The sequence below is a fragment of the Rhinolophus sinicus genome, chromosome 4, assembly GCF_057876585.1.
Source record: "Rhinolophus sinicus isolate RSI-liver-muscle chromosome 4, RSI-T2T, whole genome shotgun sequence".
NCBI classification, from domain to species: domain Eukaryota; kingdom Metazoa; phylum Chordata; class Mammalia; order Chiroptera; family Rhinolophidae; genus Rhinolophus; species Rhinolophus sinicus.
The window spans coordinates 30049568-30193746 of NC_142504.1; the positions used below are offsets into that span (position 1 = coordinate 30049568).

The 144179-nt window shown below is 42.1% G+C and overlaps 2 protein-coding genes and 1 long non-coding RNA gene across 4 annotated transcripts; 2 read left to right on the plus strand and 1 right to left on the minus strand.

Moving 5' to 3' along the window:
- Positions 1-40388: 40388 nt before the first annotated feature.
- On the plus strand, positions 40389-44855 carry DLX5 (distal-less homeobox 5). Its single transcript, XM_019729839.3, has 3 exons — positions 40389-40961; positions 42893-43077; positions 44172-44855. The coding sequence occupies exons 1-3, from the start codon at positions 40604-40606 to the stop codon at positions 44499-44501; spliced, it is 873 nt and encodes a 290-aa protein (XP_019585398.1). The 5' UTR covers positions 40389-40603; the 3' UTR covers positions 44502-44855.
- Positions 44856-54168: 9313 nt separating this feature from the next.
- On the minus strand, positions 54169-59948 carry DLX6 (distal-less homeobox 6). Of its 2 annotated transcripts, XM_088797741.1 has the most exons (4): positions 58913-59948; positions 57449-57642; positions 55314-55561; positions 54169-54747 (listed from the first exon to the last, which is right to left on the minus strand). In XM_088797741.1, exons 1-4 carry the CDS (start codon positions 59358-59360, stop codon positions 54690-54692), a joined length of 948 nt encoding a protein of 315 aa, XP_088653867.1. In that variant the 5' UTR covers positions 59361-59948; the 3' UTR covers positions 54169-54689. The 2 variants fall into 2 exon arrangements, with proteins under 2 accessions (XP_088653867.1, XP_019585319.3); XM_019729760.3 differs by having other exon boundaries at positions 54169-55561; positions 58913-59944.
- An 847-nt stretch (positions 59949-60795) lies between these two features.
- Positions 60796-98471, plus strand: LOC141573200 (uncharacterized). The gene is made up of 2 exons (XR_012498876.2): positions 60796-61172; positions 95177-98471. It is a non-coding gene; the product is annotated as an uncharacterized LOC141573200 (long non-coding RNA).
- The last annotated feature ends 45708 nt before the right edge of the window (positions 98472-144179 follow it).

Sequence of the window (144179 nt, forward strand, 5' to 3'; positions counted from 1 at the left end):
ATTGGTACAGTAAGCTCCAAACGTGTGTGATTAAGCAAATGGTGACTCACATAAGATACAGGTATATAGTTGACTATCTTTTTTATGTCTTAGATTACAGCAGAGAAAAAAACTTAATAAGTCCATGTAGCATTCTTTAATTTATGCTTTGGTTCTCCAGGTTACATACCTGGTTTAAATAAATCAAAATGTATGTATGAACACAGGTATACATAGAAAAACCCTGGAAGATATACACCTAAATGGTAAAAGTTATTATCTCTGAAAAGTGAAATTACAGGTGATTTTTAATTTTTTTCTTTATGTTTTTGTTCTCTCCTTACCGCAAAATTTCTGAGCCTTTTAAAACAAAATCAAACAAAAAAGACTCTACTACAAGCAGAAGCATAATTAATGATTTTTTGTTGATATTTGTTCTACATATTTTATATAAATTACTTAATTGAATCATTCAATATGATTTATTAGGAATCTCCTGTGTACCAGGCACTATACTTGGAATTGGGAATGCACTAGTATACATACATGTTTTTATCAAACAAATATGTAGTCAAATGCTCTTCATTGACCTATAAAAGGGCATTAGAAGTACAGGGTCCATGTTACCTCTGCTTCTCTACTAAATTTCTCTTTATTCTTCACCTTTCCTTAATGTCACTGAGAGTAGAATTACTCTAAGCAAGTTTTTTTATCATTTTGTTTTGATTGTGTGAAAGTAATGTCACTTGATGTTACAGCCATAACTGCCTTCAGTCGTGAAAACACAAATGCATAGGCCTCCTGTCCATCTTTTCACTGTGGCTTTGTAATGAAAACCAGTAATGGTACAGCAGCCCCCACCGACACTCCTCTGAGGCAGGGCCAGGTCTGGGGAACCCCTGCTCCACTCCATTTTGTCAGTGAACCCCTGCTCTTCTCTATCTTGAAGACACTTATATTTAAGAAGCCCCAAAGAAAACTGTATGAGACCAGGCTCATCAAACAGAATAAACAAAAACTGATCAAACACTCAAAGACCAAAGTCTGTAAAAGATGCTTAGCTAGTTAAATATAGATCTTCAAAATGGACCTTTTGTGTATGCCCCAGGTTCCAGAAGAAACCACTGTGATTAGCAATTTCCAGCTAACATTTAAATTCTAATGTAGCTAAGTGGTGTTCCTTCACTGTCTAGGTGTAGTGTGTTATTTAAAAACAGCTGCTGCCAAGCCCACCCTGTTGCTTTCCACAACAGACAGCACATTAAAAACTGTGGACTGTGCATTCAGGGTCCTTCAGACACTGATCCCAGCCCTTATTCCTCCCACTCTGTTTCTGCACAACCTTTTACTCTAGTCAACTGGCGTAACTAGCTGGTCCTAGAACATGCCTCTCACTTGCCCATTGTTGTCTCTTTACCCCAAAAGCTCTCCTTTCTTTTCTCCATCCTCCAATGATAGGCGACATATACTTCTTCAGGAAACTCCCTAAGAGGACTACAACCCCCCAGAATGCCTTTCACCCTTGGACTCCATTATGCATCTTTCTAGAGAACTCATTAGACCATGAAGGGGTGTAAGGGAGTAGATGGTTGGGATTGGGTGGTGCTACCAGTCCCCATCCACACACTCTTAGGGCATCTTGTTTCTCCAGCTTCTTACCATTCAGTACTGTTTTGAGTTTGCTTGTCTTTTGCCTGCATAAGGAAGCCCATCTACTAAAGAGCTTAGATGGATCGTCAATGAGCCATAGGGTGCCCTTTTTTATGGCGCACACAATGAGTAATTCAAGAAATGTTCAATTGTTATTTTACAATCTCATTGCTCCTAAACTTTTCAAGTTTGAGTCTACCCAAGTAGACTTAGTTCTCGTAGGAGGCAAGGATCATCTCATACTCCTTTTATCTCTCAGTGTTCCCAATGCTTTGCATATGTTAAGAGCTCAACAGAGATGTGCTTCTTGATTTCTTATTCAACACTGAAGTTGTGCCACAGAAATATCATGAAATAAAAAATTTGTCTTGTAAATCTGCAGCTGATCAGCTATCTGACTCCATTCCTTTTGGAACCTTAGGCGGACGCTTTTTATAGTCTAGGTATTCTCCAGTGATACTCAAGCTAAATACAGTTGCAGTGGTTCCAGTGAGGGAAGTGAGAGTAACAAGAGCATAATGTTGTCAACGTAATTATTCCTTTGACCAGCATGTCTATGTAGACTCTAATTCCTGATAATTAACTGGCAGAGACTGTTTGTCATCCCCTGATACTATCTGCACTTTACCCTTTTAGAAATAGAAGTCTTACATTTTAACTGAACACATGGCAGCCAAACTGACATCATATTGTCCAGCCTTCCTTGTATCCAGGCAGAAGCATTTGACTAAATTCCAGCCAGTGGAGTGTGAACAAAAGTGATGTGCGAAAGTTCTGAGACAAATCCTTTAATAAAGAAACTTACTTGAATTCCTTTCTATTTAGTCTCTCTTCCCTTGCCCAGCCTCAGTGCACAGCATAAAGCTGATGGGCCTATTTTGAGGATGACCACACCCTAAAGGATGGCATAAGAAGATAGAAGGAATCCTGAGTCCCTGAATTACTTCATGAAGCATAACAACCTATACACCCAAAATTGCCGATTAATTCTGGACTGATACATAAGAGAAATATAAAATGCTATCTCATTTGAACCTCTGTATTTTCAAATCTCTTTTTGAGAGTAACTTAGCCTGTGCCCCAGTTAATATGGATATTTTCCAGATAAATAGGACTTGTTAAGACCAACCTCTGTTCCCTGATTATAACACATACTTTATTTGTCAGAAGCTTTGGCACAGGATCTGGCTTCTGTCTGGATTTATTTCAATATATGAAGCTGCTTCAAGGTATAATAACAATATAGACATAATGCGTCACCTTCACCAACTGTTGCCTTATTTGAGTTACAGGGTGTGGTTTCTCTAGGATAAGTACCGCCAAATTTAGGCCTTTTTTCATTTTGTCTTTCTTTTGCCAACACAGATGTAAATGTCACCTTTTACTACATAAATGCATACATTTGATGCTTTTCATCAATGTCCCAATAGCCCAAGGCACCAATTTTGTATGAGGGGTCTACCATATGACATATTCTCCAGGAACACAGTATACCTAAAAACTGGCATCCAAGAAAGAGCATTCCAATCAGAGAAGCCGGAAGCTGTGTATCTCTTAACTCACTATCTCAGATACAGCTTCCACCTCATTTGCAGAAACACTGTGCTAGAGCCCTGAGACGCCAGGTTAAGAAGTCTTACCCTGAGGCTGCCGTGCTGTGAGGAGGCCCAAACTAAACTTACACACAGAGTCCACAGGCAGAGGCCTCTGAGACTATGTGATGACTGGCCAGCTTCCAGATGTTCTAACCATCTACTGTTCTAGTTCCAACCACTGTCTGACTACAGTCAGATGAGAACTTCTAAGCTAGAGCTCCCCAGCTGAGCTCTTCTTGAATTGCTGTCCCACAAAACCATGAAATCGTATAAAATATGTTGTGTTGGAGCCACTAAGTTTTGAGGTACTTTGTTACACAGCATAAATAACTAGCACAGCCACTAAAAAGTACAGAGCACACTCCCCAGTTTTGCTGAGGCCCTGAGAGAAAAGGGGTATTTCTGACCAGAGGCCTTGCTGCTTGAGAATTCTAGCTTACAGACCCCAGTTTTTGGAGGCAAGTATCTTAGTCTTTACCCCTTGCTCCAACGTGCTGATTAAGGAGACTCGAAGGAATTCACTTGAGATTTTCAGATTCCACGTCTACAAAGAGCCTATGTGGCTCTGAGGAAGGCTGTGAGGGTCAACAAGACGTAGTACGAACAGTTCTCCCAGGAAAGTGTTCAGTGAATGTCACCTGTGGCTTGATTTCCTCATGCCTGCTCATCTCCTGAAAGCTCTTCTAAAAAGTCAAAGCTGCTTGAAATGGATAATCATTTGATGAGTACACTTTGCTCTCGCGAAACTCCAACAACTCAATAGAGTCGATTCATTCCAATTAAATGTCAGCTACCTTCTGACTTGTTTGATGACAGATGAAAGGCACTAGCCCTTCCATGACGTGTAGAGGGGACTGCTGCTTCCCATCCTAAAGCTATTTTGTAACTCCACAGTGACAGGCTTCGTGGCTTTTCAATAGGAGAAACAGTAGAAAAAGTCTTCTCTGCAAAGGGCCTCTTTTATGAACTTAGCTCCCTGTGAGATCTCAGGGAACACATGTGGGCAGGATCATTCCTTCCAGCACCACACCTCTTTTCAAAATTCCTCCTTTGGCAGCCAGCAAGTCTCTTATAATCCCTCTGGAAATAGCTTTTGCCTGAGAATAATGGCCCTGGCAACGAGACAGGGAAGAACACATAACTGTGTCCCAGGAAAGCCTTGTCTGAGGCCATCACTTAATGCCAATCCTAGCAGGGTATGGTGATGACTGAAAGGAAATACTGCTTCGATATAGATATCAGGCTCTGTGGCTGCCCAGCATGGGTGGCCTGACAACCAGGTAGCAGCAACTGCAGGGGCAGTTCTTAACCCAGGTTCCTTCTACTGGTTAAAGGAAAATATTGAAAACTAATTATTTTACTGTACATTCAGACACGTATCCTGCCTCTAACCAGACAGAAGCAGAACCTGAAATAGCTGCTACCTTAAAAGCTAAAATTGAGACTGCTTTCTGAACAGATATGTGTCTATACTTTTACATATATTCAATATGAATTGTTCGAGCATTGTAATTTTCAACTGAAAATCTTGAGCAAACTATTTATTAATAGTAAGGCCAGCCAAGCTCAATATTTTTGAAAAAAGAAAGATGGGCACAGATCATTGATATTGCACTACTTAGGAGTCTGGAAACTGAACAGATATGTTGAATTCAGTGAAATTTATTTTGATTGCATCAAGATAACTGATACCATCCCACAGAGAAATATAAATTTAAAAGAATAGGTTACATTTCATAGGCTATGTTTTGGGTGATATTTTTCCTCATCTTCCAATCTATTTCCACAACCCCATTTTTGCCAGAGTAGAAACACAAAGAAATTTTGTTTCTGGCTTCAATTTTTAAAAATCTAATGTGAAGCAAAACTCAATTCTAAAGGCTACCTTGCCTCTTAATTTTAAGAGTATTAAAAACACTAATTGTTGAACGTATAAAAAGACACATTTTTGAAAAGATTAGGAAATTCAAACTTAGCAATTTTTAAATCGACTTTTTTTCTACTATTATAATCTTGAAGTGTTTCAGGCCTTTTAATGGAAGCTTTCAGAGCTGCGTCCTAAGTCGTTTAATTTTAACAGATCTGTCCTAGCTTCTTATTGGCATTTATTCCTGTGCCACCCACGTAGAACTCCAAATGTGGATCCAAGGACTGCTGAGCTGTGAACACTCTATTTATGTAATTCTGCCAGTGACCACCCTTAAACCTCAGAAGAATCAAAGGAAAGCAAAGATATGCTGAAATGTTAAAAAGAAAAAAGGAAAAAAAGAAAAAACCTGGAGGACACTTAGAAGAATGTGAGTTCTATATTGCACCCTGTCAAATCGGGTGCGAAGGGTCAGGGCCACCAATGCACAGGTTTTAGCTGTTCAGGCTTCTGGGCATCATCTGTGGCAAAGTTGTACACGTACATGTACCAGTCTGCCCAGCGCGCCACACAGAGATCAAGACGAACCATAGCTGAAAGAGGAAAACCTCGTTTGGTGCAAAGAATAGGTGAATTGTGAGCCCTGGGTTAAAATAGCTTCTTTTACCTTCTCTGTCTTTAAATAGAATTTGTGTGTGTGTGTGTGTGTGTGTGTGTGTGTGGTGTGCACGCACACATGTCGTGTACCTTAAATCAGAATAAAAAGACATGAGGCAGTAGGGCTTTTCCACTCAACAACTATGGACTAGGCAAAAGCTAAACAAACAAAAAAAAAATACATAGTAGTCATTTCAACTTTAACTGCTGACTTTCTTGCCAACATCACCAACACTAACAGCTTTGTTTCATTTTGATTTCAATTTGTAATTTCAATTTTATTCTGTGCTCTGAATTGAAGTAAGGGTAACATCAGTTAATTATGTTAATTTTGGCATAATCTGGAATGAATTAGATGATTGCTTAGTTCACATAAATATATTGTAATCATAAATTGGGATTTTAGACTTTGAAGGGAGCTTTGAAATTATTTCCCATCTAAACCTCTCATTTTAGAGAGAAAAAAAAAAATGAAGATCTAGTGTGATTAAGTGACCTGCCCAAGGTCATACTGCTAATTAAAAGCTGAGTAAAAACTAGATTCCATGTCTCCAGCTTTCCCATCTGGTGTCTGTTTTTTCTGTTACCCCTCAACTGGTGATTAGTCATAATAAGAGGTAGCAGTGACCTGGATTAAACAAAAGAGCAAATAAACCTGCTGTCTCCTTTCCTTGTTCCTGGGCTCCTTGAAAATGAGGTATTGTTTTGTTGTTGCTTTTTTAAATTATCTTTATATCCTCCGCAGTATTTAACACAGCCTCAGTTTTCAGTAAAAAGGTATTGAGTTAAATGAACTGAATAATTGGGGGAAATCAACTGATCTATCTTTTGCGGAGCGGCAGATTAAGGTTAATATCAGCATTATGGATGCAGAAGGAAGACAGCCAGTCAGGTGGAGAATGACGGGGATTTACATTTTCCATTTCTACACAACAAAGAATAAACTACATGGAGGCGATAGAGACTTAACAGGAAAATACAAACAGCAGTATTGTTTACATTATGTGAATAAGCCATTTCTTTCTCTCGTTATCCTTCCCAACTTGCTAATGACTTATATTCTAACATGTATGACTCTCCCACAATTTGTTCTTCTTTCTGAGATATAACTTAAATGGCCTTCCCATTGTGTGTAGTACAGCTAGCACTGCACTTCTGAGCATTCAAACTAAATAGCTAATTAAACTTTTAGCAGTTGGAGTGTCATGTATCATAGCACTGGGACTGAGAATTTGGAGATGTGGTGTCTAGTCCTGGACTTGTCAGCAATAAGCCAGGTAATTTTAGACCAGCGGTGCAAACCCACTCACTGGTGATCTCCCATCTTCCTTCCAGCTTGAAAATCATATGATTCAATAGCCTTTCTTAATGAATTCACAAATATTTATTGATCGTTACCTCAGACTAGGCATGTGTATTGTTCTAAAGAAGACGCCTACCTCATTTGGAAGGAGCAAACTTATACTATGTTATCGCCATCACAAATAGAAGACTCAAGTCATATTTGAGGCAGTGAGGAGGTGATGATGGGGTACAAGGGGATTAAAGCAGTATAAAACAGGGTCTCCGCCCTGAAAGGCTTTACCAAGCCAGGCAGGGAGACAGCACCCTGATATAAGTCACATCCACATTGATCTTGTCCACACTAGTCTAACTGTGTCCAGCCAGTTTTATTTGGGTGATTTTTTTTAATAAATACTAAACTGGGTTATGGAATCTTACTCCGTATGCACGCAGAGAGAGATAAATGTGACCTAGACTGGAAACACGTATCCTGAAACTAGAAGACTGCTGCAATTTAACTCGCCCAGGTGCCTCCTTCAAGCAGACAGGGCCGTGAAACCCATGCAGTCAGAGAGGGCCAGGTGCTCAGAGGGGCCCACGATTGGGGTTTAATGCCGGTGGTTGCTGTCTCGAAATTCTTCTTACCTTTGCATTTAAATGCTTAGTGAAATGTAATGGAGCCATGGAGCATGCAGCAGGATCTTGGCGCCTCGACTCCCACGTAATCCCGCCTCCCTCGGTCTCTCTCCATCTCCCCAGGTTGGGTTCCCAGCTGCCTGCTCCCCCACTCCTGGGCACCCCACACACCAGTCTCCCCCTCCCCTGCTCCATGACGACTGCCACCTCCACTGCTGGCAGGAGCCTGAGCACAACTTGGGTGGAGGGGTGGCCACAGCCCAGCCCTGGGCTGACAGCACCACAGTGCATGCACTGAGGAGTGGGGGAGCCGAGCTTCTCCCCTACCCCATGAAGATCCATAAGCACATTCCAGCCCTGATATTTAAAGATCCTTGGGGGTCACCCATCTGCTGTGGATTGGGGCGGTGTCCCCAGCTGAGGCACCTTGTCTGGGTTCAGTGAATGGCAGGAGCAGAAAGAGTAACTGTCAGGCCATCCGCAGGCACACCCTTGGGCAACTGGGAGGGTCTGCCCTGCACCTGTTCCTAGGGGTGCGGGGGTGTCCTCCCTTCCTTCTGTCCTGGCTGAGTACATACTTGTCTCTTCTGGCCCTCTGGAGGCAGGAAGCTTCCCCCTCGTTTTTATAATGTGCTCTGATATTTGCATTTAAAATTAGCATGGCACAATACAAAAATAAATGGGAAAATTCATGCTAACCATTTAATACGTAAATTTTTCTTTACTTAAAATGACATTAAATAGCAAATAAAAAAACACCACGACAAGGTCGAAAGAAAGACCATGGCAAAAAGGAAGAAGCTTCCTGTATATCTTTGATGGCACTTTTCCCCCTGCTTTTTAAATAAGAGCTCCACGTTTTTATTTTGCACTGGGTCTTACAGATTATGAAGTTAGAAAGTGTTTTTATTATGTAGAGCATTAGGTATGACGTATGTATTATGTAGAGTTTTTATTATGTATTCCAAATTATGTGGCACAAAGAGTTGTTTTCCTGCAAACAGAAAAAGGAATTCCATCCTAAAAAACTGACTTGCAGTCATGTTTATGTGCTTGCAAACAGTTAAAGGATTTCCCCCAATCCCTAATCTCCTGGTCCTCTTTTATTTATTTTACTTTATTCTTATTTATTACTGCCTCAGCCATTTCCTCAAACTTCCAGAAAACTTGAGTTTTCGTGTCTGATGCTTGGAATCTGTTGCTCCACTGCAATTGGCACACGTTTGTCAGTCATTTTAAGGCAGAACTATTCACCAAGTACAAACTAAATGGCAGAAAGAGAGACTCTAGAATGACAAACGGCACCTCTGCACAGTACATTCTATGTGGGAGAGCTGAGCCTACCATCTTCCACTAGGTCTCACTGGCTGAGCAAGTACGAAAGCACTTGGAGCGTGCGGGAAAAGACATTAAAAGGGCACAGTAGTCATTGTTTAATATACATAGTTTAAAGGACAATGTATGGAGACAAATCATACAATAAATCAATTATAACTATATTACAGATGGCATTAAGGGACAATGAGCTGACAATTTTGTGTTCTGCTTTCCTCCATTGATCTTAAAATGTCAAATGTATCTGCTATAATTTACTTCATATTTTCTTATCTTTGGGAATTAGTTGTTTCTGGTTTTGTGCCCAAAACCCTTCTATATTTAGGGTTATTTCTTTAAAATAGATTCCCAATTATTGGGATAAAAAACATATTGGTAAGAAGTATTGATAAATATTTTTCCATCCCTACAAACTTGAGCATTTTACACCATTCTTTCCAACACTTAGATTTATCATTACTTAATAAATTAGTCATTTTACAATTCAAAAGTAAATCACACCTCGTTGTTTTAATTTTCATTGCTCTGATTACTAATAACATTGAATATATATTAGTCATTCTAATACCTCTTTAACAGACTGTCTTTTTACATCCTTTCATAGGATTGAAAAGGCTACGATGGGCAATATTAGCTCAGGGCTTACATCCCACCAGCATAGCAATGCCAGCAAAAAGAACTTCTCTTTCCCAAACTGGCTATCACTGACCTGGGTAGAATAACACACAGCCTCCTGAACCAATCACCACAGGTAAAGGATAGAGTGGTACCTTCATTTGTGAGGTTTGGGTCATGCCAACCATGACACCAGCTGATAGAGTCAGCCCATCTGAGCTAGGAGCAACAGACCCCATTGTTCAGAACAAGTCCCTGAGCTGGAACCAAGGCAAACTTCACAGTCCCTAACTTTAGACATCATGGCATATGGTGTAAGGGTATCTCCACACCTTCGATTCAGTGCAAATGCTCCTGGGCTAAAGGAAATTGAGGAACAAATAAGCACAAAATGATCATTTGTAAAAAGCAGAATGTACTTACTTGCAAGTGATCAATTATCAAGTACTTAACTTTCCACAGACAAAAACTAATGCTCCCTTTTAGAACTCAGCGTCTGCTAAAAGCAAGTATTGGACTAGATCTATTGTACACCGTATTTTATGAAAACATCAAGTGGTATCCTTAATGCATGTCCAAACAAACCTTCCTTTGACATATCAGTCATTATGATCTTTTCCTCTGAGTGAAATTATCTAGAGTGAAATAGAACAATAAAAACCTTTGTAAAAAATAATAATGGAAAAGTACCTCGTTTAAGAGATACACTTTTCGCTTACAGAGTTCACATGGTTATAAACCATAAGAAGCTGATTGAAATAAATTCTGAAACCTAAAGTCCAACGATGCAGAGAAGTATACGACAGAAAACTTCTCTAAAAGTGTAAACAAAAGGACCACATTACATAAGATGACCTGTTGTTATTTGGTCTTCTGAATCACACTCTTTTCCACTTACATTTTGATCACAAAGAGACCAAGTATCAGGAAGCATCGATTCAGATTATGTCAGCCCTGAAATGTATATTAGTATTATATTTTTCACTGCTCCCTTTCATTGCTGAAAAAAAGAAAAAAAATAAGGTTAGGGGCGGGGGATGCACAAAGAAGCTGTCTGAAGTCACATAGACAATTACTAACAGATCCAGAAACCCAAATCCTGTTTCCTCTCGTCTAATCCACTAAATCCATCCAAGAAGCATCATACCCTCAGCAATTGGATTTTCTGGGTGTGCATTCCAATGGCTGGAAATCAAGCAAACTGTAAATGCCACCAGCAAGTGCTAAATATGAACTACTGAGCACCCAGAGCTGAACCCAAATCCCTACTCTGAACACTCTGTAGTCAATCCATTTTCAACATAGTTTCCTGAGTTATCCTGGATATTATTACAGCTCTGGAAAGAGAGCTGGTTGGAAAACTTGGCATCAACTGTGCAAATAAAATGAAACGAATAAGTTTTTCTTTTAAGAGAGCTTATTTTTTCAAAACATCGGTTCAGAAGCTGTGGAAGCAGCCGTATTTAATTAAACAAATGCTAAGAAACCTCATGTTTTCAGTGGAGCACACATGGTTTTTGCCATCTGTTTTTTGTGCAACTGCAGTCTTCACATAGGAGATATGGCAAAAAGGAATCATGATTGGTTTCTTCCCTAACAAACATTTTTTGTGAAAATTGTCATCTTAACTACTGTTAGAATGAACAAAATAGATTAAAAAGTAGAATTTCCAAGTAGATTTTTGAAAAGGTTTTGATTTCCGTGATATGCTGTCCATTTCCTCATTTAAAAAGCATATATAGTTGTCACCCATTCCAAAATGAACAACATGAAAAAATGGGACTTTTAGACAAATGGATGAACACATGTCTCTTGATTTTGAAGACAACAAGGTACCTGGACGTGCCTTGAAAAACTATAGTTCAGAAAAATGCAGAAAAATTAGAAGCCACGTGCGCCATAATACGATATAAAAAAAGTTGAGAATCAAGAAGGTGACAGAATTTGTTTTTCATCTTGGATAAATCATTAAATATGTGCAGAGTTTTGTATTTGCAGATTTGGAACAATAATGTTATTCATATTCTGAGGGGCATTTTATGGTTACTGAGTAAGAAGATTTTAAAAGCGAAAATTTAGTAACATTACCATCATTTCAGATTCTCAGTTCTAAAATTATTTGCAATGTAGAATCATATAAATCCCACTTCTAAAATATCTCTTGAATCCGCGTATTTGTCTTAATTTCTGACATCATTACCCTAATCTAAAATGACATGACTTCATATCAAGACTGCTTCAGCAGTCTTCCAACTCATATCTGTCTCCTTTCTTGCTAAGGCTGATCCCAAGTCCTGATTGTGGTTCCCTCGCCCAACCCCATAGGTAATTTGAATAAAACTGTGCTTTATCTTTTAAGAAGAATTTAGCATATGAATCTAGAAAACTGTTTGCTTTTTTTTTTCTGGTCTTCAAGGTAGGAATGTGACTTGCATTTATAGAGGACTATTGTTTAATACAGAAGTGCCTCTGTGTTTGGGTGGCTATATTATGGACCATATTAATTAGAATCTAGAACTAAGTTCTGATGGATTTAAAAAAAAAGCCATAAAAATCATAGCTTCACATTCTTGAATCTTAATCAAAATTTCAAGCTCAAGAATCACTGTGCACAATACAACGGAAATACTACTTATGTGGCACTTTATATGTTTGTAAGAGAAAATGCTTTTGAGATGCACACATCTGTTGTTTTGGCCCACTCAGCATCCACTAACTGTTTCTGGGGGAGAAGGGAGGAGGCGGGGACCAAGCCTCACCCCTTGGATATGCCCTTGAAAGGATTTTAATCAAGGAAATGAGCATGTGACCCAGGCAAGGCCAATCAGAAGCCCTCTTCCTGGAATCTGAATTTGGAGCAAGTAACAAAGACTAAAATACACTCAAGTTTATTCATCCTATGGCAGTGATCTCGAGAACTGTCCACTGATTCTTGCTGCCAATATTCCTGGGGCTATCCTAATTCCCATCCTTTGGAGACCAGGCTCTTTGAGTTCTGGCTACAATATCCTTCTACTAACTTCCCTTTTTGTTTAAGTTAGCCAGAGCTGATTTTTGTTTGCTACTTACAGTCAGAGAACTCTACTTAGTATAGCTGTCATAGCTTTTTAGTTTAAATACAAAGCTAATTTACCTAAATAATACCATAACCTTAATTTCACAAAAAAGAAAGTTATAAGATAACATAATTTAAAAAGAGTCTGTAACAAGTGTAATTCTGGTCACTCCTTTCTTGATGCCTTTTTCAATAGATAATGGTGCTAACAGTATTCCAAGTTTTTTTTTCAAACACACACACACACACACACACACACACACACACACCACCCTTGAGTAGCCATTGAACTTACTATTAGTCCAAAGTGAGGCAGCTCAAACACACATTTCTCACTGATGTTAAGAGTATCTACAACTGAAGATTCTTGGCTCCTCTCCAGTAGTTTCAAGATGCTAAGATTTCTTCTTCAACTCTTCCCATAGCTAAAGGTCTGAATGCCTCCTACCACGTCATCATAGGGTCTTCAGATGGAGAGGGGCAGGGGAGACTTGGAGTTAATAAAACAGTGCCCACGTCCAGCTAGGTTACTATTCAATCAACTCTCCTTTCATGATCTTCTGAGAGACAAAATTCCTCTAGCTTCACTGGAGACTTTCAAGTAAATATTTCATTTTCCAGTTTATTTGTATTATCAAAGTTTGACCCTAAAATAATGATACTTTGAAAAGTAAGCAATAGCAAATGCATAGATGCAGAAGAATATTATATAGACATCTTACAATGCTATACATTTTGTAGATAGTGCAAAAAAACAAGTAAAACCTGTGTTAGACTTAGCTAGTGTCATTATGTTTTTGACCATCAAAATATTTAGTGCCAAATGACTATTTTTTATATTTGAAAATCAAGTTTATCCCCAAAGATTGAAAATATGGTCATGTACCGAAGAATAGTCAAAGTGCCCGAACAATGTGTATAGTAAGATCTCATTTTGTAAAAACAAATGCATATATGTTCAAGACACATTTCTGTTCTCATTTTAATGTAAAAGTATTTTTCAGCCTCAAAAAACCTTTATCAAAATAATAGTTTATCATAATTATTGGCATCAGAGAAGTGAAAATTGTTATAGATAATCCAAATGTCCTCAAGTCTTCCATCCTACTTTAATATCCATTGCTATTAATAGCCAAACCAAGTGGCTCAAATTTCTACCCAATTTCTACAGTATCTAGTACCCATCCCAAAGTGTTCTAGGATTCCTTAGAGCCCCTATCATCATCCCTTTGGTCCAAATGGCTGCTCCAGCTGTATTTTTTAATTTAATTTTTCAATTCCAGTTGGCATACAATATTATATTAGTTTCAGGTGTACAACATAATGATTAGATATTTATATAATTTATGAAGGGATCACCCAATAAGTCTAGTACCCACCTGACACTACATATAGTTATTACAATGTTATTTGCCTAAATTCCCTATGCTGTACTTTACATCCCCATGATTATTTTAATAACGGGTGATTTTTACTTTTTAATCCCTTTCACCTTTTTAACTCATCCCTCAAATGCCCCATTTGGCGACCAGCAATTTGTTCTCTGTATCTCTGAGTTTATTCCTGTTTTGTTTGTTCATTTATTTTGTTTTTTTTTAGATTCCACATATAAGTGAAATCATATGGTATTTGTCTTTCTCAGTCTGACTTATTTCACTTAGCATAATAAACATCCATGTTGCCGCAAATGGTAATATTTCATTCTTTTTTATGCCTGAGTAATATTCCGTTGCATATGCGTATATATACCACATCTTTATCCAATCATCTATGAATGGACAATTAGCTCTAGCTATTTTTGATCTACACTCATCACTTCATCCTCCTTTTCCACACTTTTTCAAGTGCTTCTGCACTGTTAACTGTCTTCATTTCCCAATCATAAATACAATGTTTATGGATATTCATACTTTTACTAGAATTTGAGGAAAACGAGACATATTACAGGTCAGCCCAAATAGTAAATAACATTAAATAGAATTTTGTAAATCAAATATTCTTAGGCATCCCAGCCCTCAGAAATTTCTCAGTGACAGTTTTCTCCCTGGGCTCCTCTTTCCACCATATTTGGGGTATCTATTTCTCCTTGATGCATACATCGTTTTCGAATTCTCCCCTCTTTCAGGTCTAGGAGGGCACCTTAGACCGTCTCTCCCTAGCTGCTAGCAGAAATTCAGTATTTCTTCTAAGATACATTCTGTAGAATAACCTGCTTTTAAATCCAATCCAGAGCAAGCTCACAAGATATTATTTCACACCAAAAGGAAGCTATTTATTTACTTCAAAACAATTATGACATGGGTGGGGGGTTTTTGGGGAGTGGGGTGCAGAGACATGTGTTGATAATCATTGATTCTAGGTGATAAATTCATAGTACTAATCTCTCTACATTTACAGATATAATACAATAATAAAAAGTTTTTAAAAGACAAATAGATAACCCTGTGGGATGAATGTAAATATGAAGCTTTTACGGAGAGGTAAATATCACTGTTTTGGAAGTTGATAAATATTAGGGGCAACTCTTACAACTGGTAAGAAATTGTGTAGAAGCAATTACTGCCCAAACCCACTTTTTAAAAAAAGGCCTGTTAAGGTAGTTTCATAAAAGACATAAATTCATAAACACCACTACTCTCTCTCTCTCTCTCCTTTCTGCAATTTTGAATATGCTATTCCCTCCAGCTAGAATATTTGCCTTGTCTCCTTCCCCCTACATTTACCTGCTAACTTTTGTTTGTATTTCTCACTTCTTTAGAAGGCAGTTTTTCCTAGACTAACAGGTTCTCCTTCTATGTGCTCTCATAGCAATTTTCACTTCCCCTTCTCAACACTCACTACCCATTACATGTCTGTCTTTATGTCTAGATTGTGCACTCCATGAGGGCAGGGACAAAATACGTCTTGTCCTCAGCTATACCAGAGTATTTAGCATAGTTCCCAAGATATGGAAGGCATTCAGTAAATAGCTGTTGAAGGAACAATTGAGTCATCGATTGAATGAAACTGGGTAAAAGCACTATCCTAGCTCCTGTCAAACAGCAGATACTATACATACGTGTTGAGAGGAGGAAGGAATAGAAAAAGGAAATTTAGAATTAGAGTTGTACAGAAAATAAGTATATGTGGATGTTAAGTGGAATAGAATGTAAAACACTCAAGCTGGAGAACCCTTACCTTCTCAGTGAAGTAGGAGGTTAAGAACACATTGGGTAAAGGGCAAACAATAAAAACAAATCACCTACAAATTTTGATTAGTTTCAGGTCTATTATATTTTCTTTAAATCTATTATCATTGCATTCATGCTTATCTATACTATCAGCCATGAGATCACATAATGTGATTATTATATTTAACCCAGGAACAAAGGGCAGTGAGGGTATATTATTTTAAGATAGCACCTCTTTTTCTGTGTTAATTCTGTGAAAAAATGAGCCAAGATGGTATAGCAATTGGTAATAAATTGTCTTTCTTCTTTTGTGACTTATGTTTCTGTGCCTCTTTGTGTGTGTCTATATGTGCTTGTGTGACTTTTGGTAAAAATAACTCCCTTATTGGGCTGGTGTGTTGGACATTATGTAAATTTTAAAGGTAACATCAAAATTCTCTTTTTTTCTTTCCTTAGAATTTTTGAGTTGTCAAGGGTTTCTCTGGTAATTTTCTAATATTCCTCCTACCATCACAACAGGACTGATTTCTTTATCCCTAACTCAGAAAAAGCATTACTAGCCTTGAAATGAAGGTTTTCATAATATTTAATCTTTCTTTCTTCCTTTGCTGTAGCTTAAGTCCCATTACTCCTGGTCCTGTCCTTGTTGACTAATGAGGATAATTGGTCCCTTTCCTCCTGAAAACATCCTTTTATGTATTTTGGAGAGTTATTATGGCCCTTTTCAGCCCTCTCTTCTGTAGGCAGAACAGGCCTGATTCTCTTAACCTTTCCTCACAAGGCTGATTTTCCAAACCTTTGATCATTTTTGTTCTTCCCCTCTGAACTCTCTCCAATTTGTCTGTCTCTTTCAAAACGTGGTGCCCAGGAGAGAATTTAATCCTTCAGTTGCATCTTAACTAATACGGTATTAACTTGGCCAATGCTTAGTGAATGTGTAATAGAATCTTAAATATTATTTATCCAAATTCTGGTATGGAAGTTCCCCTTACTTAAAAAATCATAGAAATTAGGAATTTTCATTTGACACTCAGTGGTCTTTAGTCCACACGATAGTATGCCACAGTATTTGAAAAGCTGTGAGATATCAAACAATAGTGAACAGAACCTGAGTTGGAGACACAGGATAACATTTTTAGAGTAGATGAGCTTCCTAAAGGAAAATAAATATAGCTTTTCAAATACTGAGAAAGATTTCCACTTTCCACATTCTGCTCTGTTGTGTAGGATTGAATGTTCATAAAAGAATTTATCCTATGTTTATGTTGCCTTGAGAATCTCCTGGGAGAAAACTTTCACAACTCAAGTTGATCTAAGGCTTATTTTATTGATTTGCATCACAGCTTAACATGATACTAGTAGTTATCATAAACCATAGTCCTACAGCTGGTTGGATAAAAGGAGATAGAGCTTTTCCACTGAGATGTGAGAAAATATTAAGGAGTGGTTTTGAAGAGGATAGGTTTTACATCTTTTTTTTTTTTTTTTTTAAGATTTTTATTGGGGAAGGGGAACAGGACTTTATTGGAGAACAGTGTGTATTTCCAGGACTTTTTCCAAGTCAAGTTGTTGTCCTTTCAATCTTAGTGGTGGAGGGTGCAGCTCAGCTCCAGGTCCAGCTGCCGTTGTTAGTTGCAGGGGGTGCAGCCCACCATACCTTGGGAGAGTCAAGGAGTCGAACTGGCAACATTGTGGTTGAGAGCCCACTGGCCCATGTGGGAATCGAACCGGCAGCCTTTGGCGTTAGGAGCATGGAGCTCTAACCACCTGAGCCACGGGGCCTGCCCAGGTTTTACATCTTGATAGCACTAAAAAACTAAGGTTGTATCAAAACATCTACGTAAGTTCTTTCATTGGTACTATTCCTTCAAATTAAGTAATTTGGTACACTTTTCCCCCAACAATTAAAAAAAAAAGAGGAAAATACCAAAAGATATTTAAGACATTAACTCTTACTTCTGCAGGGTTTGAACTCTAACAGATAAGACAAGACAAAGAAGCATGAAATACTAGAAAAGCAGTTTACTGCTTCACTATGTGGTACTAAGTACAAATAAAATTGTAATTCAGAGAATGGAGAGATCACTGTAGAATAAAAAATAAAGAAGAGATGCCTTCATAGAAGAGATGAGCCTACAATGAACCTTGAAAAACAGGCAGCAGAGAAGAAAGGGAGAGAGAAGAGGAGAAACAAAGGCCGACAGGGAGAAATGAAAATGATGGGTCCAGAGGACAGCGAGGAAACGCACTTGACAGGAATAGAGAACTGAGTTGAGGAAGTGTGAGAACTAAGTAAAGTGTACTATTCTTCTAGGCGGTTTGAAAGCCAGGCAGGCACTATGAATTCAAAGTGCTGGGCAACTGGGGGCAACTGAAGGATTGATGAGTTACTATTTGGGAAGATTAGTCTGGTGGCAGCGTTCTGTGTGGATGGGACAAAGGGGGCAGAGGCAGAGTTAAGCAAAGGGAGCACCTGTGAGCGTTCTATCCATCACCAAGCGCTTTGGGCTGTCAAACTTGTCCTTTTAAATATTTAAGCCCAATTATTCTCCCTTTGCTATACTGCGATGTGACTTTCATTCAAGTCAAAGAAATAGTCAGAGTTAAACATTTCTGTCTTAATCCATCAACACATGTATTTGAAACACCTTAGAGACCCAGAAAGACCATTTAAGTGTGGATATTAATAGAGATTCAACTTTAAATGCTTGTCTCTGATAACACTTTTTCTCCAGGAAAGAGAAAAAAAGGAGTTAGGGGTAAAGAGAGGAGAGAGAGGCCGGGAGAGGAGAGGAACGAGAGTGACCACTAGATGTCACTGTTGCTAGCCTACCTCAAGTTAGAAGTACAGTATTCAGTGGCCTTAAAATAAACTGAGTTTTCAATGCAAGAGAACATTTTTAAATTCATAATACTAACTGACAAAATGCTCTCCAACCCAGCTCTCCCCTATATCAAATCTCTGCCCAAGAGGCAAATTCAGACGATCTGAGGGTATAACTTCTAAAATAAGCTGGCCGCAATTGTTGCATTCTTACTATTTCTAATACAGCTTCCTTCCTGAGCACCGGCGGTTCCCCCAGCCCTGTGTGCAGCGATGGTCTGTCATTTCTGAAGCACCATCCCCAGCCATATTGACTTCGTGGGTTAGTTCTTTTTCAGATGATTTTTTAAAATGTTAATCACTTAGTACCTGACTTGAAGGGTTCAATTAGGTTGTCTGTGTCACAGGTTGGTTGCTGCAGCAGAATCTCAGAGTTCTCTGTGTCACTGTTTCATAATGTAGCTTTTATTTAATGCAGTGGGCAATTTGGAAGCTGAAAGCATACGTCCTCATGTGCTTACACTGTCCTCATTACTGATCCCTCAAAGATAGTTTGGATATTTCAATTATTCTAGAGATGTTTAGGCTATAGCTTACGTTCTGAACAGAGCATCATATAACAAACAGTACATTTTGTGTACCTAATAAAGGCTCTTCGGTAGCACTGTTAAATACTTTTTATAAATAGATACTACATAAAATACCTTCTTAAATATTTAATGACCATCCCTTATGGTAACCGAATTACATTTAACCCAAATTCTTGGTGTCTTTTTCTACTCCTCAAAGATACTATTTAAATTAAGCGGATGGGAAGCCAACCACAGAGACTAAAGTGAAGGCCAGGATTTCATAATCCTGCCATCTTAAACATCTGGATTTTTTGCCATCTCCTGTTTTCTTGGGAGTAACAGAAACATGTGATTCCAGCTCCTGTATCTATGTCTGATTGTAATTCCATAAAGAAGCTAGAGGTGGGGACATCGCAAACTATTGTTTCATTGAATTAAGGTGATTAAAGACAAAGATGCACAATTGTTCTTCAAATTCATGACAGTGGGCATAGATTTTTTTTTTTTATTAGAATATTGGGGATTTTTGGTGGGGGTTTGTTTTTGTTTGTTTGTTTTGGGGTTTTTTGATGCTTCCAAAAACTTCATGCTTCAGAAACTTTGGAAGGCATATGCAGTCAGGTCTCTGTGCCTTGTAGAGAAAAATATCTTTTTTTCCAGGCATTTGCATCTCTGGAGAACTGCTTGGTTACTTCCTCAGCTGGACTCCTAAGAGCACAAAATCAGAGACTTACCTTGCACTATGTTCTAATACATCTCCCACTGTGATTTCAGTACACCAGACATTCCAGGTTCAGGGCAATGTGGAAAATTCAGAAGATTCTGAGGGCAAAGATCTTCAAGGTCTGAGACACGATGTGCCAGCCCAGCAGTGTGCAAGCAGCCAGCTTTCTGAGAGCACTGTGGTAAACAAGAGGAAGATGTTCTTTCCCCTCCCCTCCTTTCCTCCAAAGAAAACTTCTTTTCTTTCCATCTAACCTAACTCACAAGAGACAGATTCAGACTGACAAATGCCTTGACCAGCATCCATGCAACATAGAACTGAATGACCAGAAAAGTTTCTCTCTCCATATGTCCCAAGAAGATGTGGAAAATACATCAATCCCTATTGTAAATGCCCTACAGAAACTTACTTCTCTAAAACACTAGGCATACCCTGTGGTGAGTTCTTATGTTGATTTTCATACTCAGATTTTTAATACATTAATTTAATTTCAAAGAATGAACACACTTTTTGTAAGTAAAAATGGAGATATAAAAAATATTTATATTGGCAAAATAAAATGAGACTGAAACAATATGGATAACTTTCTTTAAAAACTTTTGAAACTGAAGAAAAACAGGATTATTCTGTTTATCATTAGGTATATATAAATCAAAGATTTATAAATTTCAAACTAAACTCATAATCAGTCAGTTATTGTCATCAATTCTTCTGTAGCAACAAGCCAGAAATCTTGAACAATCTGAAAAAACTGACATTGTAGAATCTGTATTTTATAAAGTAAAACATATACCAACTGACATTATGGGGTCTATATTTTAAAAAGCAAAATGTTTACCCACAAAGGAAGTTTACATATTTTCCATTAGGAATCATGTTAGTAATACTTTCAGGAGTTTGTTAATTGTTGTAGGCTCCTTCAGAGCAACCGAAAGAAACTACCAGTGTTCCTCTATTCTATCAGAAGCTATGCAAATTTTTCCTAATTTATATGATGCAATAATATTTGTAATGTAGGTGGTTATTTCCATTTGAGGTCAAAATGTGGTAACAATAGAAAATCAGACATTTGGAGGAAATCCCAGGTTTAAGCTTAAAGAAACAGAAGAACTTTTTGATCACTGGTAACTTGAAAAAAAAAAAAAAAACAACCCAGAACTTTGTGTTTAGTTATATTAAAATGTCTCTGCAAATTAACAATTTGTTATTGTACTGAAGTTGGTAGAATATCTTAATCTAAACTAAAATTTAATAGTTCAGATGGAAAGCCCAGATTAAAGGGGGAAAATGCAATTAAAACTCTGGGCAATGCGTCCCGGGAGATATGTGCTCTCCGTGATGACTTGTCTGGAGTTCTCTTTGGAAATGCTCTCTCTCCGGATGCTCCCACACTCCACGGTGGGCACGGTGCCAGCTACACACCACATCCAAGAAAAGAGAAGGGATGTGAAATCAAGAGCTTGGCTTGGCTTTCCCAAATCCAAACTCTGCACGGTCAGTAAGACGGGGAAAGGAGCTTGTGGCTAGACATAGCACGTCTCATAAACTGTTTCATAGCGTTTAAAATACATTGTAAATGTATTAACATCTATATTTACATCGGTTAACCCTTTCAGGTGTTACTGTTTGAGGGTGTACCAGTGCTTCCTTCCGTAAAGACACCCAGACGGGTGCTCAGGCGTGAGCAGGCTGAGAGCTGGCCAGGGCTGTGGGACCTAAGGAAGAGGCTCCTTTCTTTAAGTCAAACAAGGCACTGTAGGTGCTAGCAGCGGCCTTCCATCCTGTATCCTGTGCTCTACCCTTTCTCTCTAACTCAGCCCATGCACCGTAAGAGAAGAGGCAACACTGGTTATTTCCTTGTGTCAACTACAACAGCTTATTTCCCCCCAAAACCAGGCATTCGGCAGAATAAATACGTTAATAACTTATTATTATGTGATAATAACTTATTAAATAAGTGAATAAGTTAGTCACTGAACAGCTATGAGATGTAGTGAAACTGGCACATTTTAGAGATAATATTTTCATGCTCTGTCCTCACCTGTAAATGCAGGAGACTAGCACCAAGGCAATATAGTCACAGAGGCCAAAAGGAGCTGGGCTTTTTGAGCAGACGGGGGCTGGAATAGAATGGGCTCTGCTTCGAGGAACCTGAAATGCCTGAATGACCCCCCACCGCCTTGCTGCAGGCAGAACATTAAAAGCCCACCTCCTCTTGGGCTAAGACATACATTCTCAGTAGAAGTGATATCGCCCCCTAGCGGGCGAAAACTGGTTTTTGAGGGCAGGAAAACAAATCTTACTCTTCTTCTGTATGGATACACAGATATTCCATAAGGGAATACTGACTACTGGTATTAAAATTTCACAGAGAAGGATATTAGGAAAAGATATCTGTAAAGGCTCTGAGGGGGAGGAGGGTGTGATGATGAGAAACAGGTTGAGAAACACTGGATTCAGGCATTTTCCTCAGAAAAGCTCTGTCGAGATAATGTTAGCAGGAAGAACACAGGAGCAAACGTCTAACCAGCAATTATTAAACAATAATATATGCATCATTCTATATTACCTATTATAAGAGAACCAAAGAGATACAAAATTTGGCTCTTTTTTTTTTTTTTTTAAGTGTGTATAGATTAGTTGGATAAAGTGAATCTAGCACAGGGTATTTGCTGATATGGATAGCAGCATCTGAATATATAACTACCGTGTTTCCCCAAAAATGAGACTGGGTCTTATAGTAATTTTTGCTCCAAAAGACACATCAGGGCTTATGTTCAGGGGATGTCATCCTGCAAAATCATGCTGGGGCTTATTTTCTGGTTAGGTCTTATTTGGGGGGAAATATGGTATTTAATACATTTTTAATAGTATGAAACAGTTTGTGAAAAGGGCTAAATAATCGTGCAAACAATAAGGTTAAGGGTAGCTCAAAGGCAAGAAAGATTATAGTGGTGATCAGGGAAGGTTTCAAACAGCAAATGAGAATCGAACTGGACCCTAAAAGACGGGAGGGGTTTGACTCAATAGAGAAGAGATGGGAAAATACCCAAAGAAGAAAGTGGCTTTGGGACTGAGGACTCTCATCAGAACATAGAGTAAGACTTGCAGACCCAGGAGGAAAATAAAGTCTTGAGGGATTAAGGACAGAGTTTAGAGACTTGTGCCAAGTTTTGGCCAATTTGATGGTTGCACTGGGACCTTCTTCGTTTTTTTTTCCATTAAAAATTTTGTTATGATAGCAATCTTAGTGCACGTAAAGTGATATTTCGTGTGTTTTTCTTAATTTTACACTTTATTTCATAAAATATATATGACAAAATTTACCGTTTTAACCATTTTTCAGTGCACAGTTCAGCAGCATTATATATATTCACATTGTTGTGCAACCATCACAACCATCCATATCCAGAACTTTTTCACCATCCCATACTGAAACTCTCTACACAATAAATAATAACTGCCCCTCCCCCTCTTCTCCCAACCCTTGCTAACCACTGTTCCTCATTCTGTCTCTATGTATTTGACTCTATTAGATACCTCATACAAGTGGAATCATACAACATGTGTCCTTTTGTGTCTGGCTTATTTCATTTAGCATAATGTCCTCAAGATGCAACCATATTGTAGCATGTATCAATTTCATTCCTTTTTAAGGCTGAATAATATTCCATTGTATCCAGCCCTTCCTTCTTATTCAATCTTTCTTGATCATTAAAACTGAGAGACTAAAAGGACAGGCATCCTTTCAAGTGCCTTAGAGTGCTATAGCCATGGGGAGGCCAGATTACTCCAGACTGAACTGTAGCCACTGAGAATACCCTCTAACCAAAGGTACTTATAAGGACTGTGAGGAAACTCCCCTCCAGAGACAGGATTGGAGGAGAGTGATGCAGAGCAGAGCACACAAAGCCTTCCAGACCAGGCATCTGCATGCCTGACCCAAGTTGGGGACACTGCTCCTAGAACAGCTTCAGGGTGGCAGCTACCACAGTGACTGAGAAAGGCCAAGAAGTACTAAGGGTTGCAGCAAGAATAAGGAATTGTCTCCCTAGAAGTAAAACCAGGGAGTCACCTGGTGTCAAATAGCACTGTTACTTTGATCCCCAGGACTTAAGGGGGAAAAAGCAGCACACAAAAGTTTTGATCTGGCTTAGACTTACAAGATGGGTTAGAGAGGGAAAGCGCTGAAAGGTAAGAAGATAAGGTGGTTCTTGTGACATGTTGCCAGAAAGAGGCAGGAGAACATATTATTGCTTCTATAGGTGTAACAGTTAGCTACTGCTGCATAACAAACCATCCCCAAATTTCGTGGCTTAAAAATAACCATATATTATTTCTTGTGAATTTATGAGTTGGATGGAGGATTCTGCTTAGCTGGGCAAGTCTTGGCTGATCTCAGCTGGACTCAGTTATGAGTCATCTGTTATGTCAGCTTGGGCTGGCTGGTCTAGGATGGCATCATCTGAGGTGATTTGAATCTACATTCAGTTTTCTTCTCCAGGAAGCTAGTCAGAGTTGTTCTCGTGGTGAGAGTAGAGGTCCAGGAGAACAAGCAGAACAGTGAAAAGCTACTTAAGGCCTAGGCTTGAAACTGGCACGTGATGATTTCTACCGTGTTCTTTTGGACAAAGATAGTCACAAGTTCAGCCCAGATTAAAAAAGTAGGCTCTACTTCCTGATGGAAGGAGCTGCCCCTTCACATTACAAAGGAAGCAGATACAGAGAGGGTGGAGAATTTGGGCCATTTTTGCAAGCTATTTTCCACAGAAGGAGAAATGTAGCAAGGTTTCAAATTTGCAAATGATATGTGCAAGAAAAAAAATCCTTTTTCTTCATTTTTTATGACCAATCTTATCGTCCTCATGAGACTCTTGCCCTAAGTATTAATCTGGGGTCAAGAAAACTTCAACTTTAATGTCTTCGTGTTCCTGTTTTAAAGTCGCTTTACAGTAGCACAGTCTCTATCTGAAAGCTGCTTAATCCTTCAGATTTTCTCTCCCTGTTCCTCCCCAAGATGGCATCTCATTGTTAGCAAGGTTCATATGACATCATCGCAATGGGGTAAAAATGACTTGGAGTCAAGATGTGGAAACAACCTAAATGTCCATTGACAGATGAATAAAGAAAATGCATATATATATATGCATTTATATATAAATAATTATATATATTAATTATATATAAAGGCTGAATATACTATTCAGCCTTTAAAAAGGGCTTTCCTCTTTCTCCCAATTTAAACTCTCCTATGTCATATCTCTCTTCTACTCTGGGGCAAAATTTCACAGCCTACCCATCACAGACAGAAGGTAAGTCTTCCTTACACTACAGAGAAAACTCTATGTATAAGTTGGCCAGACTTGGATATGAGAGCTATGAGAACACTAGGAATTAGGGATTTCCAGGGATAAAATACATGTTTAATATCCTCCTCCTCCCCAAAAAAATAAGAAAGAAGGAGTAATTAAGGTTAATTGCAAAGTTTTCTACCTATGTGACTGGGAAAATTTTGGACTCATTGAAGAAAGAGGAAAATCAGAAGCATGAGCGTGAAGTCCATCCTGCCTGAGTTGGAGGTGATTATGAAATCAACTGAAATGTTCACATGAAGATGTGTAACTGGAATTCAGGGGAGAGGTTTGAAAGAGAGAAGTAGAATCCAGGCTCCTGCGCATTAAATAGGCTCCTATGTCAAAACGCTCAGCACTGAACGAGATATCCAAGGAATAGGACACTGACAGGCTCCATGTGTGGTGAGGTCAGAGAGATGGATGATTTTCAAAAAGCAACAATCAGAAGAGTAGAAGAACCACTGGATAGTAACATGAGGACAGGAGCTGTGCCTTTGTCACCTTCGTATCGCTAATACATATAAGTACCTACCATTGTAGTAGATGCTCAACAGTGTGTTTAGAAGAAAGAATTAAAGGAAAGAAGGAAGGTAAGCAGGAAGTAAAGAGGGAAGACTGGATCAGGATGGGGTAATGCCATAGAAGCCAGGTATGGCAGGCAGAATAATGGCCACCCAGAGATGTCCATGTCTTAGTACCTGGAACCTGTAAATATGTTACCTTACATGACAAAAGGGACTTTGCAGCTATGACTTCGGTTACAACTCAGAGATGGGAAGATTATCCTGGATTGTCTGAGTGAGTCCAATCTAATCACATGAGCCCTTTAAAGCACAAGAGTGGGTCAGAGAAATGCGACAAGAGAAGGACTTCATTCATTGTTGCTGGTTTAACAGATGGAGCTAAGAAATAAGCTAAGGGACACAGCAGCCTCTAGAAGTTGGGATCAGCTTTCAGCTGATAGCCAGCAAGAAAGCTTGAACCTCAGCCCCACAACTACAAGGAACTGCTGGTCAACCAACAACCAACCCTACAAGCAGGAAATGGATTCTACCCTAGAGCCTCCTGAAAAGAACGTTATCTGCAGACACCGTCATTTTAGTCCAGTGAAACCCATACCAGACTTCTATCCTACAGAACTGTAAGATAAATTGTGCTACTTCAGTTACTAAGGTCATATTTTATACATGATGATTATCAATAATGAAAAGTATAAAAATTAGGAGAAGTGATTCACGTATAATTCCATCTTGAGGTGCAATGTTTTGTTACCAGATAAACTATATAACTTATCTGTATAATCTTAGAAATGTACTTAATTTCTCTGGGCCTCCGTTTACTCATTCTTCAGACCAGATGTGATACCTTTCCTGCTTATAGACAAAGAGCTATAGCAGGTTATTTCTTAAAACCCTTTCCAGATAAGAAGTCTATGACTCAGGGACTAGATTTTTTTTCCCAACACATCCACAGGGATCTTACTGCAGACCTTTGTACTTTGGGATCAGAGAACAATCTAGATAGAATTACAATCCAATATAACGAAAGGCTGTCCATATGCCTGCAGCAGAGACATGAGGGATAGCAAACAGGGTTCATCTAAATCATCAGTGTCTATCAGTTGACTGAGGCTGACTCAACTGCGATGATAAGAAGGACTGTGATGCCAAGTCCAGGCTGAGTACATCTCATGCTTTAATCTTGCTATAAAAGGGGGATAACTGTCAGGGGTGTAAGGAAGCAGGGTGTGGCTATATGAACTGAATATTTATCTCTGCAATGTGGGGTAAGGATGATTAGGAAGTATGAAGATGTGTCATTGACATTGCTTACTATTTCCTGGAGGAGGAGACATTTGAACTAAGCCTTGATATGGATACATTTTGGAAGAGAAGGAAGAAGGCAGACCCTGGTGTTATGCCGTGTGTGTGTGTGTGTGTGTGTGTGTCGCACGCGTGCGCACACACACACACATACACACCAGGGATGCCAAAAAACTGTATACATATGACTTGTATTCATCTTTTGTTATCTGTATATATTGAGAATTACAATTTTAATAGTTTTTTCCTTTCTTAAAATGTGTATTTTTGGCACCCTCTATGTATTATGTATCATATATCATATGTATAGGTAGGTAATCAGGCCTCATGTTAGAACCATGGACTGTCTCTCTCAACTTCCATTCACCTTCTCTCTAGTTGCTTTCATCTAAACCAAGACTTCTTGGCAACTAGGATTCTGGCTGCAGTGCCATGCACTGTGTTCATGTAGAAAGCAGAAGGGAAGGAAAGGCCATTTTCATACCTCTTTGGCCCTTTACTGTTAGCTACAGGGTATGGAAATGAGTCTGTGGCTTTCCCCCCTTCCATCACATGCTAGTGGGTTTTTTTCTCCAGTTCCTTGGTTGAGAGGCAGTTAATTGCACCAGCAGTGATGGCAGCAGCTTCTGATCCCTGGATTGTTGCAATATATTTCTGAATTATCTCTCTGGTCGCAGCCCTCCTGGTACTCCAGGAGTCGTCCTTGGAGGCCCAGCCTGGACTCTTCATCCAGCCTTCCTGATACTTTGTAAGCACCCAACTGCCTGTATCAAATCCCTTGATGCCTCAAACCTCTAAGATGACTTCTCCTTTCTACACGGAACCCCAATACAGGGGCATAAGAGTAACAGATGCTGAGATGAAAAAGAATTCAGCTTGACTGAAGCAATGGGATTATTTGGGGAGCTCAAGGAGATGGAGATAGACTGGACTGATGGGGTTGGAGACAAATTCTGGAAGGCTTTCATGCCACAATGTGGAATTCAGACTTGATCGATCTCCAGGGCATAGCTATCATTGGTGAGGCAGAATGGGGTAAGGTTGACGGAGTGGAACACGGGGAGACTGAAAGTAGGAAGAACAGTTGGAGGTTATCACAATAGCAGAGAAGATGAGCAGGGCCTAAAAGAAAGTAGAGAGGCTGGGAGTGAAAACGAAAGAGTAAATTCAAAAGCATAAGGCAAGACTGAAAGTCGTGTATAAGATATAAAAGATACAATATATCTGACATCAAAAGCTCATTTGATTAAAAATACTATTCATAGTTTGTCACAATATAGGTATAGCTGTAAATAAGTCAATATATATGAACATACGCACAATTCCAGGACTTACGACTTTATTCAATACAAGAGAAAATTTGTATTTTTCTCATTCGGTTTCTTCCTTTTACAGGTGGGTGGGGGAAGATTTGGTAAAATAATATTAGTCAAAGTTAGACAAACTGGTTTTGGTCCATCTACAGGCTCCATCCACTGACACTGCTCCCTTTCACTGCTGAATCATTGCAGAGAGTGTCCAAGTAAAATATTAATCCCTGAGATTCTGGAATATTGCCCTATCCTGGCAGTGTAAACCTAGAGAAGAAAGACCAAGAGTGAAGAAATGTCCCCTGAGAAGTCCCGCTCCCAAGCCAGCAAAGTTTCTGTCCTAGTTCCCAGGCCAGTCAAGAGCTCTCAAATTATAGAGTAATCACTCCTCTTTATTGAGTGTCTTCTATGCCCAAGCACTGAGCCAAGAGATTTACATCTCTCATCTCATTTTGCCATCAGGATAATCTTTACAATCAATATTTTCTTCATAATTGTGCACATGAGGAAACTGAGGCTCAGAAAGTTTTTAAGAACTTTGACCAATTCATACAATCAATTTATTTCCTCCCTAAAAACTGGAAATCAGAGTGAATTATGAGATTTAGGAAAAGACAATCAGCCCATTCTCTCCTACCCAGACAACACAGAATCCGCAAATTTGGGACGTCATTGAGAAGGCATCTTTATGAGCTAGTTTATTTAAAAACATAGAGAAGATATCGAGGCTTTTCAATTGTTAAGATTTCTATAGTCCTAAATTGCTTCTATATCATCCTTTGATCACATGATTTCCTGATTGGTGATTAAAAATTAAGTAATTCCCCTCAGACCAAATCAATTCTATTTTTTTAAGATGGGGCCTTGAAATAATTCCAGATTATGTATCAATCAACATTCCCCAAACCTGCAAGAATTGATTCTCACTAATTGCCATGATAATTATGTAAATGGAAAGTAGGAAAAGTGGAATTCCTAAATGAAGTGGAATTTTCTTACATAGTTGGCCTTTCAAGACAGTGATTAGCTACCATAAATCTTCACATGCAACTTTTTTAGGCTTAAAAGAGTCAAAGAAGTTAAGAAAAGTTCAGCCACTGCCTGGTCAAAAAAAAAAAAAAACAGTAAGTTTCACTGGACCCCAGTAGCATTGGGCAGACTAGTTAATACTATAAAATGCTTTCAAATGCAGAATGCTATATCTGTATGTGCTAACTTTTTTTCCAGTAATCATGTTAATACCCTATTCATTTCACTGATAATTGTATAGCACCCTCATCGAAATGTGATGATGTGTGCCACGCAAGAGTCAGGTGAGATGATCTAATGATGTCAAGATGAAATGCTGTCAGTGTAAGTCTATAAAGATAGTATAACACTGTCAAAAATGAAAGGAAATTATGGTATTGTAAGTTCTACTACCATTAAAAGATGTTCGAAGGAAAGGGTTCCACCATCTGGGGCAATGTCTGTTATGACAGATGTGTTCATGCAACTTAAAAGACAAACTGGCATTCCTCATCTAATTTTCTTTATCCAAAGAGTTTTTATTAAAATTCTGTTAATTCCCTACCTGAAAGTCTTCATGTTCAGAATAGGACTAGGAGTCTCAAAAGCAATTTGTGTTTGAAATAGTCATTGTTCTTTGGGACCATGGTGCACCATTAATTGCACCTGATAGCCATTTCTTCGCAAGGGAAGGGAGCACATTTTTAAAAGTTTTGTGAAAGGTAATAGTCCTTGAAGTTTTACTCTTTGAAGAAATCTTGCCAGTAAGAGCAATATCTTTGTTAAACATGGCACACCTCACAGAAGAAAAGAAATACAGCCTTTAATGCATGGTCAGTGGAGGCATAAGCATTTATCCTCTCCATATACCAGATTTTGAAAAGCCTTAGGGAGATCCAGGCCGAAAAGAAAACAAACTTTTCAGTAGACTTTTGTGCACTTTGGGAGCATCAGGTTTCAGTCCTCTGAAGTTTTCTATTGTGTGGGGGATTCAGATGAAACGATTTAAAAAATATAGAGGCACGATTTCAGCCAAGACTATTAAAAAGGTTATAATCGAAATGAAATAAGGGTTATAGAGTCAAAACTTAGGCAAAGTTAGACCAAGGCTTGAACTTAGTTGTGCTCAGGGATTCCACCTGTCTATGTGGTGCCTTTGTGTGAGTTAGAAACCAATGCACCTTTCTTAGGGCAGACACACGCTTGCCTGGACACCTGGCTGGGCGAGGATGCTGCAGGCTGGATGTCAGCTCCTATTCTCCCTCCATCATGGCACCGGTGTGCAGTGCACAACCTGCCCAACCACAGGTGGTTGTCCTCACCATGCTGAACATCTTGGGTACAGGCCAAGTACCTCAACACCAATACATCTAGAAAATCTCCGCTCTGCCGACCACACAAATTCCCGTAATGCCAGGCTACTGAACAGAACTTCCTGAAATGGCCTCCTGAAAGACTTTTGGGGAGTGTTAGAAATATATCATAAAATCACGATTTGGCCAGAACCATTCCAGCTTAGTCCTGTTGTCCTAGGATCATTATTACCATCCCTTTTTCACTTTCAAAGGTGTCCTGGGTTGAGTGATAAAATACATGGTCACTCTGTACATACCTTTGATAAGGAACTAAAAATTTTGCCAGAATAGTCTACAGATAGATGTGTGAGATACATATGTGAATGTGAAGAATTGTGGGGGGGAAGAAGAGAATGAAGGCACAGGGTGGAACAGGCTCTCCGGCTCAGTTTTATGTGGGTTTATCATTAGTTAGTTCTAGGGACCAATTGCTCATTGACATTTAACATCAGTTATGAAATTAAGCTTTCTAATCAAGCAACTTCCCCTGCATTTTCCTGGCTCCAATGCTAAGGATTCCCCTAACCTCCAGCTATACATCATATGTCATATCTCAATTCAATTTCCTAAGTTGTAAATGCTAATATCCAGCAATTGGATCCTAAAGAAAAGTGAGATTCATTAAAGAGAAAGGAAATTGTTGGTATAAATAAACAAATCCTTACAACTAAGAGATTTATTGCATGTATCTTTAGGTCTCAGAATACAAAGAAAAGGAAAGGAAGAACAAAAATGTTATTCTGGTATGTAAAGCCACAATTCTTTGCTTTTATTTTCCACAGAGTATAGGATTCCGGTTTGGGAGATTGCCCATGCAATAACCTTAGAAGCCATGGGAGCATAATTAAGATTCTTAACCTCTCTGTCTCACATTCCTCGATGTAAATGGGATAACGATGGCACCTCCTTACCGGCTGTTGTAAAGATGAAATGAAATAATATACACAAAGCAACTAGCACATAGTAAATGCCTAATGAATGTTATTTTTTATATTAAAAGCATAGCAAATTTGCTTCAGTCTATAACCAACTTTTTGTGTCTGTGCTACAGATAACTTTTCTTTTAATTAAATTTATTGCAGTGATAATGGTTAGTAAAATTACATAGGTTTTAAGTGCACAATTCTGTAACACATCATCTCTATTTCACATTGTGTGCTCACCAGCCAGAGTCAGTTCTCCTTCTATCCACACAGATAGCATTTTAACCATGGGAAATTTTGACTAATCTTAGGTAACAGTACAGTGTTATGTAGTATATGTCAAATAGGAAGGTAGGAAGTCAGGTTTCTCACTGCCCTAGTTACCTCGCAAGAATATTGTGAGGGTAAATATTAAAACGTCTGAGAACGCTTTGGGAATTTTTTTTAATTTAAAACTCTAAGCACATTCAAGGTATTAGTATGATGAAAGTCAACTCTTTGGGCCTCAGTTTATTAATCTACCATATAGGTATTCAAGGAATACCTTTTATTCAAAATAAATGTATTTAAAAGTGGATATTCATTACGAAAGAGCTAAACAAATACAAAGTCCCTAGCCATAGTTCCTACCGCTGCCACCTATAGTGCAGAGGAGGCGGCAGTTTGTCTTGCATGGACATGGGACAGCTGAGCCAGGCATCTCCCTTTTTTGGGTGCCAACTAACCTACAGAGACGAGGGCAGAAGCTTAGGCAAGCCCAGTGTTTAGCCTCCGATGGCCATGGAGAGGAGGACTGCAAGGATGGTAGCAGGAGGGAAAGAAGATTCGACAAGGCAGGCAGAGATGGCAGCCCCGCGTAAGCCAGCAATTCCATACCTGGATTTTCCTACGCATAGTGAGGGATGAAAGGGACACTCACTTGGCACTGTTCACACTGGCCCTCAAAGGCTAGGTGCTTTACTGCCAACAGTAGGGGCTGGCAGGCAGTGCCACCACATCATGGTTCAAACCCACCAATTAAGGATGGGATAGGAGTGCCAATACAGAATATGAGCAAGTTCAAGTTAAATGAAAGGCAAATATATAAAAGTTGGAGACCACCCATAAGAGCCTGACATAGCCACTTCTCAAGGCTACTGTGAAAGTAGAAGTGAATTATATATGAAACCCCTTTGGGAAAAACCATTTAAAGGTCTATAAAATTTGCAAAAGACATGCCAAATGTTCACCGTGAGACTATGAAGTGGAATGAAGCCCAACAACATATTAGAAAAACTTAGAGAACATTTTTCCTAAACGGTGATACTTAGGGCCACATTGGATTTTAACAGCCCTAGTAAAAGAAAGTCACAAAGAAGAGAACTGGTATTAGCACCTTCTACTCCATTCATTCCAACTTCTCTGGGAAGTGTTCCCCAAAGACAATTCTTAGGTGAACAAGTGCTTTTTCCTAAATGCCACCCCAGTGATTATTCTAATTCAGAGAAAGCAGGGTGATTATTAATGCCTGGTTGTTTCTATCTTTTTGCTTTCCATTCTTATATTTCTCTTCTAATCTTTCCCATTGTTCTTATAAGTTAGGGGAAAATTACCAATTGATGTTAATGACTAAATATTATTCTCCCCAGTTTTACACATAATTGACTGGCTTCCGGAATAACTGTATGAAAAATATTACCACTGTAGCAAAGATTATTGCTTTGGTTCATCTCTTTCTCTCAGTGCTAAAAATTCTCCTTACCCTCTCCAAGTTTACTGTGCAGAATAACTACCAGGGACCCAGCGAGGTTACTCTATAACATGACCCTGAAAGTGTCTGAAACTCTTAAACGACAAGTGTGAAAAAATTGTAAAACAGTACACCCCTGAAGCAGTGAGAGACTCAAATAACAAAGGAGGCAATGGAGAGGCATAAGGAAAGAATGGTGCATCCATAGTATATTCTGAATTTTACCATGTAGGAATACAGCTACTCTCGCCTCTATCTGTTATTTATTTCATTTGTTGATTTCCACCTTCACTTTCTTTTTTTTCCTAGGAGAGGATTTAATGCAATGTCTGTATATATTCTGTGGCTAGCTGAAGTCAGAGCTTCAAAAAAATAAGTATCTTTTCCCTCTATAGTTCCAGGGATTCCTCAAAAATTTCAGATAGCCTTAAAGCCCCTCTTATTTTTCTACTGAGATGTAACTGATACATAACATCATATTAGTTTCAGGAGTATAACATAATGATTTGATACTGATCTATATTGTGAAATTATCACAAATCTAGTTAATTAATATCCGTCATGATACATACTTATGAAATTTTTTTCATGTTATAAAAATGTTAACATGAAACTATCTTAGCAACTTTCAAATATGCAATAGAGTATTATTAAGTATAACCCCCATGCTGCACAATACATTCCCATGACTTATTTATTTTCTAACTGGAGGTTTGTACCTTTTGATCCCCTTCACCCATTCCACCTACCCCCACCCCAAACCCCATTTTAGATTAATAATAGTGCATGTAGACACATAGTGTATTGCCTGAAAAGTGAGTTCTGATGAAAAGTTGCAGCAGCAACCAATGTTCCTTGATTTCCTAAGTAACCAATCAAAATGCTTACATCAATTGGGGGTAACACTGTGAAAATGCTCCCCTACCACTGAGGATATGCAGTCAATACCCAAAATTGTAAACTGGGATACAGCAATAAATTGTATGAATGAATATGTTTATAATACTTTGCTAAATACACCAACAGTGTGCTATAATACAACAGTGACAATATTTGGCTTAACTACCTGTGAGCTATGTGAGTTGACATGTACTAAGCTTCTGGGTGCAAGTAATGTATCTTTTCTTCCCACAATTTAAAAAAGTAGCTCTGGGGTGGCCTGTTAGCTCAGTTAGTTAGAGCGTGGTGCTAATAACACCAAGGTTGCCGGTTCGATCCCCGTATGGGCCACTGTGAGTTGCACCCTCCTTAAAAAAAAAAAAAAAAAAAAAACAAGTAGCTCCATTGCAGTGTCTGCTACACTTCACTTGGAAAGCTATTGACTTTTCCTTTCTGTTGCCTTAATTTTCTTCTGCAGAAGCACAGAGGGATGCAAGTCCAGGTGGGCACTGTGCTTTCCACTGATTATGCTGTGTAACACAGCAGGAAAACCTCTCATCCCAGGCTGGGGTTGCCTGTTTAAGAATCTTTTTCTTTATAAAAGGTATAAGGTAGTAAACACAGCTGTAGAAAGGGTTTTATATTTTCTTGCTGTTTGTTTTAATCTACAAAAACGATATAATTAAGGCAGAGTGCAAAAATGTCTCTAAAATTATACTAACTGCCCATGTGCATATATGCTGTGCGCCAAGTTTTACCCGACTCACCGTGTTTGAATAATCTGAATGATACGACTTTAGAAGTGGTTTTCTACATCTTTGCGTACAGTGTTGTCAGATCATAAAAATTCAGTGGCTTAGGATCAATGAACTTTAAAATTCTAAATTGATCTTGTAATGAGGATGTTATTAAAGATGACTAAGCCTCATTCTTGCTATTTCCTTGCCAGTGTTGGATCATTGCTCTGAATTCCTGTCTGCCCATTACTTTTCTTTTAACTCTACCAGGGTTATTTTTTTTAATTGGAATATTTACATATCTTTAAGAAGAATAAAGATTGTGTAAATAGTATCACAGCCAAACCTTCCTTTCAAGAAGATGAAATCTAAGTTTAGGATGAAGAATATGCCTCAATTTCAGTTTGCAAAGACATAATAATATAATCCCATTTACTTCCTACTTAGATGAACTTGAAGTGTTTTCAGCTGTGTTATATTAAATTTGTCTCATAGAGAATAGATTTGAGTGGATACTTAAGGCCTTTTCCTAGCCAGTTATGTTTAAGTTAAATGAATAAACTCATTTTAATGTCTTAATTATGAAAACAAAACATGCAGACATCTATAATCTGCACTATCATTTGGAAATAAACTGAAAAATCCTATTAGGTTGGAATTAAGTGGAAAATAGTTTCCTCCTCTGTGGATTTTTAATTTATTCAGAATATTTATATAATTGCCTGCTAGTGAATCCTTTGAGATGACTTTGTTGAAGACACTCTTTAACTCCAAACACATTTCTCTTGAGGGCAAGAGGGTTTGTCATTAATTTCAGCATAGAAGAAATCATTCTAGAACTTATCCTTTCCCTTACCTCCCTCCCTGGGTGAGCTCAATGTCAATTTATATGAGCTCCAAAGTATTTGGCTTGGGCCTTAGTTCAGCCCCAAGTGCATGGGATGAACTTTAAACCTAGGTAGGAAATTATACCATTTTGCCAACTCAGAAGATGGACCACCTCTGAATGTCAGTTCCAACCCAGTGTGCCTGGCGTTCTGTTGGAAGATACAGAAGCCATTCAGCTAAGTAGCCAAAACCAATGACCAATAATTTGTGATATATTTGAAAGCCTTCACCACTGTCATACTCATCACTCCTCTCTTTTTCATCTCATCCCAATTCATGGAAATATGTCTCTTCTAGACAAACGCCAAATTGAATATTTCAAGGCTGTTACCTTAAATTATTAAATGGTGTTAGTGCCCTAGCTCAAAGAAAAAGGAAGCTCCATTGTAAATGAAATGATTACTCAGATCTATCCCCACAAAATGTATTATGTAACCAGCTTTGTTTGTGTTTGAGATTTCTGGAGTGAAAAATGCTCTTAGATGGATGGTGATCAATAAGGACATAATAAGAGTGAACTGTTCTGAGAGCATTTTTTTCACTGGACAAATAAAGAAACGGTTAAAGCACTGGAAATAAAAAAGCAAAATAAACCTCAGCCCAAAAACAGGACTTTTAAACGAAGGGTGGTCCACTGATAAAAATTCTAAAGGCAAGAAGCATCATATATATCAAGTTTGCAAATATAATGCTAGTATATCATGTTATAGGGTCCTTTATCCACCTGAATTATGTGCATCCAATTGATGTGTGCAATATTTTAAATAAATAAAATAGTAGTTTTCATATTTAGGAGATCTCAAGTCCATAAATTAAATATTTTCAGGTATACTGCTCTGTCTGAGCTTCGAACCTAAAGGAAAGGATGTTCTTTTGGCACATCTATAAGTAAACAGATTTCCAAATTGGGCCAGTGGGAGAAAGCTGAGTTGCTGCAACTATGAAAATTATCTCCCCCCAGCACTTTCTAAGGCCCTCTCCCTGCAAAGTCAGAGTGACACTGTCTTTCCAGTTACAGGAGTAGTGAGTCACCCGTAGCCTGTCAATCACCTCACCTTTCCAGAGGAGGGTCGGCTTCCTTACTACTCTCTAGGAAACAAGGGTCACCCTAGACTATTTCCAGTCTCTCCAGTGAGGACGTCCAACAGAGCGAGTTACTCCCCCACAGCCAGATTTTGTGCTAAGACCCAGAAAAGGGTGATCCCGTGGAAGGGGGGAGGAAGAGAATGAATAGTAGGAGTCATCGAAAGGAAGGAAAGGGCGTGGGAGTGGAGAGAAAGATCTGCTGGAAAGCAGAGAGAAGGAAAGCCATATAGTGGTGGACTCGAACCCGAGGACAAGCCGGTGTTGTCCCACCAGTGAGGGACTCCAGGCTTGAGAAACGTTTGCCATTTGCACGCTGCTCTCCGCGGACACTGGGTGGCGCTCGTGGTAAAGACTTGCATTTTTAGGGTCCGTTTCTCCACCGCCCACCACCTCCCCACTCCACCCCCGCCCCTTGCAAATTTTGGCTACTAGGAGATGAAATTACTCACATTTTTCCTACGTGTCGCAGTGGGGAGCGCACTTCTGGATAAGTTTGCAGTCGTGGGACCGCTTCTTCACGGCTGGGCCGTTCGGTGGGTTTTGAAAGAGGGAACAGTGTCTGGCCCGCTGGCCTTAAGACAAAGTTCCAGGCCTTGGTGTCAGAACCACCCACAGTACCGGCGAAAGTTGCTGCTCTGAGAACTGGGATACCCCGCGCGTGTGCTCCTGGCGTGTGGGTCAGCGGCGGTGGCCAGGGCTGGGTTCCACCGAGGGTCGAGCCACAGTGACTACAATGTGAAATGAAAGATAATCAGACTCAGGCTCCTTTTAATTTAGCGCTCTAACTCCCTCCCGCTGCCTTTAGTAAAAGATAGGGGGAAGTGGGGTCAACTTAGAAAAGAAGCAGAACAAAGTCAAAAAAGTCGAGGCTCTGGACTTTCAGAGACACACCCAGATTTGAAGGTCTCACCCCGCAGCAGCGGTGTGGCCTTTGCACACGCAGCTCGAGTCTGGCGTGAGGGTCAATTGGGAATTGAAACAAAGAAGCTAACTAAATCCTTCCCTCCCATCCCACTCCTTTTTGTCTTGTGTAAAATATGGGACAGAATTGTTTTGACGGAAGGAAAGGTGAAATTTAGGAAGGTCGAGACTAACTGAACATTTTAACATTGTGTTTTCCACCGGATCCCAAACTTCTAAATTTCACCCAAATTCTGCAACTTCCAATCCCATCCTGGTTGATCTGCCTTCTCAGCAAGGTCTGAAGACATTGCTAGGTACACCCTAATTAGCATAACCGTGTGGACCTTATTTCTCTTCACGTGGTAACTTTTAAATCCATAATAAATAAAAAGTGTCCCGGGTTGGGGAACCAGTGGAAGGCCGCCTGGCTCCCAGCGCCACTGGCCTTTGCCCGGAGGCGCTTTGAACCATCCCTGGCAATGCTTTGGGGAAGTGATTCGTGTAATTAAATAGCAGGATATGCGAAGGTGACTCGATGGGCTCCGAGAACTTCAGAGCAGAGGCCAGAACTGCAAGTCCGACGGGGCTGGCAGTGTTTCCCCGCCACTCTGTAGTTCTTCACTGCCTAAATCTAGGAGGTGAACAGCAGTGCCAAAATCGACAGCTAGGGGTGAGGGTGGGCGAACAGCAGCAGCTCTGTTTCCCCTGGCGTCTGTCTCAGGGAAGTCCAGCACAGGTGACTCGGCCAGGGTGGGGAAGGGGCTTGCAGGGACCCTGTGACACACGCCTGCCCTGCCCTGTGTGAGCCCATGCTGAAGGTGCCCTCAAAGGGTCAGTGCGACAATAGCTGTGGTTTTACCTCGTACAGACGGCAGACGCAGAGAGCTGGTGCACATGTCACTGCTCCACTTTGGAGTTCGGGAGCTGGCATGGCATCCTGCTCTGAATTCCAGATCCCCAGTTCTCCCTGTGGACCTGTTTGGGGCTGGAGTAGCTCCACAGCCAAAGCAAGGCTAAACTAACACTATACACAACTGATGTACCCGCTTGCCTCTTCTGTTGGGGGGAAGAGAGGTAGAGAAGCCACACCGTCCCACCCTGGCTGTCCTGTGGAGCACAGGGTTTTCAGGGAGGAACATGCCGGAAGGGCCCAAATCAAGATCCAGCCCCGGAGTTGCCTATTTGAGGGGAATGCAAATGGGGAGCAGTAGATTGACTTAGGTTAAATTTCTAAGCTCCCTGCTAGATCATCACTAGAGCAAGAGTGTCACGGCATAAAAGCAAACTCTGGACCCAAAGTACCTAGGTTCCTAAGCCTTTTGTCCCTTTACATATGAGCTAAGATGTATTCAAGGCAGGAGATGAAAGGACAGAAGGTAGAGAAACCGGGTCCTGGGAAATGGTAAGGCAGGCGCTTGGGTGACTTCCATGGAGCTAAGAGGGGTGAATCTGTGGGGTTCACCCAACTTCTCAAAAGGGCTGTTATCCCTGTGTACTTCCCAGTCGTCCTGAGGTTCTCGTTTGCACCGTGGGAATGACAGGTCATAAGTGGACCATTTACTTTTTCAGGAGTCTTTGGCTACTGAGCACAGAGTTACAGATCATCTAGTCCAATGATATCCAAACAGACAATGATATTGAACAAAATGTGGGGCTGCCCGCTCTTTTGGGGGACCAGCAATTTGGGCATCATTAAGTTGTTTGTGCTTAAGACAGTAATATTTTACAATTCGTCATAGGGATTTAGGGCGGCAGGAACTCTCTACCATTAACCGCTGAATGGACAGTGTGTGTTCTTGAGCATCCTTGTCTGGCCCTTTTCTGAGAAATTTCATCTAATGCAAAGGAGGGTGCTTACTATAAACCTGTCTTTTCCCAAATTGCAAATTTTCAACACATGTAAGTTACAACTTGATTCCCAGCACCCCACTACAAATATTGTTCTCAGTTCCTTCTCCCCGCCATCCCACATCCTTGATTCCCCATTTCAGTATCAGTGTTCAATTCCACACTCGCCTCTGGCGCAGCCCATGGGGGCGGAGAGGAGGGGAGCAAGGGAGGACCGTCGCCTACCTCATCCCCAAAACATGTGCACTTTCTGAGGCTGCCGATTGGAACACATTGTCTCCAGACATTACAAAGCTGGTGTTGGGGCTTCTGCGATGTCTTTAGTATGCACTGAAAACAGATTTGCTGAGACGCCCCTCCCCCAACAAGCAACAACACATATACCCGCACACACACGCACACACTTCCCCCCTCCCTCCATTTTTTTTCTCCCTCCTTTTTTTTTTAAGCAATGCTTTGTTGTGTTAAAACTAGTTGGACGAGTTAGGGTGTTGCTGCTGCTCCCGAGGCCCTGGCCAATGGAACCCGATCCACCCCGCTGTGCGTAAGCGCGCAATTAAGGATTTAACCAAGGCTGTGCTGCGCCTCAGCCAGCAGTCAGCCTGCCGGAGACAGAGTCTCCACCACTCCCAGCCTCCTCCTCGCCGCCGCCGCCGCCGCCTTTTCTCCTCCTCCTCCTCTTCCTCCTCCTCCCTCGCTCCCACAGCCATGTCTGCTTAGACCAGAGCAGCCTCACAGCCAACTCGGGCAGCAGCCGCCGCCACAGCAGCAAAGACAGCCGCCACCGCCGGGGAGCGATGACAGGAGTGTTTGACAGAAGGGTCCCCAGCATCCGATCCGGCGACTTCCAAGCTCCGTTCCAGACGTCCGCAGCCATGCATCATCCGTCTCAGGAATCGCCAACTTTGCCAGAGTCGTCGGCCACTGATTCCGACTACTACAGCCCCACCGGGGGAGCCCCGCACGGCTACTGCTCTCCTACCTCGGCTTCCTACGGCAAAGCGCTCAACCCCTACCAGTACCAGTACCACGGCGTGAACGGCTCCGCCGGCAGCTACCCCGCCAAAGCTTATGCCGACTACAGCTACACCAGCCCCTACCATCAGTACGGTGGCGGCGCCTACAATCGCGTCCCGACGGCCACCAGCCAGCCAGGTACGGGGTGTGGGGGCTGGTACCGGCGTGGAGTGGGAGAAGCAGATACCGGAGTAGCCGCCGTAACTCCGGAGGGGCGAGATGGGAGGAGAGTGGGGTCCCGCCATCCGCTGAAGTGGGGGCGCACCCGGCATAAAGGAGTGGGGGCCTGGACTGCAACCAGGAGAGGTTCCTGGGCCAGCATTTTAGGGATTCTTAAAATAAGCCTGAGGGGGTTCCGATCAGCGTCTCTCCCCTCTGGCACCTTGGGAGCGGGGGAGTCAGTCTCTGGGTTCCCAACTTTCCTGGTCCGGAAGCCAGCTAGGCTGGAAAGGGGGTAGGGGTGGAGAAAAGAAAGAATCAAGCAACTCTAGTGGTGTTTGCGTAATAAAGGGGAGGTTAGTTGTTGAATTTTTAGTAAGCGTGCTCGGTTGGTGTGAGTGGCAGTGGAAGGCTGCCTCAAAGGCTCTGTGGGGATTAGTCTGAGAGTAGCCAGTAGCTAGCGTCGTGTCAGTGCCCGGAGCGCGCAGGGTGGGGTGGGGGGCTGCAGAGCTGTAGCTTGCCCGAGGAAGAGCGCGCCGAGAGGCTTGCGGTTTATCCAAGGCATTTCCAAAAACAAAAAGCCATTTAAAGGTGGAGGAGGGTTGCTGAGGGGTCACGCTATTGGAGCGATTTTTTTTTTCTTTCTCCATAGATGCCTAAAATTTGTCTTCCTCCTCCCCACCTCCTTTTTTTTTTTTTTTTTTCCACCTCCTTGAAACTTAGTTGGAGAGTTTAAGAGGGTTAGTGAGCTTGGGCGGTAAGAGAAAGGCATGAGGTCTCCTTGGAGAGGTTTTGCTGGTCAGGTTTGATCTCTTCCCACCAGCACATTAATAATCTTGCTAATATTAGCATCCCCTACTCTGGCAGAATCCAGACCACAGCCCTCATCCTCCACCCTTCCTCTCCCAGGAGCTCGCGCCACACACACACACACACACACACACACACACACACACACACACACCACGTAGAGGTTCTCCGCCTCTTCCAAAGATGGGCACTTTTGATAAGGTAGGAAAGGGGACTTGTGGCCCCAGGGCACATTGGTGAAACACACGTTCAGAAAGCCTTTCTCCCCCCCTCAGTATATACTCAGGATTTTGAGAAATTCGTCCTGACCTGCCGCCCCTTTCCTACGAAAACACCCCACCACCAATTTCTTTTCAATGTGTGACTCTTGTTAAACTTTAAAAGAAGGGGGAGATGTCTTCGTTCCTTTCAGTGTCTCTGTATTTCGTGCATAAGTGAAAGATTTTTTTCTTTTAGCCAAGAACTTATTAGGTCTATTTGTAAAAGAAACCAGACACATCTGTGCCCTCACAGATCTGCAGGGAGATTATGGGGGCTGCATAATCGGCCTTCTGTCTGCGGCGGCCTGGACCGCTTGCTGCTGGATTGAAGGAGCATAGTTTGCTCATGGGTCTTTGAACTTTGGAGACCTCGGTCAGCGTCTTCCCTGCCCATGCGTCTGGCCTCTGCAGGCACCCGAACAGATGCTGACAGAAAGGGGGTCACAGCCCTTGAAGCCCGGGGAGGGGCTGGCCATGATCACCCCCAGAAACATGGGCGAGCACTGGGAGGGTGTAAAAACAAGCCTGGGTGAAGCAGAAACCGCTACAAGGGCGAAATCCCAGACGCCAAGAAGGGATCTATGCTGTCCAACGCGCTTTGCACAAGCCCTGGAAAACCTGAATGAATAGAGCAGGGAATTAATCAGAGACTGACTACCTGGCCTTTCCATGATTTGGGGGAGGGGCATACGTCTCTGGGTCTCATGAAGCAAAGGTGGTGATATGGAGAAACAAGCGTGAAGACTGCATGGTAAGAAATTCAAGGACTGTATTTGAGGGTTCTGCAAAAGGGCCATTGTCTGCCGACAAGCTCTAACCCGGTCTGTTTTGGTTATTTAGAGAAAGAAGTGGCCGAGCCCGAGGTGAGAATGGTGAATGGCAAACCAAAGAAAGTTCGTAAACCCAGGACTATTTATTCCAGCTTTCAGCTGGCCGCGTTACAGAGAAGGTTTCAGAAGACTCAGTACCTAGCCCTGCCGGAACGCGCGGAGCTGGCTGCCTCGCTGGGACTGACGCAAACACAGGTAAATGCTGCCACGGACCAGCAAGAGCCCCGCCTGGGCTGCAAGCCTGGGTGGGCCACGCGGTTCCGTCCCCGCTGGTTGGGGCCAATCGGATAGCATGTGCGAGAAACTCACAGACAGACAGAGACAGACAGAAAGACACCCACCTTGCGCCCTCCCCCATGATTCAGGTCGGTGTCGCTGCCAAGTGACGGTGGGGACGGGATGGAGACGTCGCTCATTCCAAGATGTCCCCTGCTTCGGGCCTCCAGGGGCGAGGAACCAACTTTATAGATTGGAACAAGGGAAGGGTTATTTCTAGGGCTCTGTGGCAGCCTTGGGAGATTGTCTGGCGCTCTGCATAGTGCAGAGCCTCTCGGGAAGAGTGGGGCCCGCGGCCTCGCGTCGGTCTCAGGCCGCCTGAAGGCCGAGGACGTACCTCGGGCCGGAAAAGCGGAAGGGTCACCCTGCTGCTGCGGAGCTTTGGGCCGCAGCGCCTGAGGGTCGCGAGGCGGGGGGGCGCTGTTGCACGCAGAAATCTTTCCTAGAGGGTCCCAATTCCCTTCACTTCCACTGTAACCCCTATGGAAGAATAAAGAATGTTCAAGTCGCCGCCCCGAGGTGCAGGCGGATTCTGACGTCTCTCGGAGAAGAGGCGGCGGTGAATGGAGTCGGGTGGGGGATTGGGAGACAGCTGCTTTACCTCCCTGAACTCGTGCGCGCGTAGCCGGCTCCACGCCCCTGAAGCGCCGGGCTCGGGCCATTGTTTTACTTTGGCCGCGCTGCGTTCGTGCGCGCTGCGTCGGCCTACTTGTGCTTGCACGCCGCAGCGGACACTCGCGCCTTCTCCCTGCCCGCAGCCCGAACAAAAGACGGCAGCCTCCGGGTTGTGCCCTTGCCGCGGCCTAGTCTCGCGGTTCTGCCTGGGCGCCCTCTGGGGCTGGCGATCCGAGCTTTGCCTCCGGCCCAGCCCCTAGACGATAGGCCTCGAACTGCGGGGAGACGCCAGGGCCAGGCCGCCTGGGCGGTCCAAGAAGCCTCCAGTCGCCGCCCTGGGGAAGGCGAGGGTGGCCTCTGAGTGTCCCGATAACGTGTACCTTTGTTCCCCCACCCAGGTGAAAATCTGGTTTCAGAACAAAAGATCCAAGATCAAGAAGATCATGAAAAACGGGGAGATGCCCCCGGAGCACAGCCCCAGCTCCAGCGACCCCATGGCGTGTAACTCGCCGCAGTCTCCGGCGGTGTGGGAGCCCCAGGGCTCGTCCCGCTCACTCAGCCACCACCCTCATGCCCACCCTCCGACCTCCAACCAGTCCCCCGCATCCAGCTACCTGGAGAACTCGGCTTCCTGGTACCCGAGCGCAGCAAGCTCAATCAATTCCCACCTGCCGCCGCCGGGCTCCTTACAGCACCCACTGGCGCTGGCCTCCGGGACACTCTATTAGACGGGCCGCTTTCTCTTGCTCTGTTTTTTGGGACTACTGTGTTTTGCCGTTTTAGAAAATCATAAAGAAAGGAATTTATATGGGAAGTTTGGAAAACGGAAACAAAAAAGATTGATGTGTAAAGCTTTTTTTGCATGTAAGTTATTGCATTTCAAAGGACCCTCGTCCCCCCCTTTTTTACAGATGAACTTTTTTGCGCAACTGTGGACACTATCAATGGTGCCTTGAAATCTATGACCTCAACTTTTCAAAAGACTTTTTTCAATTTTGTTTTAACCATGTAAATAAGTGTAGATAGAGGAATTAAACTGTATATTCTGGATAAATAAAATTATTTCGACCATTAAAACAGAATGTTTCTCAAAAAAATACTCCTTTGCCCCCTCCCTTATAATGGGCTAGTGACGTTTTATGAGGACAATTTAAAGGAAGGCAGGTCTGCAGAGATCCAATAAGGCAAAAAGGAAAACAAATTTAGAGCTGCATGGATGCAGAACTCTACATATGTATATATTGGATGCTGTGCTTTATATGTCTCTGTACATATGTGGCCTGTTTATAGTACTGCGTGTGATATATATTTAGGTGGGGTTTTTGCTTTTTGTTTTTTTGGGTTTTTTTGCCTAACCACGAAAACGTTTAGATAATTTTAAGTTTAACCCCAGATTGTTTCAGGTAGAAAGTAATGCTGGAATCTAAATAGGGCCCTCCCACCCTGTGTGTAAGTAAGAAAGGAGCAGAAATCCCTCAATAACCACTCTGAATTCTAAGCTCAAAGCAATTATGGTGGAGAACTGCCCCCCCATCAGCCTCTGTGTATTGCCAGAGCAATTAGACAAATTACACTCCCTTCAAAGGGAGCTTCCAGATATGAGAAAAGAAAAAGAAATTTCCCTTCCTATTACATTTTTTAAAAATCTGAAATGTTTGCACGTGGCAAATTGTAGTGACTTGGACTCCTTGGTGTGTGATTATAAATGTATCTGAGGTCTTTCAGAGAGAGCGAAGGCTCACAGAACTTGAGAACAATGATGGACCTAACTAAACCAGTAGGCCAAGGAGTGCAGGGGCAGGGAGGGGAAGCATTCCGTCTGCCAAGAGGGAATTGTGAGGTGGAGGAAAGGAGTGAGCATTGTGGCCCCGTGTTGATTTCATTTTGTGTGAGATAATATTCTAAATATAAATGGTTTCTTTCCAACTTCTTTACCACTCTCTGTTTTTTTCAGGAAGCAGCTCACTCTGCTTTACTTTCACATAAAGCAGTGGCAAAGCAGGTTCCAAACGCTGAGAAATTGAATCTGTGTACTGGGATTTCTCCTTTGTGAAGCCTTCTTTGGGGCTGAGAGGAAGGACTTAGGGCAACCTAGGTCTATGTCCTGTCCTTCTCGCGGCACCCCTGCATATAGACATCCACAGTGTGACCAGTGTTACAGCCCAGGTCCAGAGCAATGCACCCAGGCCCCAATTGTAGGAGTCTTTTTGACTTGTTTAATCCGCCTGCCTCTGTTTCCTTGGAATACTGTGGGAAATTGTATGTTGGAAATTATAAGATGCAGGAGATATATTTTACAGCTAGGAAGTCGGCAGCAATAAATGTGACAAAAGAGTCTTCTGGGGAGGGGGCGGTGTTGGAGATTAGAACATAAAAAAGTATATCCTGTCATCTGAGGATTTCTGAGAAGGTTCTTCCAGCATTGGAAGAATAGACCTGAAAAGGCACGCTGTATGCCTGGAGGGTGATTTACCTGTGTGTTCTTTCTCCTTCGGCTTTCCTCACCTCCCCATCTCCCCAATTCCTTCTTTCTCTTCCCCTTTACTTTCTAGCCTGGCAGATTGGAACGGCTTGGCCCTTGGGGGGATTAGTGGTTTGGCGAGTCTTAAGGCGCACCCTGCCTGCTCCCGGGGCGGCTCAACAGCGGCAGCGGGGCTGTGGCCTGCTTCTCCCCCAATCCTAAAGCCCCAGAGGCCGCTTCTCTTCCCACAGCTTTTGCCCCCTCTTCATTCCCCTTCAGCACTCCTTTCTCGGAAGAGGTTCTGGGTGGCTACACAATGTGGAGGTGGGGCGGGGGGAGACAGTCGAAACCCCATTTTGTTTTCTGTGCTGGCAGAGAATAGTAGGATGGGGGGAAGAAGTGGAGGAATCTATTTCCTGCTTTTCTTTCTTTGCTTGTAAGGATTTCGGGAGTTTCCATTACACCGAAAGCCAGGGTTTTCAATCTGGGGAATCCGGCTGGGAGAAACTCTGTGCCCCGAGGTTTGTGAGCACCAGTTTTCCCCTGCGCCAGCCTCCCCCGGGGTGCGTGTTTGGGAACGTTGGAGGGGGGAGCACCCACTGGCCACCTGAGAGTGTGCTTGGAACATGCTCTCTCCCTTTCTGCACACAGAGAGGGCAGGTATTTTTCCAGCCGTTCCCGTCATTTTCCCACCTCCATTCCTGGCTTTGAAAAGGGGATCCCTTCGCTATCACCCCGAATCCCCCGGCGCGGTCAAGCTAAGGGAAGGGTGAGTTCAGACTCTTCCCGAGAAAGAAGAGGGAAGCTCTTCTTTAATGACCACCCTTCCACCCCAGCCTTGACGCTGCTCGTGGTTAGGGACACTAAAGCCTCCTTGCAGGACAGGCAGAACGCCGCTCGCAGACTTGGTTTCAGGATTCCTTCCCTTGTGCTAACCTCACTTCTTCCACTCGCAATGGCCTCTTCTCTCGCGCGGTTGTCTTTTTTTTTTTTTTTTTTTTTTAACTTGGTCTGGGAGCTGTGGACAAAAATATTCTGGCAAACCAGTCTGCAGCGGGTTTTCCCTGGCACCATGGGGATTCTCCCGGGGGAATTTAACTCCCTTCAGTCCTGCGCCCAAGGATGTAAAAATAACAGATCCTCAGCAAAGTCTAAAAATATCTGTGTGATGTTCCTCTCCCTTGCCCTCCCTCTTTCTGTCCATTGTTTATTCCTATATCTAATATAAACGTGTACCACTACCCAGCATATTCCGGGTCTGCCAAACTCCACTCTCCCCCACCTCTGCCTGCCCCTTCCCATCCCCACTTGCCTAGCTCTCAGTCTAGTGCTCCCAAGATGTCAAGGACACCCCAAGAGTTCATTTTCTTTTCCGTGGGCTTCTTCACCGCCCCCCACCCCACCCCCGTACTCCCAACACTCCAACCCCATCTTTAGACCTCCTTACAAAGCCCAGGAGGCCCAGGACATGCTGGCAGAGCCACTGCAATTCCTCAGTGCCCTGCTGGCCTCCTGGGCCCTACAGTAAAATATCAGATAAATTGGCCTTTGTTTGAGGCTCGTGTTGGGCTAGGCGGATTTCTGCCCTTTTTCCCCCCTTTTTCCTGGCGGCCACCTCCTTGTGGAACAGGGGGCGGCCTGGGCAGCCGAGAGAAGCCGCATTCCTGTGGGTGCCAGGCGGCTCCAGTGCTGAGCCACAGGGCCTGAGACACACACAGAGGAACCCACAGACCTCGCTTCCCTTGATCTTGCTCTCTCTCTCTCCTTCCCGTTGGGGCACCCACCCGGGAGCCTGTCCACCCACACTCGGATCCACCCAGGTCTTGGCCTGGGACAGGAGCGTGCTAACCCGCACACCAACACACGCACACACCCTCTCCTGGTGACACAGGCCAGGCCAGGATCTGCCCGCCCATGCCAATTCTCTCTCACCCGCCCCTTATCCCACAATCCCAGACGCGCCGGCTGGCCTCCTTTGGCTCCTTTGATCCCACCGGACGCCCCACGGCTCGCGGCGTCCAGGCCACGCAGTCCTGGGAGTCTCCCACAGCGCGCCAAGGGCAGGCCGTGCTCCTCCTCCCGGCGCGCCCTACAGCTTACTCCGGCCTTGACACCACGCGGTCTCCTGAGCGCCCCAGCCCGAAGCGCAAGAGATGCCTCCTGGGACACTGCCCCCTGCCCCCCTCCTCAGCGCTTCCTTTTATTTGAGGAGAGAGACCTTTAGGGCTACCCAACTACTACCCCCCTCCCCGTCTCATCTCCGCAACCCCTCGGATCGCGCGCCTCCCACTGGCTACTGGGATCTTGCCAACCCGGAGCTCTCCAGCCTTACCCGGAGGCACGCCCTAAGGGCAGACGCCCTCCAGCACCTCTGGGAAGCGTGCCACGCCGGCGGATACGCCTGTGGTCACCCCTCTCCTCCACCCTTAAGCATCCCCTCCCACAGCGGCTGGGTGGAGGCTCCCGCCTCCCGGGAGCTTGGGGAGGGGGCGCTGTGGCTTGCTCCCGCCCTCCGCTCGCGTTTCCAGGTTGCCCGTGGTCCTTGCACACTGCACTTTTTCAGAGTCATAGCGAACTCTGGGCCTCGAAAACAGTCCAAATAGCGGTAGGGCATGTGGGATTAGCCAAATATTTTTCTACGTATCCCTGTCCCCATCACCCACCCCGCCCCATTCGCGTTTTCTTTTGCAAGTGACAAGCTTTAGGTTCCCCTGTGGCACAAGGCAGAAAGTATACAAAGTATCTACTGCGGAGAGGTGGGAGGGGGTGGGGAGGGAGCCTTCCCTTTCAAGCACCCAGGGTTGCCGGCTGTAATGTAATAACCTGTTTTATAGGTCGAGCTCTAACCGTGAAGATAGGAACCTGGGGAATTTACATGAATCTCTCTTTAAAGGAGACGAGAGTCCTGTTTTGCAGCAATTAAATGTTTCTGCTCTTTTGTTCGCTAGGACTTCGTATTACTTCTGATTTATGGGGATCCGAAGGAGTCTCTTTGCCAAAAGCGCATGTATTATTGAGTCTGTTCCACATCCTAAACCAAGATTTATATAAAACCGTGAAATACCACACATTACGACCTTTCGCCACAGGAAGGAAAAAAAATGGCTTCATAACATCATTCTACACACACATACACACACACACACAAGTTTCAGCAGTGATTCTCTGTCAAATCTCCACTATACACAGCTTAGTGTATTTTTTTAAGTGGGTAGGGGTGGAGGGTGATAAACAGTTCACAAGCTATGATTTATTTTAAAGCATTTTTTTTTTTCTTGCAAAGGCAAGACGACAGAAATCTGCCACGGGAAGCTTATTGTCATCCAAGGACTATTTCTGCCATTTGCAAGGTGGAAGCATAGTGGCAAGGGAAGAGGCAGGATATGGACTCAACTTTCATCTATAAACAGGGGTCACTAAACAGGGACATTTTATTATTGCCCTTAAATTCACAGGAGCTAGGAAGCCTGCTTCCCACCCTGTGGGGTGGCCCTGTCTAGGCAACTCCTGGGTCTGTGAGGTGGTGGGAGAAGGAAGAATCATCACACACTATCCTAGAGGCTAGAAAATATGCTTAGGAAATTCTCTGTGTTCCTGGTGGGAAAATTGAGCTCCTGGGGATACCAGGGCTTTAGGTATCCCTGACCAGGATATCCCCACCAGGAACCAGAACGAGACTCCAGAAGTCTCAGCCAGGGCAGGCAGGCGTTTCACCCTTCTGGACGCAGCAGCTGGAGCCTGGGGCTCACTTCCACTCTGGACCAGCACAGTGACCCAGCAGCCTCTCTTGCTCTAACTCTCCAACTCCCTTCCATATTGTAAGGAGACTGACCTTGGCCTTTTACAACCATATCTGGGATCAAGGACAGTCATTTACCAAAAACATTGGACTTTCTGGAATCCAGAAAGATGCACATCAGTGACCTGCAGCAAAAGCAGCAGCTGGACTGGTTTATATGGGGACATTAATTAATAAAAGATAATGATAGGATTAAAGCCAATGGCCAGCCAAGCGGAGTGGAGGAGACAGCTTCCCAGTGCTTTATTTAATTAGCAGCAATTAATATATTTTCTGCTAATATCCTTTAGGACTCTCAATGACTTGTTCCCTGTGAAAGAGCGTGGAGATGGAGTGCAGGAACATTTACATGCACCCAGGGCATTTTACTCTAACGACAAGAGAGATTGCAAATTCATTTAAGAAAATGGTCATAAACAAGTGACAGGAACGCTCTGAGGCTGCCTTGGTGGAAACAATGTGAAACTGACAAGTGTTCTTTGCTTGGGGGAGGGGCACTTATTTAAAGCAAGGAAGTGTTTTAGGAAAGGAAAAAAAAGACTTTTTTTTTTTTTTTTTTTTTTTTTTTTTTTTTTTTTAAGAAAAACATTATTTCAGACTCCAGGCAACAGCAGATGCAGCAGCCCTTGCAAACACATCAGCCCTACATATATTGAAGATTTGGACACGTAATGCTTCAGACCACTGATTTGCTATTTTCTTAATTCCCGCTCTTCTTTTTCCATATGAATCAAACAGTCTTTTGTCCTTCAGGGTTTGATTTGATCGCTACTGTTCACATTTCACTTTTGTATTTTCCTCTTCCTATACCATTACTCATTGAGTGCCCTGTGAAATTACAATCGTACATTTTCAACTCAGCAACCCATTTGCAGTGCAAAAATAGGGTCTAAATAATGGCTGAATTAGCCCTACTGGACAGTTTCAGATGTAACACTCTGTAATAATTATATTGCAGGCTGGATTAGGATGCTATTATCATAATCTGGACGTTTACAATTATCTGTAATTTGCAAAGATGCGCCAGGTCTTGATTACAGCAGTTTTTTTTTTTTTTTTTTTTTTTTTGTATCACGCTAACCATCACTAAACAGTGACAGTAATAACAGCTAATTTTGCTGGCAATATAAGAGGTGCTGGGGTGTGCAAACAATTTCACACCTGGATGTGCTCACTCAACCAAGAATATAGAGAAAGAGCTTCTGCCCTGAGACTCAGAAAAATATTCTCCTCTGCTTCTGTTCAGTATAGATTTCTAGACCCTGATCATTGCTTAAGAGATATTCACTGGGGGTAAGTTTTTATTTCTTGCATACTTTAAGGCACAGTTCATATTTCTGTTCTCACACTTTCCAAGCTATATGTATTGTTGTTGTAATTCATTATGGACTGCAACTTTGCTTTACAGATGTTTCAATTCTGACCTTTTATCACCCTCTAACAGTAAAAGTGTTGTCGTTCTGGTGAGTAAAAGGATTCGGGTGAGAAGGGGATCCTTAGAACTCGATTTGTCTTTTTCGCTTTCTGTGCTGTTGGTATATCTGGTGCAGCTTGTGACTGGAGACTGCAGAAAGGACCAGGTTTCTATGAAGTGTGGAGGGAGAGGGCTGGAGATTCCAAGCTAAAATAACTTTGTAAATTGTTACTCAAAGCTAGTCCTAGGAGAATCCATTGGGGTCTTTACATGTCGCGATGATTTTAAATTTGGGGGCGTTGAGAGAGCAGACGGAGCTGGAGACAGTGCTCCTTTGCTATCACAAGTATGCGGACATTTGCAACTGCAGGTGTACTCTGAATCTCTCGACTGGACAGCCCTTTCGACACCTCCCTCCACTTGGGAGAAAGTTTCAGGAATAACTGGCCTCTGAAACCTTTCAGGGCTGCTTTGCTGGGCCTTTGCCTCAAGCTGGGGGGGTGGGGTGGGGAATGAAGGGCGGGATGCCCCTTGTAAGCTATTGCCTGAGGGGCCCAAATGCTGCGACCTCGGGGTTGAGGGGCAGGATTGACTGAGAGGCAGAACCGAACTGAGCCCAGGAACCAGTCTGATTTAGGAACTCACCGAGGAAGACTCTCGCAGGAAGAGGTGCTATTCTATCTATAGATGACGCTGTTTCCTGACCCTGGAAGCAGCTAGAGATGTTAAGTGCAGGAGACTGAGAAGTCTTGGGCTCCCTCACCCCAGTGTAAAAAGGCCTTTCTCCCGCAGCGCGTACCTTTGGACTAAATTGTGTCCAAAGATAATGAGATGCTTATTGGCGCCGGAAAGAAAATTTCCCCTTCACCCACACCGCCCGCAGCTATTGTTCTCTTTTTCTTTTTCTACATGGGAAACATGGTCAGAATCAGGCTCTAGAACTCGAACTCGGGGGAAGTGCGAACGTGGGGAGGCGTAGTAGGCACCGGGACTGGGCGATGCTTTTGGTCCACGCCCCTCCTCCCAATCCTTCTCGGGGAATCAGTTTACTATGGGGTCAATACATTCTAAAGAGCGGAAAGTATTAACCCTTGAGGTTCAGAGAACGCAGAGGAAGCCCAGTTCCAAGGAGAGTTCTGGGGAGGACCCCTTGGCAGAATTTCTTGTTTAATTAAATTCATATTAAGAGATAGATTGATACAGGCGGGCCCTGACAACACCTCCAATGTGTTAAAATGCATTTGCTGGGTTTCAGAATTCCATGCACTCATAGTGGTTTGGCATGTGTCTGGTGGATTTTTTTTTAAAAAAAGAAAAATTAGTGTTGGTCTCGATATATGGTAGCTTTCTCTCTAACGTAATTTGAATAATTCAGCAAAGCCCCACTACCAGCTGTACTTCTGCAGCCTCTTCCATTCTTTTCAGCATTATAATTTTGGTTAATTTTCAATTTTAGGTCCTACATCTCTGCAATTTGTGTATGAATAACAGAATAATTTCCCTCTTTTGTTTCGCCTTTCCTGTTCCTGAATCTAAATAAAGATGGCTTTTTAGTATTAAAAGTGGAAGAAAATTACAGGTAATTATCTTTGACGGTAAAAACGCTGTAATCAGCGGGCTACATGAAAAATTACTCTAATTATGGCTGCATTTAAGAGAATGGAAAAAAACCTTCTTGTGGATAAAAACCTTAAATTGTCCCCAATGTCTGCTTCAAATTGGATGGCACTGCAGCTGGAGGCTTTGTTCAGAATTGATCCTGGGGAGCTACGAACCCAAAGTTTCACAGTAGGAAGGGGGAAAAAAGAAAAGAAAACATTTTTCCTAATGTAACAATGCGAATGCTAGAAAATGACAAGACTGATCGGTTTTAAACCATTCTGAAGACTGACTGAGCGTGGAAGTTGCTCAACAAAAAAAGGAACGGGTATATTGGTAAGTAGTCTTTGCTTTGTGTCTAATTATAGTGACTGTCCTTTTGCACGACTGTATGTCGCTGTCATTATATGGAGCACTCTGAGTATCTCTATTGACTTCTGATAAATGGCTCAGTGGTTTCAAGGTTCATAATTTGAAGGATGCCCAGGTCTGTAGCCATTAATTCTCGCAGTATGGGGCTTCCTGCTTGTATGACGAAAGGACTTTTCATTTCCATTATTTCAATGCTTTCCACAAGATCGGAGGATGTATTTCATCTAGGAGCATGCATTTTCCTACCTACCTAGCTTGCAGGGTTGTAAACATTAAGTAGTCACAATTGTGCATTTACTTTCTGTTTTTTTTTTCTCTTATTCTTTCCTCTTTTTTTTTTTTTTTTTGGTTCAAAACTGCTTCCAAACAAAGACAAATACAGCTGTATTACTTTGGCTGAGGGAAAAAAAAAGAACACTCAGTTTCAGCATTGGAAACTATTGGATGGCTAGAGGTTGTCAGTGGATAGATCACTCTAATTTTTTTTTTTACAAAAGTAGATAAATGTGCAGAAATTACAATAAAAATATAATATATAAAGGAAGCTGAGAAAACATCCATGATTAATGTTAAAGTACTTAAGACAAAGGCTAGTACAGCAAAGTGACATCTTCGCAGGCACTTGATGTTTATATATAGGGCTTTCCATATTAGGAAATGGGAATTATTTTAAGAAGGATAGAAAATATACTGGGAGGGAAGAGGGGTGATAAGGTAGAGACACAGAGAGAAATATACAGGACACTCCCAGCGTTTTGTGGCTTTTACTCCATATATGAAAGAAGACAAAAACATACAAAGTATATATACAACTAAAATTCAACAATATATACAGAAATGTTTCTTGATATAAACGTCCCTATTAGCTTAGTGAATGCCACCAATTCACCTAGTGAAGGTATCAAAGCAATAGATCCATGATTTTGGTTGTTTCTTCTGTCTTTCCTGATTCCAGTTCAGGGTTTGGGGGTGGGATGGGGAAAGAGTGGTTTTGTTTTGTTTTGAAATCATCATTCTTGCTCATTGCATTTTGATAAAACATGCAGCGTTCCCTTTATGGCAACGTTCTAATCTTACAGCCGATTTTTCCTTTTTCTTTAGAGAATGGCAGTTATGTGAGGGTCTTTCTTTCCTTTTCTTCTTCTTCTTCTTCTTCTTCTTCTTCTTCTTCTTCTTCTTCTTCTTCTCTTCTTCTTGTCAGTCTGGTATTGGTAAATAAAAACGCAGGAGTCTGAACTGCTTCTCTTTCATCATGTAATGTCTTAAGCTCATTAAACAAGTAAAAACGCTGCCATGTTTGCGCAGATTCTTCTGGTGTGAGGAAAATGTCTGTAAAAAAAGTTGTTTTGATGGATACTCCCAAAGAGAAGAAGAGGCTCAGAGCCTGGATCCCAAGGATAAGGGAAAATATCCTTATAGTGAGGGGTTTCAGGAACGCTGGCATAGTAACTAGCCTCTTCCTCCCTCCCTCCTCCCTCCCTCCCTTCCTCCCTCTCTCTCCATAAGATGAGTATCAATTACCGAGGTTGCTCAAGGGAAAAGGCAGATGAGGAAAGAAAAGGAGAAAAAGAAAAGTAAGGTGGGAAAGAACGAAGAAGGAAGGAAAAGAAAGGGGAGGGAGGGAGGGAGGGGGAGAGAGAGAGAGAGAGAGAGAGAGAGAGAGAGAGAGGGAGAGAGAGAGAGAGAGAGAGAGAGAGAGAGAGAGAGAGAGAGAGAGAGAACAGAGAGAAAGAAGGAGGGAAAGGGGGAGAGAGAGTGCCCCAGACGGTCTCGTCACACAAGAGTTCTCCCGAGCCTGCTCCTTCGGCATGGTTTGGCAGCTGCAAGCAGGTCCGGATCCTCCTTGCCTTGTTCGGACGTTTCCCTAGGGTATCGATTTCCCTTGGACAACTCACATCATCTGTGGCCTCTGCATCGTGTCCTGATGTGGCGAGGAGTACCAATGCGAATAGCCCGGCATGTAGCTGTTTGGGGGCATACTGACGCCCTTGGCCGAGGCGGAAACGTCCCACACTGGAGGCAGTGCTGGCGACCGCGGTGACAGGGCCGCTGAGCCCGGGAGAGGGTCGCTCTCATGCGGGTTACTGCCCTGCTTCAGCAGTTTCTTAAACTTAGAGCGTTTGTTCTGAAACCATATCTTGACCTGGAACGAAACGCAGCAGTGATCATTAGGCCTGAAAAAAACATCCATCCAGTACCTCGAATTGAGGCTTTGGACGCAATTATTTAAAATAATAATAATAATAATAATAATTAGTAAAATCTATGCAAACGCCAAGCCCTCAAGTCCCTGCCTTCCTCCACCTCTTACCAGCCTCGTCCTCCTCCCCCACCCCCATTTACTAGGTATCTGGTCTGGATACCTAAAGTCATTGTAACCCTTCAGTTGGATGCAAACCTAGGTTTAAAACAACAGCATAAATAAGAATAAAGGTGAATGAGATAGTCGATTCAAAGCCTAAAGTAGGATTTTTAAACTGAGAACTTTTCGGATCAAAGTCCACTGAACGCACTCCCTCTGATAGTCTGTTTTTAAAAAATATTCACCAATACCCAAACCTGGCATCTCTCTGAATGTATAGTGAGCAAATGACTATGGACAGATTAAAGCCTGTACACTTATCACCAAATGCCTTGAACATCCCTATGCATACGTTGCATATGCCATAGACTGTGCATGGGGCATCTTTCTCCCACATAAATAAAGCCCTATAATCCTGCAGACATTAGGGATTGCACCACTCTCATTCCCTACTTTGTATGTTGCTTAGTCAAATTGTGGTCAAGAAGCACCCCATGATTGTTAGTGCAGTCACTCAAAGACAAAGGTCTCCTGAAAATTAAATGGAAATCAGGAATCTGGGATGGAACTATCTAAACTAACATACCAGGTCTACTCTACTTAATTTGGAGAAGAAAATTCTATGGTGCAGCTTCCTTTACCTTTAAAATTCCTTAGCCACAGGAATCTGCTTTTCCAAGAGGAATACAAGTTACTGAGTAGCAGGAATCCCTTCATATCAAGCCTCACATATTTCCAGTGGCAATATGGCGAGAGAAAGCAGGCAGAATTGAAAAGAAGAGCTTAGGAGCATTTGTCCTAAGGCACCACACAATCATTCCCCAGCAAGAGTCTCAGAAAACCTGACGATCACCCACCTCACATGAGGCCGACTCCCCCATGCAGCTAAGTTAATAGACAGGACAAAAACCACAGGTGATTGCAGCCTGGTTTTATGACCAGGGTCCTAATATACCTGCCTAAGCCCCTTCTTGTGAAGTCTGAAAGGCCCCATATGTCTTTCAAATTAGTAGGACAGCAGAACTTCAGCAACTGTACTTAACTGAAGCTTCACCTGCTATAATTTGGGGAGCATTTCTCTTTGATCTCCAACTTTGCTTTTGCTCCCAAGTCCTGTGTTCCAGGGAGGTACCTCAGCCTGCACCAGCCAGTCACCCAGAATGATTTAACCACTGAGCTTAAGGCAATCTTCAGAAAAACCCACGTCACCCATCCTAGGATGAATAGTTGGCACCTTGGTCCCCTTACTAAATCCTATTGGAGCCTATGCCTACCCACCCACCCCCATTTTGCTTCGTAATTCTTTCTTTCTATAACAATGAGTTGAAATCCTTATTAAGTCCGAGGGCCCACAAAAGGACCCTTAAAAAAATATGGATGGATCTTATTCTGCCTCCTGGCCTGAACATCTTTTTATCTTTCTCTTTCATGATGTTCTGTTCTAAAATAGGACTCGATTAAATGATGAGTTTGGTCACCAAAGGACACTAGACTGAGGTAGGGTCGCCGAGGGTTAGGAGGATGTGCAAATCCAATCCAGTATTCAATACCAGGTCATTTATTCCAAACTGTGTTGTCCGGGATAGTGTGTGACTGGAGCAAAGGCATTTGTCATTAATCTCCTTCCATCCTTGGTTGACTAGGCCAAGAATTCCTCCTGATGTGCTCCCTGCCCGATCTGCAAGCGGGGTCAGCATTTCAGGAATATTCGGGCTTCTCGGGAATTACCTGTGTTTGTGTCAGTCCTAAGGAAGCTGCCAGTTCAGCTCTCTCGGGAAGGGCCAGGTACTGAGTCTGCTGAAAGCGATGGTTTAAAGCCTGGAGCTGCAGGCTGGAATAAATGGTCCGAGGCTTCCGAATCTTTTTCCCTTTTCCATTGAATCTGATTTCCCCATTTTCAATCACTGTGGTTTTTTGTTGATCTGCAAGCAAAGGATACAGAGGAGCGGTCACCCGTGAGGCTATTGCTGCAGTCTCCCTGAGCTTGGCCTAACCAGCGCCGGGTCTCCCTAAAGGCTAATAAGGGTTTCCTTGAAGCGTCCCCGTGCCACCCTGATCTCTCTGGGTTCACGGTGCCCGGGTGCTCTCAACGGTTGCGAAAGCTATGCCCGAACCGTGACTCTGGCACTAACAATGCGCGGTGGCTGGACCGAGCGAGCGCCTTCGGCTCTCAGGCAAACAGCTTCGCTCTGCGGCCGCGGAGGAGGCGCCCGCGGCTCTCTGGAGCGCGCGGCGCCGCGGGGCGGCTGCTCTCTCCGCAGAGCGGGACCCCACATTCTGGCTTTACAGTGCCTTAAGCTCTGCTTGTGCCACCCTGGTGTTTATGCGACCAGTTGACTTGATGTCACTAGCTCCTAACCCTGTGCATCAAAACCTCTTGGCGTGTTCGAAATGATTCTGCTGAAAAGGACCAAAATCCCAAACAAAACACCACCAGCCGCTCAGACCAGCTCTCTAGCAGGCTGAACCTCACAAGGCAACTTTGTCCCCCTCGGGTGCTGAAAACCATGCTGCCAGAGGCCTTCTGCTTCGCCTCCGCAAACAAAGGAGCATCCAACATTGTATCGAAAACCCAGAGGGAGGGGGCCCGGTCAGGGGTGGGGGTTGGAGGATACCTCAAAGCCCGCGGGAAAGAGCCCAACTGTCACCAGCTTAACCAGAGCCAGAGGCCACGCCACCTTCCCTCTGGGCCACCGAAGCGCACCGGGCGCAAAGTAGGCCATTGGCTGCTCAGACTGGATTGGGGAGCAAAACACTCTCCCCAGTTCGAGCCCAGAAATGTCCCCAGGGCTGCCAAACGCGGGTCACAGCCCGGAGGGGACGAGGGAGGCAAAGGGCGCACAGACCCAGCGGTCTGGAGAGCGCAGTGCGGGCCAATTCGTTGAGCGAAGCCTGCGCGGAGCTAGAGGCGCGGCCGGAGCGGCGCGCAGGAGACTGGGGAGCAAGGCGGGCAGCGCAGCGGGGAAGCCGAGGGTCCGCGGTCGCGTGAAGGGGCAGGGCTGGGCGAGGCCGGCAGGCAGGCGCCAGGGGAGCGGGCGCGCACGAGGCCTGGCCGGGGGCGCGCCGGGCCGCCTGGGGGAGGGGGCCGGCGGAGGCCCGGGCGTTGAGGAAGTGAGCGGAGCGGGCGGGTGGGGTGGGGGGCAGCCGGGAGGCGGGAGGCGGGAGAAGCGAGCTGCCCTGGCGGCCTCTCACCTGTGTCGTCCCCTCGCGTCTGGGCGGCCGCGCTGCTGTTGTGGTAGGACTGGAGGTAAGGGCTGTGCTGCGAGTGGCTCATGTAGGGGTAGGCGGCGAGCGAGCGGTGGTTGTAGGAGTTGCCGCCGCCCGACGCATAGGGCGAGCCGTGGTGGTGGTGCTGGTGGTGGTGGTGGTGGTGCGAGCCGGCCGCCGCCGCCGCCGCCGCCGCCGAGTGCAGACAGTGCAGAGGGTAGTGCGCGCCTGCCATGGCCGGGGAGCTCTGCTGCGAGTGCGGCTGCGGCTGCGGCGGCGGCGGCGGCGGCGGCTGTTGCTGCTGTTGCTGCTGCTGCTGCTGTTGCTGCTGCTGCTGCTGTTGCTGCTGCTGTTGTTGCCCGAACTCCATGAAGGCGGATTTGGAGGAGTCCTGGCCTTCTAAGCCGTCAGCCATCGTAGTCATGGTCATCATCAAAACTTTGGGGGCTGGAGAAAGCCTTCTCCTGGGTTTCCTCCACCCTCCCCCCACTTGGCTCGCGCCGCTCTCCCCTCTGCAGCCACCTTAGCTCTTGGGATCCTTGCAAAAAAATAAAAAAAATTAAAAATAAGAGGGGGCGGAGGTGGTTCTCCTTCTCCCTCGCTCTTCTCTAATATATATATATATTTAATATAAAGAGATATAGTGAGCGGGGCCTTAACTCAAAGGGAGGAGGTAGGGGGAGGGATGGGAGAGGAGAGGGGGGAGGGGGAAATCTGCTCTCCCCCCCTTCGCTTCCCCCCTTGGATTTTTTGGGGGCTGGTGCAGTTTAAGGCAGAGATTTTAAGGTGGATTCTGCGAAAGTTGTGCGTCTGCTTTCAGACTTGATGCAGACGCCACGAGTCGAATGGTTTGTCTCCAAAGGGCAGCGCCTCTCCATTGGTCAGTCGCCCTCTGACGTCACAGGCGCACGGCTTCTACTGGTGTGTGCGCGGCTCGCAGAGTTCTTCGCCTACCTCCGGCAACTCCAATCCCAGCGCTGAGCTGTAGCCGGGGGCTGCGCCGGTCCGCGCACTGGGCCTCCGGGGAGGGAGGTGCCTCCACCCGGCATGCCGCCGAGGCCTCCCACCGCAGCTCGCGCCCCCAAACCCGGAGCCTCAGTTCCCAATACCGCAGCACTGGAACAGCCTGGCTGGGGGTTGTTCTCCTTCAGTCCCTTGCACCCTAGCAGGCTGCTTGTGCTCAGAAGCAGTGCACTCTGCATTTAAAGCAAGGCCCCCTCCCTTGACCTCTGCCCCCCCCAGTCCCACTACAGTCCCACGGGAGCGCTCTGTCACCGTGGATTTTTCTAGACGTACTTTATTGAAACCACAGAGGGAAGAAGAACCCTCACACCTGGGCCCCAACCATGGTGGGGGGGGTGAAGAAAAAGAAAAATCAGACCCTGTTCTGGCGAGGTTCCTGCCGTTTCAGGCCGTATTTCCTATATATTGAACAAAAAGGGTGAGAAATACCCCCCACACACACACCGCAGTAGCCTGTTCTGAAAGTGAATCATTGGAGGAATGACAGTAATGCATTTTTTCCTATTGAAAACAGAAGCTACTGTAATGCTTTCAAATATATGCAAATGATACATGCGGTTAGTGGTTTGGCAAATCTTGATTACAATATAAACTACCCAAGTAAAAGTGCCTTCGTCCTAAATTTGTCTCTCGATTACAATTCCAATTGATTTTATTTTATTGTCAACATTGTTAATGATAAAAATAGAGTCGTTTTACAGTTATTTTTACTTTCTGGAAGGAGGCAATTAGAGTTCTAATCAGGAATACACAAAAATCTCCCATGATTAACTGCAGTACTTTGTTCAAATTGCTGCTATAAAATTCAGAACAATTTGCCTGTAATGATTATGGACTGGGTTTATTTTGGGAGGTGGAATAAAAGTGGATATAGCATAAATTATCCTCTAATTATACACCAGTGTCGCCTCAATTATCCTCTTATCAAAATGGTTGTCTAACTGCCGCATTTAGTTTCAATTCTCTCCTTTTTTTCTATAAAAAGAACTTCATACCTTGTTATTATTAATCCATTTATTATTTGCAAGGGGATTTATATCCGCACATCCAGGTGGTAGAACCACTTCTCTTTCAAAGATGGACTGGGGAAAGACATTAAGTTCGGAGCAAACCAGAGCTGCGGATCTAGCCTTTCTGTCTCTCGTCTCCAGACCCGCTCAGGTCCAGGCAGCTGAGGAGAGACAGCGGAGCCCTGGGCGCGCAGCTCGGGCTCGGCTACCAGGTAGGACAGCGGGACCGGGGCTCAGGCGCCGAGGACTGCAGGCCTGGCCGCGCTGGCGGCGGGGTCCCGGGACTGCGGGGAGGCACAGGGAGTCCGCGCTGCCGGAGGATCCGACTGGGTGGGCAAGACATGCGGACCCCCACGGGCTCCGCGCCAGCTTTCGGTCTGCGAATAGCCTCCAGCGGCGAGCCTTTGGCCACACGCAGAAATGTATGATCTAACAGTTCCGCGTCAACGTGTCTACAGGTTGTGGGTACGGATAGGGATCTTTCCTTGGGAAAACTACTTCGGGCTTCTTTGCACCTTATTTTCTTGGACTCCATAAGTTATGTGACCCAAGGAACCCGAGAAATGGACAATTCAGTGGTGCCGCTCGCTTCTGTTATTCCAGAAAAGGTGGCTGGAGACGTAGCAGTTTGGACTCTATTTACATATTGCGCGTTGCTTCGCAGCAGCGGCTTATGCTAATTGATTCACCTAGCTCGCAGCCCGGGGGTCTCCTGGCATCGCCGGGCTAGTTTGCCTTTTCCTTTCTTTTGCTTTCTTTCTTTACTTTCTCCATTTTATCAGTTGACCCGAAGCTTGCTGCCCGTGGGTTTTCTCCAGGGTTCCCAGAGCAGCAACGTTTATGCTCCCCCCCCCTCCCTTTCCCAGCCCGCAGCGCTTAACTTCTTGAGCCTCGGGAGCCGGTTCAGTAACTCTGAATTCATTTTTAAGTGGCGTGCCTTGTTCCCCTCCTTTTAACAAGAGGTACACTTTAACACGCGAACCAGTAACTCGATCCACGCGTTTACAAATCGGCAGTGAATTAAAACAACAACAAAAAAGCTTCAAGGAAAATGAAAGGAGGGCTGGGTAAAGGAGAGATGTGTGCAGTGTGTGTATATGTGTTTGGGGGGGGGATAGAAGGGGAAGTCAAAGAAAGAGAAGGCCCCCCTCCCCCGGCGCGCTCTCGGTGCACCCGGGCTGCGCGCTGAGCTTGTTTGTAATGTCCTCAAAGCCAGCAGGTAGACATGGCAGTTTTATTGCTTTATACCCTGCAGCTTGCTGTTAACACGGTGAAGGCGGTTTCCCCCTCCCCGTGCACGTCTATGTTTCTGTCTTTATGCTCGCAGGTGCACTGCTTTGCTCACCGGCTTCCCCCAACTCTGGCCGCACCCGGAGAAGGGCGGGTCGTGGCGGAGCACGGGAAGGTTCCCGCACCACGTACGAGATCTAGGGCATCAGCCTCGGTTTGCAAAGTGTTTTTCCCCCCTTGTTTGCTTAATGCCGGTGGAAACCCTGAGGGCTGGAATTGTCCGAGCTGAGGATACAGGGCTCTCATCCCTCCCCCATTAGATAGAGAATAAAATCCCAGCAGTGTGTTCCAGAGGAGCAATCGTGCAGCTGCTCCGAGGTAGCAGTTGTATGTAGCAGTATTGTGAAGGTCCTGCTGAGACCTGCTGAGCGACTCAGATTAGGCTCAGACAGTCAGGGGCTGGGAGTGGAGCGAGCGAGGGGTCCCTCCTGGCTTGATAGAGGTCTCTGTGTGCTCTTGCGGGGTAGAATCCAAACTGCAGGCTTGAGCGTCCTGCTTTCTGTCGAGTCTCGGGAATAGGTAGACTGAGAGCTAGTCTGGCCCCACAGAGGGTGCCAAGGTGGTTGGTGCAGGGCGAGTGGCTGCCACGTGTGGCCTCTTCCACTAGCGCGAGGACTTCGGCGCGCAGTGGCTGTCTGGGGCCGGGGCTGCTCCCCCGCGGTCATTTCTCTCCAAATGATCTCGGCTTCCAAGTCCTTCGCCTAGTGTCATGGGCGGCTGTAATGAGCCGAGGCAAGGTGGTTGGAGTCATCACTGGCTCATTTTATTACAGCCGCACCTCCAGCCCTTCTGCAAAAGACAAGAACTCTCGGATCCTTCAGGGCGCCACGGCGATGGCGCACGCCCCAGGCGCTCCAAGGCCCCTGCGCCCGGCTCGCCGTCACCGGGACTCTGGCTCCTACCTCTTTGTCTTGCCCGCTGGGGAACCGGAGCCAGCCCTGGGGTGTGGGAAGCGGAGGGCAGGCGAGCCCTTAAGTCTTTGTCATTCAAAATAGAAGTAAAGCCGGCAATCCCGAGGAGTCCTAGGCTTAAGGCTCTTACAGGGCCTGTAGTAGTAGGTGAGGGTCATATTCACGAAGAAATTTTAAATAGAATCTGAGGCCTCCTTTTTGCTTTTTAAGGTGTTGGGGCTTGTATTTCCTCTGTCAATGGTATTTTGAGAGAAATACTCAGAGATTGCCAACACAAGACCCTGTGGGCCAGTGGGCCCAAGGCCACTGTGGAAGAAATGTGCTCTTTGGATGGGAAACATCTCCTCCTGTTCTAGCTATGGACGGATGTTTGCGGCACACACAGGCCAGAGAATGTGTTGGGTGCCGGGCGGAGGGTTTACAGCTTCCTCTGGCTATAGAAGTACATTCAAGCCGGCAGGGCCTGGCTGGGTTTGGTTGCTAAGTTGGGCTCAGTTATCACGTTAATTCTAAAGAAATTAGACCTGGATAAATAGCCTTTGAATTCAAAGAAATAACTCGGTATTGATTTACATAGCCCTGCTAAGAACCCCCTTCTCAACGGGAGACATTGGTGGAAAAAAATTCCTGCTAGTCTTTTTTCCAGTCAACGTAAAGTTCTGTTTCTGTACGTGTGTGAGGAAAGGGTGCTTGACATGCTGGAAACCCAGGCACCCCTTTCCCCTCCCCCAGCACATACACCTGGGAAAGCTTGGGGGGCAGACATGAAAGCTGCCTCTTTCTCCCTTTCTTAGCCCAGGCCAATGATGGTATCTTCAGGAGTATCCAAAAGAATCAGACTATGTAAGAAAGCGCTGAGATTATGGCATTACTTTCTCTAGTGATAAAATTATGCCCATATTAACACATTCCCCTCCCATGCTCCCAAAATCCAGCTAAAAGGTGGGCACTGAAGTCTGGGTGCAACATCTCCCTCATCTCTCCAGTCCTGGGTCCCAAGAACAGGAAATCCCAACGTGGATGGCCTGGCCCATCAGGGCCAGTAATACCTACTAGGGGCTTCACAGACTTTTTCTAGACTGTCCAATTTGGAGAATATTAACTAAGCATGTTCCAACCTAGAGATTCCTGCTGCAGGTCTTTTCAAACCTAGGGGAGTTATGAAAAAGAAGCTAAGTAGGTCCTCAAATTCAACATGTTTTGCCCTCTCCCTGACCCCATTCCCAGGGCTGTATGAACATCCAAAGCTTTCTTAACACTGGGAGCCAATATGCTGGGCCTAGAATGGATTCAGGGAGAAAATAACACGTTTTTGCCATCCCCATTTGGGTATTACATACAGAAGTCTTCTTCTCTCTCTTTTTTTTCCTGCTTTCTTTCCTTCTTTCTTTCTCTTTTATCAAGCAGAGGACCCCCACTCCCTAATAAACAAATACTCTTCCTTCTCTCGGTCCAGGAAAAAAGAACTCAACAATGTTTAAACACAGGTTAAAACAAGGTAAATGGTGATGTTTGTCTTTTTAATCTGTTGGATAAACCAAGGCTGAGCCCCTATATTTGTCCTGCTGGGAAATGTTGCAGGACAAAGGAGGAAGGGAAAGGGTGTTAGAAGTTAGCTTTAATCAAGCTAGGCTTTGGAAACCAGGACCCCCTGACCATTGTAGGATAAATGCAGCCCTAGAGTGGCAGGGAACAAGCATCAACAGGAAACAGCAGACTATTTTTAGGCATAATAAGGAGTTAATATAGCTGGCCAAGCGTCTTCCTAAATGCCTCGAAGCATCTTCTATTTTAATTCCATCATCCCTTCATCAGCAGTAACAATAACAAAGTCACAGCAAATGCCTCAACATTAGGGAGAGCCAGGTTTAGGGCAGTTCTTGGGGGAAAACCTGGGATGGAGAACATCTTTTTGCTATTCTGTGAGATCTTAGATGGTGCTCTTGTTAAAACAGAAAAAGAAATGAAAACTACTTTTCATTAGAGAGAGAGTTGGTCTGTACCTGACTACTCTTGTGATGTAAATGCTCTGATGATTTTCATATTCATACCTGGTCACAGACACTTTGAATCCCCTTTATTTTGTAACATCCCAATGTACATGATAAAGTATTTTATTGGGTTTTTAGCAAAACTTTTCTTAGAGGGCAACCAGTTTGAGAGCCCTTAGAAGAAGTAAGGGTTTTTAAAAATAACTCATTCTCCCACGGTGCCCCTTCTCATATATATGTCTATATATCTATATCTATATCTGTATCTATATATCTATATCTATATCTATCTAGCTAGCTAGCTAGCTAGCTATATATATCACAAATCTGGGAGAAAACAAGTCCCCCTCCAATCTACCCAGAAGTAGCAAATAGTATTTTTCTGTAGGTTTTACTAATATTGTGCAGAAAGCAAAAATGCTCTCCTTCTCTCTGTCAGGTGAGGCCCCTTCCCCCACAGAACTCAAAGCCTTTGCTTTAAATACACACTGAGGGTTGTGTCCGTTTGTGCACGTAGTTTGGTTCCTACTTCTGTTCATGATCTTCCTTCCCACATGCTTTGTGGAGAGGGAAGCAGAGAGAGAGGAAAAGCAGGGAACATAGCGAGGAGTTAGAGAACGAAGATGACAGCGTGCACAAGAGAGAATGAGTGTGCAGCTGCTTCATTTGGAAAGTACCTCTCCAAGTTTTCGCCTCCATCCTGTTCACTAGGGACCATTGCCCCCCAATGTTAGTTGCATAACAAATAAACGAAACTAAGGCTGATAAAGGGGCCCCCTTTGCCAGTGGGTCTGTCTCACGTGTACTTACTCCCCGACTTGGGTGGGGGGCTGGCTAGAGCTAAATACCTAGCGGCCCACCCGGTAGTCTTCTCTCCCTCTTTCCTCCCCATCCCTTTGCTTGCTATCCCCTCAAACACCTAGGGCATCACGTTGCTCATCTAACAGTTAAGTGGTCCATCCAAAGAGGAGGATCATTTAAAAGATTACAAAAGAGGTCACCCTCCCTGGGCAAGAGAGCCATTTAACGAACTAGGCGCTGGAGGCGCAAAGGTCTTGGGCCCAAGAGTTAAAAAGTGAGTAAAGCCTTTTGGGGTTTCAGTGCAGCTGTCCCAAACAGACAGGCCGGCTTCCAGGGCGCTCCTGGGGGGTTGCAGTGAAAGAAGGGACGGGGGAGGGCAGGCAGAAGCACAGAGCGACAGGAGCGCCTCGTCCGCAGCTGGCTTCCACGCGCCGCCGTCTGCTGGGAACGTGGGGCCGGGTAATGGAATTCAGGAGGCAGAGATCCTCCAAGAGCCAGCCACTGTCTTGTACAGATTTGTAGAGAAACCCTCACTGTAATTAAAACCGTACAGTCAGATTAATTCAATGTGTTGCTCGGCAGCGTGTTTAATAGTAAAAATCCGCTTTAAAATTGAATTAGGGTCGAAGAAAATGTCTGCGAGACCCGACGGATTTGCCAGCTTTCATTGAAGCCAGCCCGAGCTGGACTTCGGCGGTCTTTGCACAGTGTCGCCCCCTCCCCTTTCCGTAGTCCTAGTGGGGAGGGAGGGAGATGAAGGTGGGCGGTGGGGGGTGATCAGTGTGGTGTGCTAGTAGTTTGGGCGAGATTCTGGGCGGTCCAAGCCAGGCCCAGGTGGAGCGCAGGGCCTGGGTTACCTCTCCGATCTTCGGGTTCAAGGCTATACAGATTTTTGACACCCAGGACTTACTCCCCCTTCTCACCCCTTCGCGAAGTTCACGACTCAGGTAGGGTTTGGGGAAAGAAGAGAGCCCTGCTGTATCTTGAAGCAATTTCCCACTGTGTGTTTCCGCGTGTGGCAGAGATTGGAGCCCTCTCTGGACGCTCCAGTGACAGACAGGAGAAAGTTGTGGTTCCCTCCACCACGCCAACCCACCCCCCTTTCTTTTCTTGAAAGTCTTCCAAAAATTAAGAGTAAGATTTCAAGCGCGCTGTCAAAATGTCTCCCAAGCTTTGATTTGGCTGGCCGCCCCCTTTGCCTCTCTCCCCACCCCTGATCCCTCGTGTCTCCGGTGATGTGAAGTAAACGTTAGTATTATGTTTTTCCCCTTTAAGGTTAGACACCTTAGAGCTAAAAACTTGCTCCGAAGTTCCTGGAAGTGGTGGCAGCTGAATGCTAACCGAGAGGCTCTCGTTTGAGACCGCTGGGAGGCGGGCTGGGGGAGGGGTGAAGGTCTGAGGGGGCTGGGCCCCGCTCTTTCCCAAAGCCAACCAGGTTTTCCGGGGCTCGGAAATGGTCCCAGGCTCCCCTGTCCCCCACCGACCCGGTCATTGCGGCGGGCTCCCCGGCTGCTGAATGCGCGCGCGCGCGCGCACACACACACACACACGCGCGCGCGGAAGAAAATTCCCTAACGAGTTAGTCACATCATCAGGCCTGGGAAAACAAAAACCGCTGTGGGTCCTCGCTTCTCCGGCAACAGGCGCAGACGCTTTAATTGCCGCAAATTGTCACTCTGTCCCCTTTTCATTTTCTCGCGCCTTCGTTTATTTTTAGTATACTTCAAATGCCTACACACTTCCCTAGCAAGGAGAGCGCGGAGCAATTATTGCCTTTGCCTTCAGGGCCTGCTTTGCCAATCACGGAATGGGACGGAGTAAACAGGGCGAAAAGCGAGTCACGTCATTGGTCTTGCTTATTTCAGGTGGAGGGCGGTGAAGAACTCTCCCTGCCGCGCCGCCCCCTCTTCGGTTCTCGGGTCCTAATTATCTTCTCGGGTCCCAATTATCTGGAAGAAAGGAGATGCGCCCCCTCCCTCTTCCTCCCCATCGCACCCCACCCCAAGGGCGCCAAGTTTTCCTCGAATCCAGCAAATCCCGCCAGAATTGGCGGGTTTCTCAGAGAGTAGTTAGGAAAGGAGAATTCCTCAGGGACCCAGCTCTCAATTCTGTATTGAATAGAAGGACAAGTGTGCAGGCCCCTTCCCCGCCCCAAGGCCGGGGAATAGGGTCCTCAGAGGGCTACGGGGGTAATAGGCGCCCCTGGACAGGTGATACAGAACTCCAAGCGGGTCTCTGCAAGGGAAGCTTTTAGTTTGGTTTTGAGACGTTTGGGAAAGTCTGTTAGGACGGCTATCTATCACATTGCTGTTGTTTTAAATATTAGCCAGGAATTCTTAAAGGAGAACTTTAAATTTCGAAACGAAGTGTTTTGAATGCTGCTGAGGCTCGTTCTGCACCCTATCGTCTCTTCTCTCCTTCTTTCTTGGGAGACGCACAGCGGTCCGGCTGGAGAGGGAGGCAGGTGTCTGTAGCAGCAGCCCAGGGGGGTCTCCGGCGTCCTGCAGATGGATCACAAATGAATCATTGCGGGATTAACTTGTCTGTCTGCTGAATTGTCTCCAACTGCAAAAGCTGCTCGGGTGGCGCCTGCCGGGTGGTTCGTGTTACTCGCGCTTCCTGGGCGCTCTGTCTCTTCCCTGCTCCGCCAGGGCTGGCGGGCCAGCCTGGGACCTGTCCGGCGTCGGGGCCGGCTGGCAGGGCGTTTTCAAGGAACGCAGCGAGTATGAACTGCTTCCTTCTCACACACACCCCCTTCCTATTTCTTTTTTATGAAAACATTTACAAGGCACCTAATTTCAGATCATGGAAGTAAATTTCATGCTAGGATATATTTTACAAAACATGTAATCTTTCGGGGCCGGAAGACGTTTAATTAAAACCATACTTTGGCAAGTTGAGTTTCAAAGCGAAGTCACACCGGCGCAGAAGGCTAATTCATATTCAAGATGCATCCTGTGATCCCCGTTGTTTGAAAACGCCAGCCCGCGACTTGCCCAAGCGCCTGGAACTCGAGTCCTGCGCTTGCTCCACAGACTCCCTATGCTCAGCTGCTCTCCCGCGGGCTGGCTCGGGTTAGCTGCCTGGTCTTGGGAAGATAGAGGGAATCTTCCTGGAGCACCGTTAGTGACCTTGAATGACTCCCGCTGGATGGCCATGGGGTCCCAAGTACAGGAGACTAGCGGGGAAGAGCAGGCAGGGGCCAGACAAATCGCTTTAAGAACTCTCTGAGAATCCCAAGCCCCCTAGCATCCTTCTTGCTCCCTGGCTGACAGCTTTCCCTGCTCTACAGAAAAGGGAATCTTGCCCCCTGACACCCTAATTACCTCCATTCCTGATGACCCAGAATACGAGGAGGTTTGGCCAGCCCCAACAGATTTGTGGGCACTGCCCTCAGAGTCCTCACAGAGGAGTTAGTATCGGTTCCCAGAAGCCTCTGCACTGTCAATGGCATTTCTGTAGTCCTCCTTTGCCATTTCCCTATTAGGTGACCGGTCCTAACTTCAAGCAGAAGGCAGCCCTACATGGGAAGAACATGCTCCCCAGCCCAGTTGGCTTACCAACAAGCCCTGCTGTCACAGGGTACTAATAATGGTCAGTCATGCCTACTGGGGTGGGCAAGAGCCAGTAGGTACCCCAAGGTGTGCACAGAGGGGAAACAAAGCGACTGCAGGGCAGTCTGGGTTAGAATTGGCAATGCCTGTAAGCAGCAGCTCCAGCTGCTGAAGCTGGGTTCCAGGTCACTATCCTGAGTCCAGACCTCAGTGTTCTCCTCCTGACTCCCAGCCTGCTCATCTCGTCTTCTCTCAAGGATGACAGTGAGTAGTTGTCATCAAAGTAGCCTCGTGGATAATCTGAATCCTGCCTCAAGAAAGAGGCTGGGGCATGAAATTGAGACTTATGGTGATTCAATTTTACCCAAAATGCTCAAGAAGAAAAACCTTGTTATTTATCACAGCCACTCCCAAGATAGGGAAGGAGGATTTTGCCTCAACTGGGGGCAAGTGAAAATTATTGATTGGCTGATGGACTTTTTTTTCCCCAGGCCTATCATTTTCTTTCAAATGCACCATTATTCTCCTTAAAGCACAATATCTTTGTACTTTATAAGTCAATGATAAGAAAAAACTGAAATTTGGTGTTCAAGAAGTATTTTAAACAATATGGTCATCGTAGCTTAAAGCCTCATTGGATTTCATTGGGCCATTTTAGGAGAAAGCTTAATTTTTGCAAAGACAATCCCAAAACACAATTGTGATAGTTTTTTACTCTATACAGAGACGAGACTATCAGCTGGCATTTTTGAAGTTTCAGTGGGTATCTCCTTCACAGATAGACATGGATGTTGGCAGCTAACTGCTTAACAGTATGTCAACCTAATACTTATTGGTTAAATAATATTGATCTTAGATTAATAGGTAAGACCATGAAGTCACTCGTTAGTGCCTTGCATTTTGGAGGGCTGCAGAGGGACACTGGTTCACACTCAAAAAAAAAAAATAAATAAAAAAGCCATGTTGTAATTGCAGGCCTTCGGGTGAGAAAGAAAGACCAAGAGACAAACAGAGGCACTGCTGGGATGGTTGTAAGCATGACATTGTTTGAGCTGAGCACTAAAATGTATGTACCTGACCAAATGCATTTGAAGCCTAATCCTACTTTGGAGACTTGTGAATTACACAAAAGGGGAGAGGAACTGCAAATAATAATCCCCACCTGTTTTATTTCAATGATATGAACAAGCAGTTTTTCTGTCACAGACAGGAGAGCTCTCAGGGGAGTTGGAGGCCCATTTGTGGGCAGTGATTCTGGCAGGGATATATGGTGGGAAGAGTACAGGGTGGTTGGGAACTGTCAGGATGGTGCTGCAGTGACAGCAGGCAGCAGCGTTGGTGTGCAGAAGGGGCAGGACAGGTAATATTTCCCAGCTGGCCCACCCCTTCTGCAGCCCCAGAGAATGAACCTTATCATTTCCAGCCTCAGAGCTCGGGTGGAGGGGGGAAAGGCCCAGACAAGCTGGAGATTTATGTCACTTCTCTACCTTTCTAATTCCCTCTGCCCTTCTATAATTAGCCCCATTTCACAGATGTGGGAGCAAACACATGGTCCTCAGCACACAGACCACTTTGGTGTCTGGAAAAGGGAGCGGGATGGAGCGCACATGTTCTAGCTTCTCATCTCCTTGGCAACCATGGGGGCTGGGAATGGGGGTGGAGAAAGAGCCCAGTTTGGGGCCTATGTGTACAAGCAATGTTTCTGCTTCTGAGACTCATTTGGTCAAGGGGTTAGGGGTAATTTTCATGCGACAGGTAAGACTCGAGAGGATCAACACTGAAACAAGACTCAGGACTCTGAAGCCGGCGGGTCTAGGATTCCCTGACTTCCGGCCAGGGCTCTTTGAACAGACTCTTCTCTCTTGCCTTCTAACTTTTTCTCAAAGTCTGAATACTTTAACCCTTACTTGTAGTAAATGTTTTTGTAGTTTTAAAATGTGTCTATTTTCCCCAGAAATCTAGTGTGCCAAGGCAAGAATCAATACTAAAACACCCTTTTTATGTTTAAAGTGGGTTTTAAAGGCCTATTGTGGGAGAACCGAGATGTCAATGTGACCCTGAGGCGCAGTAAAGAGCGGGATTTTATTGGCCGCCGCATCCCGGGTGGGCTCAGCCAGAGTTGGCTCACGTGTGCGCCTTATCATGCAAATCCGACGGCTGGGGCATGCGCACTGCTTGGGGGGGGGGAGAAGCCTTCGATTGTTGTTGGGACCAAGACTCTCTGATGCTCAATAATTAGGTTGCCTCATTAAACAAAAGGTTTCCCCATCATTCCCCTCCCCCCGCCGTTCTCTGCCGGAGCGCCTTACAAATCAACCTGATTACCGGTCTCCCACCCCCAATCTCTGCCATCCAGACTTCGGTCCACGTCTCCTACTTCTTAGGGTCTCCGCATATTAGGGTGCTTTACATACCTCTCCATTATTCCTTTTCTTTTGACCTGCTTTCAAGGATATTAAGATCTGATTTTCTCTTCATTTTAGGTCCCCACCCTCACCTCTCCCTGTCAACCAGATAAATTCCTTAGCGGTTGATCCTAGAAGAAAGAGTGTCAACACCGCTGCTCCTCGTTCCACTAGACTTCGATCCCCACCCCCACCCCCGAGGCCGTGTAGGTTTCAGTCCAAAGTGCAGAAGCGTGGGTGGCCCAAGGACTCGATGGGCACTAGAGTGGGTCACCAGTCAAGCCCGCCCGCCAACCTTCAGGCATCAGCCCAGGCCGCTAAGAAGCCAAGGCCAGATCTGCAAGCCCTCCGGGGGTGTGTGGGGTGCTGGTTTTTGGGTTCTGAGCCCCCACTTTGTGGGAGAACCTCAAGATTGACTCAGGGAACGCCTCCAGGGGTGTCCTTTAAACCGCTCCAGGATCCCCTATGCGGGCACAGAGGCCCCAGGGATCCATCTCTTTGGTGCGGAATGGCCTTTTCTGGAAAGGGATCTCAGTGGGTGAGAAATAGCCACCATTACGTTTAAAGCCCCCCGCGGGAAAGCGTGGCTTTGCTAGAAGCTCCGCGGGACCCGCGTGCGGCGTCGCCGAGAAGACCGCGCCCACACGCGCTCCCGGAACCGCATTCAGCTCACTCTCCCTAGTAGAAACAGGCATCGCTCCTCTGGCTTTCAATTACTCTCAGCTTACCTGCAGGGCGAACGGATTTGTATTTTTCCACCAAAAACCCTCCTTCGCTGGATTCCCCCAGGTTCCCCCTTCCCCCTCATCCGACCTTAACCAGAAGGGCGAGATAGGGGTTTGATTCTCTGATATGACACGAATAATTGTTGCATCATGTAACTTCCTACATCTTGGTTTTAATTTGCAGTGAACCAAACAAAGATATTTGCAATTTTAAAATAAGCACTCGATTTAATAAATGGGAACATTGTGCAGGGAAGACTATGCCCCCCACCCCCCACCCCCTTCAGAAGACGTTATTAGCTCTGACAGCATGCCGCTCAGGTTTGCGGAGAGGATTTTGTAAAGGGATGACAGACAGGAAGGCCAGCAATCATGGGCTCCTTGGGCTGAAGCCTTTTTTTCTCTTTCTTTTTTTTTTTTTCTTTCTTTCTTTTCTTTTCTTTTTTTTTTTTTTTTTATCAGAATGTTCTGTTCGATGCCATTTATCCTTGATGATAGAAAATTGCGCTGTTGCCAGGACGCTGCCGCCGCCGCTGAAATAGAGGGCAGGAGCCACATTTCCATTTTCCGGCTTGAAAGCTATTCAAATGAATTTGCAGGGGGTGGGGGTGGAGGACGTCTAGCGATAAACAAATGAGAATAAATCGAGTTCCCCTTTCCATTCTTTCCTTTAAATGGGTAGCTCTTCATTTCCGATATAAAGATTTTTGTTCATCAGTGTTTTGGAATACCTGGGAGGTAGTGTAAGCCAACGTACAAATTATTTTGATGCTCTTAAAGTGACTAATCACATAAACATTGAAAAAGAATGTATGTCTAAATATATATAAAGTATAAGAATTATATATACATAGATCCCGTATATATACATACCTTCACACAATTCCAAACTACAATGGAGGATAAACTCTTTCAGCAGAGTTTCAACTGAATATAATTTGCAAGCAATGCTGGCTGTTGGTGGTTATGGACTTCTCACTAGTTGTTTATATGTATTATTAGAGGAGATCATTTTTAAAGCCCTCCCTCCATGTTACACATTTCAGGATGCTGTATAATTTAATTACCCTGTAGGTTTTAACTGATTTAAACATCCTCCCCTCCAAAAAATAAAAAAAAATAAAAGTCACCCTCTGTCATGTAGTTTTTCAAATTAAGTTTCCAAATTTACCTTTAAAGTTTTCTAAGCAATTCAAGTCAAAAGAATTGGTGTACCGTGTCTCTAAAGGATAAGAAATCAAGAAAAGCTGAAGCCTGAGCTTTCCTTACGTAAAATTTAGGTTCTTTGCTAGCTGAAAAATATCCTATGTCAATAAGAACTTAAGGGATCACATCCAAAATATGGCATTAAAAAACGAGAACTTAAAAAAAATACAACCTATTAGAATAGATATGAACATTAGCAATGTCTTGACAGAAACTATAAAACTTGTAGGGCCCCCACTGAGTTTTAACAATTAAATGACTTTTATTGAATTCTAACCCTAGTAATGTTTTTTTGTTTCAGTCAGGTACCTGCGGTTAGAAACTTTTCAGTGATATAAAGGCCTTTAAAATACAGCGACTAATTGTATCGGAGATTTCAGCTGGTACTTTAAAATAATAATAATAATTAAAAACACCCGACATTTTAAAACATTTTTTAAATGAGTCGCGGGGTCTCTAACTACTGCGTTTTAGCTCCATGATTGTTTCCGAGTGATAGGCCACCGCTGAGCAAAACAGGGCTGCAGAGAGAATAACTGTAAAATCAGAAAGAGAGAAAGGAGGAAGGTGAGTTGTTACTGGTGTCCTGAACTTTAAGAGTAGAATTTGCGGGCCACTCCCTCCGGCCAGCCAGGATAACTAGTTACCGATTCGCGAACAATCCTTGTTCAGGTGGAAATTTGCCCGTTAACAAATTAGCATGATAATGAAAAAAAACAGTTATCGACACCCTCAAAAGAAGCTAAATAAAGCAAGGAAACGGCCTAAGAAAGTCCAATTTGCTGTGTTTGTTGTGGTTAAAACAATTGGACGTGAGTGTAGAGTGTTTAGGCACCGAAAGAGGTTTCTCCTTTATCCTTGGCCCTGGGAATTGTGTTCCGAACGGCAAGCTTTGCTAATGGGCTGCTCTCCCGGTTGAGGCAATTCGCGGGCTTCCTCGGTGAGTTTCCCCTCCAGGTACGAGCTTGGGGCGCGCAGCGGGAGTCTGGCGCCGCCGGGACGCAGAAGGCGTGGGCGCTCGGGTGGGGCTGCCGGGCTCCAGCAGGGGGACTCCAGAGGGGACTCCCCCCACCCCCGACCCCGCACCCCTGCGGGGGATAGAGCCTGACTCCAAGCTCCCCGGTTCTCCGCGCGAGACCCGCGTAAAGGACGTTACGCACAGGAGGTGGGACCTCCTTGGGTGCCAGGGCGGGGGTACACGCGGGAAGGACCCCTGGTCCCCTGGCGTTGGGTCGTGTGGAGACCTCTCTCCCGCATCCATCCTGCGGAGTCTTCATCTCGAGCCACTTCCTGGACTTTGGCCACGTAGGGTGGACCGGTTTGGAGAGTGGCCTCGAGCCAGGGGCGGGAGGGTAAAGGGGGAAAAGGTGATGAAAGGAAAGAAATGGTCTTCGAGGACTAACCTAAAGGAACTTGGAAGAGCCAACACGATGAAGTTGCCTGTAGGAAAAAGCGGGGCTCAGCTGAATGAATGGGCTGCTGGTGTTGGGACTTCTTGTTGTGTGGGTGTCTGTGTGTGGCTGGACGGGCAGAGTTGCGGAAAAGTTGAGTTTAGGGTGGAATTGTATAAATCAAGGGTGGAGACCGTAGAGTAACATCCCGGGCTGAGAACCACCGCCCCAACCCGCGCAATCAGATTCTCAGCCGGAGTGCTGAGTCCTTATAAAACTGCACGTTGAGCTACACCCTGGCGCGCCCTCTTCGAGGTTATGCAGCTAAAATCAGTCAAGTTTGGAGGAGGGGAGGTTATTTCCCTCTCCAAGAGGTGTATCCACTAAGCATTAAAAATGAAAGCGATTTTCTCCTTCACTTTCTGAGATCCTAGGAATATGGGACTTGCCTTTTTCCTCAACAAAAGAACGGGCACTTCTGAAAGGCTGCAGAAACACTCGCTCTTTAGGGGTTCCAGCATCCAGGAATGTCACACGCGGTGGAAACACAAAAGCTCAACATTTTGATATTTTAAAAGATTTTCCCTTCTTTTAAATCTTCTGCGTAAATGCTGGTTGTAAGGTGAAAGTGCTTTCGTGTGAAAACATACGGCAGGGTTCCCTTTCCTTTTCATGTATACTGGCAGCTGCAAAACATTCCAAATGAGCTAGCAGGTCATTGTGGAGACTTATTACTATGACAGTCAGTACAGGCCTCATCAGCTAGCCAAAAGCCTTGCCCCAGAAAATGAGAAAAGAGAAAGCAAATGTGCTTTACAATGCAAAGCACTCTAAATTCTGTATTGACTATCAAATCCCAAATAACTTTTCGTAGTTAGCCCTCGTGCTATTAACCCACCCCATTCAAACTCTGGTTCCCCTGTGTCCCAGGGCTACATTCTTACTTATTTCTCAAGTCTCTAGAGCTTTAAATGTGCAATGCAAACAGTAAAGAATCACATTAATCCTGCTTTGATCTTCGAAGGGAGATGGTAGCAGAAATCAGGTCACCACACAGATAGGCACTGCTGTGAAAAGGAGCCCCCTCTTTCTTTTCTTTTCTTTTCTTTTCTTTTCTTTTCTTTTCTTTTCTTTTCTTTTCTTTTCTTTTCTTTTCTTTTCTTTTCTTTTCTTTTCTTTTCTTTTCTTTCCCTTCCTTCCTTCCTTCCTTCCTTCCTTCCTTCCTTCCTTCCTTCCTTCCTTCCTTCCTTCCTTCCTTCCTTCCTTCTTTCTTTCTTTCTTTCTTTCTTTCTTTCTTTCTTTCTTTCTTTCTTTCTTTCTTTTGGTCCCTTCAGGATGTCTCCCTTGGCTTCAGGACATTCATTGCCAGTTGGCAAACTTTCCGGCTCAATATGAACTATGAATAACTTTTTGTTTAAAAGCTGGATGAGTAAGCTTCTTACATAGAGCGATTTCTTGTCTCATAGATCTAGATACTGAAGTTAATGTACTCATCTTGTCTACATGGTTATTTACATAAATATATCGGACCATGTTCCAAATACATGCCTCAAATGTAACCTCCAGGGGACCTTAATTGCCTAAAAAAAAAGTTATATTTCCTCTGCTTTCTTCACCCCCGAGTCCTGAAGGCATAGAATAATGGTAGTTAATCTGCTTAGATAATTTAAGACTTAAAGATTAGAAGGCCTATATTGACAATTTCAAAATTCAAGACTGAGTGCTTTGGCTAAGCAAAGCTTAGGAGATGACTGATGTAATGAAAGAACTGCCAAACACTAGACTTTATTAAAACTAAAAAGTGTGATGTTTTGTGGCTTTGAAAGAAATGATTGTTACAATACTCACTCAGTACAAATGTATCCGTAAACAAACAACTAGAGGGGTATTTAATTTTATGCTACCTGATATTTAGACACACAATACAGAATTTCACTGTGCTTGCATATACACACAGATAAATTTTACAGTGCTTTTCAAACCACCTCCCATTTATATATATAAATATGGTTAATTGGTTAGTATAGTTAGTATAGCTGAGCTACATACTCAGTACAAGTGATGTGTTCATAATCATAAACATTTGTGCTATGTACACATTCTTCCCCTCATTTCTCAATTTTCTGTCATAGCATCAACATTATATTGCAAGAGGCTGCTTATGAAGCTATAGCTGCCACCCAGCTTCTTCACAACTTGTTGAATGGGAGGGTCACATGCAGCTATCTGAATTTGCTAAAAAAAAAAAAAAAAAAAAAAGGTATTCTGCTTCAAATCATTCCTACTAAAGTTGATTATCATTTAACCTCAATAGGCTAGCCTTCATGACAGCCCAAATCACACTGGCACTGAGGCAATCCAAATGCTTGTACATGTAGGAAGGACAAAGTACATTAAACTGCTTTGCATCAATGATATCCTTTTAAAGTGATTTTAGACAACTGGTTTGGGAGCACAGCATGGAGGGAGGACTAAAATGGAAAGAGAGCTCCTGAGGGAAGAGGGCAAAGAGAAAGCAGGTGAAGGAAACACACACACACACACACACACACACACACACACACTCACACTCTCACACATGTGATTCTTCAGACAGAGAAATCTTTTGTGGCCATAGGTTGTATCCTGTGAATTGTTGAGAATATTCTCAGACTCAATGTCTGTTCTCACCTTAGTGGCCTCTCCTTTCCTTGAGCCATTCCTTCAAATCTGTTATCATTAAAATCAGGTCTTAGAGAATTTTTTGTGGAAGCTACCAAAATATTTTTTATAGGATGTTGGGGATATTTTATTGGCTGCAGATGCATAAAGCGTTGCATTAAGCATTCCAGGAATGCTCATTATGGTGATATTTAGTTGAAAAACTGCATTGTGTTTATATCAGCTGATTTGTGCATTGTCTTACTTGTGATTTAACCTTGCTCTATAGTTCATTTTATAAGCTAACTTTATATACATTTTAAAGTCAAAAATACTTTCTCTCTGGAAAAGCAACATATGTTGGTTACTTGTTGGTCTTTAAAGATGTAAATAAACATTGCATCTTAATTACATTTAGAGTTTTGCTAAAAATTCTAATCTCTTCAATCTGCTCTTTTCCTTTTCTCAGAATTCTAAGAGACTGATATGTCATATGTGTGTAAGGAGACAGAATAGCCCTCCTTGTCTTTTTAATTAAAGTTTATGCAGCTTGTAGAAAGTAGTAATTTTCTAGAAAATTAGATCATTTTAGATCACTATACTTCTACTCTTCTATCTTTAACATGGTTCTAAGCAAATCTTGCCCTTTAAAAACCATCAATTATAAAGCAAAGAATATTCAAAATGTATTTTGAATGTAAAATGTTAGGATTTTGCAATCTGACCTGACCATCTGACCTGACTGCCACGAGAGAGAGTAGGTATAAACGATGGATTATACCATGTGTGCACGGTGTGACAACTCTCCTTGGTTTCTGTCAGGCATATCAGAGGAACACATGACAGTTCCCATTCTTGCTTGTGGGAAACAGCATCCTTGTTACCTCCTTTCTGATTCTGGGGTTTATGATTCGTATGCACAAATGGGCCTTCTTGTCACTCGTTCTTTTTCTAAACAAGGTCAAGCCAAATTTAACCAGGAAGTAATCAAGGTATTGAACCAAAGGATTAAAAAAAAAAAAAGTAAAAACAACAACCAAAAAACCAACTTAGCAAAGAAAGGGGGTCTTTTGCTCATTAAACAAATGTTAGGCTTACTTTTAGTGGACTCACCTAAAATTTTCAGTGGCTCCCCATTGTGTATAGAGGTAAGACAAGCTTCTTAGTTTGGCATACCTGGGGAGGCTTAAAGAAAGTTGGGTTCTGGAGTCAGACTGTTGGATAATCTTGAGCAAGTTACTTATTTTTTTTCTCTCTCAGAATCTCAGTTTCCTTTCTGTACAGTTGGAATAACAATAGAACTAACTTATCAGGTAATGGTAGAATTAAATGAGATAAATGCCTGTAAAATGCTTAGCAAGATGCTTTGTAAAAAGTACATGTTCAAAGAATACTAGCTAATGTTTCACATTAGCACTAATATAAAGCCTAAGAAGGCCTTTTGGTTTCTTCTTCAGCATATGCTAGCCCCTTATTCTAGAAAACCTTCACTGGCTCATGGCCCACCTGGCTAACTTCTTACCTCTCCAACTCTGCTCAGGTAATACCACCCCTGGGAAGTCTTCTCTGATGCTTTAAATTAGGTGTTTCTCTTTATGCCTCCATGGCACCAACTGCTTATTTCTTTCATAGCATTTTATTGTCATTGTTGCTTTACTCATCTGTCTCCCCAGTTAGACTATAAGCTGTGGCAAGCACAATGCAATATTTATTTTTCTTGGAGCTCACAACTGATGGCAGTAAATATCCAAACTGTAGATTGAATGATTAAATATTCCATCTTTCCTTTCTCTTTTGCTTGCGTAAATAAGTTGTAGTTGGATGGGTTCTTCTACATTTAGTTTTCTCTGCTTCAAATTCCTCAAGGAGAGTGCTGAAAGGAACCTAAGTATTATTCCTATAAATAACTTTATTTATAGGAATATTTATAGGAATGTTGATTGTGGGATCTGTAATAAATTGTTTGTATTTTTAGGACAAAATAACTGCAGTGAGTTTTCCATTTTAATTGAACAACTTAGGGACCAGTTGGGTTACCTATCCAAACCTTAAGACATTTGACCATATTATTCAACATATTGCATATTCCTACGCATTGTCTTCAGATAGTGATTTGGATTATCTATATGAGTGCTGATAGTTAGGTTTCAACTATCAAGTGTCCTGGCCAAGTGGGCTTCCAATGAATCCAATTATGCCGTCGGTTTAAAAGACATATGTGTATGTAAAAGTCATTAATAGAGATTGGAGGGATGATAAACATCTTCAAAAGACCATGTAGGCTTGTTTCACTGGCATCTTGGGTTCATACAACTCTTAGAATAGAAATACAGGGAAACTCTCACTGTGGTAGGCTAATTTGAGGGAAGACCAGTATAAACTATGATAAGTCAGAATTATAGAATATTGGACTTACTGTATAGAAAATATTTACACAAGCAGGGACCGATACTCTGTATCAAGACCTCATAATAGGGTCTGCTTTAATGAATAGGCTAGGATTCTTTGTAATCAGTTCATTAATCTTCAGAAACAGTGGTTACTGGAGTGTTTGAAAGCAGCTTTGTTTTCTTAAGATTAATCACCCCCTGCAAAGCTTATTTAATTAGATTTGTAAACTTTTTCTTTCACTAAAGGAAAAGTTAAGCCAATTTCCCATCTTGGAATTATCAAATATTTCAAGGAGACGAGGTCCAAATTTAACTAGATTTTCCTGGAATAATTTAATAAATATATGAGTTAAGTGATAATAATGATGATTCCTATTGTTCTGCTTTTGTAAAACTTAACTGACATTTATAATCTTTCCTCTAGCTCCCTTGAAAATAAAATGAAGGAATAAAAAATTTAAAAAGAAAAAAAGAATTCTACTCCATTGTGAGAATGATAGCATTTCCATTGATGATGAAGGAATATTAGGCTCTTCAAAGTAAAGAACAAAGTAATTATTTTGATTTGGTTGCAGGTCCAGAGAATGGGCCTTGCAGAAACTGCAAGAAAGCTTGGGAAAATTTACCAGTCTACTTACTTGCACCCAGGCAGGGCACTCCTATGCTATCATAGAGTCAGTCTTACTCAAAACTCAGTACAGCCCTAACCCCACACTTACACATTTCAGTGAGGCATTTCAGTTACCTCCTTAGACAAAGGAGATCAAGGAATGGGAAGGAATGGAGTGACAGGAATTTGTATTTTGCACCAGGCATAAGACAATATGGGGTATGGAATCCTAAGAATAGAAAATGGTAAATAGTAAGAAAAATGGTAACGTTTGCCATGCAAATGGATCTTTCCATTGCCATCACTTCTTTTCTGGCACTTCCTATTTATTTATGCCCCACATCATTACATGAGAGATTTGAAATGACTTTAATAACTGACATAAAACAGAAAACAAATATTTTACTCTGCCCACTCTCCCTCTAGATTCAAGCTGTGGAGTTGTTGTTTACAGCACACTGACCAAGTAATTTCTGCCAATGGAACTAATCATTCACTGGTTTTATGATTAACACAATGACATGCATAAAAAACCCTTGCTTTGTTTCTCTTATGTAGGTAATGTTAGTCCAGAAAAAGACAGCTTTCTTTCCTTCCTCCAAATATCAAAATCAGTTTTCGCCACATAAATAGGGCCTAACTGGTCCATCTGTCAACCATATTTAAAAGACATTCAAGCAAGAGTCTACAGCTTCTCTTGGAAGCCTATTCCTTGTGGTTGCTGAAAGGATAGTGTGAAAACTTTTTATTGTTTCAGATGGGACCTCCCAAGCCTGACTAGGAAGTTTTACGCCTGAGTGCTTAAAATGCTCCAAGAAAAACACAGTTCAAACCACCACGTTCTGCTTGCTTTCAGGTTCAAACCCTATAAAACCACCACATATTGTATGGTTTCCACCCTAAACCATAAGTTGGCATGAGATCCCACTAGATGCTCTGCTCAGGTCTAATTGAAATGTTTACCAACCTTGACAACATTTTTGGCTCACTTGTCACTAACTTGGAATGCAGGTGAAACAAGCTGAGTTCTCAAAAATAATTTCTTCATTTGGATCCTTTTACTTGACTCCCTGACCCCCAACTTAAATCAGGTTGCAGACATGGAGACATTGCATTGTCCCGAGTCAATGATTGTTACTACCTCTGGGGCATTCTCCTAAGGTTTGCCTTGACTTGAATCTTTCTAACTCTTTTTTTCCCTTCAAAACACCTCTTCTGTGTATTTTCCCCTCATACTGCACACTCTGAGGCTAAAAGATAAATCAGTTTTTGCAAACTGATTTATCATTAACTGGTGTTAATGGGTTTAAAAATTCTTAGGGAATACATAGGTACTAGATTGTAAGTTCCTTGTAGGGAGGCATGGTCTCCTGATAACCATTTAGAGTTGCCGGATCAAATACAAGATTTTTATTTGCTAAATCTGGCAAACTTATGACCATTGGATGTCCATCTTCTAGAAACCCTCCCACAGCAGCTGCTCAGTAAATAATGGTTAGCTGAAGGACTAAAGGAAAGTAGTGGGGGTATATCTTGGTGTCTTGATTCTCTCTAAATTATATCACGTAAGGAGTTGGCTTACCCTGTAGGCCCGGACCTATTTCATATGATCTCCGGCCTCTGAGTTTTTGGCAAAGACTGGGGTAGGCACAGCCCTTGACTTTCTTCATTCCACCTTTTTTGTGTGGCCATTGTTCTAGAAGGGCATCCTTGTTCCTTTAAGGAGCCAGTAGGATAAAAAGGGTGAGGGAGAGCGCACCTGCTATTAGGTGATAGTTCACTAAGGGAAGAGAATGCTGGCAATTGGGTGGGGAGGCCTTGAGAGAATGGAGAAACTAACTGATGGCTTCCTGCTGTCATTCTTTCCCTACCAGAAGTGGGAGATCCCTCGACAACCATAAATATATGAATAGGAACCTCCTGGGAGTCCATGGGTGCTGGGAGAGGAAGTAATAATAGCAGTTTGGGTTGACTAGAATCTTTTATAAGTAGTCCTAACGTCCCAACGTCATCATCATGAGAATACTTAAGACCTTCGAGGAAGGGGGAAAAACTGTTTCAACATGTTTATTTTATCATTCTGTTAAATTATCAATTACTTTTATTATTGAAACTGCTGTAAAATCATAAGGGTGCTTTTATTTTAAGAGCTAAGAGCCATTGAACATAAATGCCATGTTGACTTTGTCTTCATTTATTGCATGTACTGTTTTCTTCAGAAAGTTTCCAGAACTTTCCCAGTGCTGTGTTGTGCTTCTCCTTGGTATTGGATAGTTAATATCTCTCCTAAAAATGTGTCTTGGAAAGTTAAGAAATTGGTGAGAAAAGTGCTTACACTTCAGGGATTTCTGGAATACATAATATGTTTGCATGTTGTCTGTTTATTTAGAACTGTGAGTGAAGTTTATGGTAGAACTATTTTCTTGTATGGCTGCTCCTGAAAGACAAGGGAAATACTTTAATCTTAAGACAAATCAACTCTGAGCCAGACTGAGCTCAGAATTCACATTCCCACCTGCACACTTCCTCAAATTCTGTTTTGTGAGTGGATTATCTCTGATGCTTGATTGTCTGATTTCTAGAATCTACTTCTGGCTTCAGGCACATTGACAGAGGAAAGCTATGTGCTGTCTGTCTGTCTACTAAATTCTGTTCTAACAAAACAAGGTCAAAATATCTTAAACTCCCATTCAGGAAAAGTACTCTCAAAGGTGTAGAATTTTGGTTTTCTATACTCGGTGGTTAAAAAAATGTGTGTTTTCGAGTCAGCTCTATCCGGAATGGAATCCTGGATCTGTCTCTTTAGTAGCTTGAATCAAGTTGCTTTAGTCTTCTAAACTTTAGTTTCCTAGTATATAAAGGAGAGATAATTATAGTAACCTACTGCATAGGGTTGTGAGAATTAAATGACCTACTACACAGAGAGTCTAGCTCATACATAGTAAGTGCTCAACAAATGACAGCCATTGTTGTTCAAAGTCTGAAACAGAAGATTTTCCTTTCAAACAGAATCTTAGAATGTTTTCTGTTCAACAAACACGCCTGTGTGGCTCGGATTGTGCTTATGGGCCATGATGGAAATTGTAATGTCCTTGCACCTGGCTGGCCACATTCCTGGCCCCTCCCCTGAATGTCCAGCTTCTGGTTTAACTGGAAGTTGGAAGGCAGGGCCAGGACACTCTTGCACCCTCTGACAGCCAAGACTAGAGCCTGGCGGGAAGGTGGGTGAGGTCTCCCTGATGCCAACTCAAATTGCCTCTGACACTCCCAGCTGCTCCTCCTACCGAACTTTCTGGGGATTGTTTTGGGGACAGTGCCTTCCCAGTATTGTCTGGGGCTCTGCTGGGTTTCTGGTCCTGCCTCCAAACTTCCAGTGCTGTTCTGGCTCAACCAGAAGTTCAGGTGTGGGGTGGCCTGGTGGTGTGTTTTGGTGTGGGAGAGTGGGTGGGGTGAGGCAGAAAACACTTGAGCAATACATGTAGAGGCCCTGGTGAAGTTTTTTTGTTTTGTTTTTGTAAGTGGAATTTTACTTCATGCCATTTATCCTTTTTACATGCTTTGAGCTTTCAAAGGGTTTCATCTCATCAGGAGTATAAAGGCCACTATAGATGAGCTATGAAAAAAGAAGATTAGAGGAAGACAGAAGAAGTTGAGATGGGTTCCTCCCTTCAACAGGTGTTCCCCTAAAACCTCTCCAACATTCTCTTTCCTCCAAGCATTTTTTTTTTTTTCCTTTTAGTCTTTCTAGATGTCCATTTATTTCTGGCCATCCACAGAAATAAAAGCTGAAGTTAAAAGGTGGAGGGAGCCTGAAACAACTTGTTTTTTTCATCTTTGTTCATCTTTTCAATCCTATCATCTTCATTTTTTTTCCCCCTTAGAGCATAGGAAAAGGGAAGTTTTAAATTAAGACTCAAAACATAGAAAAAAATAACTTGAGAAGAAAATAAAACAGGGAAGCCAGGCTAGTAAAGTAAGGAAGATGGAGAGGAGGAGGAGGAAGGGTGAGCCCCTCAATCCCAAATTAGTAGGAAATGGTCCCTAGTTAATATGGAGCAGGCAAGGCCTCTTGTCTTACTTAACCTTCAGAAAGGAATTTACTGAAATTTGATAAAATTGGAAACGAAAGTCTGACGGGGGGAAATCCTCCCACAAGACTAGCAGTGATACTGAACAATTCAAAACGTTAAGAAAATCTTGGCCATGTGCCTGCAGATGACCCATCCAGATACACCAAATGGATTTAGAATTATCTCTTGATATTGGAAATACATATAAATGTTTTTGGTGATAGCTGTGATGTACTTTATATATAAGGTAAGAATTACAACCCTAGTCTTGCTATATAGGCTTTATTTTTTATTGAGCATAAATTTAGTTCACATTTACTTATTTAATTTTTAGCGTATTGGAAACATCCTCCAATTCTCTCAGAGTCAGAACAAAATAAAAAGATGATTCCTCTATTTATGGAAGCTGTAAATTAAAGAGTTAGACCTCCCAAATACGAAAAAGTCAACTAACTGAAATCATGATGATGATGGGGGAAATAAAAACGGGTTGATAAACAAGGTATAAACTTTCAGCTATAGGTCTGAGGATGTAATGTATAACATGGGGACTATAGTTGATAACACTGTCTTGTATCACTGAAATTTGCTAAGAGAGTAGAACTTAAATGCCATAAAAAAAAAAAGATGATAAATACATGAGGTGATGGATATGCTAATTATTATAACTAGATGGGGGAATTCTTTTACAATGTATACATATATTGAATCATCACAATGTACACTTTAAACATCTCACAATTTTAGTTGTCAATTATACCTTAGTAAATCTGGGGAAAAAATATTAAGAAGAGCAAATGTTTTCCTTTCATAGGATTATATTATTTACATAGATTTGTATAATAAACTTTTTTTTTGAAGAATTTTTTTCCCCAGGTTTATTTTATTAATGCTGTCTGAACTGGGATTTTTTTGTAAATATATTACAATTTTATTTTCACAAAAGTATCGTCAATTGAATACATGATTTAGTGTAGTATCAAGTTGGATAGTTTTTTGAGTAAGAAGTGGAATATTGGGCCATCCTCTTAGGCAACAGCAAGTGAAAGAAAGATATTTTTTTTCTCATTATTTTTTCACCTTTTTTTTTTAAAGTTAAATTTAGTGGGGTGATAATGGTTAGTAAAATTACATAGGTTTCAACTGTACAATTCTGTAATACATCATCTACATATCACATTGTGTGCTCACCACCCAGAGTCAGTTCTCTTTCCATCACCATATATTTAACCATATAATAAACTTTCTAAATGCTTTTGCAATGGTAAAAGACTCAGAGGGCCACTCCACCAGGGAGGGGTCACATTTATCTTTTCTGCCTCCTGTGCTAGTACAGTGCTGGGCACAGGTGGGTGTTTTTCATTCTAAGCCAAACTGTGATGGAGAGTAGTGAATGGGATATTCTAAGGAAAAGTTACTCATTTGTTTGCTTATTTTCGTATAATAATTGTCTTGGTGGTAATCTAGCTGAGAAACCTACTCCCTGAGTATTCTAATTAACAAAAAAAAAACCACCCTTTGGTTGGGTGCTTTATTACATGTCAGGACTTTAAATACAATACACTGGGTACTCAGTATCCTTATAGGTGACTTCACTTAACACTTGCTCAGCCCAGTGATGTGGGGATCCTGACTTGTACACAGCATCTCACTCATTGCCAGGGCTCAGTACATCTTAAACAATAGCAGCAGCAGCTGTGAGAGGAATCCAAGGACCAATTTGTTGGGATAAAGCAAAACAGGGCTTTGCCATATGGGAGATATATCTCAGATGGGTTTATTAGATGTAGGATGATTTTTCTTGTAGCCTAAGGGCTTTCTGGAGGGAATCTGAAATCTTTTCACTATGTGCACATCATTGCCAGATGTGGATACAGTGAAATAAAACTTACCCTGTGTGTGCGTGCACGTGCACATGTGCATGTGTAAAAGTGGCAAATTTTGACTCATAGCCCTAGTTTCAGTTTATCTGACTCTCACTTTCTTATGCAAAAATTTCTTCACGCACCTTCGCACTGTGCAGCAGGATTTTCTCCTCATCCCCGTCTGAATTTATTATGGGTCATATCATGTTCACCAAGATGTAAAACCAGAGGCAGTAAAATAATGATAAAACACGGTTATTTCATAGAGGACCCTGTTAGTCTTGTACTTTCATAGTAGTATGTAACGGAGAGCTCCACCCAAACTTAAAAATTCACAATGCTTATTGATACCATTAATCAGAATTTGCCATGTGAACAGCTCAGGGATCTGTTATATGAAGCTGTCATGTGGTTGCAATCATACCTTTTTAACTGCCATCAGGGGTAACTGTCAGCAACACCATATCTTCTCTCCAGTCTATTATGGCTTCAGGTCCCCAGGGTTCCATCCTGAGTCCAGGGCAATTTGTACGATACGCTAATGACCTGCTGATTGTCTGCACAAAAGCGAAATCGTACGCTGTTCAGGCAACACAGTGATTCCACGCAAAAGTAAAGAACTGTCTGGTGTCAAAATAGTACCATGCTCTAACTTTGATACATGTTTTTTAACTGACTACGAGGTACTATGTGGTGCTAAAGCATGTGGCAGAAATAATGTTTATTCAAATAACTAACAAGTTGGCAGCAGGGAAATTTCGGGAGTGTGTGTGTGTGTGTGTGTGTGTGTGTGTGTGTAAAGGATACTGTTCAGATAGCTGTTTCTTTTCAGATTTTTGGTTCTCATTTTGAAAGGTATAGAAACTACAAATATCTTTGTTTCAGTTGGATATTTTACTCAGTTGGTGATTATTAAGATACACTTTAGGGTGGCCGGATGGCTCAGTTGATTAGAGCACAAGCTCTCAACAACAAGGTTGCCAGTTTAATTCCCGCATGGGATGGTGGGCTGCGCCCCCTGCAACTAAAGATTGAAAACAGCAACAGGACTTGGAGCTGAGCTACGCCCTTAACGAGAATGAAGGACAGTGACTTGACTTGTAGCTGATGGGTCCTGGGAAAAACATGCTATTACCCATATATATATATATATATATATATATATATATATATATATATATATATATAAATTTTATTGGGCAATATTGGGTAACAGCATATATATATATATATATATATATATATATATATATATACACTTTAAATAATATGTAACCAAAGGGTTTTCTTACCAGGTAGTGAAAATGTGTGGCGAGTACTATATCGATCTATCTACCTATTTACCTATTGGCCTACCTCTATGGTCTACTTCATTGAGTAGGTTTAGGGCTGTAGGGGGGCAGGTGAAGCCATCTCAATATTCCATGTGGTTGTGACAACCCTACAGTATCTGACCCTCTACACCTGAGGACACAGAAAAGAACCTGGGTCAACCCTGGAAAACCATCTAAACTCCTACCCTGCTTCTCTTTTTCCCTGTCCCTGTGCTCTACCAGCTCTGCAGTCTGTCTCGTGTGTGTGTGTGTGTGTGTGTGTGTGTGTGTGTGTGTCTGATGGGCTGGTTCTTCCCTAGGGGACTTGTCACCAAGTCATTATCTGTGTAGTGATGGAGGAGAATTCCTGCTGAGACTCTGACCCGGATTCCAAAGCTTTAGTACAAGACTTGGCTTGTTTGCCTGTTTATTCATTCATTTGTTTATTCTTTCATTCATTGGATGGCTATTTTAAACCTGGTTTATATACTAGGCACTATGCTAACCACCGAGATGATAATGAATAAGGTTTGGCCTCCACCCTCAAGACCCCTAGCAGTCCTGTAGGAGCAAGTGATGGTCAATTGGTAATTATCAAATACTTAACAGACTGTCAAGGGTTGCTTGCCAGCTCAGTCCTGAAAGGATTCAAAGAGAATGTGAGTGGCAATATATTGGTAAAATGAAGTCTCCTCCAAGACTGTAAGGTTGTTTTAGGGCAAGAATTGACCCTTGTTCTTGGAATTACTTATAGCTCTTAACATAGGAAGCACATAGAGTATATGTTCAATAAAATGCTAGTGAATTTTTCGGTCTTAGAAGCTATAGCAATGGAATGTGAACTGCAGTGTAGGGGCTTTGGGTTCAGCTCTGGGTTCGGCTTCTACTGATATAGCTCCACTTAGTAACCAAGGATAGCACGTCACCCCACTACCCCCCTTCAAATGTATTTGTCCATTTCAGAACATATGTGTTTAGCACCTATGACATGCCAGCACGTGTGCTTGGTGTTGTGGATTTAAGACTGAATAAGCTAGAAACAGGGTCTTTCCTCCTGCAGCTCACAGTAGAGGGGGTGTGGCAGTGACCACATCCAGAGGATTCCAAAAATGTGTGTTAAGTTTTGTGAGGGAGAAGTGCTATTGTTGCGTAGACTGCCTCAGGGCATGGGTTAGGAGGTCAGAGAGAAGAGTGCTCCAGGCCAGAGGGACAATGTGCAAAGACCTGGAGAGGAGAATGAGCCTAGTGCATTCCAGAGGCTTAAATATATTCACAGCCATTGAATTGTCACCTGCAATGGGAGGAGCTTGAGAGGAGGCTGGGGAGGTGAGCAGGGCCAGATCCTGAAGGACCTTGTAAGGAATGCTAAGTAGTTTGAACTCCATTGAAGATCAAAGGGAATTTATTGAAGGGATTCGAGCAGGGGAGTGCCACAATGAAACTTGCATGAAGGGGGATGGAGAAGGTGAGAGCTATACCAGTTAGGGAGACTTTTGTATTAATCCAGGTGGAAGGTGGGCCCCTAATCAGTATGGTATTGTGGAAAATGCATAAGCTTGAGAATCCAGTAAGACTTAGCTCTAAAACTTATTCTCTATGTGACTTTTAGCATGTAGCTATTTTGTGTAACTCCTGACCCTTTCTTCTGCAAAATGGAGAAACTGTGTCTATCTGATATCAAACTTATAATACTGTAAGAAGCTCCCAGGTATTATATGACACATACTTAAATGATAGTCCCTTCCTGTTGCTATCAGTAATATTCTTTCCTACCCACTTGTATTTCTCCTCCTTTAATATGCAGCTTTATGCTTTTAAATAAGGTCTTTTGGTCCTTTTTATTCCTGGACGTTTGTGTGGCAAAGTAGCTTTCTTTCCCCTCCCTGCTGCCTTTGTGACTACTACAGTTCTCCCAGAATGTTCTGGGCTATTATTACAAGGTTACCTCTGAAGAAGTTGGTTCTGTGGAGCACTATTCCAGTCTGGGCAATGTTATATCCAATGAAACCCAAGCTCGGGAAAGATGAAAATCTTTGCTCCCTTCCCTTTTGGAAGTTTCTGGTAACTGCATTCTCTTCTTCCCGCCCTTGGAATGCAGCATTGGTGTTATCTTTGGCTGTCCTCAGGGCTGCTTCTTAAGCACTTGTGGAGAGAGAACAGTTGCATTTTTTTTTTCGTTTTTTTTTTCCCCCCAGACTAGATCTTATTTTCACTCTGAGAATATTCCAAAATCCTGTCATATTTTCCTTTCTGACATCTCTAAAACTCATCTTTTCCCATTGGTTTCCAAGAGCTAAAATCCTTTCCCCTATTTTGGCCCTCTTTTTCCTTCTACTCCTTATAAATAAATATGTCCACTGTGGTCTCTATTCTTGAGTTCTGTCTCTGTTAAAGCAATCTTTTTGGTGCCTTCATTACACCATCCTTTTAAAATGTCTTCACCGATTTCTCTCATCTGCATTAAATCTGGACTTTAGGGACCTTCACTGCTTTTCATTGCCTGATTAGTTTTTCCCCTGCTGATTTCCTATATTTCTTCTTAATTTCTTAATACCTGACCTCCTTATATATATACTTTTAATTTTCCTTCATTTACTTTTTGTTTTCCTAGGCAGTTTTCAAGCTGTTTTCGCCCCAGCCAAGAACATTTTCTTTCCTTTTTATATACCAAATCTAGCCTCAAACAAGTTGTATCCTGAAACCCCTCTCTTATTTCTCTCATAGCTCTCTTCCTCCTGTTTGCTAATGTCTCCCTCTTCGTGGTCGTTTCTTTACCAAGTGATGCTATGGCTATGTGATAGAACGTATGTATGTGCTCTTTAGGTATGAGCAGATCTATCATTTATTAAGGAAGCTCTATGGTATTAGTTGATTTAAGTCCATTCTCTTGCCTCCACTTGTCACTGCCTTGGTTTGGGGTTGACAATTGCAATTATTTCCCATTTGGTCTCACTGTCTCAGTATCTCTTCCAGCTATTTCAAACTTCACATCGTTCTCAGAAATGTCTTTCTGAGCCGGTGCCTTTCTCTTCTTAAACAAAACAAAATAACAAAGCTTCTGTTTTACCTGGCCTGTAGGATAAGACTTACCTTCCTCAGTGCAACAAGAATCTTCATACCAGGGCCCTTCCTCACCATTCCAGACTTACCTTGTCACTTGTTTTTACCCCCATCCTAAATTCCAGTTACAAAGAACTGCTCAAGGAGGCATTTTACTCTATACAGAGGTCGAGAGTGATCGGCTACAGGCCAAATCTAGTCTGTAGAATTCTTTGCCATTTTTTAAAAAACAAAAAATTTCATGTAAAAATCTGTTTTTCTGGTTGTTCTCAGAAAAGATGGCAATACTACACCATATATCCACTTGACAACAGAGGCTTGGATTGAATGGTGGCTGCCTCTTTAGATGAAGTGGGCTCTTCTCCAATTTGTCATGGTTTCTGCCACTCCATTCTGTATCCCCAACATTGAGGCAAAGTGTCCTTTGCCATTTATCATTGCTCTTGTACTTTGTTTGGCTTTATAATATTAAGAGAAAATTGTACCACATCTCCATTGATAGATAAAAGATAGGCAGATACTGTTTTGCATTTTAAGAAATATATGGAGCGCAGTTCACACTTTCATCTCCTGGTCCTTGTAGGTACCTGAGTTTGGATCTCTTCTTAACACTAAAACTCTGTGTTTAAGTCCTGATCCCATCACTTACTTACTGGCTGTGTGGCTTTTGGCAGGTTATGTAAGCATTTTCTCTGTCTCACTTTTCACCTCTGTAAATTAGGGGTGACAATGGTGTGTACCTCACAGAGTTTTTGTGAAGATTATATGAGACAGTCTATGTAGAGAATTTAGTAGAAGGATTGGAACACGGAAAGCATTCAGTGAATCTTAGTGACACTATTATTACTATTATTATTCTATTTTCCCCGTATCTAATGGTGGGAAGATCAGGTCCATGAGGGGAATGGTTTTACAGTCTTTTTGTGCCTATTTAATCACACCTCCCTAGCTATCAATTTTGCCACTTACTAGTTATGGGCCTGGTCAAGTTATTTAATCTCACTCTGCTTCTATTTTACTATCTGTAAAATGTTAATAACAGAATAATACTACTAATACTACTAATACTAATATCCACATCTTTGGTCATGATATATCATCGGAGATAACCATGTACTATATTTCATAGGTATCTGCCACATAACAAATAGGCAATAAATGGTGGTTATTATTGCCATCAGCTTTCCTGGCAAAATTTTGAGTCTGTTGCCTTAGGGATGTCATCTAATAATTGTGAAGACCCAGGAATTCAGGTGACCTACCTATATGTGACATGTGGTGCTCACGCATCTACATGGGCTTTTCAAAAATTGAGATGTAATTCACATACCATAAATTTCACCCTCTTAAAATGTACAATCCAGTGGTTTGTAATATATTCACCACATTTTGCAATCTTCACAACTATCTAACTCCAGAACGTTTTCATCATTCTCCAAAAGAAACCCTGTACCCATTAGCTGTCATCTCTCAAACCTACCCCCCAGCCCTCGGCAACCACTAATCTCCTTTCTGTCTCCATGGATTTGCCTGTCCTAGATAGCTCATATAAATAGAATCATATAATAGATGGCTGTACATGGGCTTTTGCCTGTGTGTTTCCCTGGAGAATAAAGCTGCACCTTTTTCCAGAAAACAAATTCCAACTGGGAAGATGAAGGAAGCCCTAAGTAGGAAGCAAGAAGAAGGAAGACTGCATGGGACAAGACTGACCTCAGAAGAAAACCAAACAAAAATGAGTTCTAGGAACCAAGTTGAGTAGCTGGGAATGTTGAGCGGCTGCAAACCATAAATATAAAACGCAAGCACACTAGGGTCCTGTGGATTTTTCTCAGCCCGGCCCTCAAAAACACTATAAGGATCTCAAATGCCCATCTGTGGATTCACCTGGAAGTTGGTTAAAAATAATGATTCTCCGTCGGCTCTTCCTCAGGCTCAGAGAATCAATATCTCCAGGGTGGGGGATTAGAATCTGCCACAAGATTCTTCCAGGCTGTGGGTATAGAAATCACTGAATTCCATGGGACATGCTTGTATGACACTGAACTGTGTTGTGTTCCATCTTCAAGGACACTACTCTGTCATGTTGATGCTCTTCTTAAGTATACATGTCTGAGCTTCCCGATAGATTGTTCACAGCGAGGCCTTACTTTTCTTTGTCCATCTCAGCCCTGGACACAGTCTTCCACAAAGTAGGGGCTCAGCACCTGTTAGAAGTTTCGTTATACAGGAACCTGGAGGGTATTGCTGGGATATTGCTAGCCACAAAGTCATGAAGGTCACCAGGGCCCAAGAGATCTTTCTCCTACATTTTAAGCATTCTTTCCTTGAGGCTCTGGTGTTTGCCTTCAGGGCTTTGACTTGTGCCCCAGTGTCCAAGCGCCTTTTGATCTTTGGGCTCCAGGGCATGTCCCCAGAGCAGTCCCTCAGGGAGATCTTCCAAGTGGCTGCAGGGTGCTGATAGGTCTAGGGCGTGACAAGGGAAGTATGAAGGAATGGTTCCTATACCTCATAGATCAGAGTCCCCCGGAGAACCTGATAACATTCCTGTGCCTCCCCAGACCCACTGAACCAGACTGTTGTCCAGGAAGGGGAAACTGCTACTCAGATACTCCCCACACACTGCTCTAGAGTTTGCAGAACATGGTCCTCCTGCCTGTTTCTGGTGCAAAGACAAAGTGTTGTACTCATGAGGATTTCCTTGGGCAGGGCTGAGGACTGGGTCTGGGAGACCTACGCTCAGTCTTGGCCCTCCCTTTTAGTTGGTTCCTGTGTGACAGTGGGTAAGCCACTCTTTTTAGTTTGTTTCTTAGTAAATTGAGGGATTTGGACCAGCGTTAGATACTTGGAACACAGACGTGATCAATATCTGTAGGTGTCTTCTCCATGGGCTCAGATGTCAGTTCTAGAGGAACCTCCTGTTCACGTGCTCTGAGGACAGAATTACAATTTCAGTCTGGAGCTGGCAGCTGTACAGTGTCATTGGAGGCAAAATTGCCGAAGCCCACTGTTTGGAGGTTTGGTAGTTGGTCAGATTAAACAAGATGCCTGGGAAGCCCCTCCCCTTTCCTTGCTCACTTGTCACCTTTTCCTTCCTCCCCTATTCCAGTAATTAAGAGATTCATGTATATGTACAAGCTCCTTTTTTAAATTGCAAATATCCCATGGGAATGTTAAAGCCACCAATTGTTAATATGCTAGTATTTGAGTAAATCTAGCAATTTGGAAGACTTTCTGTTAAAATAGTATTCTGAATTAAAGAAATTTGAGTGGGTGGATAATAGCACATGTATACTGGGTTCCTGGAGCCTGAGGAAGGGGGCAGAATGGCAGCCAATCACTGAGCTGGCTGTTTTGCCCAGTACTTTGGTGCTATAATACATCGCCCATGAGACTTTTGGCAGAAATGTCTTAAACTGGTGATACTTCATCTATACCATCTTCTCATTCTGTCTTATTTTGTTAATGACTCTAGAAATCAATCATTTTGATTGCCCAGGAACTGGATAAGGCTTGAGTCACTGTGCTTGTAACTTTTCATGGGATGTTAAACCCAAGTTTATCCCCAAATACAATTATTTATTCAGCTCTCACTCAGGTCATAAAATCACAACTCCATTCAGGTCGGCCCTGTGCAATACTGTGAAGAAGCAGAAGCAGCTGTTCTTGAATTTTGTGGGCTCTCTTTCCTTTTTCCCCAAGTATGTCCCACCCTAGCCCACTCATTCTACATCCTTTCTGCGTGTAGATTTACTTATTTTAACTGCATCTACATTTTTCCTTTTTCTTTGGTACAGCAAAATAATGAAGGAATGGAGAACCCTTAGGCATACTTTGTATGTTCCTATAGTCTCCACTGCATTGTCTGGAAAACCACAGATTTCATTTAGATGCCAATGAATCCGTCATCGGGTTTTGTTTAAGCCGTGTATTTACCAAGATCCTCACTTGAGCCATGGCTTAACTTTTTAATCTTTGATTTATAATTTTACAGTTGCTGAGACAGAAGGAAAACCCACTCCTTTGGAGGAGCATGGCCTTTTCTTATATTACTTCCCACCGCTGCCACTGAGCTTCTTGAACCTTGACCCCTGGACACCATCATCAAGAAGACCTTATGGATGGGCCACCTACCCCTGAGAAAAGAGGAACACCAGCTGCAGTTTCTAACTAGATTGCCTTCTTCATTTCAAGTAATGGCTGCTATCAGTGTCAGATTAAAGAGAGACCAGCTGGACAACTGCTTGGAGGACTAACCTATAAGGGCACTAAAATGTCCATACTGTGCTAACACAACCATGGAAATATAAGGACAGGAAAGTAATGCCAGCACTTCTTTTAGGGATAATTCCGTATGGGACTGGAAGGAATGATTTAATAAATTCCTTAAGGGTGGAAAGTAGGGAGTAATCAGAATATAGGGGAGCATGGTGATGTTTTAATGCAGGGCTCCTCTTTACTCCTACTGGGTTATAAAAACTGGGACCCCCAGCTGGATAGTTTTTAACCAGAGAGGGAAAGCAGACTACCCTAGTGGTCCTACTGCTTGGTTTTTTCCCACGGAGAGCTCATCCTGTTTTCTAGTATAGATCCACAAGTAGTGGTTCGAAGGAGACACAAGCAGAGCCTACATTCCTCTGCTCTGAACTCTAGGACTTGGAAATGAAGAGATAGTCGTAAACTGTCTATCTTCCAGTTCCAGGATGTTAGCCCTTAGTGTGTTTTCATCCACTTGGGGGTCGGGATTAACAGAGAAGATCAAGTCAAATGGAGCTTGAACTCTTTGCCGATGGGTTGGGTGATCAGACCCTGTGTTGTGTTAACTAGATCAGTAGAGACACCAGGTGGAATTGGGAATCTTTAAAAATATTTGACGGAAAGGTGATAGTGCTCGCAGATATTGGCAGATGAAGACACCAAGGAACATTCTTGGAATCATGAAATATGGAACTGATGGTCATGTTCAATAATTCAACAAATAGTTAAGTACCTATTGGACACTATGGAATCCTAGGAGCAAGACAGACATGGTCCCTACCCTCGTGGAGCTTACATTTTGCTTTCTTTTGGATGTGAAGCACAGTGGCTGCAGCAAACCAATGGTCACAAAGATATTATCAAGCCCAGGATTCTAACTAATGGAGTAATTCCTATTGCCTTAATCATGCCTAGTGACCATGCTTTTATAAGACTTGAAAGTCTGCATTCTATAAATGCTCTGTGAACCAGTGTGGACTATTTCCCTAGCAAGCTGTGTAAAGTCCCATGGTGCCAGGGAAAGGGGTTTGGGTTAGTAGGGCTCCTACGGAGGGAGATACTAAGTGACTTGGGTCAAGAAATAAGAAGAGATAGAATTTAGGAACCAGCTATTTCTTCTGTTCTATATAGGAAAACTGCAGTGTGAGACGTGCTGGGCTGGGAACTTTGGTCTTTATTCTAATATTAACAAGCTATGTGACTGTGGGCAAGTCACATCACATTCCATGCGGAGGCTTCTCAGGTGATACCAAGACCACTTCTAGCTCTAAAAATGTTAACATCAGGCCCCAGAGTACTGGACAACTGGCCAGTTTTTAACTCTCTTGTTCCTAAGCTGTCAGATCAAGTAGACATGCAGTCGTCACTTGATTGTTATTGTTTTTGGAGGGATGTTTATCAACTTTGTGTGTTACAATGAGTCCGCCTTTCCCCTTTGGAATTGAGAAGGTTCTAGAATCATACCCTGTAGAGCCCATAAAGGCTTTATTTTCTCCTCCACTCTTTTTTCTCTCCCTGCCTTTCTCCATCTCCCTCATCACATTTCTACTAAGCATATACCATGTACTGTGTATCAGGTATGTGATAGGCCTGGAGATCCAAGGTACACCTGACATTTTCTCACACTCCAGAAACTTTTATAAGAGAGGGGACAGAACTCTCCTTCCTTTCATTTGCTGGCTTTCCTTTTGGTGAGAATCAACCATGTCTCAGAGGGTTGCTGGTGGTACACCCAGGGTAACCAGATACAGGCAGATGTCTCGTTCTGCTCGAGCAATTTTGAAATGCCTTGAGATACACCTGCAGGTAATCATGAAAAGATCTATGTCCAGATATAAGGAAGAGACAATCTTTTACTTCATGGGATGTATCTGTAGAGGAACTGTCCTCCATACAGTGATGGCTACTGTCTATCCCATCTCCTACAACCCATCTCTGCCCAGGTGGAGAGAATCTACGTGACTACATCCAAAACTTATAACAAACAGACAAACAAACAAAGCTCTCAATAAATAAACATCTTTTATGTATACTGTGCTTCATATATTCACTATGGCTGGTGTCCTCTTTAAAAAGAAAAAAAAAACACTAATCAGACAAAAAGATATTGTTATAATTCTTAACCTCATTTTGAATCCTATATAAGTGACTTCTCATCCTTGTTTTTTCCATTATTCACAATTCTATTTGATATATATCTCTAAGCGCAGAAAATATTTTATGAAAAAATAAATCTATGAAATTTCATAATCAGAATTGCTGATGCAAACTGGTTTGAGAATTTTATCCTGGGAAATAGTTTAGGGACTTCAGTGTTTGGCTTAAATGGTGGAATTAATTACTCTTGACTTTCAATTTGCTTCCTATTTGAGGTTGACTGTACTGACAGCTCCAGTTAATGCCTATACCTCTCCATAGCCAGAAGCTTTAATTTTCTCTATTGCTTTCATTTATTGCAGATGTATAGCATTACTAAGTGGATTGATTAGTGCTTCATCTCTTCTCTTTGCCCTTACTTTCCCTCTTGTAAATATACTAAAAACAGTGTAAGGTTCACAAGATCCAATGGCTGATAGGGTTTAGAAGAGAAACAAAGGGTCTTGTTACTCAAACAAATGGAAAATCAACCCTGGAATAATTGACAGCATATTCAAATACCTTAGGGCAATATTACTCCTATTAAGCAGAAGTGGTGTCAGTAAATCTATATGACTCTAAATATTGTAATGAAAAGAGAAAAAATTTTTTTTTTATGTGCTAGAGGAGCTATAGGGAACATTCTGTGGACCATCTCATATTTCCAAATATCTGGATATTGGCCATTGTGAAGACAAAAAATACAGATGATGGACTGGTCTTTCCACTTCTGATTTGCATAGTCGAATCTTGTATCTCCAGCCATTGACTGTAGGGAAATTTACGTTTGTTTTCTTTGTCCCTCTTGAGAAAAAAACAAAAATCTTATTTTTTCCAAGCAATTAAAACTCTTCTGCTTCAGTTAGGATTAAAGAATTAGGAGTTCTGTGTCCTTGTATATAATTGCATGTTTCATTTTTCTTGTTTTAATGATTGACAGAAAACTGATAAACTGAGACATCTCTGAATCAAGGTTGGATATACTCTGTTGGTGGCCCCATTGCTAATTTGTTTGGCTATTTTGCAGGATTTCTACTCTGTAATGGAAAGGTTTATTAACTATGAGGGGTGCAAAGCTTTCTGAATACTAATGAACTTATTTGCCAAAATTTAAATGTTCTTTCTTGTCAGTGAATGCCTGTCTCACTTAATAGGATTCAAATTGAATAATGAAGAAAATTAGACTATATCATACCCTCAAGAGAAATCATGTGTAAGTTGTAATAGAATAGTAAGGGGGAAAAGGGGGTCATATTTTAGAAAGAAGAGTAGAAAAATGGGGTCATATTTGAAAGCATTAACTCGGAGAAACCCAATTCTTTCAAAGAAACACACTCATAGTAGTTCAGTGAGCAGGCTTTCCCACCGCACAAGCGATCTATACCTTTGGCTAGCTCAGAATGAAGGTAAAGTCATAATCATAGGGGAATAAATGTTAGTTTCAGTGGTTACGGTTTACTGACCTTACTCTGGTTAAGGTTATGTACCTTTGATAAAATAGGAAAGTCAATAAACTTGAAAAGTGAACTCAGATCTCCAGAGCAGTACAATAGGGAGAAAGATATTGAGAAATTACCCAATTTTTCCGGTAAGCGTGGTATAATGAGGCTGTCCCTTGGTCAACCTGTTTACTTCCATTGCCTAGGTGTTATCACTAATAAAGGTGATGATCATGAGTCCTTTCCATTGCCAGCATCATGATGCCAGCATTTCCTTTGCCCACAATGAAGGGCATTGTGGGAACAAGATGGCTGCCCTCTTGACCAGGGAGACAGGCTGGGAGAATTTCACCAGCCATATAAACAGTTGAATATAGTCAGGGACGGAAGTAGAGTGTGTATGTGTGGAGGAAAATAAAGTGATAGTGGGGGACTGAGGGAGAATATAAAGGTAAGACTGTGCAAAGATGGGAATTGGTCCCTGTCATACACTTGAAAAAGGAAGGTGTCTGTTGGAAAAAGATGAGGTGAGGAAGGATCCTAAAGAGAAAATTAAGGGAAGCATGACTGTCTCCAGAGTTTGCTAAATTATCATGAGATTTCAGGAGGAGGAAAGGAAGATCAGAAGAAAAGGACGAAGGCCTTGAAGCCTGTGATGTTTTGAAAACAAAATACAAACAAAAAAAATTTTAAAGCTAAAGTCATGCTCTTCTAGGAAAAGAGGCAGGGAACTACCAGAAAGTTTGATGACAGCAGGGTTTGTATGCAGGGATTTACTTTCAATCTATGAGAGAAAATGTTTATGTAACATAAATTCATGCGGCATTAATGTGTTTTTTGGCCATGATACCAGGCTTCAGTTGCTAAGAGGAGAAAGAAGGGTCAATGTATCTCAGAGGTATGTCAACCAACTCTGCAATATTTCTTGTGAGATTTGTGTTATCCCCAATGAACTAGAAAAAAGACCTAGTGTATTTGATTGCCTCTGTGGGAAGGCTGGAGAATGATGAACCTAGATTTTTTTCCCCTTAGAATGATAATCTTGTATTAAAAATTAAGGCAATAAAGAGAAAGCGAGTCTAGGGAGATTAAGATTCATCCCCACCATTTCAAGTCATGATCTGCCCCTACAGAAAGAAAGAACTTGGAACCGGAAAGTAGAAGGAGAGGGGAAACCGGTGAGTCATGGGCAGGGGAGCATGAAGAGGGAAATGAATGCATCAAACCAAACAAGACTACACGAGCTGTGAGAAAATTAAATGAACAATAGAGTTGGAAGGATGATGAGGGTAATGAGGTATATGAGATAATAAGGCATTTAAAAATAGGAAATTACTAGGGAAAGTGAGGATGAATGATGAATTACATGGGAGAGGGTTAAGGCAAGGAAGTGAGGAGGGAATGGGGACGGTAAACAAAACATGACTAATGGCTGTAAAAGGCAAGTTGGAACTCTCGATAGCCTGTCTCCCAACTTTCGGAGAATGTGCATAACCTAGAAATAAAGGCGGTAAAGATGAAAAGATTTCGTGGTTAACGTGAAATTGTGAGGACAGTAGAGGAAGCAATAAGCATCATTAGTCCTCGGGAATGTAAGCATTTCTAGAGAAATGTATTAATCAATGCTCTCTATTCATCTATTAATAAAATAGTCTTCGTCTACCTTTCATAAAAGGTTGAATTATAAAATGAATGCTATGAAAGGAAAGAAAGCGAAGCATTATCAGGAGACGCTGAAGTACAGATTGCATTTAGAACAACTGAAGTGGGGACTGAGCAAGCGAAACTGTTCACAGCCTTTTCTATGAACATTTTGAAATTCAGCCTCTTATTGAAAGAACTGGAGAAAATGTATCCAAATAGAAATGTGAGCAGGGATTGGGGGAGGGGAGTAGCGGTTAACTGTAGTAAATATTTTAGAACATACTTCCATAACATTTTTTTTTCCATAAAAATGAGTGAGATTAAGTTAAAAAGCTTCTGAGTATTGCTTTAAACACTTTGGATGAGAGGATTTATAGCAATGTAACATATTCCCAGTAGTAGAAATAACGTTAATTTTTCAAGAAGATCAATGTCTGGAGCAGGTCTTAATGCCTGTGATTATCATTTTGCTTTCTTGTGTTCGTGAAGGGGAATCCTTTTAGTCAGACAGCACCAGACCTCCTTTGGAGGGAAGCTGATAAAGTAATTTAGGTGGAAAGGCCTAATGAGATAATGATGCTAAGGCCAGTTAACACCTAATAAGAACATAACCACCAGGGATGATATTGTTGCTTATTAATTATAATGATGATGTGGAGGAAAGAGACAAGGTGGCAGTCATTTAGCAGAGAGCACTCAGGAGTAAAGCTGTTTTCCCAAAGGGCAAGTTGCAGTCAGTTAGAATTAGAAGTAGGGCAACATTTAGCAGCGTTAGAAATTTATGGCCGTTGGGTTATACCGGGACCACAGCACTGGAGGCCAAGCAGGAGGCAACAGACGCCTTCCTGATGATGGCCAGAGCTGGAGTGGTTGCAGGGCCGGGCCATGCATGGGAGTCACAGACTCCAGGCTGAGTTTTGGGGGCAGTCCGCTTGCCTTAGCTTCCACAGTGGTCATTCATGGGCAGACGGGCCGGTGTCCAGAATGGGGCTGGGTCTGCTTCCAGTTCTGTGACCACCCCCTCCACTCCACTTGGTCCTGTGAATCAGACCCATAGCACAGCTCTCCCACCAGTGTTGGTGCCATGCCCTGTTGTGGGAGCCCAGAAGATCCTTTGGTCCTGTTTTCAGAGGCACAGATCTAGCCTTTATTTGCTGACTTGAATTTAAGGTTTCATGGTGTTAGTCAACTTCCCTCACTCTGCTTCCTGAATTCCCTGTGGGTCTGGGCACCTCCATGTTCACCCAGGGCAGGGGAATTGTAGTATCAGTTCACTACAGATATACTACTGTCTGTATTAGTCACATGGGCAGGAGTCAAGAATTCCAGGAAGCAGCCGTATGAAAAAAGCATGGAGCTTTTGGAAATCCTGTGAGTCCTCAAGGGAGGCATAGAAGCTGGAAAGCCAGGACCAGTCAGGAATATGAAATTTACCATCTTTCCCCTCACCATGTGGGTCTCTATCTTGGTCCTAGAGCGTAGGCGACCACTCCCTCTTCCCTGAGTGTTTCATTGCCATCTCTGTAATGACAGGAGGTGGTTTTCCACAGCCTTGTGTGCTAATTATTTTATTAGCTGGATGACGGCCATCTCACAGGATTTTTCTTGTCCTACGTGATGATGTCACTGATGTTGCCATAGAAAGGCAATAACATTCTCATCAATAACTTTTTAAAGGCGGTATAGTTTACTGTTATTAACTGTGTGGTTTGAGAGAGGCAAGAAGTGAAAAGTGCTGGACTGGACGGCAGAAGATGTGGCTCTAGTCCTGATCCTTATACGCGTACATACCAGCCCTGTAACTTGGGGTAAATCTCTTGTCTTTCTGAGCCTCAGTTTCCCCATCCATTAAATGAGTGGTTTTGTTTTTTCAACGGTAATCTTTATGGTTTTAAAGCTATTCCCAGCCTTAAAAAATCTATATTTAGGCATATATGTTCATAAGGCTCCTACATTTATTAATCCTTTATGAAAGATGTAATTGGTAAACTCGTAGTATGACAAGGTCAGGTTTACCAATGAACCAATGGCAGGACTATTTATTGAGCACTAACTATGTGGCAGACATACCAACCTTAAAGACAGGTGCTTTATAGGTGAGAAAACAGAAGCTTCAAAATGTGAAATAAGTCATTTAAGATCATATAGTTAGTTAATAAGGGAGTGGAACCAACATTTAAACCCAGGTCTCCCTGAAACCCAAGCCCTTGACTTTCATTATCATTGCGTGAATGTCCCACTGTTTAGAACCAAATACTTACATCCCTTACCTGTTGGCAACAGCCACTGTGAAGTTTTCTTCTGTCATAGTCGTTCTCAACTGGTGATGGAAGGAAGGAGGAAGGCAGAAAGTAGTTTGAAAAATCTCCCCAGTTGATTCTTATACACACATCTCTGCCTTGAAGCCCACCCTGAGTCATCACCTGGCCAGAGTCATACTAACATGATCACATAAACAGCACCTTCCCAGAAAACCTTCTGCCATGTCTGGGCTCTTATTTCTGTCTCTCCCAGTATGGCTTTGAAGGAGGCAGGGACATTGGACACAATTATTTCTCTTGTCTTCCTAATGGGAAATCAAAGCAAAGGGAATTGAATAATGCAACTTTATGCAACCAGTGGTCCCAGAATCAACATGGAGTCCCACCTTTACACTCCAGCCATCATAAGACATTGTCCTTCTAGCCAATTCCATTAATAATCTATTATATGTGGAGGGGAAAATGTCACTCCCCCCACCTTGAAGTTTCCTAGTAGGTGTATCATTTCAGTGACGTTAATTTATTCAGAGTATCTGTACAACCAGCCACTGACAAACACCAAGTGGAGGAGACCAATTTTTAAACCAGGCATTTCTATGGACAACATAATCATTTTCTAGACCTTCACTGACTGGTCCCAGAAAAATGCTTCATCAAGGTTGTTAAGAGGATTTAGGTACAGAAAACAAAGAAGGGTTCTTCATTGTTCATGTCTTCTCTGAAAGTAATACACAGAGTCAATTCCTTTTTGAAAATAAGACAATTAGCACTTAGAATTTCAAATTGCTTTTCAATAATTTATTTTAATGCCACACAGACAAGGCCCCAGATTTAATCTTAATCCACAATTATTTACAATCTAAAATGCTTTCATTTGGTCTTCTCTCTATATTTTGGTTTCTTCTTTTTCCTTTTGCTGAACAAATTCTAAATTGTTGCTCACTATGGGTGCCTTCAGCTAACTGTGCAAAATTAGAAGTATCCAGCTGTAGGGTTTAAGTAAAGGTACAATAGAATACAATGTTGCCAGTTAGAAGAATGAGGCAGGTCTATATGGAATAGTCTCTAAGATATGTAGTTAAAATGTAAAAAGCAGGATATAGAACAACATGTATGGTAAACCATCATTTATATAAATACAAACATGTCTATGTTTACACACTGCCTACCTGTGGAAGGACATTTAAGGAACTGGAGTAGTGGCTGTCTCTGGGGAGAAATTTACTGCTGCGAGATTGGAGGGAAATTCTATCTATACCCTGCTGTCCCTTTTATATAGTGTATCATGTTTGTGTATTACTTATTCATATTTTTTTTATAAAAAGGGAGGTAGAGTTATTTTTATTGAGATGGAAAAATACAAAAGATACATTGTTAGGTACAAAGAGCAAGTTGCAGAATAGCATGAATAATATATGATTCTATTTTTGTAAAGTAATTATACATACATATATGTATGTGTATACATACACACACAATATCTGTAAGGGTATGCACCAAACTGTTAACAATTGTTCTCCCTGGAGAGTAGCATATGAGAAAGAGAGAGAGTGTGTGTGAGCTTTCATTTTTTTATCCTAGGTACTTCTATATTGCCTGAATTTTTTTCTTGTTTTTACATGAAGCACATACTAATTCACAATAACTAACTCATAAAACCCAAACCCAGCAAAAGGATTTACTTGATTTCTATATACCTATAAGTAAAATTTCCAATATCAGCCTTTCTGGAGAGAGAGAGAGAGAGAGAGAGAGAGAGAGAGAGAGAGAGAGAGAGATATATATATATATATATATATATATATATATATATGTACATGTACATGTACATATATATATACATATACATATACACACATATATGCATATATATATATATATATATATATATATATATATATATATATATATATATATATGGATTCACTTTAGATCCCTTCCTTGACCTCTTTGGGATTTTCTGAACTTTGCGTTTCTTTGTCTTTGCTCTTTGACATTCCCCTTTATTGATAGGACCCACATAAGGTCATGACCAAGAAATAAGAGTAATACTACTGAGACTTTTCTCTCAACTTCTTTCTTTTTAAATCAATCTGGAATAATGCAGCTAAAATCCCTCTCATTCCTACTTTAGGAACTTCAACCTGGGTTAAGTGTAACTACCCATTTTAAGAAAATTTCTCTGCTTTTTGGATCATTCCTATCAGCATACAAATATGCTACAGCTCCAATCTCAAACAAAACCCTTGTTTTTTGTTTGTTTGTTTGTTTTAGTGAGAAAACCTCCACTCAACCTCTTTAACTCCACACTTCCTCCAAATTCCACCCCGTTTCTTTGTACTCCTTTACGGGAATTTTTCTTGAAAAAGTTGCCCTTACATTTGTAAAGACACTTCCTTCCCTTTCATTCATTCTGGAAACTATGTCTCTCAGGCTTTCAGTCCTGCCACTCTCCCTAACCTGTCTTGTCAAGGTCACTTAGGGTATTTTCTTGCCAAATCCAATGGTCAATCTTCAATCCTTGTCTCTAACTCTCCACTCATTGGTTACAATCGATGACCTTCTTCTTCTTGAAACAGTTTTTTCTCTTGGCTTTCTGGACACCTCTCTCTTGGATCTCCTTACAGTCTGCTCCTCCGCAGTTTCTTCTTATTCCTCTTCACCTGGAGATGCCAGGACTGCTCAAGGCTCAGTTCTTGAGCCACCTGCCTTCTCTGTTTGAACTCATTCCCTTGGCGATGTCATCCAGCCCCTTGCTTTGAATGCCATTTCCATGCTGATGACTCGCATGTTTTATGTCCACATCCCAACCTGGCTCTAAACTACAGACCCCTTGTCTTCTTGACACCACTTTTTACCTTCTATCAGGCATCTCAAACTTAACTTGTCCAAAATGTAGACCCACCTTTCACCACCATCCTTTCCATATTGGTAAATGGCACTCAGTTGAAGCTCTGCTTTCACAATCTATTCCAAATCTGATTACTTTCACTATCTCCACTACGAAAGCCCTAGTCCAAGCCTCAGTATCACTTACCTGAATTAGTTCAATAGTGATTTGGGGGATTATGATGTATCAAAGTAGGTGCATCAATTGTAAAAAATGGACCACTCTGGGGGTGGGGTGGGGATGGATATTGATAATGGGGGAGGCTGTGCATGTGTGGGGACAAGGGTATGTGGGAAATCTCTGTACTTTCCTTCCCCTCAATTTTTTTGTGAACCTAAAAAATAAAGTTTCCATTTAAAAATACCTTTAAAAATATAAATCAGATTATGTCACTGCTCTGTTCAAAACCCTCCAATGGCTATCATGTCACTCAGAGTAAAAGCTGAAGTCCTTACCATGGCCTTCAAGGTCTATAATACTTCCTGTTCTCACCTCACGCCTCTGAACTCACCCTCTGTCATTCCCCCTTCACTGTTTTCATGCCACATTGACCTCCTTGCTGTCTTTTGAAAAGGCTCCCACCTAAGGACCTTGGCACTTACTGTAGTGTCTGTCTCAAATGCTCTTTTCTTAGATATCCATGGGGCTCAGTCTTCTCCCCTCATCCTGCCTGAATGCTGTCTTATCAGAGAACCTCCCCTGAATACCTTTAGAATAGCACTAACCTATCTCACTCTGCCCCTTTACCCTGCTTTATTTTTTTTTCTGAGCAATTACCAGCATCTGAAACATTATATGAGTATATCCATTTGACTATTATTTGCTTATTACGTATCTGCAGTGGAATGTCATCTCCATGAGAACAAGAACTTTATCTTGCTCACCACGGTACCCTCCATGTTTAGAAAAATGATTGTCACAGAGCAAAGAACTCAAAATATTTACTGAATGTTGAATAAAGAACATTGAGAGGTTCACCATAGGTTCCTTTAGCATATTCAAATTACATGAAATTTGTCTTAAGACAGTTTATTTCTCCATCTCAACTCTCTTATTTCTGTTTCTTTTTAAAAATTGGTTTTAACATTTTATTTTGAAATAATTATAGACTTACAAGTATTTGTAAACATAGTACACAGCGATTCCATGCACCCTTTACCCAGCTTACCCCAAAGGTTACATTGTACGTAACAGTCCTTTTTAAAAATTATCATTATTTCCTTTTGTTTCCTTTGCTCAAGTCTCTCCTGCTTTCTTCTATAACTCTTTCTACACAGGCTTTGAGAACTCTTCATCTCTTATTTCATAGCCAAGCCATTGATGAACTGTCAGCAGCACCAACATCAAATCCCTTCTATGAGACGACTGTCCTACTCATGAGAGGGATAGAATACTTCGATGAAGTGGGAGAAAATATGTTCTATCTAATTTTTAATGCTAAGAAATAATCCAAAAGAAGAGAAAAGGAAAGAAAACCTGTGTCACGTTTAAGATTGAAGTTTCTATGGAAAGATACTGTCTCTTCTGTAAGTTCTGAATAGCGACTTATTTGCGGTGATTGCTAAAGACAGGCAAAATGATCATTTGTTGACTCTGGTGTGTATTCTTTCATCTCCTGTATGAAAACTGTTTAGGAAGAGTTAAATAAAAACAAATATATAATTTTCTATATATGTTCATATACTGTTTAAAGGAATTATTCTGCTGAGTACCTGTCATTCATTTATTCAACAAATATTTATTGTGTACCTACTATGTGCCAAAGCTTCATGCCAACAATGGTCTTTTATTTCCCAAGATGACCTGGGATGAACATTACCTTTAAGACACCATAAGTACTACAAGATAGGTTGAAAACTCCTGACTTCCAGGTAAGTAGGCTACACTCCATGGAATGGGCATTCATGTTTAGAGACAAGGGCATTATTATGCTCTAGTAACTGGTTTCCAGGGTTAAAAAAAAAAAATCAATGTCCCCTTCAATATGCCCGAAATATATAAAATAACTTAACATTTGACAAGATAAGGTTCACTGATTTAATGATCAGTAAAAAGAGGACATGACTGAAACATCACTAACCTCCATAGTTAAAATGAGCATGTGTCGAAGTCTTTATAAAAGCCCCACTCATATTAAATATTAATGAGAAACCCACCCCGTGCCAGTGTTCTTCTCCCATAATGAATCTCCTTTCCAGTATTATTAGAGTAATCATTTGCTGTTTGCCTGAAATGTCCTAGTTCACACCTGTTGTTCCAGGATAATTGTTAATTGCAACCTCCTTCACTCTCTAAAGAATCTGGGTTTGGACAATAAATTATATGGTCAACATAAGTATTAGGGTCTCTGGGATAAACGGTCAAGGCGCCATTCCTATTTATTGGTATTACCTTGTCACAAGCTGTAAAAACAATTTTCCTTTTGATTGTTTCTTCCTGAGTTGTCACAAAGACCTTCACATAAAATCACTCTGTCCCATTAAAGCAATTATTGAAACCCCCTTCAGTAATGACCACTTGTTTTAGTTTTCCTCCTCGGATTCCAAAGACCAAATGTAGACATTGCTTCTGCTGGGTCAGCATCATAATTGTTCAGAGGTACAGCCTTGTACAGGGAAAATTTTGTCTGACTAGGTAATCCACAAGAACCTTAAAGGGACATTTTTCCTTGGTAACATTATCTAGCAGAAAGAGTCTGATGGACTCCTAATTTTAGCCCAGATAATGGAAAACCCAACACACTTAATTTCAATGGAACATATATATTTCATGACTAAGACACCTAATGTGTCTAGAGCGCTACTAGGGAATAAGTAATAGGAAGGTGTATTTGGGTGGCCTCCTTAGATATAATCTCTGTTAAAGTTATTTGATATCTATGGTTCACAAGGAAAGTGTTTCTTGAGTTGATGAATGATTTTTCTGGGATTGCATATTTTGACAACTATATTCTTGGCTGATTCTAGTAGCAGCGCCACCTTGATTTTTTACTTAGTTGGGGAAAATTGATCATTTGTTTTTCATCTAATGCTGTGTCCTCATAGCACCAAAGTACCTAATCAATTCAATGTTTTAAAAATACCACTTTTTTAAAATGTGGGATCATGAAGACTAAACAACTAGTGAGAAAACTAAATTGTTTTCACGTAATTATTTGACTGTTTCTTAACCTAAATTGTGGATAAATCTGCTGGTTTTGCCTTCCAGGTGCCGTTGCTATGATAGTAAATTACGTACTTAGTAAAACAATATGAACATTTGGGATAACAGAGGCTGCATGACTTTATCATTCTTGTTTGTAGTTTGCTTGAAAAATTAAATGAGATGAAGTGGTTAAAGTGTGTTTTTCTTGTTTTGTTCTTCTCTACTTAAAGTGAAAGTACATCTTTAAAAAATTATTACCATCTCTTTACTTTTAGTCAGCTTTATTGTAAGACACTGATGGACTCTGAAATGTCAGTGACATTCCTCTGTTGTTGCTTTTTTAAAATCCCATGCTTTTATCAAAATTAAGAAAAGTGGGGTCCTAAATTCCTTCTTAATGCAAGAAACTGGGTTGAATAGCTAAAGAAAATTGTTCCTTATAACTATCCCTTTCCCTGATTCAGGCATCAGCTCCATCTCCTTCACCCCACGTCATTAGTCCTCCTGGAAAACCCATAACAAAACCTGGAAAGTCCCCTTTCTTATGAGTCGGGACAGCTCCTTTCCCAGGAGTTCCATGGCCTGTTTGTGAAACACAGCCTGGAAAATTGCCCCAAGAGTCTTGCAGTCCCAAGGGGATAGGGAAGTTCCATGGTTTGGAAGTAGTGACATCAGGTGGCTGGAGCAGGTGGGGTGATAGACCAGGCTTCTGGTCTTCCAGGAAACCAATTCCATTGGGGTAATCTTAATAGGTCATGTTATACATTATATATAAAGACACCTATAGTTCTCTTAAAGGATAAAGACCTGCAAAAAGAAAAAGAAGGTAAAGAGTTGATAAGCCATATATATACATTTTTTTTTTCTGACTTAAAATAATGGCCTATTCCTAATAGTGGAACAGGAACTACCCAGATAGCACTGTATTTTCTTTTGGGAAGGTTACGCTGAGTAGCTGTGCATATCTCTGCAATTCTCAAGAGAGTCGCGCCACTGTCTTTTAGCCAACAATATGACAAAGATTTATTGCTGTGCCAAGGTGAGGGCTTGAATATCCGAATTGGGAAATCTGAGACATAGTCATTTGGTTGAAGAACTCTAGGTTCCTTGAACATTCTTGTTCCATGAGTGGTTCACAGAAAACCTTACAGGCTGCCTTAGCAACTGTAAGTTTCCCACATGGGAAACTGGGGCAGAGGGGCAGAGTGGAGGTGAAGTGTGTGTTTGTGGTGGAGGGGTGATATTTTCCACAATATATTTTGCTAGAAAGTCTACACTAGCAGGACCTTCCTTAGGATATGCAGGTAAGTGGTTCTTGGCAATATTTACTTATTTTGAAACCGCTCTTCCTCTCTCCTAATTCTCCTGCCCAAGGGTGTAATTTCATAATCTGGTTACCTAACGTCCCCTCACTGTGGCCCTCACCTGAGTTGATATGCTCTGAACCTTATCCACTTCTCATGTGGACCATGTGTCCTATCAGATTCTATCTGCATCACGTGCCATTCCCTTTGTATATTTATTTCTGCTTTCCCAGGGAGCGGAATGTTATCTGGTAATCTATTGGAATGAGAGTAGAAAGGGTAAAAGCAGTTTAATACGCTGTCCTTACCACAGAGATAGAGGTAGGGGCTTACACGTCTATGGGTGAGCAGCAGTTATTTTAACTCAAAGATGTGAATTTTCAGTGGTGAAGCTTCAGGAGCTGTGTTGAAAATTGGTGAGAGTAATATGTGGGGACATAGACACGTTTTTTAGCACCCTTAAAATCATGCACATAGACAAATATACTTATTCGGAGCGCGGAAGGCCCAGCCCTTGAGCCTGGGAGAGTCAGAGTACCTGTTTTGCATAGCCAGGTCGCATCATTGCTGAGGGAGGAGGCGCTGGCAGGGAGTGAGGCAGATGGAGAGCGTGCCTAACCGCTCTGTCAACAGAAGACTGAGGACTGTACATACCTTTCTCTTGGGGGAGTAGGCACCGAGAATGGGTGCTGGGCACCCCTCCCACATGCACATGCTCCCTCGCCCAGGCACTCCCAGCCTCACCCCGTCGTTTGCCTACAGGCTGATTCCTAAAAGATCAGAAAGACAAATGATTCAGAAGTGCCTGCAGCTGATTCCTACTTAGAATATGTAATCTCACAATCCGTGCCTGTTTTCTTTTAAGTGCTTATATTCCTCTGATCAAATCTTCACTCTGTTCTCTAACTGTCCCTTTGAAAACAGCAACAATCCTTTATTTCTGATTACTTAATGACTTAAGCCAAATAAGTTTAAAAAATGCCTTCAGCAGTTTTGATTTGACACTTTTTATGTTTCATTTTTGCTATCCCAATCCAAGATTTTCTGAATATCTTCATAGCCTCGCCAGGACACATTTGCTAAGTTTTTGACTGTGCTGGACTCTGATTTAAGCTTAGGAAAATTTCCCATGTGACTTACAGTGATTTTCAGTGAGAATCAAGAGCACCATTGTTGGTTCCTAATAATTATGTGGTTTCTGTTTGTAAACGCATGTCTTTCACACACATAAATGCACATAGGGCATAGGATTTCCAGCACTGGTTCAAGCACACATGCATGCGTGCGCGTGCATGCAGTACCACGATTCTCTGGTCTTCACTTACTAGTTGTTCTCTCATTTGAGGTAACTTCTCCACTGCTCCTATAACTATTAAATAATAACAAATACATAAAGATGCTTAAGCAAAACAACTGAAAGTCATAACTTCAGTTTTAAGAAAGAATGGTATTGCAACTAGACATACACAGTTAAGCAGGGATTTTTCTGACAAAGCGTTGAGGTAAATACTTTACAGAACTGTAATAAACAGCATCTGATTTATTAGCAAAAAAATAAATCGGCAGTTTTACCATGCCTCTCAATGGTGATAAAACAAATAAAAGCCATTCACAAGTTTTTTATTTTTTTCTCAAATGCAATGCAGATCTGTATGTATGAGCCCACATGGTTCTTTTTTTAAAAAAAATATTAAATTTATTGGGGTGACATTAGTTAATAATATTATATAGGTTTCAAGTGTACAGTTCTGTAATACATCATCTGTATGTAGCATTGTGTGTTCACAACCCAGAGTCAGTTCTCCTTCCATCACCATATATTTGACCCCCTTTTCCCTCTTCTACCATCTTCCCTCCTCCTTTACCCTCTGGTAACCACTAAACTCTTGTCTGTGTCTATGATTTTTTGTTAATTTTTTTGTCTTGTTTGTTTGTTGCTTTCAGTTTTCTATCCTACATATGAGTGAAGTCATATGGTTCTCGATTTTTTCTGTCTGATTTATTTCGCTTACCATGATAATCTCAAGATCCACCCATGTTGTTATAATGGCAATGTTTCTTCTTTTAAAACGATTTTTTTTTTTAATTGGAGAAGGGGAACAGGACTTTATTGGGGAACATTGTGTACTTCCAGGACTTTTTTTTTTCCCAAGTCAAGTTGTTGTCCTTTCAATCTTAGCTGTAGAGGGTGTGGTTCAGCTTCAAGTTGTTGTCCTTTCAGTCTTAGTTGTGGAGGGCGCAACTCAGCTCCAGGTCCAGTTGCTGTTACTAGTTGCAGGGGGCGCAGCCCACCATCCCTTGCGGGAATCAAACTGGCAACCTTGTGATTGAGAGTATGCGCTCCAACCAACTGAGCCATCCGGGAGCTCAGCGGCAGCTAAGCTAAAGGTGCCGTGTTCAATCTTAGTGCAGGGGGCGGAGCCCACCATCCCTTGCAGGACTTGAGGAATTGAACTGGCAACCTTGTGGGTGAGAGCCCACTGGCCGATATGGGAATCGAACTGGCAGCCTTCAGAGTTAGGAGCACGGAGCTCCAACCGCCTGAGTCACTGGGCCAGCCAAAAAGATTTTTATTGAAACATAGCTAACATACAATATATTAGTTTCAGGTGTACACTATAGTTATTCAACATTTACATACCTAAAGAAGTGATCACCATAAGTCCAGCAACCATCTTACACTGTACCACGCTATCACAATACTATTTACTATATTCCGCATGCTGTACATTAAATCCCTATGACTTATTTGTTTTATACCTGGAAATTTGAACCTCTTATTCCCATTTACTTCTCCTCCTTTTTAATTTTCAATTACAGTTGACATTCAATATTATTTTATATTAATTTCAGGTGTACAGCATAGTGGTTGGACATTTATATAATTTAAGGAGGGATCCCCCTGACTAATCTAGTACCCACCTGGCACTAGACATAGTTATTACCGCATTATTGACTATATTCTCTATGCTTTACTTTGTTATCCCTGTGACTATTTTGTAACTACCAATTTGTATTTCTTAATGCCTTCACCTTTTCCACCCTGTCCCCCTACCCCCCTCCTGTCTGGGAACCATCAAAATGTTCTCTGTATCTATGAATCTTTTTCTGTTTTCTTTGTTTATTTATTTTGTTCTTCAGATTCCACATATAAGTGATATTACATTGCATCTGTCTTTCTCTGTCTGACATACTTCACTCAGCACAGCACCCTTCAGGTCCATTCATGCCACCCCAGATGGCAAGAACCCATTCCCTTCCATGGCTGAGCAATATTCCATTGTGTATGTATATATCATCTACTCTTTATCCATCCATGGACACCAGGCTGCCTCCACATTCTCATCCATTGTAATCAATGCTGTAATGAACATAGAGACGCACATGTCCCCTGGAAGTATCGTTTTGGGTTTCTTCGGATAATCATCCAGAAGTGGGATTACTGGGTATTTCTTTGTCACTTGTTATTGCCTTTGTTCTAAAGTCTATTTTGTCTGATATAAGTATTGCTACCACACTTTTTTTGTTTGTTTCCATTTTCATGAAATATATTTTCCCCATCCCTTTACTTTCAGTCTGTGTGTGTCTTTTGATCTGAAGTTAGTCTTTTATAGGCAGCATATGTAAAGGTCTTGCTTTGTTATCCATTCAGCCACCCTATCTTTTGATTGTAGCATTTAATCCATTTACATTGAAACTAATTGTTGACAGATATTTAGCTACAGCCATTTTATTATTGATATTTTTTATTTATTTATTTTGTCTTCAAGAAGTCCCTCTAACATTCTCTGTAATACTGGTTTGGAGGTGATGAACTCCTTTAGCTTTTTCTTGTCTGGAAAGCTCTTTATCCTTCAATTTTAAATGATAGAATCTTGCAGGGAAGAGTAGTCTTGGTTGTATGTCCTTCCTTTTCATCACTTTGAATATTTCCTGCCAATCCCTTCTGGCCTGCAAGTTTCTGTTGAGAAATCAGCTGATAGTCTTATGGTAGCTGCATTGTAGGTAACCAATTTCTTTTCCCTTGCTGCTTTTAAGATTCTCTTTTGGTCTTTAACTTTTGGCATTCTAATTATGATGTGTCTTGGTATGGGCCTGTTTGGGTTCATCTTGTTTGAGACTTACTGCGCTTCCTGGGTTTGTATATATTTCCTTCACCAGGTGGGGAAGTTTTCAGTCATTATTTCTTGAAATAGGTTTTCAGTTCCTTGCTCTGTCTCTTTTCCTTCTGGTACTCCTATGATGCGAATGTTGGTATGCTTGATGTCCCAGAAGCCCCTTAAACTGTCCTCATTTTTTAAAAATCTTTTTTTCCCTTTTTTGCTGTTCTAAGTGGGTGTTTTCTGCTACCTTATCTTCTAAATTGCTGATCTGATCCTCTGCTTCCGCTAATCTGCTATTGATTCCCTCTAATGTATTCTTCGTTTCAGTTATTGTATTCTTTATTTCTAACTGGTTCCTTTTTTATGTTTCCTACCTCTTTGTTGAAGTTCTCTCTGAGATTGCTGAGCATCCTTATAACCAGTGTTTGGAACTCTGCATCTGGTAGATTGCTTGTCTTCACTTCGTTTAGTTCTTTTTCTGGAGCTTTGTTCTGTTCTTTCATTTGGAAAATGTTTCTTTGTCTCCCCATTTTGGCTGCCTCCCTGTGTTTGTTTCTATGTAGGGCTGCTATACCTCCTGGTCTTAGTAGAGTGGCCTTATGTAGTAGGTGTCTTGTGGGACCCAGTGCTGTAATCTCCCTGGTATCTAGAGCCGGGTACTCCAGGTGATTCCCTTGTGTGGGTTGTGTGTGCCCTCCTATTGTAGTTGAGACTTGATTGCTGTTTGCATGTGGGAGGGATTGACCCTCAGGCTAATTGGTTGTGAGGATTGACTGTGGAGGAGCTGTTGTGCAGGGGCTGATTCTACAGAGCAGCATTCACTTCAGTGGGGCTGTGGTGCCTGCCCAGACTGCCCTTTGGTCATGTGGTCCTTGGAGGTAGCCGGGTGATGCTCTGGCTCAGTCTGAAACTGGCCACTGGGTCTGTCATCTCTAGGGCCTCCCGGGAGGAGACCTGCTCGCCGCAGGTCAAATTCAGCCACAGTCTGTGTCTTGCCTGGGGCCATCTGGCATGAGCCCAAAGCAATCCCGAGATGGCCACTGCCCACACTGTGCTTGGAAGTTCTTTGAGAGGCCAAGCCATGAACCAACACTAGCTGTCACCAGTGCTGGGCTTAGGGCTGCTCAGTCAGAGGTAATGGACACAATAAAGCCAGGTGCTGCTTGTTTGGATTTTGTGAACCTTTGAGAGATTTTAGGGAAGTTTGCAGCATGAGCCAAGGCAGACCTTTTATATGGAAAGGCCACTGGAAGTGTCTTGGTTATGCCTGAAAGTTGGGTAGGGCATGGTATCAGAAAATCACTGGGGCCAGAAAGTCGAAAGGTGATAGCCAGTTGGATGAAGACTCATATATAGTATCAGCATGAGTCTGCGTGAGTCTGTATGCAGGGAGGGGGAGGGCTCAACAAAGAAGCAATGGCTTCCGCCAGCTCCTCCATCTGGGAGAAAGCTGCCCCTCCAACTCCCATCCTGAAGCCAGAAAACTCAGTTCCTCTCCGTGTGTCCCTGGTGCCTTTGGGCCTGCTGCCCCAGCGATGGAGCTCAGAGTGATTCAGTTCGTCAGTAAGTCTGTGTGCAGTTCTTTTAAGAGGAGCATCTGGGAGTGCAGTCGCCCTCCATTTCACTTAGCCACAATCTCTGCTTGTTTTCACAGCCAGAAATTATGGGGATTTCTCTCCCCGACACTGAAACCCTGGGCTGGGGAGGGGCTGGACCCTTTGCTTCTCACAGGGGGTATCACTGCAGCTGAGATATCCCTCCCTATTTTTAATGGTCACATGCAGGTGTGGGACCAGCCCGTTCCACGTCTCTGCCCTTCTACCTGTCTTGAGGTGGCTTCTTTTGTATGTCCATAGTTGTAGGGCTTTCATTAAGCTGGACTTCAGGTGATTCTCAATGATGGCTGTTCTGTGGTTTAGTCGTAATTTTGATGTAGTCCTGAGAGGACGTGAGCACAGCATTTACCTACTTTGCCAACTTGACCAGGAATCTTATGTCTTCCCCTCCCCCCCAATATTTCTTCCTTTTCATGGCTGAGTAATATTTCATTGCATATTTGTACCATATCTTCTTTATCCAATCATCTATCAAAAGACACTTCGGGTGTTTCAATGTCTTGGCCACCATGAATAATGCTGCAATGAGCATTTGTCATTATACATAAATTTTTCCAGACTTTTTGGAAGATACCCAGAAGAGAAATTGCTAGATTATATGGTAATTCTATTCTTAATTATTTGAGAAACCTCCATACTGGTTCTCATAGTGGCTGTACCAATTGAAATTCCCACCACCAGAGTATGAGGGTTTCTTTTTCTTCACAACCTCTCCAACACTTATTATTACTTGTCCTATTGATAATAGTCATTCTAACAGGTCTGAGATGTTATCTCATTGTGGTATTGATTTGCATTTTCATAACAGTTAGTGAAGTTGAGCATTTCTTCATATATCTGTTGGTTGTTTGTATAGCTTCTTGGGAGAAGTGTCTGTTCGGGTCCTCTGACCACACCTTTCTTGCTGTTTCCTTTCATCAAATCCACAAGATTAACATTGTCAAGAGATTATTACAGTAGTACACAAAGCTGCCATGATGCTAAATTCACACAATGCTCAATAAACCTGAGCGGCGGAAAAATACATATGAGTAATAAACAAAATGATTGAAAGAATTTTAAATTAGGTTCAAGGCTCTTCTTTGAGGAAGCTGTTGGTTATCATCATTGCACCAATGTAAAAAAAAAAAAAAATTCCCATATCATGTAAGTCTCTAAATAACAATATCAGGTAATAATTTTTGAATCCTGACTCTGTTCCAAGCATCAGGCTTCGCACTTTCTTTGCTTTGTTCTCACTTGAGCCTCATAATGTTTCTGTAGATGAAACTATTATCATGCCCATCTTGCGGTTATGGAGGTATTTTAGAAACGTGTATGTGTAAAAGCCAATACTTAGGTTATGTGAATTTCAATCCCCCAACAGATCTAAGTGACTACTATGGGAGCTGTGTTAGGATATGTAGAGAGGGTAATTTTTTTTTGCTTGAACATTTTTTTCTTGGCATCATGATGTTTCTATACATGTGCACATGTGCAACACACATTTCAGTTTTTTTCCACCAGTTTTTTCCCCGTTCCTATTACCTTCATATTTATGATGGACACATCTTACTTTGAAGTCCCTTACTATGGAATCTCTTTTCCAGTAAAATTTCACAGTAGTTCACATTTCCCAGAAATTCACCTTTAGAACTTTCAAAGGGATATTAACTTTAAAAAAGAAACAAACAAACAAAGAAACTCTAAAAGTTTTACACACACCATGAGAGAAATGTTATGCCTTCCAGTGCCATCTTCCCAATTAGTGCACACGCCATAAAAGCTAATGTCATTTTACCCAGGAACCCACCCTTTTCCTTTTTTGTCTTTCTTGTGGCTTGGGGCCGTTACAGCATTTGCATCTCTTTGCCTGGTTCTGAGATCAGGCTCCCTGACACTGTACCTCTGTGTTGCTTGGAGAGACAACTTAAATATACAATCTCCAGACGGGAATGATTTAGCAAAATTAAAAACAGACAGGGGACAGAGAAGGCGGGAGGTGTCAAATGTTCCTTCTATCCCACTATCAGTTTGATGTGGTGGCCTTGTTCCTACCTAGTCCTCTTCCTGCTGTCCACTACCCAAAGTTAAAATGCCTGAAAATTTAACATAGTACACGTGGATAGAGATATGTATACCCTTCCTTCTGCTTCTTAACCCAACACATGGAGTTCTAATTGTGGCTTATTTCAACTTAATTTTGCTTCACTCTTAGGATAAAAGAGACTCGTTTCAATAAGTCTCAAGAGGTATTGTAAGCATATAACTACTTGCAAGTGACTCGCTTAGTCACCTCAAGAAAAAAATCCTTACTTTTGGTGGATACTAGGTGTTGCTTTTGGAGTGCGCTTCCTTCCTCTTTCCAAACACACACATGCTCATATTGATGACTTGACATCAAAGTTGCTGAATGTACAATGTGCTTTTATTCATTATTAATGCACATGTATAAATAAAATCTCTGCTCTGGTTAGAAATTAATCTGGTACAAAATAGGCAAAAAATGTATGGATAGAGAAGAAATGTCACGTAAAATCTCCTTTCTTCAGTCCCTGCCTGGGGCAAGATAGAGAATCCAGCAGCTCTACAGTGCTGGGAGGTTTTATTACAAATGGAGCATTTCCCAGTTATCCCGGGTCTTGAAATGGGTTCAACATGATTCCTGAAGCCATCATTGGGCCCAAGGTGATGACTCACACGGGGATGGGATGGCTGTCACTGAACACAGAAATGGTTATTAAGAAGCCCATGAGGATTACCATGTTCCTCACAGCATTGCTTCACTGTTTTCAGAGCTTGCATTCATTTAAAAATCCATACGAGGGAAAAGGCTTCTACGGGCGAGGCTGCATCAGCTCTCTAGCATGCCTCTTGAGAATGGCCATAGTATGTACTTATAACTGTGTTAGGCTGTGACCAACTTTCAGAGGGATTTCAAGCACAATTTCTGTGTTCTGATGGAGATGAAAGCCCTCGCATACTGCTCTTCTTTCTTGTTAGTGCCTTGCATGACTTTCTGCACAATATGACCCATGGAATTCTGCAGCACAAAAAAAAAAAAAAAAAAAAAAAAAAAAAAAAAAAAAAAGATAAGATGTTAGGTATCTTTCATTTTCTGCAAATAGTCTGTATTTACAATACTACTCCAGTGGTTTCTGACTACCGCTTAGGGCAATTTTGCTTAGCCTAGCGGAATGTCCTGGAAACTACTGGCAATGATTTAGCCTCCAAAATTGGAACACATTTAGTAGAGACAGAAAGCCTATGAACAAATAGTGGGCGTGTGCCAGAGTAAATAAGTGTGGTTCATGAGCTGTGGTCAGAAATGTCTCTCTTTCAGTATGCAGGGCAAAGCTTTTGCCAGCATTTGCCATAAAGTCGTCACATAAAGCAGTTTTTCCTCTCAGTAAGAGAGACTCAATGAAAGAGGGCTTCTAGTCTCACAATCACAATCTACTGTTGGAGCCGTAGTTACAGGTCATGCCAAAGGAGACCTGAGCAAGGGGTCCTTTTCTCCAGCTAGCCTTTCTTACCCAGCTTGCAGCCAAGCTTCTATGAAAAAGAATGAAAGCCCTGAGGGAGTGAGGACAAGGTTGGAAAGGTTGGAAGAGGAAAGACTCTTTGTAATGCTCGAATCTCCTCCCAGGATCTCATAACAAACCACAGAGTCAGTTTGCTTCCTCTTTTTTCCAAACCCAAACTTGGCGCTTCCTTTATAACTCCTTCGAAGCACTTGGTGAGGCTATCATTACTGGGTGAAGCATTAAGACACCTTCCTCTACAGAGTTCTGTCAGAGGCTCAGAGGCTGAAGAAGACAGACATATATGGTTTCCACTTTAGACTGTTTGCATTTTCCTTTAGAACTTAACTCCTTGACCACACATTACAGAAGGATTTAGTACATTTGGATTGGAGTAGCATGATTTCTGGTGCAGTGTGCATGCTTGCCCTCTGAGCTTGGAGTCTGGTTTCAAGCAGTTTTTTCTTTCTTTTTTTATTTCTGTGTAGACTGCACAGTCTTAGCAACCACTGAAATCCAAGAAGAAACCGTTTTTCTTTAACTAAAGAAGCCATTAATCAATACTCCCTAAGACTCATTCATTGTGGGGATATTGTTGTAGGGGGCATGTACAGTTCACCTTTTAAAAAGGAACATAATGAGAGATGTCATTTTACAAAGTCTTCTTACGATCACTCACCATTGTTGTCATACCATAAAAGAGTAAAATAGGGATAAATGCCTTGGAAACACCTCAGACATGAAAACTTTAGGAATAAAGAAATCAACCTAAAATATTATTTCTGTACTAGTTAACAAATTTCCTAATTCATTCCCATAATTATGAATCCCACAGTTAAATTCAACCAATAGTCATTGGATACCCACTAAGTGGTAGGCATGATGCTAGGTACCAAGCATACATAGATGAAGGACAAAACAAATATCTCAAAAGGTGGACAATTGTCAGTTGTGAGTGGTGGGACTTAAGACTTTGCACTTTGTTCAATTTAGAAAATTAAATAAGATGTCTTTTTTTTTTTCTCCAAAAAGTAAGAAAAAGAGAGTCCCTCATTTCAAAGAGCTCATAGTCAATGGATACGGAAATGAATTACCCAATAATATAAATGCAGTGTGATAAGTAGAACAGTAGAGGGATGCTCAAAGGTGGCACAGTTTCCTTAGGGCGTCAGTGCTACGTAGGATATGAACCTGGTATTCTACCATGGAGGGATAAGAACTGGGTTAAGAATTAGAAAAGCCTAGCTCTGTTGTGGACTCCTGTTTCTTGCTTATCCATTTGATCAGAGACAAATGGCTTAACCTCTGTAACTCATATCTTCTTATTCTATCAAATGGGGATAATACTTTCTGTCTTGCTTAGTAATAGGGTTGTTGAAAGGATTAAATGTGAAAATCTAGATGAAAGAGCAAAAAGTACTGTGCACATAATATGCTTGCGAGATGCTATTTTTATTATTAATGGTCTCAGAGCCTTATTTTCTGAACAAACCTATATAGCCAATAGCACTTTGTCACATATATCAAATACAGATTTGACTACAGAAAGTGATATTTCACTTTTCTTTCATCTGAAGATCTCCAAACCCTTTCCCCAAAGTCTCATAACCAAGGGCTCTGAGGTCCAAAAGGGAGAAATGACTAGACTCATATTATTGAACAAGTCCAGTCCTCCGCTGGAAGGCTTTTGCCTTAAGTGAAGATGGAAGGCAGAATGACCTCGTGGGATGAACACAGGCTTTGGAGTAGATGGACCTGTGGTATTTTAACATACCTGCATCTCAATTTCCCCTTCTGCAAAGAGGGATAATAATATTTATCTCAAGGTTTTGCGAGGATTAAATAAGTATGCGAAATAATTAGAACATGGTAGTCACTCAAGAAATGTAGCCCTTTCCCTACACACTACTTAAATTTATCCATAACGATCCCAAATTTTATTTTACAATACCCAAATCTCCTCATATGAATTGCTGCTAAGAAATAAAATAATTTATATAGATATTTCAATATGAGACCTGAAGGGACACTGAATAGAAAAGGAAGAATCAAAAAAGGAAAATGGAAGAAAATTTGTACTCACCACCTGGAATTAGCTGGTCAGGGGGCTTTGGGTTGGCCTGAGTACTAAATGAATGGTACAGTAAGTGGGAACTGCTAACTAGGATTTGCTTAAATTTAACACTGGGCATTCTAATCTTACTTTGCTTGTTTGTCAGGCTCCCAACTCATTCCCCCCAATTTCACTCCAACAAAAGCCAAACACCTTTCCCTTCCATTGTCCCAATCCCTTTAATGCTTAGACCTGTGTCCTTTTGTGCTGGCTCCAACAGATGCAATCATAATTTTGTTGACCAACCTTCTGCAAGCAGCCCTGCAATCATATGACTTCTTCACCGGCTTTTCCCCTGCCAGTCACAAAAGAACAGGATGACATGTATTCAAAATGCATAGGCAAAAACAAACAAACAAACAAACAAAAAACAAAAAACACCAAAAAACAGAAAACAACCAATGACCGGCAGGACAAAAAGATTTCCTGGTATATGTGTCATTTCTATCCAAGGTTCTGAAAGCTGCTGCTATATTGTCATTGCTGTATTCGCCCTATGACACCATCCTCCCCAGCTAAGGCTGAGAGCCTGATTTAAGGATGAGAGATGCATCCCCCATGACAAACATTCAATTCTCCTCAAAGTGGTTTCAATTTTTGATCTTTCTCTACTTAGTGATTTTACCAGTAGAAACTCTTTTTCCTTATCTCACCAACTGTTCTCTAATAATTTCACTCTGGATTACATATTAGCAAAGAATTGTAAGACCTGATAAATAGAATCAAAACCTAGCCATCATCATTTTGATAACCCCAGCCATAGCCTATGAACACATTAAAAAAATTGATTTGGTGAGTCTTTGTTTCTTTTAAAAAAACCCCAAAGTCATATGGGTAAAAAAAAGAAGGTGCTATAGAACCTGATGAAAGGAAAGCATCAGATTAAATTGGAATAGGCTGAGTAACAGTTTATTGGTTTGTTCAAACTGGAGTAAGCAAATAAAATTGTTTTGGTGAGGGAGAATTCAACACACACACACACACACACACACACACACACACACACACACACACACCCACACACCCACACACCCACACACACACGTCTACAAAGTTTCTTTACCTGTATTTGTTTCTTCTATCTTTCCTGTCCTTGCCTGAGCCTGCATACTTCCAGTATTTAGAATATCTTACTTTCTATTTATTTTGGTAAAAAAACTATTAGGCTATTTCAAAGGCATAAGAGAAAACAATTGAGAAATGGTGTAAATCAAACTGATCCACCTTTCTGACTTGCAATGTGGTTAGGGTATCTGGACATTGTCAGGGCATTGTAACCCATATCCCAAAGTGACTTTGTTATATGAAAGGAGTTTAATTTTTTCCCTCTTTGTAACCTTGTGAAATTTCCACATTAAAAAGCAATCACATCTTTCAAACTAGAAGTGATTGTGTTTGGCACCACAGCCTCTGGTGTAATGGGTTGAGCTTGTTTTCACTAAAACGAAATCAGCTTTCAAAATAAATCATCTGTAACAACATTCTACTCCCCAAATCGTATAATCCTATTAACAGAGTTTCTTTCTTTCTTCTTCTTCTTCTTCTCCTTTTTTCCCCCTCATTGTCACTGGGCTGACAAGATTGGCCAAGTTTCAATATGGAGAAACAGAAAGCTTTGGAGGACCTTGCCAATGCAAGGAGAGCTACCCAGCTCCTGCCTCGTCAGAGCTTAATGAGTTCTTACATATAATCGTCAGTGTTTCGCCTCCAACTAACATGCTTCATGGGTAACACGGTTATCCAGTCACTCTAAAATTCAGCAAATAGTACGGTTGGGACAACCAAAGGACAGTGGGTTACCATGGTTATCCCAGTGAATAAGACCTTTATCAAAATTACATAAGAGCACCAATGTGCTCAATGAAAACGTACCCCAAGTGGCTGCTGGGAGAATCTTTGCCAGGAGTGTAAATTATGTGGCAATATCTAAAAGAGCACGTTATAATTTGAGATTCCTTCGGGAAGCATATTTTTCTTTTTTTTTTTGGGGGGGGGGAGGTAGAAAGAAGAAAAAGAAAACATCTTCTAATAACCAAGTAGATTTGCTTTCTTCGGCCAGCAGGAAAAAACAGCTCCTAGAAAACATTTAGGGAGTTCCCAGTTCAGCTTGGTCTTTGCCCCTTCCAAACAGAATGAGATACTATTTGCATTGGGCTTTATCAGTCAGGGAATTGACAGTCTGCCAGCATAATGTTCTTGTTAAAATAACCCAGCTGAAACAGTTGGAAGCTGTGATCAATTTATAATTTTCCATAATAAGTGACAGATCGCAAGCATTGTTAGCCCTAACCAGGTTCTGTGTGCTCCCTTTTGGGCAGAAATTCAGACAGTACACTTCATCTCCCTGGAGACTCCTTCAAATCCTTGGACAAAGCTTTTCTGGGAGCCAATATCTTCTGGCACAACATTTACATGTAGGCTTAAGAGTAACTCAGTTCTCCAGAGTCAATGCAAAGTTGACACTGGTCTGATTTTGTCCTTGGGAAGGCTTTTCCTAAGACAGAAGCTCATGGGACACACTCCTTGGTTTTCAGCTTTTCTTACTCTATTGAAGAATGGTTAAGTCTGATTCTAGAATCAGTCCTGGGTTTGGATTCTGTCTCTGCTGCTTATTAGCCTGATAAACTTGGCCAGGGTATTTAACCTTGTTAAGCCTCAGTTTTTCCATCTATTGAAAGGCCTAAAGGACTATTGTCAGAATCAAATAAAACTGGAAATTAGCAGTTATCCCCCACTCCTTAGAATAATCATGAGACTGTTTTTGCATAAAGTATGAGTGAACAATAGCAAAGTGTAGGAATAAACAATTTTGTAATCTCAAGTCTCTGAAAGCATTTCTCTCAAACTTTTATTATAATAAAAAGGGTAATTAGATGAAATGGAGGGTTCTAGATATTCACCATTTGCCTCCCATGAATTCCCTAGATATAGAGTGGTTTCCTTACATTACAGATTAAATAGTATTTAAGAGTTGATTGATTTCCTAGACCACAAGAAAAGCACAGTTTTCTATGGGAAATTACTTTTGGGTCTGAACTCTTTTAGATAAAATGGCAAGGATCACACAGAGCTTGCACGAATGATAATTGGATTTGTAAAGTCTCCCACTGTTTAAAATTTCATGGTCATTATTTTAAACCAGTGAAAATAGAGGTTACATTAAAGAAAAGATATTTCCCTTTTGGCAAAAAGTTTAGTGATTATGCTAAAATGGTTGAACACTCTTTTTCCCTCTATGTAAGTCATCTCATAGGGAAATAGGTCATACAGCTTATGGAAACTTTAATTCTTTTTTTAAAAAATTAAGGACTATCTTTCTATGAGTGAAATTTATGTATATAATTTTATTAAAATATCAGACAATTATACTTAAAGAGGTGGTTACAGCCCTCTTTCTGTGATTGTTTGTGAAGTTATTCTCATTTTCCCCCAGTGACTGCAATACTTGTCCTTATTTATGCTGTCTAGATCCAAAACATATTTTGATTTTTAAAAGCATTTTGTGTTTAGTTGGAGATATGAGCAAACAAATGGTCATCTTGACTTAAAAATGGTTAATTGTATAAAAACCAAGTCAGATTTTGAGAAATCATTTCTTATGATAAATCGGGGCATTTGGGGGCCACATTAATAGCATATTTCTTCATGATTTTGGGGGCTGGGCATGAAATCAATTCAAGCTAGTTGTCCATCCCTCTTAAAATACCGATTTGCTATTTATTTATCATTTATTTAACAATATTTATTGTTTATTACAAACAATTGTTAATGCTTATTGGGGCATATTTTATATGCCAAAAATATATCCTATTGTAAGTATACAATTATATCTTTAAAAAGGAAAGTTATAGAGTTGTGTAACCATCATTGCAATCTAATTTATAGTAGATTGGCCTGAGTTTCAGGTTGCTTAGACAGAGACTCAGGGATGTACAGCCAAAATGGAAAGGTCACCACACAAATTCACCATCCCCAGGTTGCTTTCCTAACCTTTATCATACAGTGATAAAATCAGTTGTATACACATCTGTGTCTCTGACTAGCCTCTGAGCTGGATGGTGGACCTGGTACCAATGGCAGCCATAGTGTTTGAGGTACAAAGAGCCAGCACCAGGCCTGCTCTCCTGATCCCTTAGGCTCTCTAAGTTCTGGTTTACCTTCCTTCAATGCAAACATACCCCACACTGGAGTTGTTTTCTGTGAGTATAAAATAGGCAAAGACTTCACAACTTTGGGATGCTGACATAGCATTTTTGAACTACAGCAAACAAGAAATTTTTACCAGCAAACCAAAAGGCACTTACCTGAGAAGGTGGACATGGGCCATTTCCGAATCCCCGGGCTGTGGGCACTCTGTCTGTGTACCTTCTCTGGAACTGCTTCCGTCTAGGACTTAATCCTCGTGGTCCACTGTTGTCTGTCAGTGTCTTCACAGAGCAAGGGGTATTACGCTAAGTCACGGCTGAACATTGTTACTCCCGGGCAATAATCATTTTGCTCCCAAGCAACCAGATGTTATAAATGGCACTGTAGCTGTCAGAAACTGGCCTTCTTCACTCTGATGACAATAGCATTCAAATGGGGACAGATCATCTGAGTCTCTCTTCTTCAGGCTGCCAAAACAATTGGTTGAAAAGTAAAAATGCAGTCAATCAATTCACTGCCTTGATACATGACGGATTCCCCCTCAGTCCCACCGCACAAGACCAAACTCATTTGAATGGCTTTTCTTACAAAATTGGCGGCTAGTTTGGTGGCTTGTAGAGAGAGTCTCAGTGAAAAATCCTACACGGCACTTACTGGCCTCATGGAACAGTACGATTTCAACCTTATGCTGCAGTAGTCCCAGTGAAGCAGAGCTGCAGGCAGGTCAGGTATTCTCGTAACGCAATGCCTGACAGATTTCTCTAAACAAAGTGAAAAAGGCTGTCAGCAAAGACTCTCACCTCTCTGGGTCTCCTTTCAGAGGGTGTCTTGGAAAACAGGATGTGTTTGCAGTCTGCCAAAAAGAGAGACAAACACGACATTCGACATTAAATCCTCTGGTCCCCTTCAGAACATTAAATTCTGACTCCTATTGACAAAAGACAGGACATGTACTCAGAGTTTACAAAGTTAATTTAGCTCTGAGCCTGAGTAAGCAAGTACATTACCCCATTAACCTTGGACAGACAACTGGGCTTATATCATTGTCTGGAATCTTGCCCTTAAAATCCACAATTGCTGTGTATTACATGATCACTTCCCTGCTAACAATTACTCCCATGTGGTAGAATGATATATTTTTTTCTTGCTTGTAATAATATGCCAATTTCCCTGGGGCACAGGTGTCATCCAACGAAGGCCTTATCTTCTACAGGATTTTTTTTTTTAGAAGTTTGCCTGGCCAGATGGTTATCACTTACTTCAATGCCTCTATGTTCCCACTAATGTTTTCTGGCCCAAGTATGAATACGTAAAATAAAAAGAACAGACGAGGACACTGGATATTTAATGCTGTGGTAGAGTGGGTGGGTCAAAGGTCAGAAATAATGTAAAGAAGACTTTTCATGTATGACATTTATGACATGAGTTTGGGCCAACTCAAGATGATAGCCTCTTAATTTGAGCATCGAAAGTTTGCAAATCATAAGAAAGGTCCATAGTGTTATGATGGCTGGCTAAGTTGAAACAGAACAATGGGAAGTTGAGGTGAACTCATCAATCTTAGAGTCTCAGATTAAATTTGCAGCATAGATGACAAAACAACATTTCTCCTTAGCTCCTATCCCATAATACTCTATGACACAATGATGGAGCTTGGGATACATTTAGATGTTGTACATAGCTGTATTAGATATATTGCTATGCCTTGTGATCACATATTTATGTGACTGTCTTCTCTATTAGGCTGTGGCTCTGTGTGAACAAGGGCTGTATCTTAGGCATTTTTGAATCCCCAGACTCTAACTTAGGTGCACAGGAAGTATTTTGTGATACTTGTGTGAATCATAGAGGAGTAAGAAAACTGTAGGCATCAATGGATGTATCCTGACTGACTTGGTGCTAAACTTAGCCAAAATTCTAGGACTGAGGATTTCCCTAAGTTCAGATCATCAGGTGAAAAATAATTCATCTTCTAATTTTGGCAAACTTCAGCCTAACTTTAAAGTATCATGTGTGTGTCTTCCTTTATAGAATGTGGATCAAACATAATGTAAGGTCACCTTTAACAGACATTAATATAAAATCAAATTAGTTAAAAATATGTTTGAAAATATAGTTCTAGTTTTTCACATCAGCGCTAAAGGATAGAGACCCCATAGTGGTACCTCTTTTTAGGTGAGTCTTTCAAATATTTCAGGGGGTTGAATTTCCTGTCCATCTCAGACCAACACTCACAGAAGCACTGTTAGGTGACACTACCTATGTGTTAACATGTCTTAGCTAACACCAAACTGGGTGTATCTCTTTCTATGAAAGAGACAATTATTGCATCATTTGTTACTGATTCTTCTTAATTTTTAAGGCATCTCTTAAAGAGGAGTAAAGCTCATTTTATCTACTTAATATACAAGATAATGCTACTCATACTTGTGTATTATTGGAGTGGCTTGGGTTTGTTTCTTGGGTTCTATTATAGATAACTTCAAGTTTTGTATAACCTGACTTCTACTGGATTTATGTTTAATAGTTACATTAAAAAGATGATTGTGTTTATTCTGTACTTAATTTATTATTTACCCCAAGGAGCTCAGAGTGGTATGTCAGTTATCATTTGATTCATCCTCATTACATTTCAATAAAGGGGCAATATTCTGATGCTAGCTATGGATTTTCGGAATTGAAGGCAAAGAGATGTTAGATTATTTGTCGTAGGTCAATTAGGACATTCATTCATTCATTCAATATTCAACAACCAACCCTGAAACGTTCCCAGTACATGTCAGAATAGAAAAAGAGAGCAACAGAAAAAAGTGTTTAACTTCCTGTGCTCTCTCTCTAGCAATATTCAAATGCCGAATATTTATAACTTGTACTAGTTAGGACAGTACTAGCTGTTGTAACAAGCAGGAGCTAAAATGTATAAAGGCTCATAAACAATAGAAGTTTTTCTTGTCCATAAAATGACCTGAGTTATTTAAGGCAAAGGGGGAGTGGAAAAGAGGAGTTCGTTCCAGTCATTCAGGGACCCAGGTTGATGGAGGCTTTTCAATCTTCAGCATTTGCTTTCAAGGTCTTTGTGGTGTCTTTCTTTGACTGGTGGCTGGAGGAGAACAGCATCGTGGAACAAGTGTGGAAGGTTTTAGGAGTGAGCCCTAGATGTGGCCACATAACTTCTACTCATACCCCATTTGGCAGAACTCAGGCATCGGGCACTGTCAAGATGCAAAGGGGGATTAGAAATTATATTCCTGGCTGTGCAACCTATTTTACACAACTCCATATGACGAAGGAGAAACACACATTTTGAGGAATAGTTAACTGTCATTGCCATATAACCTAAGTCGTAGGTAGGCTTTTCTGACTTTATCCTTTAAAGATTTTTACCAGTCTGTCCTTTCCTACTGGAGTCACCAGGGTAATGATTTGATTCCAGGACAACCTGGGCTCTGATGAACACTGGCAACCACAGCAAGGGTCCTGGTTTGCATGTGTTTACCACTTGACCCATTTCTGTCATTTTAAGCCTAGGGCTTCTCAGGCCGTTAGCTGGTGCTGATAAAATATCTGGGTCTATGTCACTAGGGTTCAGGCTCACTCTAGTGACTTTCTATGGTATTCCTAAGGCATCCCCATCAATTCTAGACTGACTTGCATCCCTCTCTCTTCTGTGCTGGTGGACCTGATGGTGTTTGTGTTGCATCATTTAAACCCTTTTATTAATAGCTGTCTCTTATGTAAAGTGTAATCATCTCCTTTTTGCTGTTTATTGTTGGCAAATCTCTTGGGAGCTTGAAAATAACAGTTCTTCACTTTGAAAAATGATTTTTTTTCTATGTATAGCTCTGTTCCCCCCACCCCTCCTATATTATACCTTCTGAGGTCTTGAAGTTTATGTTAATGTGCTTACAGGGTCTGGTTTGATTATACTCATGAGCCAAAAAGAAAGAGTTTTGCCTGGATGTTGAATGGCTAGGTAAATAAATTGTGGAAGAAAAACCCACTTGATTCATATGTCAATAACTATGGCTAACATTTATTGAACATGTAGTACTTGCCAGGCAAAATGTTGAGTTCTCTATAAACATCATTCCATTTAATTCTCAGAATCACTTTCAGAGGCTGATGTATTATTTGCATTTTATACACAATGAAACTGAGGTAGAGAAGGGTTAAGTGACTTGTTTAGACTACACTAGTAGTGAGTGGCAATGGTGTAAATGGAGCAGTATTTGCATAACTCTAAGTCCATGTTTATTGCCATTTTGGTGTCCTGCCAATGGATTACATTCTCAAAGTTCTATTTTCCATGGATCCTCTATATGTAAAATTTACATATCCTGTTAGTACTCTTGGAAAATAAATGGTACACTTAGTAAAAACATATTTCAAGATGCTTTTCTTGATTGTCTTTTTCTTCCCATTAAGTTATATGCACTATGGAGGGAACAGGATTCTTAGAATCCAGAGCCCATTTCCCACCAGATCAGTCAAGATTTGCAGCTACAACTGCAGTACTTGACAGCGTTGCTTAATGAAAATATTTAAATCCACCTACTTTATACTCGATAACAGATTACACCATTCCTTAAAGGCAAAACATTGTGAGAAAACAGCAATGTAACTGTTCCCTGGTGGGTATTGATTAAATGTGAGCATTTATGAGCTCATTACATTAGCTAATTTACATTGGGATTATTAACTCAAGTTAGATTCAATTTGGTACCAACAAAAAAATCCAGGAATATGAATGGGAGAAATAATAACACATACAAACCATGATAAAAATTAAAGCCTTGACATATCTTAAAGATATTCATTTTCATTTACTTATTCTAATATCCATCTGGAATCAGAAAGATATAACACTGTGTGTGACTTTAAGCAAGTTACATAACCTTTCTATGCCTCAGTTTCCTCATGTTTAAAATGGGGATAATAATAGTGCCTAACTTACAGGGATATTGTGAAGATTAAATGAGATAATGCATGTGAAATGATTGGTGATCACCAAACAATAGTAAGTATTCATCTTAGTCTGCAGAATAGCACTGACTGGGTGACTTAAACAACAGAAATTTATTTCCTCACAGTCTGGGGACCAGAAGCCCAAAATCAAGGTGTTGTCAGGGTTGGTATCTGGTGAAGCTTCTCTTTCTGGCTTGCAGATGGCCTCCTTCTTGCTGAGTGCTCACATGACCTCTTCTTTGTGTGCATGTGTGGAGAAGAGAGTTCTCTGGTGTCTCTTCTTCTTATAAGGGTCCTGGTTTGGACGCTGGTCTTATTGGATTAAGGGCCCATCTTTACGGCCTTCCTTCACCTTAATAACCTCTTTAGAGGCCGGATCTCCAAACACAGTCACACGGGCAGTTAGGGCTTCAACATACACATTTTGAGGGGATAAATTCAGTCTCTTACAGTGTTTAAAAATGGTACAATTGTCATTTTTTCCATTATTTCATTTGTATTATATGTTCACTCAGTGCACAGCTTTATCATATATGGAAATGAGACCTTTGTAAATGTTTCCAAAGTTAAACTCAACTTAGATTCTGTGAGAGGCTTTCCAGAGCAAAATAGTTTAGGAATTGATCAGAGTAACTGGTAGAGTGAGATGTTAATTTGGTCTCTGGAGACATGTGGTGGCGGTGGTGGTGGCGGTGGTCCTGGTGGTGTGTGTGCGTGTGCATATGCACATGTGCATGTGTATGGGGCTGTCTAGACAGCACATCACAAATAAAAGCTTGAAAAATACCAACTCACTAGAATTGAGATTTTAGGACATCTTATACGAGTAAGGCTCTGATGAAAAACTAATGCTTTTGCCCTTTCTTTTCACCATTTTTCCTCTAGTTAAAATTGGGCCAGGTTTGTGAGTTCCCATTTCGGCTGAATTGAAAATCTGGAGTCAATGCTCTGTTAAATGCTTTTTTTTTTTTTTTTCGTTTTGTACATTGCTGTCTTCCTCCTGCCTCATCCCATCACAAGCATCTGACAGGTGGTAGGGCTCCCTATCTTGAAGAATCAAGCATATATTCTAAAGTTCAATGCCTGAATTATTCATTTGGGTTCTGGCATTTGGGGGTCATTTTGCTGACCACCAAAGATTGACAACACAGAGCAAATGTTAGCAAGACGACAGCCTTTGGCTTCTTAGTCAAAGCAATTTTGAAAGCAAGTCCCAATCTTAAAAGAGCTCTTTCCAAGGCTTAGAAGTGACAGGCTGCCTGGGGGGAAATCTGCACTGCTGGGCAGAGCCACCTGCGTTTCCATGCAGAATAATTTTGAAGGAGTTTTTTTTTTTTCCTTCTTCTTCTGGCAGGACATTAGTCATCATAATAAAGATCTGGTATTTACCAGATCCTTTAAACAAATAATCTGGAAGAAACAGGAGGAAATCTGCAATAACTTACAATCAGCTCTTAATTTAGAGCTGTTTAGACTTTTCACAGTACTCCTGAAATGAACAATGTTTATAACGAAGTTCAAGACTTCCACTAGAAAACTTGCTTTCCTGAAAGTGACAGCTTGCTCCTGACACTCTGAAACTAAGGCCTGGGGTTTCATGTCATGTTCTTAGAGCAGTATCTGAGCATTATGTCTGAAGTTCTATAGACGGCCTATGGGAAAAGGACCACTCTGGGGGAAAAAGCCTATTCTCACAGAGCTAACATTTCTGTTACATTAACTTCAAGATAAGTGAATCCAGATCTATGCTGGGGGTTTGAGAAACAAGGAGAGTAGAAAATCAGACCCTTAATCCCAGTAGCATATGAATGAGGGAAGATGACATGGACCATCAAAACCATGTAATGAAGTGCTGCACAAGGTGAACACAGAACTCATTCTGCGAGCTTTATCAAGCCAGAAAAGGGGAAGATCGCCGTGAACTGAAATAGAAAAGGTAGGGCTTAAGCTAAGCCTTTTCATTTGTTCAATAAATGTCTATTGAATACTTTCCACATACCAGTCACTGAGCAGAGTGGAGGATGGTGATAAAGAAGATATGGTCCCTAGTCTAAAGAGCTTATGTTCCAAAAGGGGGAGTGAGGCATTAAACCCCTAAAATAGAACTACAGGTTAGAAAAAGGGCAATGAGAAAAATAAACAGGATCTTTCCAGAATGAAAAAGAGAGGTAATACTTTAGGCAGTGTGGTCAACTAGGGTCTCACTTAGGAGGTAACACTTTAGCTCCTGATGGATGACAGGAAAGATTAAGCCATGAGAGCATCTAAGAGAGGAGCACTGCTAGATAGGGAGCCACGAAGTGAAGGGTGAGGGGGACGAAGCTTGGGGTCACTGAGGCTGATTGAGAGTTGTGGGAGACGACCCAGAATTACCGATGCTCAGTGTGGGGAGAGGGGTAATTTAAAGAAAGAACTCAACTAGCTCCGAATTGTAGTTCGTCCACCTTGGCTTCTTACTGCTATACCTTCCTTGCAGAAGTACACTAAATAACTCGCTCAGGTCTCCTTGAAGCCCAACAAACACAGTGACACCTAAAGCCGATCATGTCCATCCACTGATCATTCACAAGGCACGTTCAGATCTGGGAGCCCACGTCTCTACTCTTCTTTGTTCCTTTTCCCATCTCTATGAGAAGAGGAATAATTTACTATTACAATATCTGCTTGTCATAAAAATGCGAAATGTACCTTCCTAAAGACGGTGTGAGCGTGTGCGTATGTGTGTGAGCGTGTGCGCGTGTGTAAGGCCATGCGTCTCTGAAGGCTGACTTGGGGGGGGGGGGGGCCTGGCTTCCTTCCCTTGCCTCCTGCCATTCACTCATGTGTCAATTGAGATTTGCCAGAGCCCTCTCTCTAATGGTTCCCAGGGCTGTGCTTAGGGCCATGGAGCCAACACAGCCTTTTTCCATAGAGGTTCAATGCTGGAAGTCCTTTCTCTTGAAGCTCGGTGAAAGTGTGACTTTGTTTTAGTGTTTCTGGCCCCATTCTTTGGAAACCATTGTGAAGGGCTTTCACCATAGTACTCAGTACGGGCCCACCCAACTTGCCATTGCATCAGCGGAAATTCTGTCCCTGAATCAAGGGTGGAGTATTATTTCAAATAGGTTGTTAACCAAAAAACTCTGTAGTTCCCCTCACAGGGCTATCAGGGGCAAAATATCACCTTGGTCTGTGTTTATTTGTAAACAGCCTCAGGCCCTGAAGTAAAAGAAAGCCTTGTATCCCTCAGATGTGCAGAATCAGACCCACATACCCTCCTGTTACCCTAAGGAGATCTTGATACATCTTTCCGCACAGAGTACAATCTCTGCTTTTGAACAAATTATTTCTTGGACGGCCTTCCTACAAATCAATGTTTCTTAGAAAAGAATCCATTGCTGTTTTCTTAGTGAAAGAGGAGGGGAAAATAAGCATGCCGGGTTTTTATAAAAGGTAACTCCTTCATCTAAAAATCTTTAGAAAATAAGCCCTAAAGATGGGAAGAGGTGAATCATCTGCTCTCTCAAATTCACACATGGGGTAAATGCTAATTTTATTAGGATACTTGGTACAAATATAAACATTCTTATTAATATTCAAAGGGATAAATATAAACACCAAATTCCAACTGTGGACAATCTAAAAATATAAATTATACATAGTCAATATTTTCAGGAAGGGGATCTTTCTTGTCTTTGTACTTAGAAACATAAGAAAATATTTTTTGATGAAAATTGATTATATTATGACGCTCATGTTCAGGATGCAGTCAATCTGCAAGTATTTACTTCTCCACGTGCCTTTTTCAATTCTGAATTTGAAGCTCACAATGTTGCTTTGACTCTATACATGTTCTTTCTATGGGGAATTTCATATATTTGGCGGGTATTAGCCCATTCTGGGAGTGAAGACCAGAAAGAGTATCCTGTTTAACATTTCAGGTGAGATTTAGTGAGGCGTTTATGAATCACTTCAGCAACTCCCTGGGTTAGGGACAGAATTGGACCTAAGAATGTCCAGTCCAGAGCATTAGCCATTGGCCAAAGATGAGCTAAGTGGTAAATCAGTACAGCAAGCTCCATGAGGAGAGATGATGGGAGAGGTGACCGCCTGTGACCACGCTGCCCCTTTCAGATCTGTGTTGTCAATTATGGCTTCCTGTGGTGCGCCTGAGTCTGGAGGCAGTGCTGTCTGACTGCAGCCAGTATTAATGGAGTGTACAAGCTTTGCTCATTACTGGGAGATTACCGGATTACCTGGGATAAAAAAGGGAAGGTCATCGGATCAGATGACACCAGGTCCAATTTAGGCTTTAAAACTATAACAACTTCTTGGCTTTTAAACAAGTCTATCAGCAACTTTTCTTTTCCAAGGCTAAAGCCACCTTTTCAAGGTCTTCTCAGAATTGAAAGGCAATGAACTTACAAGTGTTCCTAAGAGTCCATAATGGGTAGTAGCTATCCAAGTTTCAGTTTCCTCGTCTGTAAAATCAGGACAATAATACTTACTTCTTAGGGCTGCTGTAGGATTAAATCAAATAAACTAAGTAAAAATGCATACTGCTGCCTAGAATACAGTGATCCCTCAATAAAAATGAATGATTCTTTTATATCAGGAATCTTTGGCACTTTTTAATACATTATCTCCTTTCGCTGGAAATATAAGTGTTTTCTAAGAAATAAAAGTTGTTCCCATTTAATTTGCTTCAGACCATGAAACAAGACAAACTTATTCATCCATTCATGAACTCAACAAATATTTACTGAGTCCCTGTTATGTTGATTCTGTGCTAGGCACAGTTCCAGGTGCTGAATCTACAACAGTGAAAAGGACAGGCCAGATCCTCACTCCGATAGAATGTAAATTCTTGTAGAAAAGGTAGACTAAACAACAACAAAAGATATATACTATGTGCAAAAGCAGGAAATAATAAACAGTAGGAGGGAAAATGTGAGAAGGTAGAGAATGACTGGCAGAGATGAGGGTTGTCTTTGATACACTGGTCAGGGAAAACCTCTGTGGAGGTGACATTTACGTGAAGACAGGAGTAAAAGGAGAGAATGAGAAGCTCTGATGATCTGAGAAAACAGTGTTCAAGGCCAACGGTACAAGAAGAGCCAAGGTTGTGAGGTAGGAAGGAGCTTGGAGTTTCTAAGGAAAAGTGAGAGAGACTCAAGGTTTTTGTTCACTTCTGCCATAGCAGCTTCCTGGCTGGTTTCCCTACTTCAGCTCTTGCTACAGACAACTCTCTAAGCAGCAACCAGAGTGCTTTTTAAAAAAAAAAAAAAAAAAAAAATTAAATCAGATCATGTTATTTTCCAGGTCGTAACTCTACAGTGGTTTCCTATCTCACTTAGAAAAAAATCTAAAATCTTCCTGTGGCTTTCAAGGGCCACCCAAGAGCCTCTGGCCCTGCTGTCTTCTCTAGCACCATGCTCAGCGCTCTTCCTCCTCTCCAGAAGGGAGTGAGGTCACCACGGTAAGACACCAGTTAGGAGCTACGGTAGTTGAGGTGAGCACTGAAGTCTTGAGTGGTAATGTTGGGGTTGGTGAAGTGGTTAGACTGGGGATATACTTGAGAGAAATGCTGACAGGACTTGCTGAAGGATTGGCTGTGGGCTCTGGCTTTACTTGTCCTTGGTTTCTCCAAGTTGTTGAGTGTTGTTAATGGCTGCTCCTATCTTGGACCTCCTGTTTCCCTGGAGACATTATTTTTCTATAGCAAACTAAAGGCTACACATATAAAACTTGATTTTTTTAAATGATCAAACTTTCCCCCATGAAATTTCATCTTTGTGTGATCTCAGAATTGAAGCCAATTCTTCAGAATTGTAGTGAAATGTCAGTAGTACAGGGGGACGTTCTACGGTCTGATTATTCAGGACCCTGAAGGAGGGGTGGAAAGAGAAAAGAGATGAAAATCAAATCACATTGTTGTTCTGATACAATTTTTCATTGAAACAGATACTGACACTATTGGCTAAAAAAGAGTTTTGAATTATTTGTGAGTCTCTATTATTTCTACTATGGAATTTATTTTACAACGTGGAGAATCTTAAAAGTATGACAATGTTCTTCACGGACAACAGCTGTCCTAGGCTTGGCAAGGCCTCCAAGGCCCCCTGTAATTTGGCTCCCATTCCTTTTCTTATTCTGCTCCATCCACATTCCTCTCATGGCCATTTCTAGAACATGCCACCTTAAGTATTTTGCACAGGTGATTTCTTTTTGGAATTCTCTTCTCCCAGATGGCAAAATGGTAACTCACTCACCTGGTTGCAGTCTTGCTCAAATGTCACCTTCTCAGTGAATCGTACCCTGAGCATGTTACTTAAATTGCATTAAGCTCCCCAACCCTACTGTATCACTCCTGGTCCCTCTTACCCAGTTCTATGCCTTCTCTAGAACATATTCTAACCTATGATTTAATTTACTTTTGCATTTTGTTTGTTTACTGTGTGTCTTGCTAGGGTGAAGCTCCGTGAAGGCAAAGATTTTTAACCTATTATAGTTTGCTCTCTGATATAGCTCAAGCACCTAGAACAGTGCTTGGCACATACTGTGTTTTCCCCAAAATAAGACCTAGCCAGACTATCAGCTCTAATGTGCTGTTTGAAGCAAAAATTACTATAAGACCTGGCATTATATTATATTATATTACATTATGTTATATCATAACTGGGTCTTATAGTAAAATAAGACCGGGTCTTATATTAATTTTTGCTCCAAAAAATGCATTAGAGCTGATGGCTGGGCTAGGTCTTATTTTCGGGGAAACACGGTAGGACGTACTCAATAAATATTTGTGGAATGGATGAATGATGAATGAATGAATGAACTATTTTTGTTGTAATATGGTGAAGTAGGGAATAGAATGAAAGAAATCTCAGGATTTGGACCTAATCTATATGCCTATGATAAATACAGAAATAACTCCCCACGAGTAGTATTCTTAAAGACCTCTCCCACCCCACAAGCCCCAAAAAAGTCCTCATGGGGAGGAAAAATGGCTGGACAGAGATACCCAGCTGATTCTCAGATTTTTGGCCTTAAATCCCTGTGGGCTAAGGGTTCACCCTCAGGCCTCCTCTAGATTATTAAATGAGGAAGCAACTCATCCTGTCATAAATTGCTAAAACAAGGGCATCAGTGGAAGTTGGCACCCTCATTGCCTCTGATCTCTCCCTCTTTGGACCAGGACCAGAGTCCTCAGGAGATAGGGGTGTTAAAATAGTGGGGCTTATAAAAAGCTAAGTCACAAGGCAGCACTGTTTTGTGGCCTAATAACAGGGTGAGATGGCTGTGGGGGGAGGACAGTTCTCTTCACACCCACTTCAGTTTGGAAACTATGGGCATGTTACAGCCTCATTAGACAATAGCAGAGAAGTTGCTCCAAGAATTGCATGCATGTCTTCTGCTGCGGAGTCTTAGGGAAGACTGTAGAGGATTTGTGCAGTTACACGACGATTTTCCTCTGGGACCACAGTGTGGGGTCAGGAGGATTGCTAGAGGTGGAGAGATTTAGAAGGAACAGTTCTCCAGCCACCTAACTAAGGTGAGGGAAGGTCCAAGAAGTGGTATATTATTTCTGTTGCTGAGGCTTCGCTATACCAAAACTGACAGGCTTTGAGGAAATTCCCACTCAGTCACGCTTATTGCTTGTGGTCACTGTCAGAAAGGGGAGAAAATGAAAGAGTCCTGGGCCAATTTAAAATAGGTTTCCAAGTCAAAGGTCTTTCTAGGTTCTACATCACATAGCCCTGGTTTTCCATTAATGAGCAGCAGTGAAGGAAATCAGCTCCTGCACTGAGGGGTATGGCTAGTATTTCTGGTTACTCTGCAAGAAAAATAATCACAATCTCTGCAGATTTAGGAATGTGGGGAAGGAATCATGCTACACCTAGCAGATTTCCTGGCCAGTGTCATCAGCTCTGGGTGCAGGTGGCGTGGTGGAGACTCCTACTGAATTCTAGAAATCCTATTTGCAGAATGAAGTTGGTAGCACCAAATGGAAGAAAATAGAACTAAGAGACCAATTTCTCTGGGACTTCTCAACTTTTCCTTTTCCGGACTGCCTGAAAATAATACAGAGAGCAGCCTTCTTTCTAGGACTTGGGCATTTTTGTTCCCTCTGGAAAAAATAAAAAAGGAAGCACTGTAGCAGCAGGAGAAATTGTCTGGGATTTCCTAAAGTAACACAATTGAAGTGAAACTGTATTTTTCCTTCACTCCCTTAGAGAAAGACGCTAAAGTGAAATAAGAACTATGACAATGTTAGAAATTTGCCTCTTCCGTGAGTGTTCATGCAGCAAATTAGAGATGATTTCTAGACCACAGATGGAAGAAACCCCCAATTGGCTTAATTAAAAAAAAAAGTAAATACCAATTGACTTTGTGCTGCTATAATTCAAAAAGGAGAACCATGCACCAAGCATATGATGGACACTTAAAACAACCCTGCTAGTCCCTATTAGTTCCCGTACTTTCCCCTCTTCTTGCCACGATACTTTTGCCTGACTAGAAGTATATCAGTGTAAGCAATTTAATCCTGGAAAGGCAAACTGACAGCACAAGAAGTGGCTGAGTTCCCTGGAGAGCATCATGGTCGCAGGGTTGTACAACTTTGTGAGGAGTGTCAGGAAAGGGAGATGGAATATGGCAGAGGACGCTGTTCAAAGTCACAGGAAGCAAACTAGATTAGGAAGGACTGGCCATCTGATGGGTATGGGCTTTATGAGGTTCCATATTTTCCCATTTGTTGATAGCATCATCCCAGGGAACCCTAAATTGTTTTGGAAAAATACAAGGTATAAATAAGCACACGAATAAAACACACACCTCATTTTTGTTTCCTCTCCTGGCAGCAGAAGCATGTCTGGCTTACAGTTAAGGCCGGGGGGAAGGAGACACAGACTGAGCGGTGTTTCCTTTTAGACTTTGAAACTGTAAGTTTGACCCGTGGGCAGTAGTTCCCAACCCTGGTAGATCTTCTGGATGACTTTGGGGAAAGCTTTTGAAAACTGTAATCATTGGGTTCTACTCCAGACTTGCTGGGAGCGTGGGGTGCAGGCATCTGTGTTGTAATAAGCTCCCTAAGTGACTCTTGGGGAATCCAAGGGTCCAAATCTAGATGGTCCATGCAAGGTCAGGTGGGTTCAAGGGATCTCTCTGAGATGTTAAAGATGCCTCTGTAGGGTGTGTGTGTGTGTGTGTGTGTGTGTGTGTGTGTGTGTGTGTGTAGAGAGAGATGGGAAAGAGAGGGATGAAAAATAGGCAGTTTATATCCTGGGATTTACAGAAGGAAGATAAAACTGCACAGTAGTTCTTACAGAACAGTCAGCATTTCAGAAATCCCTTGATTCTGGGAAAGAAGGAAAAGAAGTCAGATTAACCCTCATCGAATGCCTACTATGCATTTGACACTGTGCTAGATGTATGAGTTCATTTATTTGTTCATTCACAATCAGAAAGCACATCCCACATGCCAAGCTCTGTGCTAAGTATTGGGATTAGACAGAAAAGACAATTCTGATCCTTAAGGGGCCCACAGATAATCACTACGCAGAGAAACATGTTCTATGATAGAGGGGAGCATGGGTGCCTTGGGAGACTTTGGGAGGGGCTCTCAAGTCAGACTGGGTGGGGTGAGGGGATGAGTCAGGGAAGGTTTCCAAGAAGAGGTGACACTTAAACTAAATCTGAGCTAATTCTATTTCTAATATTAACTATTGCAAAAGTCCAGTACGGTTGGAGCAGAGCGTTGGGGGAGGGGTAGGAAGGGGTATGGTTAGGGGATATTAGAGTTGAAGGTGAGACTGGAGGTGTACTGGAGTCAGGTAATGAGTTGCCTTGACTTTATCCCTAGTCCCGTGGGAGGTCTTGGAGGAGTCAGTGCAGGCAATGATAGGATCACGTTTATGGCTGAGAAAGTGCAATCTGGTGGCAGCACAGAGAATGCGTTAGGAAGGGGGTGACATGAGACGGGAACCTGAAGGCCTGAGCTGAAGCCGTGGGAGTGAGAGCAGAGAGGCAGGGATTGACAGCACTGGAGAGAGAGGGAGACGTCAAGAACGGTGCCCAAGTTTCTTTTTTGGCAGCTGGATGGATCATGGTGTCACTCATCATTCATCATTCACTATTTAATATAGCTCGTTTTGCCTTTATAATAATAACCTTACGTCATTTTTAATAGATAAATATAGGAAGGCTCTGAGAGATCAAACAGAAAAATGAAGGAAAGCTCAAGGTCCCCAGCTTCTAAGTTGGGAGCTGGGATCCAAATTCAGGTCAGGTCAGCCTGAGTCCGGAAACCATGCTTCCAATGCACCAGGCAGGCGCAAAACTTAATAAGGCTTTAAAAAAAAAAAAAAAGAATATGGCTTTGAGTAGGCTACATTCACAACAGAAACAACATGAGCTAAGTAAGATCTGAAATGCAGAATCCCAGCACCTGAAATTTATTCTTGACTGCAGTTAGCATGGTGAGAAATGACCTCCTTTTTGACAAGGTTGTCAGTGGTCTTTCTCCTATGCTGTGCAGCCTTTTTATACATCACTGATGGCAAATAGGATAGAATCAAGATTTTAAGGATTTTTCGTTTTGCCTTTATAATAATAACCTTCATAATAATAAAGGTTATTTATAATAATAGGAAAATTGCTGTTAAAAATGTCCTTATAAAAAAAAGTAAAATGACAGACATCCTAATCTTTGTCTCACAGATTTGCTTATACCACCTCCAAAAAGTATGCAATATAGAGATGACATAGTATAGAAATGTATACTTGAAACCTATATAATTTTACTAACCAAGGTCACCCCCATGCATTTAATAAAAATTTTAAAAAAGTAATTTGTTTAAAAACAGTTGTCTTGCTGGAAGAGTTCAATAAAAATTTTAAAGTTTTTTTGATGAAAAAATAGATCTTTACCCAGAATCTTGCATGGTAGTAATGTGACACGATACTTTAAAGAGAACACATTGAGTATCTAGGCTCTCTGAGCCAAAGCGTTATGCAGAAGTCCTCATGATGTCAAACCATTGACAGAGATGCCACCATTCAGACCTACCTGGGCAATGTATGGGTCATCCCTACAGTCACGAGGCACACGTCTGACTGTTTCATGGTATGTTGTTCAACCTTGAACTTCTGCTCTTTCTTTGGCTGGAACTGAATTTAGTCCATGTGTCTAATACCTTCGAAATTACTTTTACCTCTGCGTTTTGATGAAAGCAGCTTTTGTATTAGTTGAATAGGATATTGCCTTATATAGGAATATTTGTAATATTTCTAGAATCCACTTCCTCATGCTTTGAATTGGCTGCACGTTAAAGATAGGTTTGATTTTGATGGGCCTCCTATATTTTCCCCCCAGTGCTTACCTTTAACCAACTTGTTTCCCTGAACATACGTTTCCTCTTCCACTCAGAAACAAATACACCCCCATCAGGAGTTAAATCTGTTGGTCTGAACAGCTTGTTGGTTTGTCACTCCCTTTCTTGGGCTTTAACTTGCTGGGGCCTGAACCAGAGTTCCTGACACTTTAGTTTCCCCATCTGTTGGATTGCCTTCACTCACCTTGAGAGATCACTGTAGGCATAGCTCATAAATGTCATCATAAACTGCTCTGCAAAAATATGTCTCAACATCTGTGATGCCAGATTCAAAAGAGCTTGACTGTGTGTCTCTGTTCAAAAGTGAAACGAGATGGCCTTTTGATGCTGGACAGCATGGTGAGGAGCCGGCAATCGTCATGTTTCCCATCGTGGCCTGGACTGCATTTTCTTCAGCTGTCCTTGCTAACAGTGAAGTGTTCTGGAACTCCTTCCTACTAACAGCAGCTAGCAGGCTTGCAGATCAATTCTTTTTCTTTTACTTTAGTTAGCTGGAACGGTGTCCTTTCCTCAGTTTTTAAGAGCAGGGATTTTGAGACAGTCACCCCACCCTTCCATAGCAGGTCATGTAAATGCCTAGACGCCACCGCCCCCCTCCTCCCCCCGCCCCCCATGGGCAGTTAGCCCATTTATGCAGGAGAACAATAAGGAGATGGTTCCTTTGCTTCTACTTCTTTGGCAATGTAGGAGAAGGAGGCGGCTGAAGCCAGACACATTGGCTCCATGCACATGCCCAAGCCTTTTTCAAAGTCTCACCCTGTTGAGCAAGAAGGCAACTGTCTCCATGCTAACATCACCAGTGATGATGTTATAACTGGATTGGCTAGCCTTTTCACTGAAACCTTGTTTAAAGGGTGTGTCCATGTGTCTACAAAACATAAATGGAAAGAACCAAAAGGGAAGAGAGACAAAAGCGAAATCACTCCTTTCTTGGCAAAGAGAAAAAAAAGATTCCATTTTAGAATAAAAGCAATTACCACTAGAGCCGAACAAAGAGCTAGTTTGAAACACTAACCAATCACTTAAATGTAGAGGTTTTTAGGTCTGTGAAACTCGATCATGTATAAACTGAACTGCGTAGCTAACTGTTAATTTATCATTCGGGCCCAATGCGCTTTCGACCATCATTTTCAAATTCTTCTGCTGAACTGTAACTTTGCCACACCTACTACTGCGTGCATTTTTCTGCCTCCTTGCCTTTGTGCCTGAGGTGCTCTCTACTTGTAATGTAATGCCCTTCCAGTCTTTTTACAGCAGGGGAGTGCAGGTTCACTTTCTGAATTCCATCTGGGAGATCTTCCTTACCTTTCTTGTGCCCCCAGGAAGAACTGGTTGCCCCTGAGGGGGTGTTGTTATCCTTTCATTATCCCTCGGGACTATCACTTTCTTGAGATTGGAGGCTGTTTTCTTGTTCATATCTGTATCTTCAGTGCTTTGCATAGTTGTACACGTTAGTAAGTGCAGAATTCACTTTGTCTGCTCTAACCGTAAGGCAGAAAGCTTCTGGCTGTCCAGATTTTAGTTTACGATGGTATGTGTTAAGATGGAATGTGATTTCTAACACAAACTCTGGATTTTTGGCTTTATGTAGTTCTTCCCGGTTTCATACAGTCTGAGGGTGAATGCGGGGAATTGTTATTGCTTTCAAAAAAACTGACCCCAAATCAGCAATATCTTCCGTTTGCGTGGAATCTAAAACCGTGGCATGTTGTCATACAGGTGGAAGGAGAGGTGTTCACTTGAGAAAGCCAACGGAGATTGAAAAAAGGAAGAATGGGATCACAAGGGCAAACTGTTGTTTTTAGTACAAAATGATGTTTCTTAAAATTGGATGTGTCGACCAAAGCTGCCTTCAGGCAGGTTTCATTTGCATAACTTGCATATATTCAGAATCTAGAGTTTTGACTGACCTTATCTTCAAAGGCAGGTATTTTTGTGTGAATAAACTCTTTCATCCATTTACTAGATCAGTCACCAGTTTTCTTAAGACTTTAGGCACATTTATTCTTTTTGTATTCTTTTAAGTATAATAGAAAAAAACCTGAGCTCTGAATTCATCTAGCTCCTCTCAATTCTTCACATTTTTAAAAGAAAAAAGAAA

Bases quoted from the DNA above. Each gene is read 5' to 3' on its own strand.
- DLX5 (XM_019729839.3), top strand. From the start codon at position 40,604: ATGACAGGAGTGTTTGACAGAAGGGTCCCCAGCATCCGATCCGGCGAC. The intron at 40,962-42,892 runs GTACGGGGTGTG...TTGGTTATTTAG, and splicing joins GACGGCCACCAGCCAGCCAG to AGAAAGAAGTGGCCGAGCCC. The intron at 43,078-44,171 runs GTAAATGCTGCC...TCCCCCACCCAG, and splicing joins TGGGACTGACGCAAACACAG to GTGAAAATCTGGTTTCAGAA.
- DLX6 (XM_088797741.1), bottom strand. From the start codon at position 59,360: ATGATGACCATGACTACGATGGCTGACGGCTTAGAAGGCCAGGACTCC. The intron at 55,562-57,448 runs GTAATTCCCGAG...GTTTCGTTCCAG, and splicing joins TAGGACTGACACAAACACAG to GTCAAGATATGGTTTCAGAA. The intron at 54,748-55,313 runs GTGAGTTGTCCA...CTTTTTTTACAG, and splicing joins ATGCAGAGGCCACAGATGAT to ACATTTTCCTCACACCAGAA.